This window comes from Macrobrachium rosenbergii, chromosome 3 (assembly GCF_040412425.1).
Source record: "Macrobrachium rosenbergii isolate ZJJX-2024 chromosome 3, ASM4041242v1, whole genome shotgun sequence".
NCBI lineage: Eukaryota > Metazoa > Arthropoda > Malacostraca > Decapoda > Palaemonidae > Macrobrachium > Macrobrachium rosenbergii.
Genome location: NC_089743.1, coordinates 89,037,789 through 89,147,499, shown reverse-complemented (window position 1 = coordinate 89,147,499; position 109,711 = coordinate 89,037,789). Strand labels below are relative to the sequence as shown.

The following is a 109,711-nucleotide window of genomic DNA, read 5'->3' as shown; positions in this document are numbered from 1 at the left end:
AAGAATGGCTTGGCAATGCTATTGTTTGTTTCGTAATTTTTACCCGATTCCGACCAGTTGTTTTTCAATATGCAACATTAAATTAGCAAAAAAACCGTAGATTATTCGATCCGGTTGCCAAAGAATTATTCCTAAAAAATATTCGACTCTTGAGACTATGCAACTCATCGACGCCAAAATATGAAAATAAAAAACAAGTACAGAACTTGAAAACATCAAACGCCGGCGCGCAGGCCATCGACCACCCGCTAATTAATTATTCTTGTCACCTGCCATTTATCACCTTTCTCGACAATATTTGTTTTCCCCTTCCCTTCAGCGAATCGGCTGATTTACACATTCTAACGGCACCAGCTTCCATGAAAACCTCTGAGTGTGACAATGACAAATTTCGTTTGGTGTCCCACTAACTGATGGCTCTCGGGCCTTGGTAATAACTGTATTGTCACAGCGGTTGCTTTTTATTATTTAAAGGATCAACAAGTCGAAAAACTCTCATGTTAACTTCTGGTACGCTTTGCAAAATATAGGCCTATATCCTGCGGTCACGTTAGGAGTAGTTATTTCTTATATATACATATACATAAATACTTTTGATATATATATTTATATATACCTAACGGCTGACGCCTGGAACTCTTGGTATAAATACCGCCTTTCTGTACTGGTACGCTTTGCAAATTTCTTATAGGCTTATATCCTGCAGTCACGTTAGGAGTAGTTATTTCTTTTATATATATATATATATATATATATATATATATATATATATATATATATATATATATATATATATATATATAGCCTACATATACATAAATACTTTTGATATATATATTTATATATCCTAACGGCTGACCCCTGGAACTCTTGGTATAAATACCGCCTTTCCGTACTGGTACGCTTTGCAAATTTCTTATAGGCCTATATCCTGCGGTCACTTTAGAGTAGTTATTTCTTATATATATATATATATATATAAATATATATATATATATTTATATATATATAACGGCTGACATATACATAAATACTTTTTCTGATATATTATTTCATTCATTACACAACTGTTGAGGACAGCTGGAACTCTTGGAAAAATATAGCATTAACTGTCTACCTTATTTTTTCAGTACCTGCCTTTTTGAAGGAATTTGTTTTAACAGAAATATATAGCATTAATTCATTTCTATATATTACGTTTATATAGGGCTATATTTTATTAGATGGAATTCTGTTTTAACAGAAAATATATTATATATTCCCTTATGCGTACATTTCCTTTTAAGATAAAGGAGGCTTTGGTAAGATCTCAACAAGTATTTTTGGATGAGGTTGCTAACGCTTGACTGACTCATTGGTTTCCTGTGACTGGCCTGAGACTAAAGAAAAGATAACTTTTTTTCTCAAGAATGCCAAAATGTCTACTAATGATGGCCAAATCCCTGTAAGATTCGGCCTTAATCCGCTAATATAAGCTCCCATATGAATACAAATGTCACCATGCCTTTCTCTGCAACATTTTTTCTCTACATAGAAACGTATTATTTATCGTTATAAATCTCTTGATAAGGGTCAGTGTGTTGCACTTCTCCCTTCTCAGGAAGAGCTACGAAGGTTGGTTACGCCTAGGGACTGTTCTCTTGACAATATAATTTCTACTGAGGAATTAACGTTCTGAAATTGCAGAAAGAAAAAAAAAAAACAACGTTGCTTATACTCGCAAAATCTATCGTTATTTATGCGTTATCTTAACCATAAAAACTCATCAGAATTCTCAACAAATGCGAAACATCCTTAAGAATGCCCTTGCATTCTCTCCTTACTTAGCATTTATCTAAGAAATTTAAGTTATTTAAGAAATTCCTTTCGAAAACTTCCCCAATTAAAGTTGTGAATTTCCATTACTTTTATGGACTATTATACATGTCTACAGTTGCATGCTGCCTCCCCTTTGTAATTAGCTGCCTGAGTTTCTCGGCCGATGTTCATCTGGCTCAGGACCAAGTTAGCACCGGCCTGGCACTTCGAGCACGAGCCATGAGCGATGACAGTATTGGAACTCGAGCAGAAAACATCAATCTCTCTCTCTTTCATACACACACATACACACACATACACACACACACACACACACACATTCATCCTCATATAAATGCGATTTCAAGCAAACAACAATTTTATCAGCCTAGCTCTCAGCGGACTAAATGGAGGTACTTGAAACTCTTGATAAAAAAAGGTTACAATTTTTTTTTAAATATTCAATCTGTATGAATAATTTGTTTCCATGACAGTCAACCCTCACAATCAATGTTCCTCTATCAGTGAATTGAACAATCACCATACATCCCACTAAGTAGAATGCAACCGACATAGTACAATGCCAAACTATCGCCGAAGCTTGTTTGTAGGGAGACTCCCTTCACACAAACAATTTTGGAACCACGTGCAAACCACGTGCAGCCTACCCACACAGATAAGGTACCCTATGGGAGTCTTTGCAATTTGCAAAGACACATAAACGCTAACAGTATACAGTACTTGTAATACCTACCAAAGAGTCGTTATCTTATTTATTAAAAGTGCAGGCTGGCTATTCGTGTGAGGGAGGTAAAATTAGGTAAGTATCAAGAAGAAAGATCATTTCCCCTTGATCGGTAAGAGCCAAATTCTAAATCTGTTCAAGAGTTGGATAGGTCTCAGATTTACGATGTTTAGCATCGTATGTTGACAGATCTGAATAGGAAATGATTTCAGGGGTTGCTCCTGTGTTATAACTTTATTGCGAAATTGTTTTTTTGCTGTAGCTTCAGTTTAAACCCTTCTGGATCTACAATGAGCGCTGAATTATTTGCAATTCATCAAGGACTGTGGTTGAAAGAAGGAAATCATATTTTCAAAGGTGTTATCTAATATTTACTGACGCGCTATTTTCTCTCTCACCAACAGAATACAATGACGCACAAAGATTCGTGGTACTAGCACAATATACATGGACGCATATTGACATGAAGAAAAGATATAGCTATATAAACCCGCAGTTGATTTCAAGCCAAAGGGAATTTTAGAGAACGGATTGGCAGATGCAACGACAAGGACAAATGATGTAAAAAAAAAAAAAAAATACCGCAAAGAGCAACTCTAAATAAAGTAAGAGTTTCAGAATCCCTATAAACCTAATGTATGGGAATGGGAGGGAGTTGCTGCAGAAACAGGAAAGTAGAAACGCATGTAATATAGTGGAAGACAGCATATACGAGTTTATCATATGTTATTAAACTGAATTGCATCTCGAACAATCTGCTGAGAAAAAATGAAGACTAATAGCTAATACAGATCTATAAACACGTTACAGTCAGACGTAGAATTCAAGAACCGACGTAGAAACAATGATTAAACTTAGACTAAACCCACTTTATGATCTTTTGTAAAGACTACGCTTAACACCATAGCTTCGACATGTAACTGAAATAAGCTCAAGGTGTTGCTCTATAATACTGATCAGTGCTGGGTCTATAATAACTCCGTAAAATATGTTTTGATAGTGATAAAAAAATCAGTGAAATGGGAGAGTATACGTAGGCCTGTTGCTTGAATTTTAGCGTTGGGCCTCATGTAACTGGACGAATTAATCACCTTTCTCACTTGATGAAGGAACTAATGTATTAATCAACTAATATGTCATGCTTATTAGCTACATATAATATGTGCATTCTTTTTAAGGGAATACAGTGGCCCCACGAATTAGAGCCAGAGGTCGTACATGAAACGGAGAGTCGTTACAAAGACGCATTGCTAGCATAGCTACTGCCACTATTTCTATAAATAGAGACTACAGAGAAAATGCGTACATAGCGCGGCCTGGGAAAATGGTGCGTATTTTCGGGTTCTTTGCCAAAAATACTGGGTTCGAGGAACCGCATTGAATGCTTTGTTTACACCTTTTTACATCCGGAGAGAAGAGCAAAGGCGTCTTCAAACTCGTGCCTCCAACGGCGTGTAGCTCAACGTGTTGGCTCAACGGAATTCCAAAACGCACGCTTGTTGTGGGAACTGTTAGGATAACGAAAACTAATCTGCTAATATTGGATTTAATGCAGAAATTTTTGGGATTTCTGGGAGAAATCAACAATTCCTGTCATAAATTTGGTCTTCATCAGGCCACTTAACCCTTTATGTTATATATACTTTAATATAGATAAGCCTACTCCTTTTCGTGAGACACTTTATAATTTTAGTCTCGCCTTTAAACCACAAGTTACTTCCAAATATGTCAGATTACTTACGTGCTGAAGTACTTATTGATTCATCAACTCCAAATAGCCTTATACTCCCATGTTTGTAAAAAGAAGAAAAAAGGGGCTTCAGCCGAAAGTAGCAAGATAAAAGTCTCGACAATACTACGCGCGGTTTACATCCACTAATTCGGAAGATAGATCATTATTTTAGCTTTCTTTTAAGCAAAATTAAATTCCAAGTGAATTAGAATTACTTTAAGTCTATTTATAGCCTTTGCTGAATTATCCTGTCCTAATTAAGTTCCTATGGTACCCACCCGCGAAAAAATGACTTTGCCAACCATTCATGTCGTCTATTTGTTTACACGTTCTGAACGCTTCGTACCCCTGAGTCTAGACCCAAACCCTTGGCCAAGATAAAAATCATTGGGCAAGTTATCTCCCCAGGCCTGTAGTGTCTCTTGAGTTGTGACACAGTGTAGATGTACCTCACTCCTGGTCGCGGTACTGTATTCAAGCCCATGAGCCATACATTTATATCGCGTTCCTGCTTGCCCAAGATTTTTAGTAACTAAAGGAAGATATGTTGCTTTAAGTAGCAATTTTTATATGGTAACGTATTTTCGGTTACGTTGCTGTATTTTAGCTATCAGTATTAGAAGACGGCTGAACTAAGCATGTAGCTTTAGAGATCTTATCTTTCCTTTGATACTTATCTTTCCTTTGATACTTACTTTGCGGTCTTTGATTTTTTGGGGTCTGAAACAGCTGTTTTGATTCAACTTAGTTACGTTTTGCGGTCTTTGATTTTTAGGGGGTGTGAAACAGCTGTTTTGATTCAACTTAGTTACGTTTTGCGGTCTTTGATTTTTGGGGGGTGTGAAACAGCCGTTTTGTTCAGTCTGCTTGAGAGTCTTAAAATGGTTTTGTCATAATTATCAATGAGTAAATGTTATCACGCAGGAAAACAAAAAGATAAGCGCGGTTTCCTAAGGTGTCATAGAACATGGAAAAAAACATCGATAATGCTGGGTGTTCTCAATAGTTCAAGGATGAATTTTAGACAAACTCGGTGTGAATGATAGCAAGGCAAAATCTGGGGTCAGTTGCGAGGAGACATTATCGCCTGCTTACCAGAAATTACTCTAGGCTGATATTGAGTCACAGTCTGCTAGCTGACACGTGAGCTCTTGAGATTTGTGTTCATAAACATTAGAGGCTATGGGAAGTAATGTTGTTGTTTAGTGTGTACTGCAAGGCAATTAGGATGAGAACACAGTTAAAAACAATTTATGATTGTAACAATTACCCCGACAAAACTGAAACGTTACATTGCGTGAGTTTAGTCTCTTGTTCCCGCGGACTCATCTACCTTGAGTGAGCTCTGACTAGGTCAAAATGATAAATACTGATAAAAATAAAGTAGAAGTTTTAACTACTACAGCTTACACTACAACGGCTAGAGATGGATCCTGGTGGCAGAAAAAGGATACTAGGGAAATCGTTAACTCGAAAAAACCAACTTTCTTAGTCCCTTTTAGACTGCTCTTCAGAGTGGGAACTGACTGATTACGTTTCACATAGTGTAATACCTACAGTACTATTCCGGTCGTTACGGTGTTATACAAAATAAAAATGAATTGAAATAACAAAATTATGTACTCTAAATAAGGTCAGTTCCTTCCACTGCAAGGTCACGGGTATTCTTGACGTATTCCGTGCCACTACGGATTTCGTTGTTGTTTTAAGACTGTTTTCGAACTAGACTGAATATTGTTCTTTGAACCCCGATCACATTAAAATGAAAGAATAAATATTTAAGTAAAACCGATCACGTTAGGACAACAACAAACAAATAGATAGATAACGGGCTTGCTTTGACTGCCCGTGTTATGGCCCAGGTACCCCACGAACCACGACGCTGTTGCAAAAGAAAAGTACAACGATAGGCCTATAGACTATAGTGCTGACATGTGCCACCTGGCTGCACAATAAAGAATACAACTGAGATGTTTCTTATATATGCCTATATAAACTTTGGACCCCTCGCGTGGTCCAGCGCTGACTTTCCCCGTGCCACGCTGTGAAGTAAGGTGAATTTACATTTCATAAGGATAACTGCATATCATTTTGACAAACTGTAGCCATGTTGTTCTTGAGGTGATCATTTTAAGGGTTTTTCTCCAATATATTCCAAAGTGAAGCTTCTGATTGTGTGCCTAACCTGTCTCCAGGGACCAAACATGCATACATTACACAAGGGAGATTTCACATAATTTTATCATTTCTGACGAAGTATTTCCAGAAAAGAGGATTAACATTTAATTGATTAGGTGCGTCGCCCTTCCATCTGAGCAAGCTTGAATCTCCTTTATCAAAGATACATCGTGCCAAGTACCTCCGGTACCTCTTGAAAAAAAAATTTGGAAAATGCGAAAGATTTACGTTATAGCAATACTGTTCCCACAAACATACCTGCATACTTACACGCAGGTGAGCTAACAAACGCAAACATTTAGACTTTCGAAGGTAAATTAAAACAAGCACAACCACGACCCGGCAAAGATGCATTAGTCCCTACAAAGGGAAAGGTCAGTAGACAGGCCAACCCATTATTCCAAAATGGTTATCTGTGGAAAGCTTAGGTCGTGCTATCGCGAGGATTTTTGTTTGCCCTGCGGGTGTGGTTGTTGACAAGCATTGCTGATGACAAAGAAAATTTACGTTTTCTTAACTTCAACGTAAGGAAAAGAAGCGTCTGAAATCGATTTTCATGCTTAAACGTATAGTTAACACAACCACTTACTTTGCTGAATATGGGTAATTCTCAAATGTCTAAAAAAGGAACAATAATGTTACTTTTAACCCTTCTCTAAAGCACTTAGAAAAGAAGAAGGATAAAGCCTCACATCTGCAGGAGGGAAGATTTATTTACATAAAGTCAGCTACTCAACAGCATTACAAAGTACGTTCTAAAAGAAATCTGGTAAGTGAATGGATAGATTAGCCATTACTAAAACATTTAAAACAGAATTAAGGAAAAGACAGTTTCAGCACGCTTTTGGTTATATAATATAGACTACAGTATACTATTATATATATATATATATATATATATATATATATATATATATATATATATATATATAAAACCTAACTTTTCACATGCAGCATAATGTGGTTTATACAGCTTTCTTTCTACACCTGTAATCTTCCGATGAGGGTCAACTGTTCCTTCTCCGTTTTAGAACTTGTAAACAAATTCTTCTGAGGTAGATTTGTCTTCGCCCGCAAAAGTTAAGGCTCGGGCTGTAAAACGATAAAAAGCTATTATTTATTGGTGGCCTTTCCCTGCGGTAACTCGTCTGTGGCTTTTTCTTACCTGCGAGTACTTCCATTGCGCCCTGTTTACCACCATCAATCGTCGCCACTAAAATTTTTTGCGTCAGTTCTCTCCATTGTCTTCTATCCTGGGCGCCTGCTGCCCCAGTTCCCACCTGGTTTTGGCCTTCACCTGTGCCCGCCTTCCGCGATGGTCTGTCTTCGTATTCTTCCTTATTACAGAACGAAGAGATAAGAAAAAACTGCCAAGTCAGAAAGCCACAGTAAAGTCATATTTTGAAACAATGTTCATATAAATTTTCATTATTAATACAGCTAAACTACAAAGGAAACGGAAATAGCTTTTCAAGACAAAGAAATAGCAACGTTCGCGAACATTTATGGCGATTTCATAGCAATGAAAACTGCTCCAACAACAACAGCAAGATCAGTCATAAGATAACGGAGTTTGCTCTTTTGTACTGTATACACTTGTGCTGGGCGGACTATATCACTGGCATCCACAAACAGAGAGAGGCGTGGGTGGGTGGAGTTTGGGGGGTGGGCCGAGATAAACATTAAACATATCTACTATCTGTGTGAAGTACATATCGGTGTCCAAAAACGCTTGTTGAGGTGATAACATGATAAAGATATTATATTTGTTACCCTCTGTTAACAAGAGGTTATGTTGTTTGTTTGGTTTGTTTGTCTGCTCGCTAAAAGGTGTTAGACAAAAAAAAAATTATAACTGGATTCCTATGAAAATTTTGCTAAGGATGGGCCTGGGGACTGGTAACAATTGGTCAGATTTTGGGAGAGATAGGAATGTCTCTTTTGTGGGCTCACTCAGGCTTGGCAGATGATATCAGTCTCCGAACGCCCTGGCTAGATCAGCGTTAGGTGTAGCAGCTCATGGTCAATCACATACTGTATGTGTTTCAAGGTGTCTATGAAATTACTTTGACGAAGTGCATTCGACTGTCAATAATATTTTACTGTAAAATAATTGATGTTCATACGTCCATTCATATAACAGTCTGAAAAATATACAAACCTAACTTACGAAAGGGAGAAAAAATTATCGCAAATGAATCACTAAATACCTTATAAGATATAAACACAGGATCCTATTGCTTCGTGGTAACGCTGCATCCTTTCTTTTAAACAAAAGAGCATCGACAACCACTGGGAAGACCTCCATTCTCACACTAAAAACTTGAAAACTCACTGGTGCTGAGCAGTGGAATATTGTTGACTTTGTCAATGACGAGTATCATGAATTAGCTGAAAAAGGTTTAAACGTCACAATCGGCTGGCACTCTGGGTGTCCGTGGCTTGCCTGATCATTGACATGATAAAGTACTCAATGACCAAACTTAGTTCTTTTTTAATCATTATTCCTTTTATGGCTTATCGGTCACTATCAACGCAACTCGAAATTTTTATATTCCGTCCCGACAACTTTAACTGATTTATGCTTCATATACCATAATTGGCCCCTTTTTTCCCAAAATAATTGTTCAGAATATATCACCTGGGTCTTACATGCGAAAGGTGTATCTTTCAGGCTAATGTGTACACAGACAACATAGACTACCTGTACTTGCAACTTAGCAAAATCGAGAATGCTGCAGTATTACCGTAATTTACTCAAATATTCTCATCGTTATTACCACTGCTATCATTATTACAATAAAATCCCTCACAATTGGCATCTCAAGATCAAAGCTGCTGGTTACCTGAGATTTGATTGTTGTATTAGGGATATCCTAAAATGCCATAATATCTGAAAAGTCCTTTCATAACTCGTTATCAATAAATAATACATATAACAGTTTTATTGTGAAAAATTCCTAACATCTAAAACCGAACTATATCTTGTGCGCACCTAACTCCTCAAATCAATACACACACACACACACACACACACACACTGATGACATGCACAAGGAAATTGTACAATGACGCAATTACTGTGCGTTTGCCCGCTCTCTCTCTCTCTCTTTCTGTTTCATAAAGAATTTGGAGTACAAGAAGTGCGTAGTTTACTTAACGCGATGCATATTTGCACGTATGCACATACATACACATGCACATACATACATACATATGGGTGTAGCACTATATTAGTGTATTAACATACAACACTGTACTGCACTAGATAAATGTCAATAAAAACACTGTACCAAAAGAGAGAGAGGTTGAGTTGACTCGATGCATACGTACCAAAAAGAGAGGTCGAGTTGACTCGATGCATACGTATCCGCATACTTGCGCATTTACTTTCCGTAACAAAAGCACAATCATGTCCGTTGCTTTAATGAATTAAACTTGACGATAATCTTGCTCCAGTAAACAAATCTTAATTTTTTTTCATATTTAACTTAAAATCTTGTCTTTTGTTTTCATTTTGCAAACTGAAGCACTCATGAATTTAGTCACCATCGGAGTCTTCCATCGGAAGCGGAGGCGGATGGGAGCGTTATAAAATGTTTTCTTTTTTACTTTTTGTTTTCTCTTGTAAATTACATCAGAACTATTATTAAAAAAGATTTCCTTGCTGTCCTAGTTGAATGTTTTGTCCATGTTTTTTTTCTTCCATATTGTACCTATATATTTCAATAACGGTGAGTGCTTCTGCTACAGGTAAAAACACGATTTTTTAATGGTCCCTTGGGTCGTCTGTGACATCAGATATGGAAGTTAATCCCAGAATAAAGTCAACTGACATCTAAGGAAAATGCAGCGTATTTCAGCGATAACCGGTGCATCACTTTACTTGGCTTCCTCCTCGGGTTGCAAAAACTACGCGAGTTTGGCACTGGTGAACCCAAGGTTACATTTACCGTACCAGCTTTCGATTAGATTTGAGTATTTTTACTCGGGCCGGGTGTTTTTGATATGTAAGTTTCGTGATACAGAATTTAACAGTCAAGTATTCATATTGGCTTACTCGTACCTCCCAGAAAATATTTCTATTTATTCATCCGCATGAGAAAGTTCTTCGTGACAGCTTATCATTAAATACTTCCCACTACCTTAAAACGCAGTTCCTTCCTGCAGGCAATCTATGTTGGTCCTCATAACGAGAGCAGGAGCAAATACAAGCGTAAAAGGCCAACTTTATATCGCAACATTAACGCCATACTATTGTTGGAATGGAGTAAGCATCATTTTATAATATTTAATGTTTTTAAAAAATGCTCCCCCTCGCGAAGATTATACTTTACCGCAAATAATCGAGATTGCATTTGTTGATGGGACGTTTTCCGGGAAACAAAATGCTACAATGTATCGTCACTAGGCAACCGTCACCGATTTTTTGAACGACAGAGCTATAAATTAACGACAACGCTTTGGTGTGGTCGGTGATACGAAACAAGATATCTATACAATATATTCTTTGATATAAGCACACCATTAGCCCCACGGCGTCCTTATGGATGCATTGGTATCCGGGTTAATTTTATAGCAAACAACCTGAAACCGGGGAGCGTTTCGTATGTTTACCTCAATGACAACTGCCGCTGATAGCGGTCAGGGTTCTCATCCGTTAACTACTGTGCTTGTGTGCTAGCGTTTTCTTCGCAAACCTGTCGTATTGTTGCCACGTAATATTTTGAGTTACAAAATCAAGCGAGATAAAATTAAACATGATGTTCATTTTAACAAGTCGATTCTGACTATAACAGATAATTATACTGGACTTCTTTATGACAAACCTGGTATGCGTAGGTTTAGAGAATATTGTTGCCCAAATTTGCTCCATCCGGGATAGCGCAATCGTTTTGTTTACATCGTTCTTCGTGTTCATAAAATAGGGGGAACGTTCGCTTAAATTGACCCATTTATTGCTTGTATTTCTTAATTTCCCACAGAAGTCTTTTAACGAGGTTATAACGCTCAAACCATTTAATTATTTTTCCCATCGCTTTCGCTTCATCCCTGGCTTTGGCTTTATCCCAATAATCTCCATGATATTTGAGGTTCCGTTCCACTTGCCAATATCCATATTCTTTTATCTCCCACAGAATTTAATGGCCAAATTATATGCAGAGCTTTCGTCATTTTCAGACACATTTTTTGAATTATTGACAAACAATGCCAAAAGTCCAGGCGTTGGAAAAGAGTGTTATGATACGAATGTCGTTTTCGTACATGGAAACACCTCGGACCAATCAACGCCTTTGTTATGAAAATATCCAGCCTTGCTTTCGCCCTGATTGGTCAATGGAAGTTTTGGTGCTTGACTGAAACGCTCCCTTGCCGTGACGTCATAGAGCAGCTGACGGAGGAAAACAGAGAGAGAAGATCTTCAGTCGCAGTAAGGTATTTGGGCGATTTAATCCGCATCGGGATCATGGATGTTGGTGGAGGTACGTTTTCTCCGTGAATTTTGTTATTGGAGTCATTGTTTTCGCAGTTATCGTCGACTGCCTGTCAGTTGTTTCGTTGAGAGCGGCGAACGACAACACAATGACATTTTATGGAGACAAAGGATGTTGAAGATCGCTCGTTCTCGCTCGCGAATTTTTGATTTTAGGACCCTTGGGCTGTCCTTGTGATGCTGCCGAGTGGTCCAGACGCCTCGTTTATAACGTTGCTGTGCGCCCGCGGTGGATAAGTTGTAAATTGATTGGTTATCACTCGTAGGTGATTTGGTGTTTCGGTATTTCTCGTTGTTGCCAGGCAGAGACAGAGTCTCCATGGTTCAGTGTACCCTGACAATCAGCTGGACTCGGTGGTCCTGTGTTCGTTTAACGTGTCACGTTCACCTTTGCCCGTGAATCTGCGAACAAACCGTCATTACGGTTATTTTTTATTTTTATTTTATGATATATATGTATAGGCTAGCCTCCTGTCATTTTACGTAAACTATATTTAAGGATATATATATGTATAGGCTAGCCTCCTCTCATTTTACGTAAACTTTATTTCAAGGTCTATATGTTTAGGCTAGCCTCCTATCATTCTACATAAGCTTGCAATTTGGTTGTAGCCTAATGACTGCCATTTTCTAGTCATTTTCGTTTGCTATGTCCCTACGTAGTTATACTGATTAAATTATAAATCTTAAGATTAAGCTAGGCTACCCTAACCCATGTTGCCAAACTTTGTGTCTTATAATCCAACTGCAGTTAATTTATACCCATCAAGATGCCCAGAAGCAAGGGGCCATTCTGGGACAAGGACCACTTAAACTAAAATTTATCATCACACTAATAGGCCACTTTTTTCCTCCATTGTATCATTTACTTATATCAGTAAGTCGGGGCAAGTTTTTGAGCATTATATATACAGTACAATGAATTTAGGCTAGATGCTGAGAAACTAAATCAACCTTATCCCATCCTGTGATCAAGAGTTTATTGTATGAATTCCTTTCTTGATTTATCGTAATTTTATCTACTATAAATCTTTTACTAATCATATTTTGGTTCTTTATCTCATTTTATGTCTTCACAGTTAAATACTTAGAACAATAGTGTAAAGCTGTTTACCCTCTCTGACCTGGTATAGGGAAGATGTAGAAATGTCTTCTACATATGCACAGTGTCCCAGCTTTGGTCAAGATTTTATGAAACAAATCTTAAGTGTCAATGTCTACAATGTACGACATGTTAGTAGTCATTTTGGTTTGACTGTAGGGAGATTTATCTTACAATTAGTTAGGTTAGGGAGATTCACCTCAGCACGCTGCAGAGAACCTGCCGTCTCTCTGCTGGAATTTGATAGTTAAACCAAAATGACCACTAACAGTAGTATATTTTAACGTTATCACTTTTCCCAGATTTGATTCGTGAAACCTTGACCAAAGTTGGGATAACGTATAGATGTGGCAGACATGTTACCACATCTTCCCTATACAGGCAGTCCCCAGATATTGGCGGGGTTCTGTTCCCAACAGCATGCCGATAAGCAAAAATCACCAATAACCGAAAATCGGCGATAATAGTGCCGATCCCTGGTTATTGGCGCTGCCGATAAGTGGGGATCGGTGCTGATAACTGGAGATCGTTGTCGAAAATCTGGTTATCGTTGTCGCTAGACAAGTTCTGTAAAACCGGATTGCCGACAACCAAGGCCACCGATAACCGGGGACTGCCTGTACCAGGTCAGGAAGGGTAAACAGCTGACACTATTGTTCTGTGTATCTAACCATGGAGAAGTAAGATGACCAAAAGAACTGAAATTAATGACAAGTAAAGGATGATTTATAGTGAAAAAAAAATTACAGTAAATGAAGAATTGAAGTTATACATTAAACTGCTTTGATCACAGGTTATGATAAGGATGATTTCGTTTCTGATCATCTAAATGAATTATATAAATGCTCAAAATCTTGTCCATACCAAATGATGCAATGAGAAAAATGTTAGTGACTCCTAGAGTGATTGGTAGATTGTAGATTAAGTTGGCCTTGTCCTGGAAGTGTCTCTTGCTTCTGGGCAGCCTGTGGGAGGGATAAGTGGGATTTTATGATTGGATTTAAGAAACCTGAATTGAGGCAAGCAGATTAATTGTGGTTGGATTATGAGTCAGGAAAGGGTTTGGCAAAGTAGCTATTGACAGTCGTGTTCATTGTCATTTTGGTTTGACTAGAGAAATAATTTAGACTGAAGTTGGTGAATAAGCCAGGTAATGAGTTATTCAGAATGGTGGCTGGATCATATAGGCTTAGTTATTAGTTATTGCCTGTTCACTATCCTAAAAGTGGGTGAATAAGCCAGGTAATGAGTTACTCAGAATGGTGGTTGGATCATATAGGCTTTGTTATTAGTTATGCCTGTTCACTATCCTACGTAACTTAATCACTGTGGCTTTTATTTATTAATTAATTTGTACTAGTTTGCTGTATATATTTTACTCGACAAAGTTATCTGCATGTAATACATAAATACTTGACTCCACAATAGATTAGCATAGGTTATCAGCATATCATTTACTGAATAACAGGTATAGAATAGCCCCATCCCCTTCTACTCGTGGTAAATCAGAGCATATTACCCAAGTAACTGTTTCCAAGTATGGTTGCAGCTACTTGACTGTCACTTTGTAAGATCTTTGCAAGATTTCTCAAACAGCCTAGCTGAATTGTCTTCAAAGATGGTAGATTACAGGAGTAAATTGAACCTCACCTTCCTTTTCCTCTTTGGTCTCAGCAACACACATACATAGACCAAAACTGCCTATCATTTTCAGCATCTTAAGCTATACTTGTGAGTTCTATTGAATACTTTCTTGGCCATTTCCTTTAAGATTTTTTCTGATAATCTCACTTCATATACTAAGGCCAGCAGAATCTGTGACAAATAGTAATGCTTTGTTAGGATCAAGAGTTTGTGGGCCAATAGTAAGCCAGCTGAATCTAATATTAGCTAGGCATTATAAACCATACTGTGATTTTGCACCATAGATGTAAAGGAGTCCAGATGCCTGGGAATTATATAAGATGCACATTGGTGACTATATGTATAGGAAAGTATGGTTTCACTTACATATCCCTTAAATGTTGAGTGCATACATAGAATGGTGCTTTGTTCTGACATGATACACAAACCATCGGTCCTTTACAATAGGAATTACTTACGACGAAGCTGGACAGGGCCATTAAATTCTTGAATAAGGTGGTTAGGTAGTAACTACTGTCAGTTATGCAGGAATACCTACCTGCCTGGGTGTAAACATTCAAGTTTGCTTTCGGCCATCATGCGTTGCGTACTACTTCCTTTCAACTTGTGCTGAATGTTGTTTTTGCCGCCTACACTATGGAGAGTTTGGGGCAGGGGGGAGGTTGCGAGCATCATCGGTAAGTTTCGCTTCCTCAGCGCCTTAGGTGGCCTCCCCTCCTTCCTTCTCTCTCCTTGTAGGTTCTTCTCTTATCTCTCCTTCGGGAGGGATATTCCCTCCTTCACCCTCTTCGCTCACTTGTCAGGCAAAGACTGCAAGGGGGGGGCTGCGGGCCGTCGGGAGACGTCTTCTCAAGGTCCTCTTCCCACTGCGTAGGGCAGTTCCCCTCCGAGCGAGAGGAGTCTCCTCTACTAACCATCTTTGCTTTTTCTTTCAGGTTGACAGTGAGCATGTAGGCACAGTAGTAGTTGGCTGGATAGCTCAGTTGGGATATCTTTGCCTGAAGGAGTCCTGACGTTCTTATAGTGTTTGCTTCAAGAGCGACCACAGTACATGGTTGGAATGGCATAGATCCATGTTGGGATCGTTCTGACTCTGCTCCTGCCGATGTGGATCGATTGTTGCCATTGCTGGCCTTCATGTATGCTGTGGCACTGCCTCTGGTGTATCTGTGGTCCATCTGCTCCTGCTCTTAGCTTCCTGCCATTATTGCTCTGTGACACCAAACGGCAAGTCTCTAATGACTCCTCTGGTCTCCTGCTGGCGGAATTCCTGTCGTTCTCATGGGTGCTGGCGACGTTCGTGTGACGTTCTGGCAGCTGCGCTGCAAAAACAATGCCCTCTGAACCACTTTAAGCAGCTGCTGCATCAGCTGTCCTGATCATGCCTGCAGCTTCTCACCAATTAGTCGTGTCTTGGGCCGCTTCCGTTGTGATCCTACCTGGCTGGCCTGGAGATTACGATGTTTCATGTCACCATCCTGTAGAAGATGTCGGAGTGAAGGTGAAGAAAGTCGCCTTGTGGAGGTAGCTGCCATCTTCTTCAGCTTATCTTCGATTTTGTCTTCTGCTGCCTCTTTCCTTCCTCTCCCAAGATTCAAGGGTTTCCCAGGAAACCAGATAGACCTCCGTGGGCCGAAGGAGAGGAAGGCTGCTTCTGTCCCCTTGGTGTCCTTTGGCGGAAGGAGGCAGTGGGTCTCTCGTTTGCTCTTCCGAACACAGAGGTCGATTTGCATACCCCTGGGCCTTGTATTTCGGGAGCTGCGGGCACACAGACCTCGGTTTGGCTCCCTTTCCTAGTCCTAGAGGTTCCGCGTCTAAGACGGGTGCTGCTTCCGGTGCTCGTTCACGAGCCACTCTGAGTGCTTCAGATTTTGTGGAATATCAAGTATCCCAATCTGCTTTGGAGAGTACTCTCCCCAGCCCAGTTCAGAAGTAGCACGAGAGAAAGGGCCTAGGCACCCAGGTGTCTCAGATCTTCATGCCAGCACTACTAGCCCTCGTTGCCAGTCTTAGAAGTCTGCGTCTAAGACTGGTTCTGTGCCTGGCTCTCGTCAATTTCTTAGAAACCAAAAGCAGCCGGCTCGATTTTTATGCGTAGTCTCGAGGTCGTCAATTTATAAATGCAGCGCTCTCCTGGCGAGAGGCACAGCACGAGAGAAAGTTCCGAAACCCGGGTGTCTCAGTGCTGAGATGCCCAGGTGTCTCGATACTGCCTGCCAGCTGCTTCGGTTGCTTGGCTGGGTTTCATCCTCGTGTCTTGAACGTTTGGGTTCGAACATGCAGGATAGCAGACACAGAATTCCCCCTTTAAACCTTCTTCTCAAGGGGCCTCAGCCTCAAAGTAGTTCAGAGTTTGGGAAATTAACGCTAGTTCACGGAGACCGTTCGCTTCTGTCCAGTTCCCGCTAAACACTCAGCTTCCACCCAGCCCCTGGTTGCGTTCACAAGACTGGCTCGGCTCAGCTCATCTCGCCGTGCTTGCCTCCCAGTCTGGATCGCATTCGCGTGATCGGCTTTGGTTTGGCACGGCTCAGCTTGGCCCCGCTTGGTTTTTCCGAATCAGGTTCTCAGCACTGTTTGAGTGAACTTTCTGCTCTTCCCAGGAAAGCACTTTGCCACGGCACAAGCGTTCTTTCCCCTTGTGACAATCATCTCCTTCAGTTGATTATTGCTGGTCTTCCTGGCAGGACAGGCAATGGTACTCTTTCTCATCACCTGTTCTCTCTTTTCCTAGTTGTTCTGAGGAGAGAGCGTACCAGAGAGAGCTCCGAGCGGAATTTGTCTTTCTTTGGAGGTGGGCTGCTTGGCATGCTTTTGTCTCGGTGACCAGATGTCTCACACATAAGTAAAACAACAAATGCTTGAGAGGGCTTCTTGGGGATCTGTCAGATCTCCTTCCAGGGGAGAAATTACAGGAGTTTCATGCTTCAAAAAAGCAGTGAGGGTCTTCCTCTTCAAGTTCTGGGACGCCCTCGCTTTCTCAGAGAACTTCACAACATTTGTTAGCACAAGGATCCCAGGACAGGACCGTGGCTCCCCCAATGAATAATCTTTTTCCCTTCCCTTGCAGGAAGGGGCCGCAGATTCGGGGGCACGCCACTGTCCTTGCCTGATGAGAGCGTTCCTCGACCAAGGTAGAATACTTTCTTCGGACTAGAGTTCATTCCAGGTCAAACACAAAGCTTCTCCCCTGCCCTCGAATACCAAGTCTAATTCTTCTTGCCTCGGGAGGTTCTTGCCAGGTGCAGGTTGTTCTGACTCTACTTCACCCCGGACTGGTTCCTATCTCTGCTTTCTGCCGTGAAGGATATTCTCTTCTGCAACACGCAGGGCAGCGTCTTGGAGACACCTGCTGGTTTCCTCCAGGCAGTCTCCTGATGGATCACAATCCCAACTTTAGCCTCCTACGCCTGGACCTACAACTCATTCCTGGAAAGAACCCTATGCCTTCTGAAGACTGGTCCTGTCAAAGGTGGGTCTTCCTATACTAGACAGCAATCTGTAGGCAAGATTCTGGTGCTAAGAGAAGGACTTTGTCCTAATTTGGATCTCGGTTTTTGTAAGTCCCGAGTTTGCTCGACCCTTAGAGCGAACTGCTTGGTTCTGCACCTCTTTGAGAGATTTGCCAGATACCACAGTCAATCAGGTTCGCCAGGCATTCCCTTGTCCTTTGGACAATTGCCAAGACCTGTGGGTCTTAGTCATCTCGGCTCGACCTTAGGTTCAAGCCAGCCCCCCTCAACTCCTAAGAAGTCCCAGGTTTCGGAAGAAGATAATAGAAAGGAACACATATCCCTCTTCTTCCCTTCTGGGAGGAGGGGAAGGGAGAAAGAAGTATTGATTGGGCAGAAGTTCTCCTGCTGCAGATGCCTGGATAAAATGATACTTCTCGAGTCTCTGGACCTGGCAGTGACATTGCCAAGACCTGGGAATGGATTCCTTCAGGAGAAAAATTCATTTCCCTTGGGTCTCGGCAGTTCCTTTCATCAAACTTCCATCATCCCACTTCCTCTCCCGTGCTCCTGATTCGGGAAATGCCAGCCCAACTAGAGCTAATCGTCTTGGTATCCTGTTAACATGCAGAAGCTGCCCCATGGTGGAGAATGAAGGAAGTCTGCTTCCATTTCTCCAGCCTTCCTTCCTCTTCGAAGTATGAGGAAAGGGTTAGGCTAATGCTTGATTGAAGGAACCTTCAAATATGCTTGCATATTCTCACATCGTGTGTCTACGTCCCGATTCACCGATCGAGGAATAGGAACACACCTGTAAAACTTTGTCTTGAAGGTCTGTGACAAGATGATTAATGCCGTCTCATCCAGCACTCTGAACTCAGCAGCCTTTGGCCTTCCAAGAATTCAGGATGAGCTTTGCAACAAATTCTGAACAATAAAACCACAACAGTGGTATTTTCTTGCTCCTTCATCTGTACATTTGCAGGTACCCAGATGGCCAATTAGCTACGGTGGGGTATTGGTATTAGCTGTCTTTTGGAATCGAGCGAACGCGTTATCTACATTTTCTTCCGAAGATTCCGAAGAGACTTTGTCTGGTGTTTCATTCTGATTCTCCAGCAATAACAAATTGCTTACCCAGGTACCAGACCCGGGCCACGACAGATGCTGGAAAAATCGACGCTTTTTCCTCCATATTTGTTCGCCTTTTGCCCGACCTACAGACAGATGCTGGAAGCTCTGCTTCAGGCACGAGAAGAGTTCCGCTTGACCCAACCTCTTGCCAGCAGCTACACAAGAAGTGGTTCTTGAGGCATTACATCCCCTGTGTTCGGGACTGGAGACCTTCCAGCTTTCCTTGCAAGCATGGGAAACCGTGAGTGGCAACAGATATAGCTGGATAGCTCTGGAAGTCCTCTGCAACACTGTCCTAGGGACTGATCCTTCTTCACTGGTTGTGTCATTGACGGAACTTCTTGAATTCAGAGTTGCTCTTGTCTGGACTTCCTCGCCCTCTCCGCCAAGGTTGCTTCTCTCCTTTCATTACCAGAAGAATGGCAGGCCCTTCACCTAAGTCTTCTGTCCAAAGTGACCTTTTTCTCCTGGGGTCGAGATTTAGCTATGGATGAGAAGCCCGCCCCGGTCTTGCTGTCCAGAACTGTTCCCTGGATGGCATGTGACTCCTGGCTGGGGTTCTGTCCTGTGCTCTTCACCTGCCCTCATAAGAGTGGGTCGGACAGAGATGTGCCCTCTTGGGACCATCTCATCTCTGCTCGGCCTTGGCATAGAAGATGGAAGAACAGGTGAAGGGATCATACCTCGACCTTCCAGATGACATAAGTGGACTCTGAATCCATGGTATCTATTGTCGGGTTTGAGTCATTCTTGTTCCCCTCCTCCTTTGACTTTGTATCGATGATTCAGATAAATCGTTAACTTTCTGTATTAGGGAGCTAAGGTACTTTCCAAAGGCTCAACATTCCTAGCCTGGATGTTGTCGACGTTTTTGCTAGTACTATCTCTCACAAGGAAGAAGTGTCTAAGGACACGTCTTTCTCCTGGCTTCATGAAGCGATCGAAGGAGGTACTTGGCAGCTGGCGACGATGATACCGGTACTTTCCACCTGAGAGCTCACGAAGTCAGTTGCTTGGTCCATCCTTCACATTCCTGAAGTTTCTGTCAGTCTGGAAGCAAGACGTGATCTCATAGACCACACTCTTGTCTTCTTCCTGTGGTCTTGCCACAGGCCCTTAGAACCTTTTTTCCTTGTCCCTGTGGTGACTGCTCACCAAGTTGTGTTTTCTTACCCGGCTCCTTCAAGAGGACTAGTAGCATCTCGCCTAAGGTGTTGGTTCGGAAGTGAGAATGATTCCAAGAGTGACTGGCCTCTCCTCCTCCTCCTTCCTCGTCGTCCTACTTCTCCTCCTTTGGGATGAGAATAGGACTCGAACCGACATTGCCGGATCTGGTGTCTGGATGCGGTAAGACTACATCGAAAGCACCCATTCTATTTTTTTCTAGAATCATAGTTAAATTTCACCCCTTCCTCTAGCAAGGAGGAAGGGAGAGACTGGCAGGCAACTCACTTGGCTCTTCTTACTGCCTCCCGACTTCAAGATTCTTCCTCAGCCTCCATTCAAGTATGAGTTACGCTTCTTCACTCATGCAAAAAGGTCCAGCATCTGACATTTGATCTGCAGTTCCACCATCAGTATGTCAGCATGGTACCTCCTCGTTTCTTTCACCAGGAGTGCAGAATTAGTCAGTTCATGAGACTAACTCAGATTCTCTCCAACCAGTAAGTCTTCAATGTAATGACTGGGACAGCCTGGTATATCGTGTCGGAACAAATCAAAAATTTTTCACAGCAAATTGTATTTTCCAACTCATACAAACCTGAGGTCCTTTTTGTACTTACATTTTATGCCCACTTTCATGCCACCCCAAAATCTGAACCTGGACCGAAAGGCAAACTGGAATGTTTAACATGCAGGCAGGCGAGTATTTCCCGCCTACCTGACAATAGTTACTGCCTAACCACCTTGTTCAAGAGTCTAACAGCCATGTCCAGTTTTGCCGTAAGTAACTCCTAATGTAAAGGACCTCAGGTTTGCATAGTTAGGAAAAATACAATTTACTTTCAAAAATTGTGATTTTATCATAATGTCATTTTTAAAATTTAACATCAGGTACAGTTATAAAATATTTTTCTGATAGTCTTTTTAAGTGATTTGGACAAATTTGACCTTCCCTTACACTGGAAAGGGGTTATTGATACATTACAGTGGGAAACAGGTTTTTGGGTAAGGGTTTATGAAAACTTGTGAAATTCAGCGATTCATCCAAATGTAACCTTTGTAAACCTAATCTGCCCTAACAACCTTTGAAAGCCTAGGATAAGGCCAACCTGATTGTTTATTAGGCTGCACATCACAAATAGGAATGCAGTATTACAGTAAATTTTGAAATCCTTGCAATACAATAATATTGAAAGCAACATTAATAAGTTTTTATTGAAATCATGTGCATCCAAACCTTACCATCTTTCACCTAACCTAACCTAGGGTGCTTTGTACTTTCAGACCAGGGGAATAGTATTGTTCCTACTGTGGGCCCCAGTCAGAGTAATAAAGGGACAGCCATAATATCAGAAAAACTGACTTGTTTCATAATATGTAGCATGATTTTCCTCAAGTCTGTGTTGTCAGAGGCTGTACATTTTCAAATATGAAGTCTAATGTAAAAATGCACTTATTTTTTTACCATCATGATGTTTCACAGTTCCCACTAAGTTGTTATATGATGTAAAGGTGTGTGCAAATTATTCAGAAACACACACACACACCACAGTAAGCACATACAATTATTCTCTCATATCAAGACGATGTTAAAGACTCACATCAGTACAATGTTGAAGAAGAAGAGGTTAACAGGCATACAAACACCAAAACCTTTACATGTAAAAATGAGAGCTATGTCATTGTTCACTGGAGGTGAATACTGGGCTCTGGGGGCAAAGCCACCCTGCTAGGGTTGAAGCACCCTAGGACAGATTAAAGGTTGGGTTAGAGCTCTACCCCAAAGATGTCCTAAAAAGTGTCTAGAGCTCTTGTCAAGTCACTGGGTTGTGCAATCTGATGATAAGCAATTTCTACTTACAGTATTAGTAGTGACTGTAACGTGGGTGATTTCAACAAAGATGGTAATCACAGTTTGGCTAAAATCTCGAGTGTCAGCCAGCTAACATGTAATTACTACACTTGCTGACTAGAGGTCATTGATATACTATGTACATGTCCATTGACAGAAACAACAGTGTAAAGAGTTCATCTCATAGATTGTTAGGGTACCTTTTTTTTAAATAATATGGTGACTTTGGTAGGAACTTTTTGTTTGATGATGTATAAGTTCATTATGATTTTTTTTGTTGGTGATTCTGTATGTATTTTATACTTAGGCCCACAGATATTTTTACTATAAACCTGATTTGTCAATAATGGCCTCATAAATCTATACAAGTTTTTATTGAATTGATTTGCTATACAAGACAACAAAGAGATGTATGTTACATAATATTGTTGAGATAGTATTTGAAGATTGGAATACATTCTCATTGTTAACATTTTTAAACGAATTTTACCTTTCTGTTATGATGCTTGTATTCCCTGTGCCACCAGAGGACATCAGTGCTAAAATCAAAACTTCATTGGATCGTTTAGTTTAAAAACTGTTGACCCATCCCATTTCTGAGTGAACAAGCATTGGTTGGCAAGGACATGGTAGATGAGTGCGGTTTACTTATTCTCATTGCTGATTTGGATTGCTTTTGGGGTTTTGGTATGATATTAATTAACCTTTGTTATATTGGGTGTTTCTCTTGAAGATGACAACAGAAGGTGTAAAGTTAGTGTGTGTAGCACTCGTCTTTACTCTGTAGCCTCTGATAGTCACAATATATGAAAAAAAATTACAAGCAAGGATTGTTCCTTCAATTACTGTTGCATGTCAGTGTTCTGGTTGGACAGGTGATATAAATAATTATTTGCATAAAAGAGTAAGAGAAGGGATACAACAGAAAAGAGACTAAAGGTAGAATATGAAGTAATTACAGTATAGACATAAGTGCTTCTCTAGTATAGACTAAAGGTAGAATGTGAACTAACTACAGTATGGACGTAATTGCTTTTCTAGTTTAGACTAAAGGTAGAATGTGAAGTAATTACAGTATAGACGTAAGTGCTTTTCTAGTTTAAAAAATTTACCTGTGTACCTAGTAACCATTCTCCCTCTAGACATTTTACTTCACCCCTTAAAGCTCCTCAGATTATTCAGGATAATGTTAGGCCCAAGTTTGAAAAGTTTATTGAGTTTACCACCACTGCACTTCATTACCAACCCAAATGAATTGTTCATTTTTTTTAGGTTTTCCCCCTTATGTCAGAGGAAAAACCAGTGCCCTCCCTCTCCTGTTAGCTATACCTTGGCCCTGTCCTGTGACACTTCCCTCCACTGTTGGAGGTGCAGGGAAGCATGGTATATTGCAGAAATGAAGTGGTGGAGCCAGTTGTCTCCTTTCTCTGACCAAACTTATGAGTATCATGTACTGTACAGGCTGGCACTTAGTTGCTGAAGAATGCTTGTGACAAGATCAAATGAAGTTTGTCTAGGTGAGGTGTAGGTGATTTGTTTGAGCCCAATGTGTGCTCTTTCTGGATTTAATCCTGTGTCTCCTAGGCCTTTCAGGAGGCTGCAGACCCTAATGATCCATACCCTGGACCCTCCTGTTACTTCTGACCCTCATTTGGCAATGTCTCCCTCAAAGGATGCTTCATTAGCTTCCCAAGGGCACTCTTCTGGCACCAGATTTTCATGGTCTTTCACACACTCTGGTTTTGCCAGTCCATTTTCACATCATTTGTCCAACATGCGGGATGTGGGGAAGTCTCCTTCGATCATTATGAGGTTCCTTTCGAGTGTGACAGTAACCAAAAATCGCCAATTGGAAATCAACAAATATCGTGCTTATCGGCGTCATAAACGGATCAGCGCTCTGTTAGGTGGGCATTAACCAGTCTTTGCCATCGCACTGATATGGGATATTGGCATATCGTCGAAAATCAAGTTATTGTCATCACTAGACAAGCGCCATAAAACTCGAGCACCGATAACCAGGGGCTGCCTGTATTCGCACAGCAAGGATCAAGTGTATAATTGTAGTTGGCCTCCTCATTCTCCTCATTCTTCCTTCTCTTGTGGATGTTTTCAGTGCACCTTGTCATCACATAAGTTAGTGCAATCTTCTTGCCAGAGTCTGAACCTCCGCCATCAATCGGGACTGCGAACACATTTTTGCTCTTCAGGGAGTTTTTGGAGGCTTACTTTTACAAGTTCATACTTTAGGGGTTGTCATCTCTCAGGTGTCTCACTGCCTTTCTCATTTCCCCCATACAGTATTTGCACCTCAGACTCCTAACAGGCATTCTAGTAGTGTTCAGGAACTGCTTTCGCTATCTCAGTCTCCTCAGACACCAGTGGTTCCTTCCTGGTCTTCTTGTGTTTATGCTAGGCTTTTTCAGGCTATGTGAAGTGCTGTAGGTCTACTCTACAGCAATGATGCTCAGTGCCTTCCCCAATCAGGCAGGTTGATGCTGCTGTTTTGGCAGCACAGAGTACTGGTGTGGCTCCTCCTCTTGTCATGTTTTTCGTTCTCAGCACCTTAAATGATTTCAGCATAGTCGCCAACCGCCAAATCATTAGCCCTGAAGTGGAGGAGTTCTCTGCTTCCAGCCATTGCTAAGGTACAAGTTGGGACTATTTCTTCCTCTTCCACTGAGTGTTTTTTCTAAATTCATCTCCTTTATGAAGTGCTGTAGATACTATTTGCCGGAGGGAGTTGGGACTCTGCTGCTGCCACCTCCTCAGGTTCCTAAGTTCAACTCTGATGGGGAAGAGGAACTGGTTATATCATTGGCTTTTCTAGGGCCATTAGGGTCTGCATGAGCAAATTTCTTGACTACTATGAAGAGCCAGTAGTCCAGGCTTAATGCCCTCAAGGACTTCATAGTTTGGATGCTGCTGCAGAATTACCGCAAAAGAAAGTTTCTTCTGAAAGCGCTCCTTTTATTCGGCCTTTATGGGGAAGTAAGAGCTATTTCAGCAAGACCAAGCAATTACCAGAGTTTGTCCCTTCTTCCGTTTGGGATTTGATTTCTTTTTTTGCTGGGCCAAGGTCCCCTCTGTCTCCTTACTCTTACCTTCCATGTAAGCATAATACTCTGGGGCACACTTACCGTAAGCATAATACTCTGGGGCACATGCAACTGTCTTAAAGAAGGGTAAGTGTGCTATGTTGTTTTCCCAAGTCTTAATGGAAAGAGTACAAACCTTGGTGTTACTAACAGGAACCTGTCCACCTACATATTAGTGTAAAGAAATCTGTTTCTGGATCACATTCATTTAGACCTAGCAGTAAATAGCAAATCAGGCTTATGAAAGCTGATGGGTTTTGCATTAGAACAAATAACATTTTATTTTTTTTTTTTTTGTGAAAACCACAGAATTATTTTTATTAATGCAAACTGTGAGTTTGGAGAGAGCTCTCCACCCAGCCCCTTTAGTCTTGTGGCAAGTGCAGACAGCGCTGGAATGACTTACCAGTGTGAGGTCAGTAGGGTTATAAGATGTATCCTTGTTGCTGCGGACAAGTTGATAATATTGAGAAACACTCTGAGGAGCAGTGTTACTAGATGAATGGCAAAATGATGGAATAACTTGCTGCTCCATCAGAGCAAATAAATTCTCTGCCATATTGCCCAAGGCTAGTCAGCACTGTACCCAGGGGCAAACAAGTTACACTTGAGGCAGTGGTAGCAGGGAGTGATTTCTACATGAGTAACTGACACATCAACGTGATAACTTAGCTCCCATGGAAAATTTGTACCACGAGAAAACATTTTTTGCCGTGCCAAAACTAGGACTGCAGATCTGACAGGTAAAGCATGGCATGCATCTCCACCAAAGTCGTGGCAACCCCAAACCCATTTTCTTGACTCTGACATGGAAAGTTCCATGTGAAACTTTGGAAAACACTTGAATGGGATTTCTGAGCCTTTGGTGCTGACAAAACCCCCTTCCCATATGAATGCTTCTACCATTTACTACACCTTGTGCTATAAGATAGTTACTACTACTTCTTTTTCATTTTTTCTTGTTCTGTGTCTCTTTGATGTGTTAACCGCACGGAAAGGCTCATGTAAACCGATGGACTTGTATTAAATATAAATTTAGTTGTTTTCACATAAATGGTGTAATATTTGACTGAAGGATTATAACAAATGTGCTGTTGAATGTATAGAATACTGTTTGAATCCTTATAAAATTAAAGCTGTCAGCTCTACCAGCATGTTAATCTTTGGTCCTTTCTTTCAGGATGGGTTGTAAAGCTGATGAAGAAAAGCCTTTAAAATCAAAGTCAACTTTGGGAGGAAGAAAGAGCACTTGATTGCTCCATGAGCATTTGGTAGAATTGACTTTATTGCCAAATTATTTGCTCAAAATTAGATAGTAGCTCAACTAGTTCAGTACACTAGTGTGCCAAGAATAATATTGTAAATTGGTCAAATGATTGTATAGGGAGACTTCTGAAGTGATACATTCAAAAGTTGTTTTGCATTTGTAAAATTTTAAATTACTTAACTAAAGATGGGGGGAGCAGTTAGTGCTGGAGTTGACAACGATGATTTGGTGGACAACCTGAAGGCTGCAAACTATATAAAAACTCCTCTAGTAGAACGCATTTTTCGTGCTGTTGACAGAGGGGATTATTTTACTGCAGAACATAGAGAACAGGCATATCGAGACAATGCATGGAAGAAAGGAAACCTGCATTTATCTGCACCTTGTATATATGCCAAGGTAAGTATGCATTTATTCACCATTTTCCAAATTGTTTTCACTGGAAAACATTTTCAGAAAATTATATTTTCATAATAAAATTAAATTTCATATATACTTACCAAGTAATTACATGGCTATAGTTTCCAACTTGCGCAGCAGCATTTTATTTTAAAAATTGCGGTAGCACTTTGATTGTTTAGTGTAGATGACAAGCCTCGCCCACTAATGGGAGTACTGGAAACGATTTAGCAGAACACCTCATTCTGTTTGTGTCCTATGTCCATCTGCGGGGAGGAGGGCAGGCTCTGATTATGTAATTACTTGGTAAGTGTATATGAAACATAACTTCAATATGAAAATATCATTTTCATATAAGTAACTTATTAACTAATTACATAGCTGAATCCCTCATTAACAGGAGGTGGGATGCATGGAGGTATTCTACTCCAAAACATTAAAAGGTAATGACTTTGAAATAGTAAAAGTTGCTAGCATTGAAACAATGATTGTCGTTTCCTTACCTGATAAGAGAGCTAATGCAGGTAAATACTGCCCCTGGTTGGTGCTCATCTTAACCTGTAGTGGCATGGCGGTTGAGCCGTGGGTCGCCTCTACTCAAGTGAGAGCCTTGCAGCGGAGGATAGGCCTGATTGCTGACAGTACATACACAATTGCCCTTGCCCTGGGCGCAGTACCGGTAAAAAAACAACCAAACAACGCTGTCACCCACACTGAGAAAAAACCACAACCCATCCACTCAGACTGGTGGGTACTCCATGTGAATTTAGGTAATAATGGCACGGGTATAATTGGCATGGTAAAATGGCACAAGTGAAAAAGTAGGAAAAAAATATATAGATTCATCTACAAGGTTTCGCTGTGGTTAGTACTAGCCCCTTGGGGATCAAATGCCCCTAGTTGCATCTGATCCCCGAGGGGCTAGTACTAAATATGGCGAAACAGTGATTCATCTACAATGTTTCACCGTGTTTAGTACTAGCCCCCTTGGCGACCAAATTTCCTTAAGTGCATCTGATCCCCGAGGGACTAGTACTAAACATTGCGAAACAGTGATTCATCTATAATTTTTCGCCATGTTTAGTACTAGTCCTTTGGGGATCAGATGCACTTAAGGACATTTGATCCCTGAGGTACTAGTACTAAACATGGCGAAACATTGTAGGTACAGGAAATCAATATATTTTTTCCCCTTGTGCCATTTTTTCCTTTTTTTCACTTGTGCCTTTTTTACCCGTGTTATTTTTACCTGTGCCCTTGTTACCGTGTCATTTTTGCCTGTGCCATTATTACTGTTCACCACTCCAGGTACCTTGTACCCCCAGGGGATCCAAGGTCCACTCAGTGGGAAGGATCTGCTTTCAACAGCTCGGCTCATCTGCCAAAACATTGAGGCTTCCCCTGAATAAATTGAGTGACCAGCATCTCTCGATTTTGATCTGCCCGTAGGAGATCCTAGCTAATAAGCTGATCAGAGCTTGAAGGCTACTCAAAAAAAGCGATAACACTTCACTGAAATCCAGTTGTTCAACTGAAAAACCATGAACAAAATAAAAAGCTGCTGCAAACCCCCCAATGGTTACTCGAGAGCCTGCAGAAACAGAATGAGGTGTTCTGCTAAGTCGTTTCCAGTGCTTCCATTAGTGGGCGGGGCTTGACACCTACACTAAACAATCGAAGTGCTACCGTGATTTTTTTAAGTAAAAGGTTGCTGCGTGAGTTAGACACTACAGCTATGTAATTACTCGGTAAGTTACTTACATGAAAATTGATTTTGTGTATGAGGGTTGCATTTATGCAATGATCTTTTTATTTTGTCTTCAGATCGGTTCTTTGGTCCATACCTTTAGTTTTAATCCATTGTTTTCTCTTCCCACATAGTTTTTCAACTCTTACTATGGTGTAAAATCAATTTTTTGGTAAAACTGCCTTTTGGTAGGATTACAAGGGAAAGAGTGATTGGCTGGGTGGTATACTGTATTACTTAAATAGATGACAAGAATAGTTACAGTAGTTCTTTCAGGCAAGCAGTGAACTGCTCCAGCAGAGGGTGGAACCCCTGTCTCACTGCAGGTTAGCCTCTCTTTAGCTGATTGGTTCACATGATATGTTTATCCGACAGTGCTTAATAGCTAAATTTTTCTTCAAGAGAGCAGATAAGTGACTTTTAGTGTTTTAGCACATGATGTTTATGAAGCTATTTATGATTTATTTAGTTACCTAACAGCAATGTCACCATTTTCAAGTGTTCTACTAGTTTCACATGTAATGTATACAGTATGTACTGACAACAGGGCAGTTTTTTAAATTTAATTTTACGTTGCTGGATTCCAAAGTTTGATGATGGTTGTCAGTATTATTAGCACATGATAAATGGAGTGCTGTATAGCCTTTAAGTGTTGAGGTTGGACCATGTGCATTGTCGTGATCACAATAAAACGAACAATTGTTTTGTAGATTCATCGATCATTTGGTATTGGATTGGGGAGTTCCATACATGAATACAAGCCAGTAGATGCTATAGGCAGTATACAAACTAAGAGTTTTGAGGTTTCCATGGTCATTCACTGGGTATTAAAATATCAAGCAGAATGTTCATACTTTATGATACATTACTTAAATTTTGTATGGCGTATGTGAGGTTTAAAATGAATATTACATTAGCGGAGTAAATGAGTAGTTTGAGTGCATCAAGTGTATTTCTTCACATCAGACAGTTTCTTACATAAACTCTAGAAATGCAGTAGGGAGCACTCATTCATATAAAAATAAGCAATGATTGTTTATATCTCATCTTTCCATAATAGTAAATGTGGGTAAGATTCAAGCACAGTCCCAGACAAAACTCCCTTTCCCTCTGGTCTGGGTTACTCTTGAATATGGCAATGTCACATTCTTTCGAGTCTGCCGAGAAATGGGAAACTACCTTGGCAATAGTTAAAGTATTCATTTTGAATGAAGAAAGGTGTATGTCTCTGACTCTGTTTGAATTGGAACAACAAACGTGATGAATCACAAGTCAGTCATCGGATTTTATTGTTTTCACCAATACAGTTTAACTTTCTTTGGTTGTTTATATATTAAAACACAGGAGTTAAATTGTCATACTGTCACATACAATAACGGATCTTTTAAAGCAACACCCAACTTGATTCTAAACAGTAACTTTTCAAGGGAATTTTTATAATTCCACTATTTATGACCCAAGGTGTGCAAAGTAATAATGAATTAGTGGAAATGGCAATAAAGTTCTAATTGCCGAGGTAATCGATATCACGTAAGAAAAGTCACAGCAGCAACTGAGATGCTATCTTCCCTCTCCTCCTACTAGGCCTATGTGATAAAAATTGTTAATTGCCATCCCCAAATGATGACAATGGGCAAGGAATCTCCCTCTGTTTTCTGTCGGGAGCATTATCAAATATACTTCACTTCTCAAGAATTCAGTCTGTCATAAATACATATCCTTGTATGTACTGTAGTCTTTATTTGACTAGGTTATTAAAATGTTTTAATGTTAAAGAGTAGCTAAGCTACATGCAAAAATTTGAAACATATCTTTTTTATCCAGTGGTTTTCCTCTTAGCCTTCCTTCGTTCTGAAAGTGTCCATCAAGTTAATTGATTTACAGTAGTAAAGCGAATCCTGACTGGGACAGATGTATGGGAAAATTGCCTTTTCCTTTGTGATTGGTTATTCTCCAACTTCATGTTCTTTTTCAGATTTTTATTATACATATTCTATTTAAGTAATGGAGCTTAATAGACTCATGTGGGACGTCAATTTTTTGGGGGGAGACCCTCAGTTTCTTAGTCGATTATACCTTTATATTATGACTTATCATTAAAAGGTTATTAAGAGCAACATTAAAACTGTAACAAATAACGAAATTAGTTATAACTTTAGGACCAAAGAATTATTCTAAACAAAACTTGCAATGTGTTGAATTTCAGCAATTAGTCATTACTGTAAGCCCCAACATTTTGTTTCATCACCATAGACAACTACTGTAGTTTTATTTTAGGAATTTCAAGACAAATTTCTAGATAACAATCTTGCTCCATCTACAGGCAGTCCCCGGTTATAAGCGGGGGTTCTGTTCCCAACGGGGTGGTGATAACCAAAACTCGCTGATAACCAGGCAGCCCCAGTTAACGGCGGGGATGCCTTCCCTGGCCAAACGCCGCTAACTGAAAATCGGTGATATACAGTCGATCCGGTGCATTGGTGGGGGATGCCTACAACTACCTCCTACAAATAGCTAAAATTGGCGAATACTTAAAACCCCTCTAAAAACACTTAGAACTGCATATTTTGTTAGTTCAAAAAACCCTCTAAAAATGCTTATACCTGAATATTTTAATAGTTTTATAGAAGTGCATTTAGTCACGAAATTGATATGAAAGTACAGTAATTTGTGAATATTTCTCTATGAAAAATACCTCAAATAGGCAAATTTTCCACGAATAATGTGTATATACGTTCCATAGAGAAATCCATGAATAGGTGAATCCACAAATCCAGAATCGCGAATAGGCAGGGGTCGATTGTAGTGCCGAAAACCATAAAGTTGCACGGCACTGGTTATCGGGAGATTGCGCTGAAATCTTGACTGAACGCAAAGCCGCGAAATCAGGGATCGGTGCCTGCTAATCAGTATCGCACTGAAAATCTGGTTAACAATGTCACTAGCCATTCGCTGTAACATCAAAACGCTGTTAACCAATGCCTCCAGTAAGCGTGGACTGCCTGTACTAGTATAAGGTAGCATTCTTGAATTTAGTAATGGTATAATAACGGAATGTAATACAGACAGTCCCCAGTTTACGACATTTCTCACCTGCCATGTCAGATACCAAAATCGCCATAACCCGGGTTATTGTTTAAAATCGTAAGAAAACCTTATGATTTTCAACGATACTTACTTTTAATCATTTGGGTTTCTTGTGAACTGCGTAAACTGCATTTTTATTGTTTTTCATCAAAAAACCTCCAAATATTGACCATTCTAACCTATTTGGAGCTATATTTCTTCCATCGGATCGCCGTCATAAACCGGAACATGGGTAGTAACCCAGGAAATAATTATTTATGAATATATTTGAAGAGTGTCATAAGCTGCTTCTGTTGTAACCAAAGGACCACCTGTACATTTATATAACTTATTTTACAATGAATAAACCAATCTATATATAAACAGGGAAATTATGTTGAATAATGATTAATGTTTCGTCCAGCCATCTTCTCTGTCAATGACTTATTGTAAACGTCTCAGCATCGACGACACCATATTGTAAACAACATTCTACCATCACCTTACTGCTTCCCATTCAGCCACTATTGCAGTTTTGAGTAGTGGTTGTTCCCCGCTAAGGTTCCCAAATGCAGACTGTGTTCATCAGACATTTCTAAAGTTGGTTGAGGCCACAACCATGACTAGGCCACACAGCTCACTTGACTATTATGATTATTGAAACCATCGTAGTTACCACACATGAAGTGTGGATGCTACAGCGATCCTGAATGAAATAGGAAAAAAAAAAGATACGTACATCCAAATGAAACTGGAACACCTTAGATACTTTTGCATAACACTGCACAGTACTGTAGTAGTAATGCTAGGTTGTAGGCAGCTAAATAAAATAAATGGATTGAAGTTCACGGGGTATGCAATGTATAAAATGTAATTGAATTAGTCCCTTATTGTAATTAAGGTTCTGAAATTATCAAAACCTAAGAAGTACTGAACTGTGAAGGGTCATACTCAAATACTACTTTTCATTACCTACCGGTAATGGATTCCATTATAATGAAGTATTCGTCTGGATGTCCTGACCAGAAATTCCAAATGTAGTCTCTGGGTAGTCTTCACAGCTGCCATGAAAGGTGTTTGGACGCCAGTCAGCACCTTGGCATCATCTGCTGCACAGTGAGTCTCAGACATCCCAACCCTCGAAGATCTGTTAAATGCCACTCATCAATTGCAACCACAGGTGAATGTTTTACCAGTATGCCTGTTTGTTTAGAAATCTGCGTGACAAATCCTGCACTATCCAGGATTCAACAAATCACTGCTTGCGCAGGCAATATCATGTTGGTATCTGTTTGCCATAGCCACACAGATGTTATTGAGAGAAGCTTTAATCTGAATTTCATCATCACTTTTCAAGCCAGTAAAATGTTACCTAGTCATTTCTTATCATTACTAATAGTACTGTTTTATAGGAAATGATTATTGAATCATGAAATATTTAAAAGTAGATATCTGTAATTTGCTAAGCAAAATTTTCATAATCTGTAAACAATCTTAGTGCAGTACTGTTTGGTAACTAGGCTACCTCATTCACTTGTTATTCACGGAATAATATATTTTGAGTCATAATATATTTCTTTCGCAGTGAGATTGAATTTTGGAATATTTCTCAAAAAGTGTCATTCTCCATGAAATCAGGAAATGTGTTTTTTATCTATTGCTATATTTTTTCTATTATCTAGAAGATCAAAATTTTGAGGAGCAGACATGGTTCCATTTGGTAACTATCGTACACTTAAAATAAATCAGCATTAGATAGTTTTACTATTTACTCTCCCTTTTTATCTCTGAAGATATGTTTTCAAGTTTGTCTATGATTTCATTCTCGATTGTTTCATTTTCAAAATATTCTATATGAAAATTTGAATTACATTAACAAACAGGCATCGTCTTAATTAGGTTGGGGAGCCCTTCTGGGGAGCATGAAAGTTTCTGGGACATGGTCCCTGGAACAGAAGAACCTTCACGTCAATGTAAAGGAATTGAAGGCCATTCATTTAGGCCTTCAATCTTTTCTCAGAAACATGGCTGTTTGCTACAAACAGTAGTGGTTCATTTGACAACATCACCGTTTCTTTCCTACATCTGGAAGCAAGGCATGACCCCACTCCTCCCCACAAGGCGTGCAAAGGACCCCCTGCTTTGGGTGATCAGAATTGAATGCAACTGTCACTGATTCCAGAAGGAAAGTGAATGTGTTGATGGACAAACTCCAAGCCATTGTAACAGTGTCCTTCCATAAGAGTGACCTTCTGGACCCTGGTCTGCATCGACTTTTTGAACTGTGGAGCAGACCTGTTGCTATTTTATGAATCATTGCTGGCCCTTCCTCCCTCCGCCCTGACCCTCTGGCATGGGCGACAGATGCCATGCTTCAGAATTTGTCAAACTTAGACCTCTACGCATTCTCGCTGTTCAGCATGGTCAGGGAAGTACTGAACAAATTCCAGGGACACATCAGAGTGTGATGATGACTCTGGTTGCTCCACTCTGGTCTCTGAAAGAGTGGTTCCCAGACCTTCTAAGACTGATAGTAGACTCTCTTGGAAGGCCCTTCCGGTGAAAAACCATGTCTACTCAGGCAGCCCCACTTCAGGAGGTTTCACCAAGGATTATCCGCTCTTGCTCTGACAGGCTTCAGACTGCCTGGAAACTTGTCAGAGCGAAGGGATTTTCAAGACTAGCTGCAGAGGCTGTCAAGATGTAGACGTCAGCCTTCTTGCTTCCACCATTAGAGGATATGGAGCCATACTGAGTTACGTTTTTAAACACAGAGGTCTAGATCTGTCGTCTAACCAGGATCTTAGCGACCTCTTCAGGTCTTTCAACACTTCCAAACAGACAAAGGTTGACTCTGTCTCTTGGAATCTTAATATGGTTCTGAACTGGTTAACAGTCCCCTCTTTCGAGCCACTCTGTTCCATGTCTCACAGGAACCTGACTTGAAAGACTTATCCTTGTTGCTTTGGCTACTGCCAAGCGTGTCAGCAAACTTCAGGCCATCGATAGGAGGATAGGATTCATTCAGGGAGACACATTCTGCTCTTTTACTCACGGTTTCCTGGCCAAGAATGAGTTACCATCAAAGCCCTGGCCTCGTTCTTTCACTATTAAGAATCTAATGGAAATCCTTGGACCGGAGGAGGAGGAAAGAATCCTTTGCCCTGTTAGGACCTTAAGATATTACCTGGACAGGACTGAGAGGATCAGAGGACCATCCAGCAATCTTTGGTGTTCTGTCAAGAAACCTTCCCGACCCGTTTCTAAGAACACTTTGTCGTTCTTCTTAAGGGACCTTATTACTGAGGCGCATTCTCAGATCCAAGAGGACATCTTGCCTTCCTTTAAAGTGAAAGCCCACAACATCAGAGCAGTAGCTACCTCTTTCGATTTCAGGCATGTGTCCATCTCTTCTGTTTTACAGTCAGCCTACTGGAGGTGCAAGTTGACCTTTGCATCGCATTATTTAAAAGAAGTAGAAACAGAGTTCGAAAGCTGCAGTACCTTGGGGCGTTTATCAGTGGCTGGCATGGTATTGGGGGAAGAAGCATAGGAAGCATTATTTTTATCCTCTAACTCTTCACCTTGATATAGGGTGTCGAGTCATTGGGGAGCCTGGGGCTACTATGTACCTGGAGTTCCCATCAGTTTTAGTGGATGGTTGCAGTTTTTATTTCAGTGTAGGTGACAGCACTATCTGGTTATTGTATCGGGTACTGAACCCAGGGCAAGGGCATCTGTTTTTAAGCTTTGTTAGCCATTGACATATCCTTTGCTGCAAAGACACCACCCAAAGTAGAGGCATCCCATGGCTCAACTGCCACGCCACTACAGGTTGAGATGAGCACCAACCAGAGGCAGTATTTACCTGCAGTAGCTCTCTTACCAAGTAAAGAAACAAGGACTGTATCAATGCTAGCAATTTTTCTATTTCAAATTCATTACCATTACTTAATGTTTTGGATTAGAATACGTCCATGTATCCCACCTCCGGTCAGTGTGGGATTCTGCTATGTAATTACTTGGTAAGGTACTTATATGAAAATGTTATTTTCATGATAGAATTAAGTCTCATGTATACTTACTAAGTAATTACAGAATTGGAGCCCTCCCTCCCTCCTCTCTCAAGGGACTTAAGGCACAAAACTAATTGAGTTTCTGCTTTTGTTGTTCTATTGTTTCAACAGGGCTGGTGCTAGTCACCTACACAAAAACAGTAGAAGAGCTACCTTGACTTTAAATTTGTGCTGCCAAGCGAGTTGAAACTATTGCTGTGTAATTACTTGGTAAGTATATATGAAACAATTTTATCATGAAGATAACATTTTTCAATGACATAGTTTCTTTAATTACTCACAACTCATATAAAATTCTAAGCGTAAGTCTTGATTCCAAATTCACATATCTGGTCTAAATCTTGAATCACAAAGAAAAAAATTCATGTTGTGAAAGACCATAAATTTGTTGAGACCTTTCTTGAAGTGGTTTTTTCTTGTATTCTGTCATTTGGTTATTGCTCTCCTGGTTGGTCTTCAGCAGCTGATTTTCATCTTAAATTGTTTTAAAAAACTAGAGTTCCTTAGTTTTTATAATTTTGATCATCTTTTGCTTTCCTAATTCTAACAGCTCTTTTTCTTATGTAAGGTTTAATACCACACAATCTGCTAGAAGTGTCTTTCTGTCTGTGACCAGATTTTAGAATGATCTACCTGATCGGATGGTTGGATCATTGGAACTAGAGAATTTCAGACTTATTGAGTGTTTTTCTGTTCAGCAAGTTGCCATTAATCTTGTTTCATCCTTTGTTAATTATTTTCTCTCTTATTTACCATATTTGTTTTCCTTATTTCCTTATTGGGGTCCTTGGGCTTGTAGCATTTTGCCTTTGTCGTTAATTGCAATTTTGCTATTAGGTACACACATAATAATAGTAATATTAATATTAATAACAATCATAATCATTGCCCTATTGAGTGATGTAAACTACCAGTAGTTATTACAGAGGAATGCTGAAGTTACCTTTGCTCATTGAATTTCAGGTGATGGAAAGCTTGCAGCTTGCTCCTGGGCATTCTTTCCTTAATTTGGGATCAGGCACAGGATATCTTTCAACCATGGCTGGATTAATCATAGGTAAGTTTTAGCTACTGGTTTCTTTTTAGATTTTTTACCAGACCGTTTCTCAGTAACACAGGATAAGTTCTTAGAGCCTGTTTACAAGTTCAGCCACTCTTAATACAACTTTAAAAAATGTACCTTAATTTTCTATCTTGGACATAGGCCTATACAGTAAAACATTATTGCAACAGTAATTCAGGCAACTTTATTAATACAGTAAAGCATTATTGCAACATTAATTCAGGCAACTTTATTAAGCGTAAAGATACTAGCATCTAATGCTTCAACTGTCCATACTATATGTCTGAGGTCTGTAATGTATTTGTAGGTGCATTGTTATAATCTCTTACTTTTGCAGCAGTACAGTGTATTCAGACTTAAGCCTTACAGGCCAGGCTGAAATATATATTAAGCACACCCCTAGACCAGACAAACTTTAAAGGTTGGCCAATTTAAGAAAAAAACACATCAATGTAAAGAGATGGTGTGCGGAAAAAATGTCTAAAAAATTTTCTGTACCTTCCACTGGAAGTTGAAAGTTAATATTTCCAACCCAGTGCAGGGCCTGCTTTCCAAGACATTTGTAAAATATGCTAATTTTACCAAGTTAGTATGTGTTTTTCTAATAATTTTATTTATAGCAGATTTAATAAGTAATTATACAGCTACAAGCATCCCTACCACGCCAGTCTAAAATTCAAATTCTCACAGTGGCGCTACCATCACTTTAGTGACAAGGCCCTCACCCACGCTTGGGACTGATGGGTACAACCAGCAAAGAGCTTCAATTTGTTTTTCTGGGTTGGCCCTGACAACATTATGATTTTGTGCAGCCATTTTCATAATTTTTTTAGATATTTGTTCCAGCCTTTTGCAGAAGTATCTAGGTTTTGGTGTATTGCTATTATTGTCACATTGTTAGTTTGGTTAACTTTGTTGCTAATTAGTCAGGATGTCAGACTCTAGTTCTTCAGGCATTCGGTATTGCACTGAGGGTTGTAAAACTAGATTAGTCAAACTTTCTTATGATTCTCACACTAAGTATGTTAAATGTAGGGGGCTGGAGTGTAATAAAGATCTTAATTGTTCCAAATGCCAGGGTTGGGATGATCAAAAGTGAAGTGTGGAAGTCTCACTCAGACAAATCTAGATAGGGATAGAAAGAGTGAAGGCAGCCCTTCTACTTCTTTACCCCATACTCCTTTACCAGGTTCCCTTGCTTCCAATCTTGACACCATCGCGAGACAAATCTAGGTTTGACTAAAAATTTGAGTTTTTGGCCAACACAATTATGGAGTTGGGTGTTTCTTTTAGAGCTTTTGTGAGAAAGCTTAGTGTCTGAAAAAGTGTGGTAGCAAAGTGACAGTGCTTTTTATGTTGAAGAAGGGTCTTGTCCCGCCTCCCTGCACTGAGGAGAAGACATACTGAGGTCCATGGGAAGCTGGTGGGTTTACAACAGGCAGTCGCCTCTGTTGGAGCCTGTTGTTGCGACAGAGTACCACTGGGGCATGCCTCTGGTTATTGCAGACAGTTTGTCGCCAGACTCAGGATGACCCACACAGGAAGCGCCAGCAGCTCCTGGGAGCCAGCCGCCTCGGCCCTCTGGAAGAGGGCACTCCACTGTGGCAGACAGCTCCCCTCCTCCTGTCAAGAGGTATAAGGAGGTCAGTGTTAGCCCTCAGCCTTCCTACAGCTTCGCTGTTCCGCCTCCCGTCTCTTCAGCACGTCCCCGCCAGATTTTTTGGGACAACCCAGAGTCTTTCAGGGCCCTCGAATGCCTTGTATTGGTTCCAGAGCACTCAGACCTTCCACATAAGTGATCTCTCGCTCCCGAGTGCCTGGCTCCTAGGCACTTGACACCTGCTTCGGTGCCCAGAGTCTTCCACACCAGTTCGTTCGGCGCCATCTTCTGTACGCTCTGCACCAGCTGTGGAGCACTCAGCACCATTGTCTCCCCTTCCACACGCTTCAACTAAGGAAGACCCCTCTTTTAGTTGGCTACAAAGAGGGAGCAAGGTAAAGCTACCTTTGCCTTCCCTCCTCCTAAGCTTTTGAAGAGGAAGTACCGCTGGAGAGGCTCCTCCCTTGGGAGTTTCTGCCTCTTCCCTTGGGGGTTTCTGCCTCCTCCCAAGGACACTTCTCAGGTTTGGTTGACACAACGCGTCATTCTGTGTTCTCAGCCAAGGTTATGTTTTCCTCTCCTGATGTTGACCACTACATCAGGAATCTCTTTAAGGTCTTGGAGAATTTTAGCTTCCTTGATTAGACCGTGGGGGCTTGGACGAGGAAGATCGAAGACTGTCCAGAACTTGCAGACTTCATTTCCTACGGGCTGGGAGTGTTATCTTGCGGTGACAAAGCTGTCAGGGACAGTTCTGCTGAGCTCGCCTCCCGTTTTTGGATGGGGATTTTAAAAAAATGGGAGCGGTGATCCTCTTTTGCCATGAAAGGAGTCACCACAATGCAGAAGTCGGCCCTGTTGTTTTCTCCGTTAGACAAATTCCATCTCTTCCCCAGGACACTGTCAAGGAAGTCTGCCCTGCAGAAGAAGTCTACGAATGATGATCTGGCTCAGCCTGCTAAGCTCCTGAAGGAAGCTCCGTCAGTATTAGTTAAGTCTTTCTTGCCTCTGCAGTCTCAGCCCTTTCGAGGAGGAAGATCAAGACCTCAGCCTAGACCTCGATCTAATGTGTGTCCTCCCTTGAGGTCCATCAAGAAATCGTTCTTCAAGCCAGCCCCTTCACACCCCAGTTGGAGCCAGACTGCATCTCTTCTGGGAGGAATAGAGCCGCAGAGGGGTGGAACCTTGGTTAGTCCAAGTGCTGAGAAGAGGCTACTCCATTCCTTTCAAAGAGAAGCCTCCATTATCCAAGTCACCAGTCACCTTAACAACTTACTCGGGAGGGTCTGAGAAGTTTTTATTCTTTCTCAGGAGTGTCGCAGTTCTCTTTATTCACACAAAGGCAGTAGAATAGGTATTGGACCAAACCTCGGGGTTTTTCCTAACTGGTTTGTAGTTCCCGAGTCATCGTGGGAGACTGAGACCTTTCTGGATGTCACGCTTCTCAATTTGTTCAGAAAACGGAGTTCACATGTAGACGCAACTGGCCACTCATGTACTGAGACCTTTTGACAATGCTTCAGCACTCAATTTGTTCACAAGGTCTGTTTCACGTGCAGACAAACTGCCTGCAGTCATGTCCTCTCCAATAGGGGTGACTGATGTCACCTGGGCATGCAGGGCACTATTTTCCACGTCCCCATCCATCCGGACTCCAGGGAGTTTCTGTGGTTCATCTTTTGGGGCAAGGTTTCGGCCCCACAGGTCTTCAGGTTAAGATGAGCACTGACCAGAGGCAGTACCCACCTGCAGTAGCTCTCTTGCAAGGTAAGGAACAACCAGCATTGTACCGATGCTAGCAACTTTTCTGTTTCAAAGTCATTACTTTCTTAATGTTTTGGAGTAGAATATGTCCATGCTTCCCACCTTTCAATGTTTAATCAGCTATGTAATTACTCGGTAAGTCACATATAAAAATGACATTTTTATGATAAAGTTTTAATTATACTTACCAAGTAATTACATAATTGGGTCCCTCCCCCTCCCGTCATATGGACATCAGGGCTCAAACGAATTGAAGCTCTCTGCTGAGTTGTACCCATCAGTCCTGAATGTGGGCGGGGCCTTGTCACCTACACAAGCGATGGTAGTGCCACCACGAAATTTGAATTTTTAGACTGCTGCGGTAGGAAGCTTGTAGCTATGTAATTACTTGGTAAGTATATATAAAACTTTATTTTATCATAAAAATGTAATTTTTGTTTTTTGTAAAATTATAATTACAGCTCACACAGTATCATAACAGATAAGAATTAAAATCAGTAACAGAATGTGAGTACAGTATATTTATGATAAAATATTTATGAGGTATACTGAGATTGGGAGATGCAGTACTTTTGTGAGGTATACATGTTTTTTCTAATATTTATTTGCACTTTACTTTGCAAAATTACATTTATAGCGGACATATCATAAAAGATAAGAACTAAAACTATCAGCAATCCCTGGGTGTATTTATGAGCAAGCAGATAAACAAGACGTCCTGGGATAGGGTGGTACATTACATTTCCCAATGAAATCTCTATCCTGTACTGAGCTACTAGAGTTGCCATAAGTCATATATGGCCCATTGAAGTGATATGAATATTTTTCCTGCAAAATTCGTTCAAACCATGTGGTGCCAAATACTGATTCTCACCTGAGGCAGTCCGCTCCCCACTCGAGAGCTATTATTATGCCTCACTTGATCATGTCCGTCCTGTAAGGGTTAAAAGCAATGACCCAAAAGACCAGTAGCCATGACTACTTTAGAGTACTTTTCACCATACCTCTCTTTGTTTTCTGTCACTGATAACACAGAAGATCCTTGACTCTGTTTTATGCAGGCCATGAGGCTTGATAGTTGAGGTACGTAATCCTAAGAACTAGTAAGACTATGAAATGATACATCAGAGCACATAATAGTACAGGCTCCTGAAATAAGAGCCCTTTTCACACTAGTAAGCACATTCTTGATTTCTCTTCTATGTCATTTGCAGGTGCATGGCAATACCTTTCACTTACGAGACATTACTCACACATGGTTAGATTAGTTTTTGTTAGGATTGGTAATTGCAGCAGTTCATGTTTTATTTTTCGGAAGAGGGAGTTTAGGGTTCATTATCCACCACCACTTCATCTTTCACCTTCACTTCTCACCATCAAGACACAGAGGCTTCTGGGGTTATTAGCTGCTACATCTCATGAAGTCATTAAGTGTCCTACCCTTCTGACCTAATACCAGCACTTGACTTACTTAGAAAGGTTTGACCTTACATGTGTAAACCATTGTGTTACCATGAGCCTTGGTCACTGACTCTTAGTTCCCAAGCAAGTTTTCTGGACCATGCAGGTAAATAAAACACCGGTACATTTAGTAGTACCTCCGCAACCACTTAAATAGCAGTCAATACATATATATGATTAATGGGGTTGTAGTGATATAAAAATGTTTTAGCAAAAAATTTTGTTTTAAAACCCATTATATTGGCACTAAAGGATTGCAAGGAAAGTTAGCTGGATTGATGCATAACTATGGGTGCAGATGGTACCTGTGCATTAAACTACCTCCTGTTTGATAGAAAAGGAGAAGGCTTGTGAACATAGGAATGTATGAGACACAGTATCATGCCTAAGTAGGTTTAATGGGTTTGTATGATAAAGTTTGTATTGTTTTATAAAGGCAAAATGTTTTGTGGTAATATATTTTTTTTTAATCTACAGGTCCATATGGAATCAATCACGGTGTAGAACTTCATGCTGACGTCCTTGCTTATGGACTTGATCGATTGGAGGATTTCAAAAAGACATCAGCATTAGATGCATTTTCTTTTTGTACCCCACAGTTTGTGCAAGGTGGGTGGATTTTAATGTTTTAAATAGTTGGTAGAATTTTGTTTTAGGTATATATAGTGAAAAAGATCTATGCCACTGAAAGATACATTTGTGTACAAAACAAAATGTTATAACAGTTGGAATACTTCAGTCACATGAATTCTATAGATCCAACATTTGATAGGTCTTATCTTCTTACCTATCTCGGTAGAGGAGAAGGCAACTAGAAAAGAAAGAGATCAGTGTCTTGATCAGTTCCACTGTCCTTATCTGTAAGATCTCATTTATACCGGAAGTGAAAGTGGTTTAGCATAGCTAAGAACCATCGTTCAAAATTCCATGAACATAAAAGTTCTTGTATACAAGTTATTGGTATTAAAGCCAATCTGGTAGTAGAAACTGATAAGGGAAAGTAGTCATGCTCAATCACTTCACGTTGCCAAAGAAGTGGAACTCCAGTACCCATGCATGGGCATAGACTCCAGTGACAGAAATTGTCTGATGTACATCCCTCATCCTGGAATGTGTCTGATTGATGTCTCTGTTGAGCATACTACTGCAACCCCATTCATCAGCACTGTATACAAAGATGGTAGGCCCCAGGGGACGTCCTGCAATAAGATGTTCTATGTACATATGTGCTAAGTACTCTATTGTCAGCTTGTGCACTGTCAATGGACTTCGCACCGTTGACAGAGGAGATGTCCTAGTATTGTCAAAGGAACGTGCATCGTCAACAGAGGAGACACCCTGTGAGGAGATCCCCTGTGATGACATAAGCACAGTAAGCTACTCAGAAGAGGAGTTGCCCTCTGATGATAGGACACCCCCTCCCCCCTTTATCTTGACCAAGGAACCACCATGGTGCCGTTCCTGATCAACGTTACGTAAAGCTTAAAGACTGTAGGCACAAGAAGAACTAGGATATATAAGGGTAGGCTAAGATGGGAAGTGTATCCAACCTAATCTAACCCAATTGCAAACTCTTGAAGAACGGGAAAATCACCTACTTATAGAAGTCACGAACCCAAAGAACATGCTCCTGGATATTGAAGAGCAGATTTGATAAAGATAGGTTCAAACCAGGTAGGCTAGGCTAAGAACTCAACTACTTAGGCTAGGCTAAGTAAGCCACCGAACCTGATCCCACCAAGTTCTTGAGGAACAGGATATTTCGTCATCTGTCCTTAGCCAAGAAAATCCAGAGGTGTTCTCGAATCCTTTCTTGATCTTAGAAGAGCTTCAACAGCCGTAGGAGCGATCACAGGTGGGGATTTAATCATCAGTATTATCATATGAATATTATTGAACTGACAAATGAAATCAATAAGCATTTCATAAGAAGAAAGAAAATCTTAATCTTCGAATCCTCCATTTCATATGGTGGTGGTTAAACCCATTAAGAGAGAGAGAGAGAGATCTGACCGGAAACAGAAGACCTCTTGTCACATGAAGGGCTCCCATCATTCCCTGCTCTTGATGAGTCACGTCCTCAGAATTGTGAAGTTTTGTCTGTGGACTTGTTAAGAGACATCCTCAGACGGACTTGATATAGTCACGACCATGGACAAGGGCAAATGGATGTGCATCAGCCCTCGAGTTGAAGAGGCATGTCTGCAGATGTAGGAAGTCAACTATCATAGAAGAGCAAGAAAATGAACCTCGCAAAGAGTGAAGTTCTTTCTGAGTACCTGATAGAGACACAAGCAAGAGAACAACGGGCTGCTCGGAACTTCCACAGTAGCAAGAACATGGAAAAGTCAGACCAAGTACTTGTACAGGCTAGTCAAGACCGTGTACATTACATCAGGGTCACGGTCACATAGGTAAACATGATTTCCACGGAAACACGTACATGTGTAGAAAAGTCTCGACCACGTACGTGTGTAGAAAAGTCTCAACCATATATGTGTCCAGGGTATTCCAGACCTCAAACTCAACCAGTAGGGTCGTGGTCAGGTATGTAATCTGAAGAAGAAAACGTTTCCACACCCTTCTGTAAGAAGAACTCGTACAGACGTACTTTCCTTCTTCCCTGATATCACATCCGAGTGATGAGGACTCTCTAGAAAAACATCGACAGGAATCTTGCAGGAGATTAAAGGGAGAAGCTCTGAAAGGATGGCGACTAACGTCACGGACATCCGAACATCGAGTCGACGACAGGCCCAGGGTGGAAACACATCCATGGACATGCAGAGTCCCTCACGTACATCAAAGGAAAGCGCATCATTTCTTTGGCTGGAAGTTCTTGAACATGGGAAGATGAACTTCGAAGGAAAGTGCATGAACTCTCTGGCTGGAACATCTACTAGAATCCCCACGGCTGCTTCTATCTTGAACCATCTGGTGAGAATTGTTGGCTCAGAGTTCTGAAGAAAACTGAGTTCCTGCTTGAGACTAATCCCCGGCCAAAGCTGAACGTTCAAGACAAGCATGCTCTGAGTCTCGGATTTCTGAAGAAACCAAAGAACTCGGAAGGAGCTACCGAGTCGTACAGTACGAATGTCGGTTGCTCCTTCTAACTGAGTGTCCATAGAAACACGGGCGGAGGAGATGCTAGTTCGGGGAATATTCCCAGAACTAGTATAGGTGACACAGGCTACCTCTTCAACTTGCCATATCCAAGGAAAACCATGCACCTGGTGCTCTGAGTTGCAGGATCTCAGAGAGATACCTATGTACATAGACGAGGGAGAGCACCAAAAGAAGGCAACAAAGACGACGATGGCGAAAGGATTCTCTTTTTCGGCTTCCACTGCAGCCAGAGGGTCTTACCACAGTACACTTATATGTGACAAAAGAGCAAAGAGTTCCCCAAAAAACCCCAATGTCTGAGTTGGTGGAAGACGGGTCGTACTTCTTTTGAAAGACCGAGCCGAGCCGATCGATCTAAACTATGTCGAAGGAATCGGCTGATGACGTGATAAGAACTAGCCATGACGTCACAATCTCATCGGTAACGTCACCTGAGCAGATGACTCTTACAAAAGCAGAAATTACAAATGTAAAATATACAACAAAAGGAAAAAAGGCCGAACGGCAGGACAGAGAAGAAAAGCAAGTCTTGTCGAGAGTCCAGCCAAAAGTAAACTGAAGAGATTGAATGCATACCGGTTGGGTGGGCGGTATTTCCGCCCCTACCATAGGTAACTATTACTATAACTTCCTTGCAAAAGTTTAACAGCCAGACTTTCCAGCTTTGCTGAAAGTTATCCATATGTAAAGACTTCAGGTTTGTATGTTAGGAAAAATACAAATTAATTAAAAATTTGTCTTTTTTTAATTTTCCTGCTGTGCATTTTGTGCCAAAATTTCAGGTAGTTTAAAATGGAATATAAGATCAAGTGTGTGGATAAGGATATTAAAATCATTTATAAATGTGGCTATTCAAGTTTGTTATTTTTTGTATCCGTAATATGGATTTTGGAATATGCAGTTCATGCATTTGTATTTTGTATTATTATCCACACTCGGGGCACAAAGCGAAAAAAATTGATGGATCATTGCTAAGACTGAAGATTGTAACTTAATCGGGTTTATTAGGAATACATTTTATTTGTCTTTGAGCAGTGTTGTTTGCCTTACAAGCTATATTACTTCAGGTTTTATTATGAGCATATACCTTTTCAGTTTAAATCTCAAGAATTAGACATACTTTATTCATAAGCATATATGTTTTGTAATTATAATTTTGACTTCAACAGGTAACTGTCTCTGTTTACCACCTGACATTCGTATGTACGACCGTGTTTACTGTGGAGCTTCCTGTCCAGAGACACATGAAAATTACATGAAAGGCCTCATTAAAGTAAGTATGCATTACTGTCAGTGATGGTATTTTGTCTTGCTTATTTCTGTGCAATGAACGGTGACTTGTCAGATAGTACAGTATAGTATTGTATGAAGTATGCTTATATAAAGAGTAGATAATTTCATGCTCTCTAAGCTTTTTCCTGGTTTTGCTGAATGGTTATGTATTTTATAAAACTCCTAATATTAGATGATTTGTAGTGTTAAACTTTTATGAACTGCACTGAGCATATGGGTATTTTTTAAAGCAGCTGCTTTTGGGATAATGTTACCTGCTAATAGACTGCATTGACATTAAGAAGCAATTATTTTTGCCAAAATAAGTAGAGTACAGTGTTATTGATATTTCTAATAGGCAATTATTTTTGCCAAAATTAGATGAAAATAAAACCTGTATGTAATGTTGGTGCTAGTCTTAGCATAGATCTGAAAAATATAAACTAGTAAAACAAAGACTATTGATTAGCTGCCAAATAAGGCACCAACTTAAAACTGGTATAGCAGCTGACCTTTGAAAAACTTCTGAATCGTTGATATCAGGTTTTAGTCCTCTGTGTTGTATGAACCAAGGTGCTTAAGTGTCTCAAGTCCATACCAGTATATGTTGGCCTCATAAGACTTCTCCCAGGTAATTATCAGGCTGAGTTCTTGACAAAGCTGAAGGAAGTTGTGGTGCAGGCAGTTCATAAGCTGTTGAAGTCAGCATTAATTGGTTCATATAGGTATCTACATAACCTGGTGCCAAGGTAAAGTGTTTGCTGGAGCTAGTACCCTGATGAAGACGTACTGAACTATAGCTAGATCTTTCACAGATCAAAGGAATCTCCTGGAACTGAGAAGCATTGGTATCTCAATATGGGCATCTTTTAGACCTTGAAAGGTAAAGTAATCCTCCTTTCAGATGGGGTGGCATACTGAGGCCTTATATCCATTTCTCCATCCTGAAAGGGGGCTGCTGAAAGTACAGATTTAGCAGGTTGGGGTTGATGAAGGGGCTCCAGCCTCCCATCACCTTGGGAACAGCAAACACAGCTGTAGAACCCTTCTGAAGTAGTCTGTTACTTCCTCTGTTTGCTGGTTGATTCCACATTTGTATCTTAAGGTTCAGACTCTGTCTTGACCTTGAGAGTAGGACTGTAATGGCATTGGGTGATTGAAAACTGAGGACCCTTCTCATGGCTCTGCTTGAGTTTACTATCATGACCTCCAGAAATTCAGAAGAGACCTTATTGATGATGATCTGAGTTTTCAGTGTGTGTTTGTGTGGATATCTTTTCATTTCTCTGGCTGATGACTTAAAGCTGACCTCTCTTCCTTATCATGATCAAAATGGGACTATACCCATAAAAGCTGAGGTCCTGGTAAGAGTAAAGGGAAGGAATGCCTTATTGGAGTCCTCAGAGTCTATTGGTCCAGGTACATCTTGGGATAAGTCAACTGGGCTACATGCTGGAAGCCCTGTCTATATCATTGCAGAGTCCAGTATGGCCAGGAAGAGGTGAGGGTCCTTGAAGTCAGAAGGTGAGATCAGTTTAGAGATTAATTCAGCATAGCAACCTTCTTAAAACCATGTTAGCTACAAGGTAAGACATCATTCAGATGGACAATAGTACCATTGCGCTATAAGCTTACAAAATCTATGACATATTGGAGTCACCTGACAGGAATTTACTGGTTCATCCCAAAATCTGCAGTTATCAGTTGGCCATAAAAACATGCACAGGACCTTCTCCATGGTGTCTGTCTTTTTCTGTTATAAGTATCATAGAAGGTCATATGAGTAGTGTTGGGCTTGACAAAAGCTTCATACTGCGGTGGAAGGCAGGGGGTGGTTAGATTTTAATAACCTATGTAGAGCAACTTGTCATCTTGTAGAATTTGTGTAGTTTAGAGGTTGACAGGAAAACATGTGTTACTTTGTACCATCATGTCATTACTAATCCCCCTAGTGGCCAAGGGCTTTGATACAGGGGACCCAGGGGGAGCTTGTGTGGTGCATTGAAGAACTTTGCGATGATGTTTTCCACCTTAGCAGTTGTTAGTACCTGCTCAGAGCACTTAGAAAAAGACTCCTCTTTTAATCTTCTGTCAATCTGTTCGTCCTGCCCTGTTTTTTCATAATATACTGTTAAATATCTTGGTTGCCAGACTCTTGTATGCAGATCTGTGATCTGTTGTTATTTGGCTGTTGGTGATCTGGTTCCAAGTCTCCTGTATTTTATGGGAGATGTCAGGCATTAGTACTGACAGTTGGGGGAGGGTTATTTTACCCCCACTGACCAGTGTGTGGTTTTCAGTTTTGTTTGGAGAGACAGACCAAATATATGTGCTTTTGTGGACTTGGCATCAAAGGTACCTCAGTAGTCATTATTTACTATTTATTCTTACCTTCTTACACCCAACTCCCTATTACATAGGTACTTATTGGTGCCCCTCACTCTACTGTGCCACTATGTCTGAGGGAGTGGTAAAGGGAGCAGGGCATTAGAGTTCATGATGAGTGGGTTTGTTTGAAAATTTGCTTTATTGTAAAAACATGGTTTTATCACAAACTCCTCATCCTGAAATGGCCTGAATTGCTATTTAAGAGGAAGGGCAAAGCAATTAAATCCAAGAAGGAAAACATAGCTGCCGGAAGTTCATAGGGAGAAAAGACTTGGAGTTGGGATGGGCAGGTCTTACAGGAGCACTTCTGTGCTTAGAGATTTGCAGTGGAAGGACCTGCTGACTAGGGCACTCCCATAAGCAATGTTTGTTTATTACTGAATTAGCTGACTGTATTCATATCATTGAGGATATGTGTTTCAGATTATTCTCTTTGCTTGGGCCCAAGATACAGGAATGTATAGCTAGCTACTGTTCTCTGTATTCATATCATTGAGGATATGTGTTTCAGATTATTCTCTTTGCTTGGGCCCAAGATACAGGAATGTATAGCTAGCTACTGTTCTCTTGTCAAGATAACAGTAGATTTATTTCTCTGCATGAAAAATCAACGTACGAAAACATAAAAAAAATGTTGGCAAAAGTAATGAAAAATAGAAATGGGGTGGAAGTCTGTAAAAACTGTGATTTTCAGTATTCATTATAAGAAAATTGAGATGAAATGGAGCAGTAAGAAACATTAAAAGAAAAATGCAACAAACTAAAAAATAAAATAAAACTGTAAAATAATGTTTTCTGAATGATTGATGTTCAGTTTAACTTGTCACCTATTCATGTATATTTTGGCTCTTAAAAAATCAGCTGTATTTGAAAATTTATTTGTGCCTTTCAGGTTTTTGATTGTAATTGTAATCATGAAAATATTAAGTAGTTCAAGAAGACTCTTGAGTCTTATTTTCAGACTCATCACCCTAGTTAAAAATGGTTTTTCATGTAGGGGATGGGCATGAAGTAATACAATTGAATAAGACTTAGGCAAGAAAGGTGACACGGCAAAAATCAGAGGAAATGGAAAGAAGTGACTGACTGTTATCTAACACTCCTCATTTACCTTTTTCCAATAACTGTCGTATTACTGTATTGTACAATAGACTGTTAATTATTTTGACATTTCACTGATACTCATATTTTTCCATTACAGGAGGGTGGTGTTTTAGTAATGCCACTTAACGATCAGCTAGTAAAGATAACACGCACTGGACCAACTACTTGGGAGACAGTCTCCTTGTTGCCAGTATCTTTCTCATCACTTGTAATGCCTGATGCATCTCATCCTCCTGCTAGCGTTCCTCTTCGTAAGTTACATTTTCCTCTTATTTGCATTTGAATGACGTTGTATGCTAGTTTGTGTTTTCATCTTGAATGGGAAATTTTGGCATTAAGCCTTAACATTTGAAACTTAATACTGTGGTCATGACCATTCTAACTGGCTGGATACCTTGCAGAGTTATGGATTACCATCTACATCAGGTTGTGAAATGTTTTGAGTGAATGACCAACTTAACAAAAGTCATTTGGGTGGTATCTAGAAAATTAGTGCCTTTTCTTTTGAATGAATTGTCATTATCAAAGTTTCGTCAGATTTTTCCGTTATGAGGTTAGATGAGAAAGATCTTTATACTCATTGTATATCCAAACCATCTCAGTAGTTGGGGTCTCAGTCAGTTTTCTAGTCTGTGGGTACCACATCCCTGAAAGTTTATTATTAGTATAATCCTCCAACACAGTTCACTAGAAATCTTGAGTTTTGTAGTTTTAGCTGTTCCAAATTTCTAATTTTCTTAAGAACATTTACAGTGGAACCTGGATGTTCTCACATAGTTTAAGGCTATTTTTTACAGTGGAACCTGGATGTGTCTCACACAGTTTAAGGATATTTGATAGATAATGGGATTTAATAAAAGCTTGCTTAAAAGCATGGTATACTGTATGTAAGTTATTATTGGGTTATGATTAGCAAAATATAAATCATCAAAAACATGCCCCTAAATAGCATACAAAGTCAACATGAGGCACAATGCTATGGTTGTTAGATTGTGGTCATCTTTAAGCAAAACAAGTTTTATTAAATGTAGTCCTAATAATAAATATATCAGCAGTATGGAGGTGTGAATATCACATGGGTTGTGTAGTTGATATCACTTAATAATAGCAGTGACTGTAGTTGTTTACGCATATCAGTCACTGTTATTAAAATTTGGTTACCTTTAGTGTGTTGTACCAATGGTTAAATGGCTATTCATAAAAACTGTCCAGCCTTTGAGAGTCAAGTATTTTAACCTTGTCGGTGGTTAAAATACCTGTTGATAATGAAAGAGTAATTCCCAGGGACATGCAGTATTTTTGCAGATTAAATGCATTACAGGCAGTCCCTGGTTATCGGCTGGCTTGGTTATCTGCGATCTGGTTTTTTGGGGCTTGTCTAGCAATGAAAATCTGCACTTTTTGGCACCGATATGCCCTGGTTTCTGCTTATCGGCACTTATAATCACGTATTGCCACCAACACCTAACAGAGGCACTGATAACCAAAAATCAGCAGTTTTTGGCACTTATCAGCAGTCGATAAGCGCCGAAAATCGCCAATTTTCGCATATCGTCACGCTCACAGAACAGAACCCCCGCTGATAACTGGGGACTGCCTGTATTGGATTATGGTTGTATCTTTTATGATTTTATATAGACATGAGATGCTGTTCAAAGTTCATTATTAATTTTTGTGTATTGGCTGGCTATCATATTGCCCAGTGGTTTGGAGATCTAACACAAGTATTATTTTAAGACCCTACTCATAGTTTGCCAACAAGTATTCGACTCATGAAGGTTATGTTTCTTTAAATGCAAATATTAAAAATTTCTATAAGAATGATCTAACCATGGTAATTTATTGTTTTGTTATTCATGTTTTTTCTTAAAAAATTTTTAATCTGCATTGGTGTCTTTATCGTTGTACAGTCAACCTCCGCCTATTTGCGGATTTACCTATCCACAGATTTTTCTGTGGAACATAACTCCAAATTATTTGTGGAAAATTCTGTTCACAGATTTTTTAAAAGAGCATATCTAAAATATTAATGAATTATTTTCATTGTATTTTCATGGCTGAATACATTTTTAGGATATAAAAATGATTCACTAATTTTCAAATATTAATATTAATGAAAACACAGCAAAATATCAATAAAATGTATTTATTTAAACGTTCGCCAAACGATACGTAAATGCCAAACACAAAGTTCGCAGAAAAGAAAATGCAACTCGGGAAGCTGAAATACTAATGTTACCCCTATCTACTGTATACATTAAAAGAAAATGGTAAGGCTTGAATACTGTATGAAAGGAAATGTGCGTGCCTGAATATAGGGTTAACTTGATTAGTTTTTGCCTGGGTAAGAGTAACAGTTGTAGGAGTGTTCATGCGTACCTGCAAGCTATATATTTTTTTAAGGATAATGTTGTAAGGTGACTTTGAAGTGGTATTAAGTGTTTTAGGATGATAGTTTAAGGTATACAGTCATACCTTGTGCATAAACGTTTCAGGTTTCGCGAATTCATATTCACAAAATTTTCATTGAAACCTAACTAGTTTGCATCTGCAGAAGTGTTTGTTTAATATTTGAAGTAATTTATAAGTTTTCATGCTTTTAAGTGTTAAATCGGCAAGAAAAATTTGTTTTTTATTTTTGCACATAAATATGATAAAAAGGTAAAGTAGCATATTTTATGTTAAAGTACAACCTCAGTTCAACCCCTCTCTCTCTCCATGACTTATGAGTGAATCAACTCAACTTACGAATTTTCCAAGATACAAGCCCTTGCGCGATTGATTTTTTGCTTTATGATGTGAGCCAAGATCTGAGTTATGAGCGAGCGAGCTTAAGCCACCCACCACTAGATAGCCCAGCTAGCATTCAGTTGTTCTTCTCTGGGAAAGAGAGATAGATAACGTCACCAAGACTACACCACCGAAGCCAAATGAAATCAACAAATATTAATAAAGATAACATAATTTAAGGTAATTAAGTCCATTATAAGAATGATACTGAGTTATATAAGCTATAAATGTGGTAGATTACACCCCATGCATCGTATTGTATAAATATTGATTAGGCTAAATTTGGAAAGAGCAATTTGAACTAAGCTTGTCAAATGATTTCCTTGTAACTTACCAGTCAGCAGTCTTGCAATAAATGAGCTATCTTGTAAACTTAATAAGCCATAACTAAAGATAATAAACCATACCTCTCTTTCACTTTTCTTTATCAATTTTCATTCGTTATCCGACATTGTCTTAATTTATCTTCATCATGACGCATTTTGTCAACACCTTTTGCATTAAATTAAATTTTGCTTAAACTAGAAAAATTGGCACCATTTTTCTTGCCCTGGGTAGGATACGAGGTTTGATGTAGCATTATTTCTTCTCGAAGATGGACAGTGACATCACAGTAGAGCCATTGAAGGACAGTAAAATTGTTCGATAATCAAAGTAAAACTAATCATAATGAAGTTAGATGTTGTATTCTGCCCAATAAGCCGTACCTTATCATATGACTATACAGTATGCACACACTAACATGGTCCTGAAAAACCAGAATGGCACGGTCCCCACAGAGTCGGGCCACCACGAATACATTTGATAATTGAAATAAATGAATAATAATAGCAAAGATAAGTGTAATAAATTCATTTCCAAAGGGAAAAAAAGAGAGCACGAGAGTGAAGGAGAAAAAGAATATAACATACTAACTTATAAATGAAATTAAAGTGCTTTGGGAGCATAATTTGGGTCATATTGGGGTTTAAACTCTAAGTAAGCATTTATTATAGCTTATAGTGACTCCTACCTAACATTCACAATGCCATCTGATCCAACCATCTGATCCAGGGTATTACTGTACTGGTTCTTTTAAAATAACAGTTGTAGCATTTTTAGAGGGGGTCTGAAGTATTCTGACTTCAGCTATTTGCGCAAAATCCTTAACCCCTGCGAATACTGAAGGTATTACTGTATGTTATACAAGCCTATTTGCTATTCTAAGCTTTCTTAAACTTTTAAAATTACATGAACTTAGGGACCTTACATGTTCAGGGTAGAATTCTCCTAGTTTTCAACGTTTTTAGTCTTTAATAGGGGTTTATTTCTCTGTCTATTTCACCGACACGGGACCCGATCCAGAAAAAGGATTTTGACAAAGGAAAAATCTATTTCTGACTTCAGCTGTTTTTCATTCTCTCCCTCCCTTGATAAACTTCATTCTAGTGAGGTGGGTGCTAACATGGAATGCGGCTAGTGTTGCCTTGTATACAGTCCGCGAGTACCTCTCGTTGGGACTTTTGACATTGAAGGTCAACTGTAGGATAAGGTTCCGTTTTTGTAGTTCACCCTTTTCCAATCCATCTGTTATGTTCATCCAGCATTTATTATTTTTGTATTATTTAATGGACTTTTCACCGGGACAATATTTAAAATCAGTTATTTTTACTTTGGGACAATATTTAACAGTTATTTTGGGGTTTCCTATTTAAGATTCTTCATATTTTTGTTTCAAATGTACTGTAAGTAAGCAGTTAGATTTGTGGGTTATCCTTTATATTTGTGATGTTCTGTCGTCGGTGAAATTGATTGATAGCATTGTTTTGTGTAATGATTGATGATGGGAACTACACTTTCAGTTGGACGTCTTTATTAGCTTTAATACTTTTGAAATTAATTTTATATTCATTCTTTTTTGTCATGCATACTTCATTTTGTTCATTCCTTCATATGCCCTGAATTGAGTTAAATACGGCGAAATAAACTTACTTCGTAATCACCCTCGGCTGATTTCCAAACCAAAATATTGATCACTATGTTTGTATTTTATAATACAATAGTAATATGCAAATACATACAGTATATGAGAATACATACAATATTATTGGATACAATGAAGTAAGCATAACTTTTTAAAAGATCCATGGAAAAGATGCATATTCATTATGTTGGTATTTTATATACGACACTATCATGTAAGTATTACATGCGCTCATTTTACATCTTGTGTGTGATGCGACCCCCTTAAAATTAGCTTCAAAATTAAGTCTTCGGAAGTCACATGATACGCGAGTGCATATGGTAAATATTTAAATATGCATTGAAAAAATACCAAATTGTAAATGTAGTCAACAGTGATTAAATATTCTCTGGTTTATGTATATGTTACAATGATTTACAAATTTTCAAATATTAATATTAATGTACAAACAGCAAAATATTGATAAAATGTTATTTCTCTTATAGAATCCACATGTACTGTACAGTATTATATTGAGCTCTTATCATCATATGTATATTAAAAATCGATTGTCCTGACATTTGTAATGTTTACATTCTGAGAATCAGATGATTAGGCCTGCTACCGAAGGAATTTGGAAAATAATTTTTTAGTTGCTAAAAGAAAAGAATGTGTTAACGGAATTATTTTTAATTTTGTACATAGAAGTTTATGATACAGCTCTGTGAAAAAATTCGCAAATTAGTGAATTTTCCGCAATATAATTGGAGATAAGTTCCACAGAGAACCCTGCAATTAACTGAAGCTGTGGTTGCTGATGTGGGAACCCACTATATAATATTTAGCCTATCACTTCTGAATTCGCTACTGCCATACCTACTTTTATATGTCCACGGTATTTTGATTTTGGAATTTTAAAGCTTTCTTAAATGAGGAATCTTGTAAAAATAAATTTCCATTTTTAGTGGTAGAATAGAAAGTATACCTATCTCTTGAAGGTTAAGTTGTGAGCTTTTTCGATCATCACTTTTTTTATCATCACTTTTTTTTTACAGTGTTATGATAATTCTTGTTCCCTTTATGTATGTACCAGTAATGATAATTTTTTAAGTTGGTCTTGCAAACTGTTGAATAAGTAATGAATTGAGTATTACATTCAGGCATAATGAATAATACTGAAAAGTACCATATCCACTGCGTATGAGCATATGCATACACTTGTCTGCTGATTTTATAACCACAAAATGAGTACCTAATATTTTGTAGTCAAATTTTAATATATCTACATTAAAAATCTAATCAATATTTTATCCAAAACATGTGGTAAATATACAGTGCTGTATATTTTCAGGTATGCACAGTTATATTAACCCTCACAGGCCAAGCTAAAATATATATTAAGAGTACCCTTAGACCGGGTAAACTTTAATGTTGCCTATTTAAAAAAAAACTCAGTGGAAAGAGGAAGATATGCAAATGTGCATGGTATAAGAAAAAAATTCTAAAAAATTTTCTATACCTTCCATGGGAAGTTGAAAGTGAATATTTCCAACCCTTATAAAGTTATGCTAATTTTACTAAGTTACACATGTTTTTCTAATAATTTTTAAGTTTTATTTTGTAAAATTGCAATTACAGCTCACACAATATCATAAAGATAAGAACTAAAATCAGTAACAAATTCAGAGTATATTTATGGTAAAATATTTACAAGATGTACTAAGATGGGGGAGATGCAGAACCTTATACATGTTTTTCTAATATTTCTTTATGCTTTAGTTTGCAAAATTACATTATAGCTGGGTATATTTATGAGCAAATATATAAAAGACTTCCTGGGATGGGGAGTTGCTGCTATACATTCCCCTATGAAATCTCAAGTCACACTGATTGCCCTCTATCTTGTACTGAGGTACTAGTGTTGCCATAAGTCATTTATAGCCCATTCAAGTGATTTGAACATTATTCCCTCAAAATTTGTTCAAACTGGACAGACCGAAATATTGTTTCTCACCTGAGGCAAACTGGATCGAACATCTCTCACACATTTTTAAATGTGTATTAGATTTTTAATATGGATTTACCAAATTAAAGTATAAAACAAAATTTGCTTTTACCAAAATAAAGTATACAAAATATTTATTTGGTCAGTTTGGAGTCAGCAGAGAAACATACATGCACACTTCAGCTAGGTGGTAGTTGGTTTGACAGAGTTTTCAGTTTTTCTAATCAGGATATGTCCCTAGAAAGGCCATCCAATTCAGGACAAATGACCAACCATGGTTTATGATACATGTTGGACGAGCTTACCATAACAAACGGACCAAATTCAACATATGCAAGACAAAATTGTTCACATGAAATTTACATAATTTTTTTGTTGTGCCTTGCCTTGCTGCGAATAGAACTTACCATTCAGCTGAGAGAAATTACAATAATTCCTTGAAGAGGAATCCTAAAGGAATTACCAGGCTCTTCTTCCATTCCACCACCAGTAACAGATGATGGTAGATTGGTTACTGGCCCTAGGGAAAATGCTGAACTGCTTCATCGAGCTTTTGCAGCTAAGCAGCTGAAGATGTCCCTCTCACTGATACTTGCAATCCTGAACCTGTTCTTAGAAAATTTGCATTTTTCTCAAGGTTGGTTAGTTATAAATGATTCGTTTAACCAGACCTCTGAACTCTTTTAGGGTTCTTCTCGGGCTGGAAATTTTTCTCAAGGGATGTTAAGAAAATTCATGATAGGCCTATCAAAGGCCTAATCTCGATAGCTGGGGTGTAGTAGATCCTGATGGTTTCTTCCTTTTGTTTTTAAGAAAGTACGTCGTGTGTTGTCTCCCAAGATAAGTAGATTCTATAGATTTTTATGTCAACGTAGTATCTTTCTGGATGAGCGCAAGTTTAGTAGTACAGTGCCTGTTCCAGTGAGTGACAAATCTGCAGTTACTACAGGCCAATTTCTATTCTCCCTGTCCTCTCCAAAGTTGCTGAAAAACTTGTTTTTAAAGCACTGTATGTGGAATCTAGAGGATTGTTAACCAATAGTCAATATACGAAGCTGTTAGGTATCTGCAGCGCACTTTTAGACTTGACATACCATCCTTGTTAGGGGTTTTGAGTGCTGAGTAATTCAGATAGATTTTAGTGCTGCCTTTTATTTAGTATATTACAAGGCACTTATTTATAAACTTCAGAAGCTTGGAGTGGGTGGATATGTTTTAGGATTACATACTTCAAGGTTTCCGTACAGGTAGACAGCAGTGTGTTGCTGTTGATGGGATCTTTAGTGAACCAAGACCTCTTGTCTGGAGTTCCCAGGTAGTGTTCTTGGTCCACTGTTATTTTTATTGTATACTAGTGATGTGGTTGTTGGCCTGGAAAACAAGATATGTTCAGTATGTCAATGCTGCAACACTTGTTGGTGTAGTAAAGTCTCCACTTACGAGAAATGAAGCTGCCCTCAGCCTCAACCAGGACATGGACTGGATCAGTGAATGATGTAGTCGGTAGGGTTTGAGGCTGAACACTTGCAAACAAAAACACTATAGATTAGCAGATCCTGTACCAGTTTTCCACCTGGTCCACCCCTTCAGGTGGATGAGACTTTACTGAAGGAGTCCAAAGCTTTAACTATTCTAGGTACAACTTGAAACATCTAATGAAATTTTCAGTAAATGCTGCACAACAGTAAGGTATTGTTCATAAGGCCTCATAGAGTTTAAAATCAGTGCAACCTGTTTTAGGTCAATTGCCCTTCCTTCACTAGAATATTGTTCTTCAGTGTGGATGCCTGCTGCCAGAGATTTATCTCATTTAGACAGAGTTGTTCATGGTGGTAGGTTTCTTTTTCATAATATTAGCAGTTATGACTTAGACCATTGATGGATGGTCCCTTGTGTCACTTTTTCATATGTTGTGTTTTAACAGATCTTTCATATTCACAATTGGTTCCTGATCCCCTTTTCCTGCTGAGAGCAGCCAGATTCACTGAACAGAAGTTCAAGCGAAGATCCAATGCATTACTACCGTAATGCAATTCAACTTGTATTTTAATATTTTACTTAATTTTTATTTATTTATTAATTTGTTAGTCTGTTTTTCTAATGACTTATCTCCTCTTTCTCTATTTCCTATTAACCTTCTTTTACTTCTTCCAAATGAACACATTCTTTGGAAAGCTTGAATTTCAAGTCAATGGCCACAGTAGGCTTGTCCCAAATGAATAGGGTTCATTTTTTGAATAATAATAATATCATGCTATTTATGGTTCATAGTGTTATTATGAAACAGACTTTGTTGCTAAATCAAAGAAATTGTTTTTTTATATAAACCCATCAGTTACTTAGGGAGTGCCCTCACTAGTTACTTTCTCTTTCTTTGCTTGAAAAAGTGCTGAAGTGGAGGTAGTACCAGTAAGCAGTGCAGTGACATGCAGTCACAGATATGTCGATCTGGAGTATTTTGAGTGTAGTGAGACTTGGATTTCCACATCCATGGAAATGAGGCAATATACATATAAGTGAGTTTGTATGAAAAAACTTATTTAATAGCATTTCAACTTTAGTTAACCATTACTGTTGTGTAAAATAGGACTTTTATGTATACTAATAAGAGCAGAATGTTTTCTTACTGTATTTTATTTTCTTTAGCTGAAGTAGAACTTCTAGATCTTCAGGACATGTGCCGTCAAGAAGTACGCTCTATCTTAAGAGCCAACATTAATGTCGAACACCCAGAGTTAGCCACTGCGGCAAACCGACCAGTCCAGAAGCCTCGCTCTCGCTGTAGGCAACAGTTTCCTGGTGTATTTGTTCCTTATATGCCAGTTCCATTTTATGAATCTGAAGATGAAACTGGTTTGACATCAGATGATAACATGGAGGACACCAGAGAAAATTTGATAACATTTGGTTCTCCACGACATAATCAGTTAACAACAGTGATTGAATTTGCTCAAAGTCTTGCTGGACAGAGGTTACTTGAAAGAGAGTTACAGAATATAAGACACCGGAATCAGCAAGAAGATGACACTGCAAAGAAAGATGATGAGGAGGAGGAGGAAGAGGAGGATGAGGACTCACCAGATAGTGCTAGCTCCGATAGTGATGATGAAAAACAGGAAAGTGAAGTAGAAGGTGAAGGTAAGAGCAGCAAAGGACCAGATTTAAGTGTTCCTCTGCCCAGAATTTTCCTCAAGAAAGGAAAGGTAAGTAAGGAGCCACAAGAAATAAAGGAAGATCCTGCACCAAGTAATGGGGAAGCTACAACCTCAGCATCTACAGTGCCTCAGTCTGATCCTATACCAATGACTTCCACTCCAGTGATGCCAGTCAAGTCTAACAAGAAACGTGAAAAGTTCGACAGTGGTGTTGGTGATGAAATTGAGAATGGGAAAGGGCCAAGTTCTGAAGAATCTGATCAGGGTGAAGAAGGTGATGTTGAAATGGATTTAGATTCTACTGACTCAGATTTCTCGGATGGCTCACCCTCAAGACCCAGGTTGAGGAATAGAACACGAAACAAAGTTTCTCGACTTCTTGACCCAGATGATCCCGATTGTCTTTGTGGGGGACATTGCAGTGATTCGTGGAAGGAGAGGAAAGATGAAGAAACAAAAGAGGATGGAGAAAGCCAAAGTAGTGCTTCACCACCATCTGAGACTTATTCAACATACATGAGAGAAAAGATTGGGCAGTTGCCACTTCCTCAGGCACTCAAGTTGTACCTGAATTATTATCGAGAATTGTAAGGGGATTTGGAAAGGAATGACCTTACCTTCCCTTTAATTGTTTATATACTATCATTAGGGCTTATTTTCTTACAGTATACAAATTTAGTCCTTGTTCGTAAATAGAAAATACATATACAGTAAATATATACAAATCTATATACATATAACATTTTCACATCCATTAAGATGGTTGTGTGAATCATTAAGCCTAACTATTTATGCTTTAATTTAGGATAATAGGTTTTTGTATTTAGACTTGAACCATTAATATCTGTGATTGTTAATTGGTTATCAGTAATGATTGCTGTTGAACTTACAGTGGACCTCATCAGGAGGTAAAATTTTGAAAAGAAATTAGTCCTTTCAGAATTTTTAATTCCATGTGTTTAATAGAGTACAAAATTTTTGGGGTATTGAATTTTTATTCATTAAATCATAATTACTTTGTAATTTTTTCTTTAACTGTATCAAGTAGGTCTTGTAAGTTTTTTTTACCAGGTTACATACTGAAACCAACATAGAGAAATGTGTAGATATAAACTTAAGTGATAGATGTGTTCTATTTGGCAAATAGAACCATGCAAGAGCTTTTATTTTGTGATAGTTTGCTTATCAAGGGGCATAAATACTCCATTAGTATGTATGGTGGGGATCAAAAAAATTTTTGTAATTTTGTTGTTTTAGAATATTGCCAGTGTGTGTTCTATAGTTCTTGCAGCCTTGAAGCTAGTGTGACCAACTTAACAGTTTTCATTTTATATCTTCATTTTGTGATGGGAATGGAGTTCCATTTTCAAGTTTACTGTAGACATTACAGTAATAGATTTATAAAACTGAGGACTGAAAGTGAGAGAATTTTTTTTATTTTGTTTTGAACCATAAAATATAAAATAAAAAATATATATTTAAATTTTTCTGTTGAAATTTCCTAAAATAAGCTTTCAAATTTTGAATTATTTTTTGTTAAACAATAGCTAAAATGTGGATTTATACAAAAAATTTCAGTTGGCACATTTAAAGAAAAGTGTTTATTGCATATCTTATTTATCTTTGTACAACATCACAGTGCAGAGTTCAGTCTCAATCCTATCCATATGCTTTTACAGCAAATGCCAGACCAAAAAATAAGAAAATTTAGCATTTGTTCTAGGAGGTCTGACACCAGGACCCTTAAAAATACCTACTATGCTACAAGCAAAATTTTAAACAATTTTGTTTGCTACTGATGCATTGACAACCAATTATTTATTTTTATTTATTGGACATACAATATACAAACCACTTCTGTAATGAGCCAAGGGAATATGCCTGTGGCAATATACAACCTCTTATTTTACTTGTCCTGTACAGTTTAGTCTAAAAATAGATTTCAGTTGAAAAAATAATCCTTTCTATGCAGAAATGATTATCTTCCAACATACTGTCTTTTACATTACTCCATTTCGGGGTAATATAGGTTAAACATTGCATAGTCTGATCAAGATATGTTGATGTCATTTTGAGATTTCCAGATTATGTAGCAGATGGCAGGGTAGTTTATCAGGCATCATAGCTCCTGTCATTCTTAAAAATGACTCTATCCATTTTGTTTTACTTTTCATGGTCTTTTTACAGGATTTAGTGATTGATCTACTTAAATCAAAATAGGACTTTAGAAATGGATAAAAGTAATAAAATAATTAGAATTTGATCATAAATTTGATGCTCTGAATAACCCTCTGAATACCCCTAAATTAATGCATCATCAAGAAATATCTATTTTTCATTGGAAAACATTTACCATAAAATTACACAGAAATCGTAAACATTTAGGTAACACTGCACTTAATTATACAAAAACTGTAAAGAACTTAAAATACTATCAGAGATGCAGAGAATATGCCTACTTCACGTTAAAACAGATACAGTAATTGACAATTTTTTATTTATGATAATCTGTATTTTTAAAATTGGCACTAAATTTAGACCTGTACCAAAATTAAAAATACAATCATTATTAGTAAAGTACTAATAGCATATATGAATATACATTATATATACAGCATTAATATAAACTTTGATTTAAATTTATAGAACAGAAAATGAAATCGAATAAAAGGACTATTATGAAGAAAATTGTTAATACTCTGAAAATATTGAAATATTTTTTTTGAGAAAAGTAATCAATAGCAGAAGTCAAACGACACAACTATACATCATAATTATGATGTTTTAAATAAGAGCTGTTTTGCTTTATGTATACAATTACAGTATATTGCCAGTATTATCACACGTATTATTGTTATACTGTATTACAGAATACTGTACGTACATTGTGATCGTATGCCATTTGCATTTGATATTGTTTACATTCTCAAAATCTCAGCTAATAGAGTACTACTGACATCTTCAGTGACATTAATTGCTAGAAGAAACATAATTCAGACATACACTTTCTTGCAAAGTAACAAAGATAGGCTTAAAACCTGCAGATTACTTGATTTTAAAAGCCATGAAAGTGTGATTTCCCTGGTTCCAAACATTGCTCTCGCCTATTCCAAAATGTTTTGCAGCCTGCCCGATATTCGTTTTATTCAGCAGCTGGTATAACCTGTTGCTTTAATGTAGTGTTATTCTTTAAGACCTTCTCCATTGCGTGAAGGATGAATAAAAATGTAATTTACTTTTACTCATAGAAGCCACCATTGAGAATCTGTTTTAACAACTTGACAGCTGTAACGCGACTCCTAACAAACGCTCAATAGTTACGGAAATGACGTAAGCAATCAGCCGTTTCTTGATTCAGTCGTTTATGTCAGTACAGTTTACAATCCCTTCATCTGGCGTTCAATAAGCCGGAATTTTATAGTGGAGAGAGAGAGAGAGAGAGACTATTGGCCCTGGATAGGTTGTTGTTACACTGACAGATATCCATTTGCAAAAGCTGAATAATAGTTGTATTGAGAATAATAATTTTAATTAAAAAAGTTGTTTTACTATATCCAATTATTGCTTGTATTATTGTCAACGTATTATAACACAAAATATGATTGAAGTGACCATGCACCATTTGCATTCTGGTTCTGTTTACATTCTTAAAATTATCAGCTGACTGCATTTTACCGAAGTCATGGCTGTCATTAGCTGCTGAAGAAAGCCTAATTCAGAGATATGTTTCTACTTTATTAATAAATGCAATAAATTAAATGAAGTACATGTGATTTTGCCAGTTTTGGATGTTGCTTTTGCCTCCAAAACATTTTGCAACCTGCTCATTATTCAGTTCTTCAGTCACAGCTATAACTTGCTGCTTAATAAATAGTGGCGTACTTTCTTATCACCTCCACTGCATGAAGGATGAATAAAAATTGATTTTACTTTTATTCATGGAACTACACTGGAAATAAGTGTTTTTAACAAGTCGACCACTGTAACACAACTCTTAATGAAAGAGTGTTAGTTACGGTAACATCGGCAAACAGTTGTTTCTTGATTCAGTTGTGTGTCAGTACTTACTGTTGTTTACTCCAGTGTTTTGCATGCAGTAGCAAGTGGTGGTTACTGTACAAATAGTAGTAATGAATTGTTCCGCAAGCCACAAGTTTAGTAAGCAGGGTTGAATGTTTATGATTCGCACTTAACCCACTGAACTTTGGCTCCTAAGCCTATTAGTTGAAAGTCAGGAATGCAAGTCAATGGAAGTGACATGGCTGCTCTCCCCGCACCATAGTGTATGGTGTGGGGAGAGCAGCCATGATAACTCGGGATGACATCACAGAAACTGTAGCTCTGGAAACAGTCATGGCGGTAGAAATGGGTGCGGACAGGCAAGAAGTGGGATAGTAGGCCCCCAAAGGTTGGTACCCCTGGTAGACCTAGAAATGCCCAACACTTGGAAAGCTTCTGCACATCCATGCCTAAAAGACAGCACAAGTGAGAGCTGCCTCCTCCCTGACAGGGGAGAGAAGCTTCTCCCCCCTCCCCCCCCACAAGAAAGAAAAGGGCCAGCAACATCAATTACAAGATCTCCTGAACCCCTCCTTGAATCATCTAAAGGGTAAAGCAATAGAAGAATGAGGAGTAAAATCTTCCTGAGAAGAAGATGCAATGAGAGGAGATTTTGGCAAGGAAGAAGTAGAATAAGAAGGAACGGATGCGTCCACCACCAATGAAGGCAGGAATCCTTCACAAGCCCCAGCAACCAATTTCCTGTTTTATCTCCTCTTCCTACCAAAATTCTTCCATTGCTTAGGAGACCAATTACAACACTTGGAACAAGGATTACTAACGTTACAGTCATTAGATCTGCATCTGCTACAAGTGGTATGTGGGTCTGTATCCAAGGCAGCCAAATAATGAGAGCAGGGTTAGTGCCAACACCTGGGCATCTTCTCTGAGGCCTGGATTGCTTAGATGATTCATGGGTTTGCATTTCTAAGAATGCAAAACACACAGACAGCACAATATCACACAGAATCACAGAAAAAAACACAATGAAAAACCAGAACGCCAAGGCATAAATTGGGCAGGAAATGCTAAGACAACTGGCTTCTTGGCAAGAAAGACAGTGCCATCTTGCTTGGGAGGTGGTTAAGAAAAAACTGACACATCACAGCATATGTTGGGGGGAAGACCAGGTCAGCTCCGCCCACCTCCTTCCCCATTGGCTATCTCCCGTTGCCACCAAAACCTTGTGTTATTAATAACCGGACTCCAGCTAGGCGCTAGAGAATTCTCCTTACACTAAGACCAAGGGTTTGCCCTGTATATGAATTGAATACAGAATTTAGGCCAAAGGCCAAGCACTGGGACCAATGAGGTCATTCAGTGCTGAAAAAGAAATTGACAGGAAAAGTTTAAAAGGTGTAACAGGAAGAACACCTCGTAGAACAAAGCAAGCTTGCATATGCCTTATTGGTAAAATCTACTGAAACTTGGGACAGAAATAGGAACCCTAGCCTTGTATATCTACCAAAAGAGAAATCTGCAAATTAAGCATATCCTCATGTAAAGGCACCAAAAATACATCTCTCACTATACACTACTGTATCAGGTGTCAAGAAGGATAACGTCAAAATGCCACACGACCTAAAATCGTTTTATTGCATAAAAATGTCGTTCAACACCTATATTATAAATAGTAATTTTCATAAAGAGAAGCAATCAATAATAAAGAAAACTGGAAGAAATTTACATAATGCCAAAAAACGTTCAATTTTTTTTCCAACTGTAGACTCTATATTTTTCTATTTAGAGAAATCATTTTTTTTTAAAGAACTGAAGCTGTAAGTACCCTCTTTATGACTGTCATAATGAATAAAGTAATACTTCATAATTTTTGATAACTATTAGTGAATAATGAACATTAAAATTTTTTGGTAATTTCAATTTCTATAATTGTTTAATTATTATAATTATTTGGACTCATTCTATATCATTATTAACATTTAGAATTTACTTATTATTATTAATATAAAACGTTAAAGTGTCAATTCATTAAAAATCTCACCCAGTATTCATCTAATTGCAATTTAAAAATTGTTATTCAAAAGTTAATTTTTATTACACTTTCTAATGGTTATTAGATGCATACCTGGAGAAATATTTTAATATACAGACACTTTAATTTTTTGTTTTCATAATACAGTAATAAGTAATTTGTAAGTGGTAATAATTATATAGACTGAGTTTTACAGAAAACATTTAATAAAAATAAAAAACTGGTAAACAGCAAAAACTACTTAATTGTAAATATTCACTAGTTGTTAATAAACTTATGCAGTTTATTAATTATTTTTATGACAGTCATAAAGAGGGTACAGTACTTCAAGCTTCAATTTCATATAAAGTTGTCTCTAAGTTAAAAATCACTCTAAGTTAAAAATTAAAAGTTCAATGGTTAAAAAAAGTTTAAATGCATTTTCTGGCACTTTTTTATGTGGCATTTTGACGTTCTCCTCCTTGACACCTGGTATGTGATGAAATCGCGTTTTGGGACAAAATTTTAAGGAGTAGAAGATACACGAGTATACTGTATATGCAAATTACGGTTCTTATTGATGATGTATATTTTTTAGTTTTATGGAATGTGATTGTGGGAAATGAAATGTGCTTCTGTATTTACAACAACCTTATTTAGTTCCGAATTCCAAAAAAATCCAAAAACCAAAACGCAGATTTCCCCCATGGGTTTCGGATAGGGGATTGGGAACCTGTATATGTAAAAAAATTTTAGTTTTAATGTCACAAACAGAAGCTTGCAATTAACTTTAGAGTGGTGGAATGGAACATACAATTTAGGCCAAAGGCCAGGTGCTGGGACCTATGAGTTATTCAACACTGAAATGGAAATTGGGAGTAGAAAGGTTTGAAAGGTGTAACAGGAGGAAAACCTTGCAGTTGCACTATGAAATAAATGTTACAAGAGGTTCGATAGCAAGATGAAGAAACAGAATATGAATGGAGGTTGTGAGGTTCAAGAAATGTCAGAAGTGAAAGACTGTCTCGGCAGGTGTTTATAATGCGGAAAGCGGACGGAAAGGTAGCGGGCGACCTGAGGCCCCCCGCTGCGTCCATACAGAGGTTGTGTTTGTTAACAGGCATAAAAAGACATATATAATGCATTACAGAACATGTAAAAGGCAGATATATATATCAGCGGACAGGCCGTACAATGATGCATACAATGAGATACATAAAGAATCTGAAATAATAACAAGTCATATATGACATGATTAATGTACGTATGAAGAGCAAAACACAAGAATGGAGAGGCGATGTGATGCCCCTACAAATACTCCCCCCTGCCCCTGGACAATAATTAGAGGAGCAATTATTGGATGAAACAAAATTCATCACGCAAATGCTGAAGCAGTTAGAGTGAGCCCCTACTCCTCGGGAACTGTGGGCATGGGGTGGAACCGACATCTGGGGTTGGCTCAGTGTGTCCCCTGGGCCGTCCTGGACCCCACTTTGGTGGGGGAGTGGGTGTGTCTGCGGGGAAGGTACTGAGGGGGACCTCTAGGGCACCTGCCTACTTCCTCGCGTACTTTGCTGTCCAACAGGAATGCCGGCTTTAGTCTGTCGATGGTGACCCAGTCTTCCTGCCCATGGATGTCAAGGAGGTAAGCCTTGACGGCCCGCCTGACGACTCAGTGGGGCCCCCTGTAGGGTCTGGGTAAGGGCAGCCAATGGGTGTCCACCCTGACAAAGACGTAGGTGCCTGAGTCTAAGGCGGGTGGGCTGTAGGTGGTGGTTCTGTCGTGAAGGTCCTATGGCAGGGTGCAAACTTTGGTGCAAGTTCCCTCAACCTCGGGAGGGGGTGCCGGCGCCATTGGCCGACGGCGGGAGGAATTCTCCAGGAACAGCCAGTCACTCCCCATAGACTTTCTCAGCAAGGAAGGCATCGTCATTTGCCTTTGGTGCGGTGCGGAGACCCAGCAGGACCCAGGGTAGCTGTTCTTTCCCCCTCTTGTCAGTGCAACGTGCCATGAGAGCTGCCTTAAGAGAGCGGTGCGCCCTCTCGACCATGCCATTCGCTGCGGGGTTGTAGGCCATTGTGCTGTGTAGTGTTGTACCCATCAGGTGTCAAGGAGACCCAGAGCTCTGACAGGAAGGCTGGACCCCTGTCCATAGTGATGCTGTCTGGCACTCCAAAACAGCTGATCCAACTGGAGAGAAGGGTCTCTGCGCATGATGCTGTTGATGCCTCCTCCATGGGGGTTGCCTTGGGTCAGCGGGTGGAGCAGTTTATGATTGTCAGGAGGTATCTGGCTCCTCCTGACTGTGGAAGAGGCCTGATGATGTCAATGTGGATGAAACACCGACGAGGCTGGGGGAAGTCGCCGACCCCGGACTCTGTGTGCCGGGACGTTTTGCTCGCCTGGCATGGGATGCAGCTCCTTGCCCACTGCTGGACATCCTTGTTGATGCCATGCCAGACGAACTTGTCAGTCATGAGGTGCGCCGTTGTGTGCCCTGATGGATGGGAGAGACCGTGGACTATGTTGAACACCTGCTTCCTCCTCGAGGCAGGTACTAGGGGGCAGGGGCTGCCTGTGCTGGTGTCACAGAAGAGAGTTGCGTTTGAATGTGCTAAGGGCACGTCTTCCCATTTAAGAGCTGTTGCTGCCATCCTGTAGTCTGCCGTCTCTGGGTCTGCTGCTTATTCTTTTGCCAGGTCTTCGTAGTCGATGCCGAGGTGAAGGTAATTGATTTCTACCTCGGCAGGGCGTTGGCTACTGGGTTCTTCCTGCCAGAGATGTAGTTGATGATGCACCCGAACTCGGAGATGGCGGTCAGGTGTCGCTGTTGCCTTGCAGACCACACATCTCCCAGCTTTGCAAATGCGTGCACCAAGGGTTTGTGATCTTTTACGATGTGAATTTGGTCCCTTCCAGCAGGTACCTGAAGTGTCTCATGGCCTGGTAGATAGCCAGCAGCTCCCTGTCGAAGGCACTGTAGCAGGTCTCTGCTGGCAAAAACTTGCAACTGAAGAAGGACAAGGGTTAGGGGGTGCCGTTCACTAGTTGCTCGAGTACTGCGCCGCAGGCGATGTTGCTGGCATCCGTTGTCAGTCTGAGGCCAGCTGCAGGGTTGTGGTGAGTCAAGGTAGTGGCACTGGAGAGGGCTCTCTTTGTTTCAATGAATGCCTGCTGCTGCGGAGCCTCCCAGGTCAGTGTTTTTGGCTTGCCCTTCAGGATTGACGTCAGGGGGTACATAGTGCAGTCGACGTCTGTGACGAAACTCCAGTAGCAGTTTATCATCCTGAGAAATTCCTGAAGGGCCTTAATGGTTTGTGGTTTTGGGAAATTCTCTATAGCTTTTAATTTAGAGGCCGTGGGGCCCACTCCTGCTGGGTAAATCTTGTGGCTGAGGAAGTCTACTTTTTCTTTCCTGAAAATGCATTTGTCGAACCTGATGACTAGTCTGCTGTCCTGCAGACATTTCAGGATGGCGAGGACATGGCGAAGGTGTCCCTCCAGGGACCTGGAGAAGGTGAGAATGTTATCGACGTAGCAGATGCAGAAAGGCAGATCCCCGAGATGGTGTCCATCAGGCGCTGGAATGGGCACCTGTGTTCCTGAGACTGAAGGTAGAATAAGAAAATGTATAAGTCCCGAAGGGCATGATGATGGCAATCTTTGGGATGTCGTCAGGATGCACAAGGACTTGAAGTATGACTTCAGCAGGTCCATCTTGGAGAAAATCTTTGCTCCGTGGAGGGCAACCGTCAGGTCTTCCATGTTAGGGAGGGGATAGTGGTCTGGTGTTGTCAGTAAATTCAAATGCTGATAGTCCCCGCAAGGCCTCCATGAACCATCAGATTTCTTTACCATGTGGAGGGGAGAAGCCCATGGGCTTGATACTTTTTTACAGACGCCCATCCATTCCAACTCTGCAAAGGCCCGTTTGGCGTCTTGTAACTTTTAGGGGGGACAGTCGTCAGAACTTGGCATGGGTCGGTGGGCCCGTCGTGGTGATATGATGGAAGATGCCGTGCTTTGCTGAAGCCCCAGGTGACTGGCGTAGCTTTGGTTTGAATACGTCCGGGAACTCCTGTAGGAGGGACATATAGCCATTGGGGGCTGTGGAGCAGATGACGGGCATTCCAGGTCCGGTGGAGAGCTGACGGGAGTGACAGGTTCCTGTGTCGAGGAGGCGTTGTCTTGCGACGTCAACCAGAAGTCTGTGGTGCCCTAGGAAATCTACGCCCATCAGGGAGAACTTTATCTCTGTGATGACGAAGGGCCAGTGGTATCCACATCCCAGCATTGAGATAGTCCGGATTGTTGTGCCATATGTGCAGATGGGAGTTCCGTTTGCTGCTTTGAGGCAGGTGTTGAGTCAGGTATCTTTTCTAAACCATACAAATTCCACAGGAAAACACAAGGGTTTGCTGTTTGTCTTTCTTACATTTTCAAATGAATAGTGCTCAGAGATGGAAGATGTTAAATTGTAGTGATATAAACTTGAAGACTTCAAATATGCACATTATGCAGTTTTAATAAGAAAAACACCACGATTCACAAAGCATGCTAACATGCTAACAGAATGGATCATATATCTACAGATGGGACTCAATAAATCAAACAGAAGTAGTAACGAGGGCACTGTATGTATAAAGAAATTGGAAAAAAAAAAAATTTTGGAACATGACATCTGGTACAAGTTCTTTTGTGTTGGAATTCAGTAAAAGACTAAAGATACATCAAACAATGAGCTAAAAAAAAAGGAGACAAATCACAATGGGCAGGATAAATTAGATCTGGAAATCAAACTCAGACTAAAACTACAAACAAAAATAACATTACAAACAAGTCTACTACAATGTGTACTGAACTGGTAGACAAACTTGAATCATGGTAAAACTATGGACTATAAATATGAGAAGAAAATTAGGGGTCAGATGGCAAGGTAGAGTTATAAATGATAAAATATGAGATATTATCTTAGTTTTACATGTAGAGGAGATAATAAGGAGATTGAGATGGCTTGGACAAGTCCTTCACACAACCCCTGGTTGAATTATACAGTATATAGTAGTGCCTGTGACCCAGAGATTTTTTCTAAGGGGCTCTGCATCCCAAGGTATTGGAGGCAATGATGATGACAGAAAAAGTGTTATGACATATTACATTTCACTTTACTTGTTCTGACTAATAGCTAAGATGCTTTGTTGTATTTCTTAAAATCTTGTATAATGTGCAGTCTTCCTGCAATACAGGCTAACATAAAATATATAATGTGAATCATGGCTGGAGCGACATAGCCTAGGCTTGTTTGCATACCAATGTCAACTTGCTGAAATGTTGCTAAATTCATTATCAGTTTTAATAAGTTAAATTCAACTGTCAATACACTTTATCTTCAAGATGCAGTGACAAAAATATTAAGGAAATTGGCAATTAATGGTGGTGCACACAAGACAAACTTTAAGAGTAAAATTTTAATTTGTAAATAATGAGCGTTCAAATCAAAATGACTCTAAAAGTACAGCACAGTATACACAAGGGCAGTAAAATAAAGTTTATAGCAGTTATGTACACTATACACCATAGATATACATTGTACCATACTATGAATACATTCAAGCCTGGCCATGATTTTACAAATGCAAAATGTACACTTGTGCCTGTAGCAGACTAATGTTCTTCAACTACTGTACTCTATTATAACCTTAGGGAACCTCAGACATACACAGTTTGAGATAATCACATGCAAAAGTCTTACCAGTTAGTAACAATGAATTTCCTGAACAAGTCCTACAAACACAACCCTCACAAAATTTTGTTTTCTGATACATCCATCAGGCATATGGGAATTCCAAGTCCATGTCAAAGTCACAGTGCCAATCTGGACTAAAGTAGTAAGCATCATGCTAATTATGAAAAGTTTTTAATGTTTTTTTTTAATTTTCCAAATATATTACATCATGTTTTCCTATGAATGTTGAAAATCTAATAAAACTGACATGTTGACCAGGGTATTATAATCACAAAACTTTCTTAAATTTTGTGGTTGGGTAAGTTCGGCAGTTACCACTGGCATTGGTGGTTATTAAACAAAACTGAAGTGGTTACACATACAATTCCAGAAACAGGCTACTCATAAATACACAATTAACCACTGTTACCCTCAGGCTAATAACCAGATGTGCTACTGAATTATCTATTGGTAATACAAGCTGACCTGACTCCTGACTACTTTGGCTTGATAATGTCTGTTTACAAAAGTAAGACCATGTACAATGCATATTTCTCATTACTTTTCAAAAAAAAGATTCTCTTACCTACCAACATAACCAATGAAATACCTCACAAGATAGTTCCTAACCAGCTATGTTATGGGATTGTCTAGTGATACCATAGGCTAGCCTGCCATCTGACTTGGCTACTAAGAAATGGTCAGTTTATAAAATCACAACCATGTACATAGTTTTTGATACTTTTCAAAAAATAATATCTGAAAAATAGGAGTACTTACTGAATTATATAACACTAAAAATTCAATACGGAACTCTAGGTTAAAAATTGGCATATGGTTGCAGTTATGCTGGTTGAGAATCTGGTCAGGTATAGAATTATCCACTGGTACATATAGCATTACGTTAATATGGAATAAATCATGTCAGAATGATTACAGCAGAGCTTTAATATTGTACTTATCACATAATGATTTAACATAAAACAAAAATTTAAATGGGATCTATGAAATTCCAATAAAATTTTCAAGGCAGGGAACACTTCTCTGTACATGTAAGAGACTGACGTCACCGTGGAAAATGCTACATGGAAGCCACCAAAACTACAGCTAAAGTCTCCACGCAACTTCTGTACATAAATTAAATAACCATATCAAGTGACATCCTGAAATTTTTTATTTTGGAATGTTGCAGGTGTGATCGAGTTGTGGGATTAAATACTTCAGCATTTTACATCAATACAGAAACTTTACATTATTAGAACTGGTAGCATTTCATTTCAACAAACAAACTTTGCATTATTAGAACTGACTAGCTAAGCAAGTTTGCTATTGACAGAAATGGATATCAGTGCCAATAATGGTACATCAGTAAAACAGCTGCAAGACCGAAAGGAAATGGTGAACATTCAGTATAATGGTTGATGTTATTCAACTAAGTTAAATGCAGTCATGTACACAGGCTGCAAAAAGGATGCTCAGCATTACCTACTTGGCAAGGAGATAGAAGGTTATTACAGTATTAAGAAAGATTGAGTCGTATCCTTGTAAGCAATGTAAAGGTGAAAAGAAAGGCCCATAAAAGTATGATACATTAAATGTCAACTTCCTACTATGAAATGTTAACACTAATTTTATACGATGCACTAGGAAGATTCCACTTTCAGTATGCTACTCTGGTTACCATCCCCGAGGAAGGAAACAAAAAGATTTAAGATTAATAGCAGAATGCCTTGCCCCAATTTTACTCTAAAAAAGCACCATTGAAGAGGTCATTTACCAGAAGCACTGAAAATATTCAAAGGCATACATAACAGACGAAAAGAATCTACCCATACTAATTCCAATGGATGGAACTTGGAACTAAAAAGGTTCTACACCAGTTGTGGGATTTTCATCATATTAAAATAGCCTTATTTTCGAAAACCTACCAGCTGAAGTTGTGAAAAGTAACACTGTAAATCAGGCCAAAAACAAGATCACATAACCTGATAACTATTCATTCATCTCTTGAGACACCTACACCCATGTAACTCTCTAGGGTAATGGTAGAGTATTCTTTACATACCTGATAAATATGTATGTTGACACTTTTAATCAAAGCATAGAACTACAGTAGTTTTTATGTGCAAAATAGTTTTGAAAATTTCTTAATTTTCCAGATTTTTTCAGATAAAATATCTTTTTCTCTTTTTAATTGAACTCTTTCTTTTCCATGAGTAGAACTTGCATAAATGACAGCATATGCAAGGAAAGAATTTAGGTTAGCAATGCATTTTTTCTCTTTAACTAATTTCATCTTAGATTAAGTGATTTTTCATGTAAACTGGTCAATAATGATAACTACTGTCATCTTAGATTAAGTGATTTTTTATGTAAACTGGTCAATAATGAATGTTATTTTTTTCATCCCTTCCTGGTATTTTCTGTCTACTACATTATAAGGACAGTGTACAGGTTGAAGGCTAAAGCACTATCAGCTGACTTATAAAAACTTCACTGCAAGTTATGGTTAGAAAGAAATTATGTGCAAATAAAACATGTTCCAACATTAAAATTATTTTTAGCAAAACTCCAATATCAGCTATTCACCAGTAATAATTAATGGGAATTAAATTCAGACTACAGTATATACATTGAGACCAAAAGTAGCATAGTTTCAAATAGCCAAATTATTTAAAGCTTGCCATTCTCCGGATGGATAATGCAGAAACTGCCCAGTTATATTGTTTTTAAGATGCAAACTTAGATAAGAGTTATAATCACGTTTAAGAGACTCATCAATTTTCAAGAGACCTGACATGCCAGCCCACATTGATGACTCCCAGGATAATCTCCTCTGAAAAGCCTTCACTGAAATGTTCTTGTTTGTAAGCCATGTTCCAATGTAGGAGGCAACAATGGCAGAGTCAAATACTGGGCCCAGTATGGTAGAAATGTATTCTGTCTCTGAAGCACTGTAAACTCCACTTTTAATTATTTGCCGGCTGACACTCTGGTGCCATTTTTCATTCTTTACTGTATTCCCAACAAACAAAGCATAACTCAAATCAAAGTTTTTGTGGCTGAGAAAGTTATAATCAACAAAATATGGATCATTTAAGATTCTTTCCACAGTTGTAAACCATGGAACACCAAAGATCCAGGAGTCTCTAGGAATTCTGGATAAAAGCCTAAACATATAGTTTCTGGTTACGAGTAATCCAACTTTGCTTCTGTTAACTACAGAAGTTTCAATGTAATCAAGTATTTTAGTTGCAGGTGTAATTTCTTCCACAATAATCTTTATTACCTGTAAAAGAAAAAGAACACTGAAAACATTCATTAAAACAGCTTTAGAAATTACTGTAAAACAGTAACCTTTAACAATGTTTCTTTACACAAAACCCATTATTATACATATTTCTTACGGTAATTCCATTTAACAGATTTCAATTATATCAACTTACACCACTCAATATCAAGAATGCAAGTGAAGCTCCAACTCCCAAATGATACCCATGTTGAATTTGATGTTGATTACATATTAGTAAAAACAAAATTCACATACTAAATACAAATGAGCACAGAAATGTTATTATTAAGGGAAACTGATACACATTAGTGGAAATACACAAACTGTTTACGTATGGGAGAGGAACACAGACCTTACATTTGGCTGTGCAATAGCACAAACCATTAAGAATTAGAGAGAGATGTCATATACATCCCTGGACATGTGAGAGGTCTTGAATAAAAGAAGTTGTGACCGGGATCCACTGTACAGAAGTACTGTAATACACAATTAATATCTCTACATTACTTAGGCTTGGTACTCATGATATAGCAGCTAAAATTAGGTTATCTTAAAATTACAGAAACATGCATTTTAACTTACCTTGACTAAACTTGAGCAATGTACTTCTTCTTAAGCTTTAGTGTTTCAAGAGCCTAACATATTTCAATTCTGAGTCTCTCTTTTTTCACCTTTAATTTTCACATTCTACCAATTGTTTACATATGTAAATCTAAGGACTTCAAAATATCCATAATTATTCACAGAATCAGACCAAGGTCTACAGTAAAGTAATACATAAATGAAAACATGACCATTTTGATACTATTTATGCTATATAAAGATTTTTCCCTGATGCATTCACTCGAAATAATTCTCCAATACTTTCCATAATCTTTTGGACAACAGTACATGTAAGTGTCATCTGGCAATGTTCTCGAAAGTCCATGTTGCCAATTCATGCAATGAATATCATGATTGGTGTATTTGAGGATTTTTCTGCCGGTTCTTTTTTCAACTGTATTTTTGTTTCACTATGATATTGTAAACTATCTCTTAAATTAAATGTTCCTACTGTATTATACTGCACAGTTACCAGCATTTGTCATCATTACCATTTGGAATGCAAAATGACAATATTAAATATTGGAAATGGAAAAAGAAAGTATACTATTAGCCTTTAGAACAATTAAAATTGCAATTTACTGAGAGTTCTGTATGCAAAATATTACACACAACTTTCCATGGAAGGTATTATTGTGACTTATTTATTCTTTGCTCATTTTAAAAATCATTTAAACTTCTTTATTTTGGATACTGAGGTTAAACACACTACAGTAGATACCAAATTAATACATTTTTTCAGTAGTGCCAAATAAAGAAAATTACCTACACTAGGTCTACAGTAGATAACTTGTCTGACATATCAAAATCTCTCCAAGTATTTTGTTTGTGTAAGAATTGTGCATCAACTGGCTTTATTCTCTCTGTTGATTGTAACAGCAGTTGTTAAGGGGTTTAAGCCAGCTACATCAGTGACCTGCTTATCTTGGACAACAGTAGGCCTATTGCAAGTCTTCTGCTTCTATTCAAGTTAACATTTCCTCTTTCTCTAATCTGTCATATCCATATATGTACAGTATATGGTTGTTCTGCTGCTGATAAGCTGCCAAGCTATGTCACTATTGAAAAATTAACCTGTTGCAAGTTAATGATTGATTACATTAGAGGTGATATGTGCATTTGCCTCTTTTCCATTTATCTGCAGGAGACAGTTGACTTTTCTGATCCATGCATGATGTCCTAAGAGGAGACAAGGTTATGGAGAGATTTTTCCTCCCTATGTTAGTGCTTTCAACAACCTTTCTAAAATATTTCTTCCTTTGTCAAAAAATTTTGACAGTTAATAAATTCATGTTACAGTAGTAATCATGCTTAACTTACGGATTCAAACTTTAGTTTCATCCTTCATACTGATCTGAAGAGAATTTTTCAAAAGGTTTCATAATATTCTCTCAAAATTATTTTTTTGCTTCTCATTCTCTTATAATGCCAATAACAATATTCTAAAGAGAAAAATGCATTTCCTTGTGTTTATAAATAAGGATGTCATTGTTTGGTGAACACATATTGCAGAATTATTTTGAGTCAGTGTACCAGATAATGATGAAAATAAAATGTAAATGGAAGACACTGCCTTTCATGCTTACAATGACAGTCAAAATAGGCACTTCAACCATTACTCAGTGTAAGTATACCATACCTAACAGTCCTCTCAGCATGTTAGGAGCCACTAGACAATAGAGCCACCCCTTGTATGTTTGTTTACTCAAAATAATTAAAACAAACTTTATAAGCTAAAATTTATTTTTGTGAAAATTTATGTAATTCTGGACTTGATATTTATGAAAATATAAATTTCCATAATAAAATTTATTATTTGGATACTTACCTACTGTTAAAGTTAGCTTACATTTCTGCGTCGATAAGCGAGTCAACATTCAAATAAAAGAAGATCGCTTGGCTGAACCGGAAGACTACCTAGTTTACCTGTTCTCCACCAAGTGTGTTTGAATGTTTTAGCTCTTGTCAGAATTCTCACTGATAGCCCACTAACTGTGGGGAGGCTGGGTGGGGTCTACTTTAACAATAGTAAGTATCCAAATAATAAATCCTAGTTATGAAAATTAATATTATTTTTTTGGGATGAATCTTACCTGCTGTTAAAGTTAGCTGATTCCCACACTGAAAAAGGATGGTGGGTAGTGCAGTTAAACAATTCCGCTCAGCCATGTGAGCTAAGAGCTTGTACGAAACCCAAAACATTCTCACCTGATCTGGAACCCTTCCTGGATAATACTGCCGCCACAAGGTGGATTCCATTCAGGGTGCAAGACTCTCATGTGTTTGCAGCCAAGAGCAGCCTTGCAGAGAAAACCACTTCATCTTCAGCCAGAATGAATAGAAGCCGCGTGGTGGGACCCGTGCCTGGGTCCGAAAGCCCAAAAAATGACAGTCAACTACAAATAAATACCTAATGATACAAAGGTACACTCCTGTACAACAAATGTACCTTCGTGCTCCCCAGAAAACCAATACCAGGGATTAAAATAAAGTCTAAAAGATTGCTCTTTCTTTTGGTTCAGGAAAAGACTTTACCTGCTACTACTAGCAGGCTAAGAGCTTTACAATTTTCAAATGCGATTTCTTCATCTTTCAGATAATGAGAGGCAAAAATTGAATTGCACTTCCACTGTGCCACATTAATCACGTCCTCAAGTGACAAATTCTTCAAAAAACCAAATGACTTAGCAACTGCTCTAACACTATGAATATTACCTACAACAAAGGTAAGAGATCTGGATCTAGTTTTTCACTTGCTAGTCTATTAAAAGCTTAATAAAAAAAAAAGACATCGCATTCTTAAGACAATGGAGTATTAGGTTTCCTAACCCCACAAAATAAACGGTTAATTCTGCCCCTTATAGGCTTTAACCTATCTAAATAAATTTTAATTTGCCCTAACAGGACAGAGTAAAGCCTCTTCTTCATTCACCACCAAAAAGGTTTAATTTGGAATCCTTTCTGTTCTTGGTAGTAGCTTGGCCTTAACATAATTCTTAGCCCAGAACAAAGGTACAAATGATAAAATGGCATCTACTTTAAAAAAGCCTACCTTATTGGAGAATGTTTGCAACTCGCTCACTCTTTTTGCTGTCGCTAAAGCTACCAAAAAGTGTGCCTTCATGGTCAGAAACTTCAAGGAAGCAGATTCCAAAGGCTCAAATAGATCTGCAGATAAAAGTTTTTCAGAAACTTCAAGGAAGCAGATTCCAAAGGCTCAAATAGATCTGCAGATAAAAGTTTTAAAACTACTGTACGTCTAAGTTTCATGACAGATTGATACCAAACTCTGAGGACTTCAATCCTAAATGATCTCAACACCTCCTTAGATAAGGTCTGGATCATTCGATAGATCTAACTGCATATGATGCGCAACTGAGGAAAGCATGGATCTATACCCTCGAATAGCAGCTACAGAAAGATTCTTACTATGTCTAAGAAATCAAAAAAACTTATGATGTTGTCTATAGAGGTATGTGTGCTGGATATCCCTCTAGAATGACACCAGGAGCAATGCACAAACCACTGCCTCTGATAGAAAGCCAAGGTTGTCACTCATCATCTTGATTAAAGGATAGATTTCTGAGATACTTTAGAAAACCCCTTTGCTCGAGGGAGACAGTCGAGAGTCTCCAAGCAGTTAAGTGTAGCACGAGTAGGCTTTGGTGGAACTGCAGGGAACTCAACTGTAAGTAAATCCTTCCTTAATAAAAGAATATGAGGAGATCCAGTGGAAGAGCTAGAAGATCCGGAATCCATTCTCTCTGAGGCCACCAAGGTCCTACTAGCATCATTCTGCAATGCTTTGATCCCCAAAACTTGTTCAGCACTTTCCTTATTCCTGCAAAATGAGGAGAAAAGCGTAAACATCTAGGTTGGACCAATCTTGAAGAGATGCATCTACTGCCCAAGCCTGAGGGTCCTGGAATGGTGAACAATACACTGGTACTTCATCAATGTCACGAATAACCCCATATTTGGCATTCCCCACAGACTCCATAGTGACTGGCAGACTTGTGGATGTAACAACCATTCTGTGGGTAGGACTTGTCCTCTCCTGCTCAACTGATCCACCAAAACATTGTCTTTCCCTGCAATGAACTGTGGAACCAAAACTATGTTCCTGGCTTCGGCCCAAAGAAGTAACTTCTCCACTATCAGAAACATTTACTTCAATCTTGTGCCACCCTGGTTTCTGATGTAAGCCAAGGACATAAAGTAGTATTGTCTGAAAATACTGCTATGACCTTGCCTTTGGCTAGCTGTTCACACTGAAGGAGAGACTTCCATACAGCCAACAGTTCAAGATTATGTGCAACTCCTTCTCTTGTGGTGACCATATCACAGACATCTGTAGGCCATCCAGGCATACTCCCCAGCCTGTCACTGAAGAGTCTGAAAACAGGGCGAAGTCTGGGTTCGCTACCCCTAGGGATGACCTTGTCCCCAGTCTTTGATGATCCTTCCACCATGCTAATGCCTCCCGAAGACTTAATGGGACAGAGACTAAATGGGAGTCTGGCAGAGACTTCCTGTCCCAAGTTTCTCTCAAAGTTGGATTAGCAACACTCTGAGCCTTGCTACCCAGGCAAATTTTTCCAGAGATGCCCTGTGTCCCAACAGAGACAACCACTGTCTTGTAGGAAGCTTCCTTAAGGGCTAAAATTCTCCTAAAATAATAAGAAATTATCTGTTCATTTCTCTGATGGAAAAGCCTGAAAATTGAGTCTATCTTCATCCCTAGATAGGGAATGGATTGAGTTGGAATCAGGGAAGGCTTCTGAAAATTGATCAATATGTCCAGTGATTGAGCCAGGTAACATAATAGACCCTTGGCCCTTAGAATTCTGTTGAAAGAATTGGCCAACGTTGCCCATCGTCTAAATAGAGCACAATTCTTGCTCCGAAAAGGTGATGCCATCCCCCTACTGGCGCTAAAATCCTCATGAATATCCGAGGTGCTGTACACTGGCTGAGGCAAAGTGCCCTGAGTTGAAGTACTTTCCCTGCAAACACAAATCGCAGGAACTTGCATGACTGAGGATTTATTGGAATGTGAAAATAAGCATCTTGCATGTCCACTGATATCATCCAGTCATTACTCATATTTTGGGTCATCGACCACAGTCTCTCTTTCGTGAAGCACCAACAGAGGACTGAGCACAAGGCTACTGCCGCTGCCTTCGAGAAAAAAAATTAGGTCTGGTATGAGCAGCAATAAGACCTGAGAAGCAGAATGATTGAGTCAAGCATAACAATAATGGGAAAGCAAAAATTCTAGCTACAACTAAAAAAAACTGAGCTTCCTGTATAATTTTTCATTAAGGATGAATATACAAAAATCAATATAAATGAAGGTGGTAAATCAATAATAAACTTACCTCTGCACCTGTAATATTCTTCATAGATTGTATCTGGTTTAACTGTTCATGATCAGCAGAATTTACCAACATAAGCACCATACCCAGGTTTTGTTGTCTTATCTGTGACAAAATTTCAGATTATAAAGCAAATTTTATTTAAATCACCAAATTTTGTTTTTCATCATCTAATATTTTCACTTCAACTTAAAACAATATTGTGTGCCACTGCTTAATTTCTTTTACCTATATTCTTTACAAGACTCTACAATTTGAACAGAATTACTGAAACCGAGATACAAAAAATTTACTGGTCATCAAACTCCATCATCACTCTATATGAAACATGAGATTGCACTCCTGCAGTCACTCTAGTTCCCAGTATCTACTCTTTGCAATCTATTACTTGAAAATTCAATACAGTAATAATACTGAGCTATGACCCACTAACTCACACCCAAGTTTTAAAATACGGGTCTCATGATTAACAAAGTCAAGAGTAGCACTGAAGTTGGAACAATTATAAGAACTTGACAACCAGAATCTCGAGATTTCGGTATAGCAATGGTAATTGTATGAACAGCACCACAAGAATCCTTGCCTTGCAAAAGCCAAGCCGCAAACTAGGGAACAATAGCTTTGGTCACAGTTCAGTTTATCAGAGCAGCAATGGGTCCTATCTTGTTAATGAAACTAGGTGATGAAATTAAGGAAATTTCAGCTTCAATCATACCAAAAATAGTTCATCTGGACAATGCAAACTCCTACCTCTCATACTGCCTTGGCAGGATCAATAGTGAATGAAATGTGCCTAATGAGAGAGAGTCCTTGGACACAGCTTGCTTACCCAATTATTCTGTTAAGCACAAAATACTTTTACTTTTCCATGCTTGGACATAAGTGATATTACAAAATCCAGTGGGTTGAAATGATATTGTTTATTATAATAACCATGGAAAATCAAATACAAATTAGCAGAATACAGCAAGACCCCATGTACTTACAAAGTAAAAGGTACCCAGAACAATATTATTAACACATTAATTAAAGCATTAACGTTACCAAACCTGACTCATTAACTCTAAGTCATAAAAAGGCAAATATAATAATGGGTAAAATAAGAACATACAGCGAACCCCTCATATTCGCGGGGGATGCGTACCACACACCCCCGCAAATAGCTAAAATCCGCGAATACTTAAAACCCCTCTAAAAACACTTAGAACTGCCCATTCTGACAGTTTACACACAAGAAAAACCCCGGAAAAACGCTTATACCTGAGTATTTTAATAGTTTTATCACAAAAAGGGCATTTATTCATGAAAATTATATGAAAATACAGTAATTAGTGAATATTTCTCAGTGAAAAATACTGTGAATGGGCGAATTTTCCAGGAATAATGGCTAGATATGTTCCACAGGGAAACCGGCGAATGTGAGAGTCCTAGAATCATGAGAACGCGAATACGGGGGGTTTTCTGTACTCAACTCCAGCTTATGCCTTACTATGAAACCTAGTCTTAAAACGTCAAAAGTAAAACTTAATGACAGCAGCAAAATGAACAAAAGCTATGCTAACGAGGACACTAGCTTACTGCTTGCTAATTACCTAGCATCTACTGTGGATTACCGAATATATTACTGTACGCATTTGCAGTCTGTATTTCATGAACACTGTTTCTTGCTAACGCATGTGCATGAATCTGCACTCCGCACATGCGCATGACTTATCTCCTCCTGCTCCTCTCGGTGCGAATTGTATGCCTTGCAGGGCCTCTCTGTATATACAGTACCTGTTTGATGTATGGAATAAAGCAACCTACAAACCAGGATATTATTTTTCCATCCCTGCAATCTTCTGTCTTCTCCTACAAGACATCATCACATATCACCATGGCACAGCGACTATACCATCTAGTATTTCAAGGGAATGCCGAATCCAGCATTCAAATCAAGATTATCATGAATTTTCTTAACATCCCTCAAGAAAAATGCAAGCATCAGGGAGAGGGACATCCTCAGCTGATTGCTTATCTACAAAAGCTCGATGAAGCAGTTCAGCCTTTTCCCTAGGGCCAGTAACCAATCTACTATCATTTAGTAGTGGTGGAATGGAAGACAAGCCTGACCTAAGGTAAAAGATGCCAATTTGGTCCAACACAGATGAGGGTCAGTAATTTCTTCAAATTCCTCTTCTGCGTAACTCAAGAAAAAATGTAATTTTCATTTGAACAATTTCGTCTCCTGCACTGAATTTGGTATGTTTGTCACGGTAGGCTCGTCTACATGTACCATCAAACCATGGCTGGTTGTGTCCAAAATTTTATGGCCTTTCTAGAGACTTACCTTATAAAAATAGGCTTCGGTATTTCATTTAACTTTTTTGGGATCAGGATCTTATATAACACCTGAGATATTAAGTGGCTGACAAGCTTCAACAATGCGATCCCAATTGGCTCTGGATTTTAGGAATATACAGACTGACAGATATGTCCATCTCAATGGCTCAATGATCAGAAGTGCCAATATATTCACAGACCTTGGACATGACAATAGCTAGAACATCTGTGAATATGAGGTCTAAGCTACTACCAGAAATGTGGGTGGGTTCCTCAGTTAGCTGGACAAAATCAGATGGGAGACAGAACTCAAGAGCAGACCGGCCACTTTGCTCTGTGGAATTTGAATTTAGCCAATCATTGTGCTTTGCAATACAGTCTCCACAAATAATGAATGAAGCTTTTGAATCCTGTGACCGAGCCAAACTAATCCTCTCCAAGAGACAGTCATATATAGCACTGTCAATATTTGGATTCTGGTAAACAGCAAATATGTATACACTATAGAACTTACTGAAAATCTTAAAACAAAGAACCTTATGGCAACTACATTCCAAATTTTTCTGAAGGTAAACAGGTTGTCCGGACTTAGTGTCTACAGCCATACCTTGTGCATGTGGGATGTTACAACGATACAGAAAATCAGGGCCATCACACCCAGGATTAAAAACTCAACCTTTGACTTGTTACAACTTACAAGAGTCTCAGATAAAAACATCAGATAGTTAAGGGCACAACTCTGGCTCAGATAAAAAATTTTACCTTAAGCCCCAAATATCTGAGCAAAGTACTCTGCAATTTTTAGTTTTCTGTAAAAGGAAATTATTGCGCCGGATTTTTCTGTCTGTCCGTCTGCTCTTTATTCTGTCCACATTTTTCCATCCGCCCTCAGATCTTAAAAACTACTGAGGCTAGAGGGCTGCAAACTGGTATAATTGATCATCCACCCTCCAATCATCAAACACACCAAATTGCAGCCCTCTAGCCTCAGTAGTTTTGATTTTATTTAAGGTTAAAGTTAGTCATAATCATGCTTCTGGCAATGATACAGGATAGGTCACCACCAGGTAGTGGTTAAAAATTCGTAGGCTGTGGCTCATACAGTATTATAACGAGACCACCGAAAGATAGATCTATTTTCGGTGGCCTTGATTATACGCTTTAGCAGCTATACAGAAAACTCTTCTACGCCGAAAAAACTTCGGCGCATTTTTTACTTGTTCTTACTGTAATGTGTAACAGGCCTTCAGTTCAGCTCAATGTCTCCTGACAGAATTAGAATTAACAACATAAAATCAATATCAAAACTAACAAATAAGACTCGTAACAACAGTAACATTGTAAAAATCAACAGAATAATAAAAACAATGCCAGTAACAACAACTGTGCTTACATTATTTACAAAAATTCTACTGAAAGTATAAATAAACAAGTCCATATGTCATTGAAAAAAGCGTCAGAAGCAACTGGTCAACAAATTCATTCAGCTTACCCACTTCTATACTCCAAAAACCAAGGAAAGAATTGCAAACCACTTCCCTGCATGAACAAAATGTACAACATACAAGGAAAAACAAATGAATGAAGGTAATCTTAAAAAATGGAAACATTTAACATCTTGGAAATTCATGACATTAATGAACATTACCAAAAATGCACAAATAACGAGACTAATAGCTGCCTGAGACCATGGGGTCAACTCGTGCATGCCCAGTGCTACCCAGCTGACTATGAGCCTTTCTTTTCTTTAGAGAGGAGCTGAAGTGTCGGGGGACTTGGTGTGCACAAAAAGGTTTAATTATATGTGGCTTGTCTGTCATGAAACAAATGGTAAACCCCTGCACAATATTATCACCAAGAATAAAACAATCATACCAATCTTTGTGCTTAATAAAATTATCAATACAGTGTTCTAGATAGATCCCTTTTCCTCAACTGCAAATGGCATCAACTCTTACTTACAAGGTAAGCAGTAGCAACCAAGTTGGCAGATGATGGCAAACTCATTTGAATTACAATAGTTTTGTTGTCACCTCTCAAATTTAGCTGTGGAGCTGTTAGATAAGAATTAAAATTAGAGGAATTAGCCATAGCAAGCATTACATAAACTAAATCAAGCAGAATGCACAATAACTACTTCAGTCATAACATTTATAATACCTGCAATTCCAAAACACAGCTTATGCTTAAGGTAATTTCATATCGTGTTGATGGTTTTAACAAAATATTTATCAAAATATTTATCAAAAGCAATGATGTATTTCACCATATTTTGTGGATCCATACTCCTTTTGCCCAACTTTTTGTTATGATTTCTTATCCTTTTTACTTCAAAAGACTAACCTGCTTCTTTTTATGCAAGTTTTCAGCCCTTGGTTTATCCTTTTATTCATCCCTTTACTCCTTCAAAATGTCTTTTGAGCTACCCATTATTTTTCTTTGATGGATGCATCTTGTTAGAAATTATCCTTGGCAGCACTCCCAAGTAAGAATCCTACTCACCGCTGATAAACAATGAAGGTTACTGTACATGATGATCTTAGGGAAGTACATATTGCTATGATTCTTTTTCCTCTGATTATGGTTCAGAGTAGTTCATGCTTACTAGAAAAGATCCAACCCTGGTTGGAAAAACAGAATGTTACAAGGCCACTGGCTCTAACAGGAAAATCACCAAGTACAGACAGTCCTCGGTTATCGGCGGGGGTTCCGTTCTGGGGGTCTGATGATAACCGAAAATCGCCACTAACCGAAAATCGGCAATTTCCGGCGATTTTGGGGGCTTATCAGCATTGAAAAGCACCGATTTTCAGTTATCGGTGCCTCTGTTAGGTATGTATCGTGCCAATACCCAATTATCGGCGCCGATAAGCAGAAATTGGCGATTTTTGGAACCGAAACTTGCTGATTTTCGTCGCTAGACAAGCGCCGTAAAACCGGATCGCCATTAACTGAGCCCGCCGTTAACCAGGGACTGCCTCTACAGAAAAAGAAATGTGGTCATAAAATAACTTATATAAGAAATAAAGAAGACGTATTACTGAATGAAACTAATGCAAGCCTGCCCAACCAAAAGCATTTACCCTGACCTTTGAACTTCTGAAGTTCCAATGATTCAGTTGCAAAATCTGGAAGACTCATTTTGTAATTTGATACTAAACCACACAAAAGAAAACCCAGATTTAAAATTAACTGCAGATCTATTATCTAGTCAATGTTAAAGCCTGGGAAGGTATGAATGCAAAGGGTGACCAGAATTACTAAAAATTTTATAAACCATGAGCAATGAGCTAACTGAGCAATTGTGCCCCACATTAAGATTTGGAATAAGAAAATTTTTATTCAAAAATTTAAGATAAGTCAGATGCTCAAGTCCAAACACGGGAACAATATTCTAAGCATGGCAGAATTAGGAAATAATAGTTCCTCATGATGCAGAGGCCGCCAAAAAATGATATTTTTATGATAAAATAAAGTTTTGTACATACTTACCCGGCAGATATATACTTAGCTATAGTCTCCGCGTTCCCGACAGAAATTCAAATTTCATGCACACGCGACAGGTAGGTCAGGTGATCTACCATACCGCCGCTGGGTGGCGGGAATAGGAACCATTCCCGTTTTCATGTCAGATTTTCTCTTCCACCTGTCTCCTGAGGGGAGGCTGGGCGACCGATTAATCGATATATCTGCCGGGTAAGTATGTACAAAACTTTATTTTATCATAAAAATATCATTTTTGTACATGAAACTTACCCGTCAGATATATACTTAGCTGATTGGCACCCTTGGAGGAGGCAAGAGACAGCTAAGAACTAAAAAACGGGAAAACAACATATGTTGTAGGAATAAACAAAAACCATGGTTCTTACCTGATTGGGCAGAAGACTTCATGGATACTGTCTATGAGTCTGCATGCCTCAAGAGCTTCAGCGAGGAAGTGACCTAAGACTGACAGCCCTTCTGGATCATATCAATGGGGATAAAACCCCCTTACATGACAGAGCCTGTTATGGATCATGTCAAAGGGGATTAACCCACTTACAAGACAGAGCCCTCTACCTGAATCATATCAATGGGGGCTATCCCTCTTACATGACAGAGCTAGGTAATAAAAATACAAGGAGCTAACAACCAAAACCGACCACCTGACCAAGCCTAACCTTGTTAGTAATATGAGATGAAAAAGAGAGAGAGACCTGCAACACTCTTTTTCAACCAACCATAAAAAACACAACAAACAATTAAAAATAACACTAAATTAAATAGGATTAGCTTCCAGCTCCTTGACCCAGCACCGAATCATGGATACGTAAGCTCCTAGAGAGAAGCACTTCTCATATGTCACACGAACATCTCTCAAATAATGAGAAGCAAACACTGAGTTACATCTCCAGTATGTAGAGTCCACAATAGACTGGAGGGACCAAGACTTGTGGAAAGCTAGAGAAGTAGCTATTGCTCTCACCTCATGAGCATTAACTCTAGGAGCTGAAAATGTTCTTCTTTACATGAAAGATGAGCCTCTTTAATAATATCCTTAATGAAGAAAGCCTGGGCATTCTTGGAAATTGCTCTTGAAGGATCCTTGACAGAACACCAAAGACTTTCGGTGTTGCCTCTGAGCTGTTTCTTTCTCTCCAAATAATGTTTAAGGCTTCTTACTGGACAGAGTGTGTGTTCCAGCTCCTGTCCTGAAAGATCGGAGAGTCCTTTGACCTCAAAACTCCTAGGCCAAGGTTTTGAAGGGTTCTCATTCTTTGCTAAGAAGAGAGGCTGAAAGGAGCAGATTGCAGAGTCCTTCTTAAAGCCTACAGAACCTTCTAAGGCTTGTAATTCGCTCACTCTTTTGGCAGAAGCAAGAGCGAAAAGAAACAGCGATTTTCTGGTCAAATCCCTGAACGAGGCAGATCGAGGAGGCTCAAACTTGCTAGACATCAAAAACTTTAGGACCACGTCCAAATTCCAGCTGGGAGGTCTAGGGGACTTATTTTTTGAAGTTTCAAAAGACCTTATAAGGTCGTGAAGGTCTTTATTATCCGAGATGTTCAGACCTCTGTGTCGAAAGACTGAAGACAGCATACTCCTATACCCCTTTATGGTGGAAACGGCCAGGTTACATTGCTCCCTTAGGTAGAGAAGGAAATCCGCAATCTCCATTACAGAGGTACTGGAAGAGGAAATTTTCTTAGATCGGCACCATCTCCGAAAGACTTCCCACTTCGACTGGTAGAGGCGCAAGGTAGAAGATCTTCTAGCTCTGGCGATAGCCTTAGCAGCCTTGTGCAAAAATCCCTTCGCTCTAACCAGTCCTTCGACAGTCTGAAGGCAGTTAGGTTTAGAGCGGAAAGATTCTTGTGAAATCTGTCAAGTGGGGCTGTTTGAGAAGATCGCTCCTGAGAGGAGCGACCTGGGAAAAAATCTATCATCCATTCCAGTACCTCTGTGAACCAGTCTCTGGATGGCCAAAAGGGAGCGATCAGGGTGAGCTTGGTGCCCTCTGAAGAACTGAACTTCCTGATTACCTCCCCTATTATCTTGAACGGGGAAAAGCGTAGCCGTCTGACCGTTCCAATCTAGGAGAAGGCCGTCTATAGCTACTGCTCTGGGGTCCGAGATTGGGGAGCAGTAGTTCTCCAACCTCTTGTTCCAATGGGTTGCTAAGAGGTCTATATGAGGTCTCCCCACAGGAACCATAGCCTTTCGCAAACCTCCTGATGAAGGGACCACTCCAGTGGGAAGAACTTGATCTTTTCTGCTGAGCAGATCCGCCCTCACATTCCTTTCTCCTGAACAAATCTGGTGAGGAGAACGATGTTTCTCTCCCCCGCCCACAACAGAAGGTTCCTTGCTGCAATGTACAGGGAGAAGGAATGTGTCCCTCCTGCTTCCTGATATAAGCCAGGGCTGTGGTGTTGTCGGAGTTGACTAGAACTACTGATCCCTTGACCAGAAGTTCGAATCTGGAAAGAGCTAGGTGAATGGCTACCAGCTCTTTCATATTGATGTGCCAGGCCTTCTGATCCGTGTCCCAGGTACCTGACACTTCTTCCGAGCCTAGTGTCGCTCCCCAGCCCGACTCCGACCGTCTGAGAACAACACTAGGCGAGGGCTCGGCGGTTGTAGAGGAATTCCCTAGACCCAGCTTCTTTGGGTCTAACCACCAACGGAGTTGTTCCTTTACCAGAGATGATATTTGGAAGGAATCCGACAAGTCTTGGGACTTCGATCCCAAGATTCTTTCAGGAAGAACTGAAGAGGTCTGAGGTGAAGCCTTCCCAGAGAAACGAACTGTTCCAGCGAGGAAATGGTCCCCAGCAGACTCATCCATTCCCTCGCCGAACAACTGTCTTTCTCCAGAAAGTCTGTCACCTTTTGAAGGCAGCGTTCCCTTCTTTCCAGGGAGGGAAACGCTCGAAAACCCCGAGAATCCATCCGAATCCCCAGGTAGACAATTTCCTGCTGAGGAATCATCTGAGACTTCTCGAGGTTCACAAGAAGTCCTAGAGATTGGACCAGGTTTAAAGTCCGAGAAAGGTCCTCCAGACAACGGTTCTTTGAACTGGACCGAATTAGCCAATCGTCGAGATACAAGGAAATCCTCACTCCCTCCAAGTGCAACCAGTGAGCCACATTCCTGAGAATGGTCGTGAACACTTGGGGAGCTGTGGAGAGTCCGAAGCAAAGAGCCCTGAACTGAAAGGTTCTGCCCGTCTACTATGAGCCTTAGGAACTTCCTGGAGGAGGGATGGATGGGGACGTGGAAGTAAGCATCCTGAAGGTCCAGGGACACCATCCAATCTCCTTGACGAAGAGACGACAGAACTGAAGACGTCGTCTCCATAGAGAACTTCTTCTTTACGACGAAAAGCGTTCAGGAGCTCACGTCCAAGACCGGTCTCCACCCGCCCGAGGATTTTGGAACAAGAAAGACGGTTGTAAAATCCCGGGGTGAAGATCTTGCACCGTTCTATTGCAGACTTTTCTAGCATTTGATCGACGGCTAGAAGAAGGGCTTGCCTCCAAGCACAGGATCCTTGTATCTCGCCGATAACTCCCTCGGAGTTGTAGTCAAGGAGGTTTCAAAAGAAGGGAATGAGGTACCCCTTCCTCAAAACAGAGAGGGGACCATTCGTCCGCTCCCTTTGTGCCCAGGCTTCGGCGAACTTGAGAAGTCTGGCACCTACTGGAGTCTGGAGGACTTGATCTTCACTTGGACTTCCTGGAAGGGAGTCCTGAAGGCCTGGATCTTCTCTCAGGTCTACGCCTCCTAATAGACCTGGATGAACGAAAGGGCTCCTGAAAAGGGGGCTTCTCCTTCTTAGTAATAGGCGCAGCAGGTCTCAACCTCTTCGACGATTGAGCTAGAAGGTCTTGAGAAGCCTTCTCCGACAAGGAACGAGAGACTTCCTTTACAGTTTCTTGTGGGAAAAGATGGCTAGAAAGAGGAGCGTACAAGAGGGAAGACCTCTGGGAAGGAGAGACCGATTTAGAGAGGAAAGCGCTGAAGACTGACCTCTTCTTAAGAAGGCCAGTGCCGAACAGGGAAGCGATCTCCATCGAGCCGTCCTTAACAGCTTTGTCCAGGCAAGACAACACACTGCTGAGGTCCTCCATACTAACTGAATCCTCTTGAAGACTTCTCTTGGCTAAGGCCCCAAGAGACCAGTCCATGAAGTTGAACACTTCCAGCACGCGGAAAAGGCCCTTGAGGAAATGGTCCAGTTCACACAGTCCCCAAGAAGCCTTGGCCGAATTAAGGGAGAGTCTTCTGGACGAATCCACCAGCGAAGAAAAATCTGAGCCAGCAGAAGAGGGGAGAGCTAACCCCATAGGCTCCCTAGTCTCGTACCACATTCCTGCTCTTCCCGAAAGTCTAGAGGGAGGCAAAGAGAAGACAGTCTTGCCTGCATCCTTCTTTGAGGAGAGCCACTCTCCGAAACCTTTAAGAGCTTTCCTCATGGAGATCGTAGGACGCATTTTCACAAGAGAGGAAGATTTCGAAGCCTTGGTGCTCGAGAGCATAGAACCAGGGGAAGGAGGAGAAGCAGGCTTGAGGGAATCTCCATACTCCTGGACTAGTAGAGCTGTCAACCTCTTGTAATCAGAGATTGTGATGTCCTTAGGAGAATCGTCCTCCGATAACGCCTCCAGGCCAGAAGGAGGAGGAGAACGTCTAGAAGTAGCAGGGCATTTAACAGAAGAAGAGCGCCTAGAAGGAGAAGAGCCTATGTCCACTGGAGAACGATGATCCGGAGAGAAGCGCCTCGAAGCAGACTGGCGCCTGACCAAGAGGAGCCCTTGCTGGGAGAGGGGCGCTAACAGACGAAAGGGGAGGCTGGAGAGGAACTTCTACGAGGCGAACGAGCAGGGCGTCTGACTGAGGAGAAAGTATCTCCAACAGGAGAAGACCGGCGACCGCGATGGCGCGAGCGCCTGGGTGGAGAGGCGCTATTCGAGACGAAGAGCGCCGAGGAGAGAGGCGCCTACCAGGAGAGAGGCGCCTACCAGGAGAGAGCGCCTACCAGGAGAAGAGAGCCTATCGGGAGAGGAGCCTACCAGGAGAAGAGCGCCTATCAGGAGAAGAGCGCCTACAAGGAGAGGAGCGCCTGGGCGGGAGAGGAGCGCCTGCAAGGAGAGGAGCGCCTACCAGGAGAGGAGAGCCTGGAAGGAGAGGAGCGCCTGCTGCTGGAGGGGCGCAACAGGAGAAGTACGCTTCCTGAGGACGACTTGCTGGGAGAAGAGAGTCTCTTGGAGGACTTAATCGGAAGAGAGGCATCCTTCCGACGAGAGGAGCTCTTTGATAAAGAGCCAGCAAGAGCAGCGAGTTGAGCCTGGAGGCCTACCAGGATCTGCTTGGTGGACTCCTGAACACCAGAAGAAGAGGAGGAAGATCTACGAGTTCTCTTCTTCCGAAACAGGAGAGCCTTCAGGAAGCGCTCAGGGCTAGAGTCCAAGGCGTCTCCTCTAGGAGCCTTCCAAGTCCTCTTCAAAGGACGCGATTCCTCAGCCGAACTCCAACCACGTTTAGGAGACGAAGAAGCAGAAGAAGAGAAACACTTCTTTAAGATCCCTTTTCTGCGCGATCTAAGGCAGCCTGGGACGCGTCAACAGGCGCTGCCGAAAGGACGCCTGACCGTTGGGGCGCTCTTCATCCCCCTTGCGGCTGTCGACATTCCTCCTCCACTGGGTCTGGGAGTTTGGAAGAGGTCTAGGCCTAGGAGCGATGCGGAGCCGGTCAGACGCCCCTCCACTACACTGGGGACACTGCACAAATCACTATCACTTCTCACTTTCTTTTCCTCCATAGCTCGCATCTGCAACTGCATCTTGCGGATCGTAGCCTTCATAGCAGCCATCTCCGACGACGAATCCACAGGTTCGACGAAGGGTGAAGGAGCTGAAACAACTGGAGTGACAGGAGAATCTGGAAGAGTGTTAGGTTCTAAATCTACCTCCTTGGAAAGAGACCTACTAGCGCTTCTAGAAGAAGCCTTCCTAACTCTGTCCTTCTCCAACTTGCGTACATAAGAGTTTAACGCCTTCCATTCCAGTTCAGTGAGATTCTCACATTCAACACACGTATTCTCAAAAGAGCATTCATTCTCCCTACACCTAGAACATACAGAATGAGGATCTACCGAAGCTTTCGGTAGTCTCACCTTACAATCAGACCTCACACACACGAAACACCGGTGCAACACTCTGATCAGACATTCTATAAGAAAATACCAAAGCCGAAATCAAAAACAGTCCACAAAAGCGTATGCCAAGCCAAAGATCCAATACGTCACCAAAGGTCAGTCCAAAATAAACCTCAGCAAGCGAAAAATGAAAATCCAAGCAGAAGGAACCAACAACAGATGTTGCCGGAACCAGCGACAGAGAAAATCTGACATGAAAACGGGGAATGGTTCCTATTCCCGCCACCCAGCGGCGGGTATGGTAGATCACCTGACCTACCTGTCGCGTGTGCCCGAAATTTGAATTTCTGTCGGGAACGCGGGAGACTATAGCTAAGTATATATCTGACGGGTAAGTTTCATGTACAAAATCTAGAACTTCCTATACAAAATTTGTGTAACTGAAAAGACTGTTTAGGTTTCACAAAAGTGAATTTGTAAATTATGACTGACTCTAGGATTTTAAACAAGTTGCCAGTACTTGAAGACACATGGTGGGAAGTGATCCAATGTCCTTGACCCGCTCACAACCATACTTTAGCTTGGTTAAAGGTCAACTTCATTCAACCTAGTTTGCACCATGAGCTAATTTTCACTTAATTTCTGTCAAGGGAATCAGCATCTGCAGGTCTACCATCAGAAGTGGGGTTTGTGCAATTAAGAGCAACATCAAGTGCCTGGGTAACAAACCTTTTTTCTAGGCCAATCAAGCACTGTTCCTACATCATGAACTCTACACCGAACCATATCTGGGATTACATTAATGGTATCATGCTCATCAACAAACTGCTACTTCCAATCTACAAGCTAAATATTCAATAATAATACTGTACTATGAAATGCTCCCACAAATCCCAACTGTCTGAGTTTAACAACTAGGGTCTCATGATTAAAAGCCCCGCTAAATTCAAGATGAAACATACAAGCTTCATTACCAAAATCTTAGCAATTTCTGTACAACCCAGGAAATAGAATGAACATCCAAAACAACGAAGGCCTTATGAAAATTGCAGATGACAATTTTCACCACAGACTTTACCACCCAATAGAAATTGGTGGTAAATGGCTGGGCATGAACTTACATGTATCCACATCGATTATAACTAAATGGGTAGCATTCCTAATTCTCTAACATTTACGGAATGAAATTCCTTCTAGCTAACTTAGGGATAAAAAAATCAGCAGTCTTCACACACACACACACAAAATTACCATCTCAGTCTAAGCCTGCATAAGCTTCAAGGTCAAGTAAAATATGAATTTCACAGGATAAAAAAGCTAAACTAGTCAGCTTAAAATCAGAAATACAGAGTCAGGCCTTATGAGTTTCTCATTTCTCTGCTGACTGTCAAACACATCAGCCAAGAGGGTTCCCTTCTCTTTTGGATGTTAAGTACTGTAACAGCCTTTCAGCTCTAGTAAAGGCAAAACTGTTATGTCTATGCCAAAAACTGCAGATCTGAGAGCTCCTCACCATTTATGTTACTGAACTTTACCTCACTAGATTTCTTCTATAGTGGTCTTGTCTTTTCAACTAAAGCATAAACTCTGTGCCATAACTCTTATTTAGAAATAATTACGTCAAATCAGATCTACTCTTTTTCCAATGATAAGCTTCTTGTTTCTCCTAACAAGCATGTATTAATCAATGTTGATGAATGATCAGTCTTTAATAGGCCAATCCAGCAACAGCAAGTATTTCCCTATCAATTATGTTGATAAATCAATCAAAATAAACAAAAGGCTCAACTGAAAAAACTTACACTTAAAAACAGCATGGTCAACTTCCTTATTTAACTTGAATGCGCAAGATCCCCAACAAAGCTATTCCCGTATACTGTACTTAGTCCTTTTATCACTAGCTTAGGGCTTTCATCCCAACCTATGTCTGTTTTTTGTTTTATTATGCATCCTTAAATACTTGGTAAAAAAAATTGCAGTATATTCCAAAGTTTTTCGATTTTAGGTATCTTGCCAACTGTACTGCCACAGCGGTATCTAATGTCTCTTCATGGCACAGCCCTATTTAAGGTTCCAGTGGTGTTTACTTACTGCACTCTGTGTTTTACCTGAGCTAATCTTCCTGTACCACCTAGTTCAAGTTTTTGAATGCAAAAGCCTCTCCAACATTTTATTAGTAAGCATCATTGCCTGGCTTTAGCAGCAAGCTTTATGTAAACTAATGTCTCTGGCAGATTTTGACTAACTTTACACAAAACTAAGCTATTTTCAATGTCAGACTGCCATACTATTTGGAAAACTTGACCCAAGCTTCAGCAGGCTAGGTATGAGTACAGGAACAAGAAAACTCATGCTAATGGGGCTGGTCAGATAATAAAAGGCTCCTCTTCTTCCTCCTTTCTCTGACTTCTGTTGTGTAAGTATAACTTAATACCTCCAGTGTTTTCTTTCTGAAATTGTTTATAGGAATACACCTTATGGATGGCTCTCTCCACCAGCCAGCCTGGGCCCTCCAATCTTACTTCCTTTAGCATCAGCAGTTTCTCCAGAATACCCATTTCCCTGACAACTTAACTTTTGAATTTGGATGTTATTAGCTTTTCTCACACCAGATACTCTTGTACAACTATCTATACATCTTATAACCCCTCATGTGATATTACAAACCAAAACACAGTACTGTAGATTTATATTCACTGCCTCACGCCTTTTATGAAGCAATCCATAGCGATTTTTTCTAGAGATACTCCATAAATTTATTTAAATCTCTAATCGGATGGAGTCTGATTAAGTTTGTTTTTGATAAGAAAATTGAGACATGGGGCTCTACCAGTGGGACAGTGCATCAGAAATACATATGGCAAACATATCACCACTTTTGATAAATATTTTAATGGTGCAATCACCAAGAATCAAGTTTCTTCATAACTAGGAGCAGGAGTGAATGCTAACAAAATTCCGGTCTATACACACAATGGCAAAAAATCAGCAAAAATAACTTTCACAAGCAAAGAATTCAATTTTCTTATAAATAATTCTCCTGATTAAAAAAATATGCACTAAAAATGTGAGATATTGTACTGTATTCACTACAGAAATAAAAAATTAGGCAATTGTGACTGCCACTTATGGATTAAATTCCAACAATAGTTTGTCAATTTCTGCCAAGTAATGTACATACCTGTTACTTTCCTATCTGTTCTCACTAAACATATATACAATATACCTTAAAACAAATAACCTTAAACTAATTATGTTTAACACAAACCACACACAAGTTTTACCCGTTATAACTGCTGGAGTAATAAATACAATAAGGTGTCTTGGGTATGATCTTCTTCTAGCCCAGGCCAACAAATGTGTCAAATCAGTTTCCATTTCTGGACCAATAAACACCTGGACATGTAACAGCTCACTAAGTTCGTGAATTTGATCCATTAGTGTTCCCTGTAATTTATAAATTCATTTTAAAATAATTTATGACAGTACACAGTAATATTAAGCAACAATAATCAGTACTGTATATTTCCGCATATAAGACAACCTTTAAATCATAAAATTCACCCCTAAAAACTGGGGGTCGTCTTATACTAGCATTCTAAAAATCAAACCTTGAATTCTAAGTGATGTTTATCGGTAGGCTAGCCTTGGCCTCGGTGCGATAACCACCGACATACTGTACAGGAAAAGATCCACATTATGAAATAAAGTGATAATCAAGGTAATAAAACCATTTTTACCTTATATATTATTGGTATATCTTCATAATAAATAGCCTATTCAAGGAATAATTCCATATCAATGAAATCAACTTTTATCTATGCAAGGTCAACCAGCTGACAAAATGTAAATATCGAGTTATGGTTGCGTTCACAGCAACCTTTATCTTTTGGTGACGTAGTGTAATTACGGTAGTAATAACATAATATTCATTTTTCATTAAAAATTCAGGCTGTTCATAACCGTTTAGAACAATTCAGTTATATGAATGATCATTATGTACGATAATTATCCTACTTTATCATGTTGTTGTTAGGGATTGCTTATGATTGGTGATCAAACATAAACATAACAATGGTTTCCCTTTTAGGCAACTTCTGTAGGAAAAAATTATATAGAATCGACTTTGTCATTTCATTTACTGTATATACTTGTTAACGCGCGATCTCACACATCGTGCGACCCCTAAATTTTCACCCATAAAAAATTATTTTATCATGTATCTCGTGTATCATGCGAGTTCCTTTTATGAGAGACCAGATTACTATGCACTAACCTCTTTCACTCCATCTCTTTATAAATAAGTCAAAAACGTAAAATCCAACGATAAAAGTAACGTCAGTTGTGTTATACTCGTTGAGTACACATGTACAGCCATAAACAACCGAATGAGAAACAACTGTTTTGCTATGAACATGGTCTAGGCTGTGGCTATGAACAACTGAATCAGATAACAACAGCTGTTTTGCTTGCATTTCAACCATCGCACAATAGTAAACAATTAGTGTAGTTAAGTAGAATAGGACATTATAGAGGATTGTCTCTTAAATACACCAAAACAAATGATGACTAATACTACTAACAAATACTGCATTAGTACAATATCTTCATTTTAAATAAAAACTAATAACCATCAATGCTATAAAGCTATAAAAAAAAAAATACATACATTTGGCTGTTGAGATGTGACAACATTGAAATGGTAGTTTGAGAGGTTGTCCCGCATCATGTCTTGAACCGCTTCCTTGACAATGTGAGAACCATGGGTACTAAGGCCAACAATCCCTATGTCAATTTTTCTCTTCTGTTGATGAGCCTCTTTCAAATTCTTCAACTGTTCAATCTGTTGCGTTAGTATCTTTTCTACAACTGTCAAATAACGTACAAAAGTCACCATTACAAATATAATTCACTGTCCAAAAAATTTCTTACACATAAAATTAGGAAGTGATGTGTTAACCACCACCAACCAACTACTGCACTACTTATACTACAGTAAAACTTAAAATGTGTCTTTGCAAGTTATGCCCTTGTTTCAGATATAAATGCACTGCCAACAGGTGTGTTTGGGAAGCACTATCATATAAATGATACCTCAGTGTTTTGGAATAAGTAACTGAAGGGTGCTTGCTGATTGGTAGAGTTATTACCGTGGCACTGGGCAGTCAGCATTTACAAATATATTTCATCAGCATCTAAGAAATTTCCTAACCACAAAATTAGGACAAGATGTGTTAACCTACAAGATATGCCTTTCCAAGTTATGCCCTTGTGTTGGAAGGACTCATGGTAGACTATCCTGGCTAGTGACTGACCATAAGTATGCATTTGACTAAAATGGTATTTTATTTATACCGCCTACAAGATATACCCTTGTGTTGTACGGGTTCACGGCAGACTATCCTGGGTAGCGACTGACCATAAATATGCAGCTGACTGCAAAGTTATTGCATTTACAGTAAGCATCTTTGGTGATCACCCTTGTGTTCTGTGCATTAAATTTATAGTACTATGTATAGTACTGTTTAATACCTTATAGTGGCTGTGAGTACTTTATTGATTAGTTAGAAGGTGATACTAGACCATAATGAATCAACCATATGGATATCATCATGAAGATCTCAACAGACAATCTCCTCCAAAGTGGAGTGTTTACAGGTACATTATATTTCAAGTAAATATAAATAATTTAAGATTTATTTTTAAAATATTTACCTCTCCATTGCATGGCTTTTACTTCTGCGCCAATAGTAGTTTGACAGATTGAAGCAAAAAAACGAGAACACTCGGTTTCTTATATCCTTCTACTTCCCCCCATCCCCTACCAGGGGACCGATAGGTAACAAACACTCATAGCCGGTCAGTCTACCTCTGTCCACTTTGAATAAATCTTAAATTAAGTATTTATTTTTGAAATGAACCTTACCTCTCCATTATACTGTATAGCCGATTTCCACATTTGAAAAAAGGAGATTGGCAAAGTGGAAATCAGCCAATCTTTTAAAGGCTACTTATTAACAAAATATTTTGTACAAAACAAGTGTTTGTTTTAACAAGTGAATTCAATCCGTAGGCTATTAATGCCACCTTAAGAGGACTGTCACTCAGGTACAGGATCCTCATCATGAAGATAGCTGAGGTCTCTGGAGGGTGCACCCTTTAGCAGAAGGAGGAGTAAGGTTACTGTGTCAAAAACCCTGCAAAGCCAATGATGGACAACTAACAAGTACATATGTACACTTCTAATGCTGAATACCAAGTACCCCCAAGCTTCCCAAAACCCACAACCAAGTTGAAAAAGCAGTAGACCAAAAATGGCTACCTATCGATTCAAGACATAACATCCCCTGCACAAACCAGAGGAGTTAATGCTCTGCAATACAGTAATCATAATTAATCTCTGCACCATGAAGATAAACCAAAGCAAGTATAAGATTATCAAGCAACTGAATGACTTCAATATCTTATCCCAGGGTAAGTTTTCAAATTTAAAAGTTGTAGCCCTTGCTCACATGTCCAATGGCTTATTTTCCATTAAGGATGGAAGTTAGCAAGAAAATCCTTAACCAAACACCTAATGAAAATGATATTGCATTCCCACTCTCTGGAAACTCTGGTTTTTTTATCACAAAAGACAAAACCTTTACATAAGTTTAATCCTTTTAGTAAAATTCCAACAATCCTTACAGACAGTACTGTACCGACAAAAGGTCAAGTTCCTCAAGCCCTAGTCACTCCAGGCTAAGTAAAGATACAGTACTGTTGTAGGTAAGGGCCTAGCCCAAAGCTGTACTTAGCCCAAAATAAGGAAAAGATAATTGCCTTGTCCTTAGTTAAGCCTATCTTATCTGACTATGATTGTGGCTCTCTAACTCTTTAGTTGTGTCTAAGGCTACTGTGAAGTTTCCATAGAAACTTTTCTACAAGAAGCTTGTTCTAAACGGTTCAAAGGCCGACAAAAAATGAACTGAACATCAGCATACAGATTTGAAGGTAAAGTACATAGCAGAGACATAAGAAACTCCTCTTTAACACCTTGAAAAACATCTAGATGTCTCTGTCCTTAAACAAGCCTATAGCCAAAGCCAACATGGCTCTTTAGCCTTAAAGGTTACTACCAAGAAGTTTAATCATGCTTGAGGAACAACAGAAACCTAGCCATGTTGTTAATAGAGGTATCAGCTGGAAAAAACCCCTTAGCGTGGGACCATGACTTGCACCCTAACCACTGGTGTTGGCAGATCTGATTAGCAGATTCTCTCCCAGCACCAAGAATGGCATTACTGTAAGATTCCACCTTGAGCTCACAGAGCCATGGACCACACCAGGCAGTCATCTGTAGCTTGTGTGACTGCGATGAAACCTTTCATCTTTTTGTTGCTTGCATCCACTACTGAAAGAAACTGGAAACTCAGCCTTCTCTGGTCACCTGGGGTAATCAACTCCAAGAGACAACTTACAAAGTTGCCCTAATATGCTGACTTCCTGAAACCTAGCAAGAGTACGAAAGGCATACCAGTCTAGACCTAACCAGGGAACAGCTTGGTGTCCCTGCCCAAGCTAGAGAACCTTGCATTGGTGAACAAGAAATTAGCAAAAAGACTCTCCTGAGTCTCAAACAGGTCCATAACAGGGAATGCCCACAGCCCGCTGTCTACAGGCAACCTCTGGATGTTGAGCCTCTTCCATTACTATTAGTTATCTTGGAGGCTGAGTACATCCACTAAAATTTCATAACGAATAATTACCTCAGCAAGGTAATAACTCAGGATGAGGTTATATATGTTAATTTGACCAACTAACAGAAAAGGGGGCAGAGCATTTAGACAAAATAGGGTTCACTCCTCCTTAAACATAACTGCGACCTCTGCCTGCTGCCTCGAAAGGGCTGAGGCTGAAGAGGAGATGATGACTTGGTAGGGGCGACAGTCCACTCTCTTGGGCGTCTCATAGATTGAGTAAGCAGGTCCTGTGTTGATTTCTTGTGAAAGTGAGGAGCAAATTCCTCTACTGTTGCTTGCGGGAAAAGATGTGTATTATCCAAAGGCGAGAAGTGATGACTAGTGGCAAGAAGTCACACCCTGATACAATGGAGACCCAGAGCTCCCTCTTCTTCAGGATCCCCATGGCATAAAGGGGAGATATCTCAATTGACCCATCCCTGACAGCCTTATCCACGCAGGAGAGAATACTACACCAATCAGCCACAATATCTTGAGGAAGATCCGAATCTCTTCTTCGCGAAGGCCCCATGGACCAATCCAAAAAACTAAAGACCTCAAATACTTTGAACAGGTTCCTCAGTAAATGGTCCATCTCCAATGCAGAGAACATAGTCTTTGCCAAAGCAAAGGCCAACCTACGGGTCAAATTGATGAGTCCAGAAAAGTCCCCCCGGGAGGGGGCAGCCACTTCCCAAGGAGGCAGCTTCTCCAGTGGCATACAACCAATACCTTCTAGCTGAGAGATGAGACGGAGGAATACTAAAACACGCTTTGCCTTGACGTCTTTTCTCTGAAAGCCAGTTATCCACTTCGCCCATAGCCTTCTTAGATGAGGATGAAAAGACCCTCTTCGAAAGTCTAGACGATTCACTAGGCAGGTCACTTTTCATAAATGAGGAAGCCGGAGAAGCAGGAGCTGCTGGCGTGAAGAAATCTGGAAAATTGGCTAACAAATAATTCAGCAAAGCAGCATACGCCAAAAGGGTGGAGCCCTGTCCTAAATCATCCTCTTCCAAATTAGATCGGGGACAGTGAAGGATCTTCGGGGCGCTAATGCAGAAGAAGGTAGACTTTTTAAGAATACTGTACCCAAAATATTATCCAACTGCTTCTAAAGTGGTACCAAGGAAGGATCCAAACCAGGTGTTTTCAAATCCATATTCCCTGATGGAAACACAGAAGTCAAGTATGACAGTGGAGACACCAAGCGCTTTGATGAAGAAGACAACAGAACAGGAGCTTGAGCCAAACAACCCGGGCACTCAACTGTGGAAGAACGTATTGGTGCCAAGGGGCTCTCGGGTGCCAAGCGGTGTGTGGGCACCACTCGGTGCTTCTTCTCTACTGGGCACTCAGCCGTCAATGAGCGCTCAGCTGCCAATGGGCCCTCGACCGCCAATGGGTGCTCCTCATTCCCTGCTGGGCGCCTGGATGAGGAACGTGGATGATCGCGAGAAGACCCTTACTTGGGCAAAGAACTAGAGTGCTTGTGGGACACTGATGACTATCTGGGAGCTACGGACTGCGAAAAATGTTCAAGAGTCTCCCATTTGCTACACAATGGTTGCGGACCACCAGACGGTTCCATGAACTTCTTGTTGTACAACGGAGGGAACTGGTCCCTGAGCAATGCATGTCTTTTCAATGGACGAGATTAATCTGAGAATCTCCACTGGCACCCGTGTTTAGGGCTAGAATCTCCCAAACTGGATGAGAGATGATGAACACCAAACACGCCTTTCCAACGGCTGTCTTTTGTCGACACCTGGGACGCCACAGGTGCAACTGAGGGGGCGACTACCGTGGGCAGACCCAACCGACCTCACTTGGGCCTCCAATATGCCTTCTCTCGGGGCTAGGGGAGTATGACAGTGACCTCTGCCTAGGAGAGTCGGTGGGACGGGCAGCCACCTCCTCCACTAACACTTCATTTGAACACTTTTCACTGAACTAGCAAGAATATCAAACTTTTTATCAAATTTTGATTCAAAGCTGGCACAGTGATCCGGGTCAGGAGCGTGGGAACCATGAGCAGAAATCGGTGGTATAGGTGGAGGGCTGGAAATAGGAGAGATCACTTTAGCAGGGGAAGAGATAGTAAGAATATTAGCATCACTAGATTCCTGAGTCATGTTTTGAGTTGCTAACTTAATTTCAGCTTTAGAAGCTGCTTTCCTCTTACGATCCCTTTCTAACTTAGATAGGTGAGAATCCAAAGTCTTCCATTTTCAGCATTCCTCATATGTCAAGTCAACTGAACAAATTTGTCCTCTACATGTCATACACAAAGTGTGTGAGTCATAACATGCTTAAGTTCAGCGGGTTTTGCAACCTCTGCTGCAATACCTAATGCTCAATACGCTAGAGTCTGACAACTACTGGCTAAACAAGTCAATATAAATAAATCCCCTAGGAGAACAATTGTCAAAATCAGGAAAAAACACTGTCAGTCAACTAATTCAAATGCAAAGGCCGAAGGCTACCTCAGCCGAAAATAAATCATCAAAAGGTAAGCATTTCAAGTTGAAAACCGAAATTGAGCTGCTTCCTTAACACCGTGTTGCTTTTACGCCGGCAGAAACAAAAGTGAAGCTCTTGACTGAGTTGTTCCTTTCTCTTACCCCAAAAGTGGGTGGGGTTAGTCACCTACATAAAGACTATCGCTAGCGCGATTTTCAAAATTGAAGCTGCTGTAGAGTTCGAAACTCTTAGCTAAGTAATTACTGGGTAAGTTACTTATATAAAAATTTTATATTTGTTCCTATGGGAATGACAACCATCACCATACATGCAGGAGACTTATTCCTTTGGTGAGGAGATAATCGCACAACTGACGAGCATGTTGAATCTCATACTTGTTAATGTTATCTTCCCAGTCACAAGAATCAGCAAGGAACCAATGACTCCTGTAACCTCCTATGAACCTAGCACAGGGATGTAAGGTTGATAATACAGTACCTTGAGCCATATCAAGATATGTCTGTGGAAAAACATAGAGGAAACCATGTAGTACAACTGAAATGGGGGGGAGGTACCACAAACCAAAAGGCAATTAACATCTAGGTCAATTATAAAAGGTTCATATGATTTTCAACTCCACACCCTAGTTAAAAGGAGAGGAAGGACTTGCACCTTATAACCATAAGCCTCAAGATAGGATGCTTGGTTGTTAAGTTCACCTGCATTGTGGCATGTTCCAGCTCAAACTTAACCTGGCTACTGCAATGTAGATGGGGGAAAGAAAGGGAGAAGGGGGTGAGAGAGAAGCCAGTAACTCACCCAATCAACCTCCAGCCTTATATTCTGCAAATAAATTGGACAGGAATGTTTTTATCTAAGAGGAGGAGCTTGGATGACAACACAATTCATTTAAGCAGCAGCCATCATAGGTACTATGCAGTGTGAGTCCAAGGACACACTCCTTCCGTAAAGGTAGTCAGAAGACATCAGAAACCTGACTTCAGTGCCTTAGTAACCAAAATTCCTACATAAAGGCTAAGGACTGAGCAACTTCCCTGACTTTGTCAGCCCTTGCCAGAGAAAGGGTGTTCTTGGATGTCTACTTCTTGTGCCTCTGTTAGTAACATAAGGGCTGAAGGTCAGGTGCTTTTCAGGCATAACCACAAGTATTGCACTGAACACAAAAGCATCTCATCCAGATCCCCACCAATAAAATCCCAGAGGGAGGAAAATGAGAAACGCTTGAATCGTTTATAGAAACTGATTACTTCTAGACAGCTTGGTGATACCTAGTATCTCAAAATTTGTGGCTGACAGCAAAGGTTTACCATGACACTGTGGTTATCAAATATAAAAATATTTCAATATGAGCCAGTTATTAATAACACAAAAAACATGAAAATGCATTTTGCAGAAGGTTAAACTGCATTTCTTTATCTTTTCTCTTATAGGCTTTAAAAAACTTAACTGTACCCATATAAAAATGTCAAATTATCAGATTACAAGTATTTTAGAGCACTCACATTTATTACACCATGCCTTTCCTGCCTCCACAGTTTTCTTTTCTCGAAGGGCCGCATGGAATGTGGCTTCTTCATAGGCCATGTGCCAAGTTCCCATGCCAACAAAAGCACTTACTAGTAGGAGCAGCGCCACTAAAAATACTAGCATTAACCAAGTCTTCATTTTTATAATCCTGTAAAATAAGAGTAAACTGCATTAGTCATAACACATGCCAATCACACCCCAAACTTTAAAAACTTCATAAAATCCACTCTTTTCACCCAATTATTACTTAAAAAAGTTAAGGGGATCAATCAGAGACATGGTTAACCTGAACTTCAGGCATGCATAACGAAAGTTTAAACCAGGATTGCAACATTACAATTAGATCTTAAGAGGTGCTCAACTGATTTAATTGCAGTGACAAGCATTGTTTTACAGTGATAAACATTGCATGTTAAGAAATTACTTTTCACAGATACACAGATTTTTAGGTTAATTATTTTTTTCATACGTACAATATAAAGACCTGAAGTATTTTATGTAGAGTACCTTTGGTGTAGGCTGGTCTGAACACTGAAGCTTTGTATAAAACTAGTTAACTAGGAGCATTGGATACCCACCATACACTGGGCCAAAAAAATCTGATTGCGAACAATACTTGAATGAATGTTCAAATATAAACACAACACCTGGAAAATGTCTATTCAAGTAACAACGTTCATTGGTAAATATCCAAGTAATGTATCCGGTAAATTTGCCAAAGATTTTAGTATCTGTATGATTTTTGTATAAAGTGTATTAAGGAGACTTGAGAACAAAGTAAAAATAATCCAATACAGGTATTAAGAATTGGATTCAGAGGTAAAATAATACCCCAAGCACATATTTTTCCAACTGCTAATCTATATCTGGCATTTTAGACCATAACTGCTAGGCCTAGTGCAACTCCATTGGTTTTGGCCCTCAAATAAGAAACCATATGAGGGTAAGGAAACACTAATGGAAAAAAAAAAGTGATTTACACCACAAATAATGGTCAGACATAAATAAAACACAAGATAAACAGTTAGAAATATATATCCTTTCAACTGTTATCTGGGGTAAACAGCCTCTTGTGGTCAACTGCTTAATAAGCACTAGTTAAATATAACACCCAGACTGTTAGCAAAAATTATTAATAAGCAACCGTGTTTAGACTGCTGAAATCATATGCACTTCTGGAGTGGTATTTTACATGTACTGTACTTTCATGCACTTTGAAAGCTAATACACATTCCTTTCAACCTGGGACTTAGCTAACACATCCAAATACTTTACAGTTTTTCATATACTTTTACTTCTCCCTAATATATTCTATTCATTTCAATCCTGTTAATTCCTATTCTTATACAATCACTTTTGTGTAGTTACTATTTCCTTTTTTATGTACATACTTAGCAGCACAAGTAAAATATGCGCACTGTGAATATCTATGTATGAAACAGTTAAAAAGTAAAAGTTCCTGTATTTGACATGGAAATAAAGTACTTTAGTACTGTAATACAGAAAACAATACAGTACAGTAGCCTGTAAGGAGCCTGGGTGTAACCACTTGTTACTGAGGCACATCCTAAAATAGTTTCACCTAACCTAACCCCCTAAGATGCCACCTGGCATGCAGAGCTTCAATTCCCTCTTGATGCCCTTAAACTTCAGCACAATAAATTTGCAATACATTTTAGAATGAATTTCCTACTAAGCATGTAAGGGTAGACTTGACAGCACAACAAAAACTTGAATACTGAGTGTGTTAATAAAGTAAAAATAGCCTAGTACCCTATAAAAATAATGATTTTTAAGAACTTGAACCATATTTTAAAGGTCCTAGGGTGGGACTACCCTGTGTATCTGTTACAAAGCTAATTATCTACCCACATTGCTATTATGAGCTGATCTAGGCTAAGAGCAGAAGCCTGTACTGGCCATGGCTAGATAAGTTTAACCAAGCCTGACAACAATAAAACACAAATTTGGTATGGATGATGTCTTTGTATTAGGCTAATTAAAAATACCAGAAAAATGTTAAAATGTTCAGAGGTAAGCTAACCATACAAATAAAATAGGGGTAATTCTATACATTAGCTCCGCACCTGTTTTTACCCTTTCAACTGGTTTTTTCTACACATTTAGGGGTTCTGATACTGGCGGTGCATCTGTTTGTTGTCGGCCAAATGGAATGTCCCTTCGCCGTGTTTAGTACTGGCCCGGGGAGGGGTTGGGTACCCATACGTTTACAAGTTATTGCACTTGCCGGACGGGATATGAACTGTTCGAAACAGAAGTACCCATGCTCTGTCTTCTGAAGATCGCGTATGGAAACCCCTTGTTGGATGAACTTCAGGGGTTAATTACAGGTTAATTAGACTCTAGCGCCAAAAATGAAAGGTAAATTCATAATTAGCAACCAAAAAACTGTAGAAAAAGTCAAGTTATAGTGCCGTCGGCGACACAGAGCTACCCTATAGTTCAACCTAAAATAGGTTAAGGTGTTGCCTATACTTTTTTTTTAGTTCTAAATTTTTTTCCTTTCTCCTATCTATTGGAGACTACACATAGCCTTCATTATGATCCATTCATGTCCTCAAGATACTTTATTCTCTTGTCTCGTCTCCCTTATCCATATGGCCTACAGTTTAAAACTGTGACAGACCCTCGGACACAAATTTGGGTTATTTTTTGGAAGACTCCAGCCACCTCCTACATTATAATTTATATTTTTCTTGGGTAAAACACATCAAAACAAAATATTTCATCTAAAAACATGACCTTCACAAATGCTTAATAACAGAGAAAAATAATCAAATTACGACTTATATGGTAAGACAATAACGGGCCCGGCCCCACTCCATAGCTAATACAGCAAACTGTAACCAGTAAGCACCCTTAGGTCAAGTTAGGTTGGTATCCTTAAACAGTTTTTCTTGAAAAAATGGCTAGCTGGAGTCTTTCGAAAAAGTACCCAAATTTTTTAAGCTACTTCAAGGGGTCCCACAAGGGGAGAAAACAAAAAATCGTGTGGAATGCATTAAAAACAGACCAGAGGCCAAAATTGCATCAAACAACCTAGCCTGGGAAGCTGGTAGCCTAATATACTTGGTTTAGCCTAATATAAATGGTTCACATCTAATTTAGAGCGAGAAATAGCTTTACCACACCATCTGTCTAACCACCGGCTGATGAAGAAGCAAATCAACAATGGCGAAGCGACAGTCTGAGAAGAAATGTCAAACTAACAACTCAGTAATTTAAGTGTTACCTTTTGGAGCATGAATGGAATGGGGCGATAGAAACAGTAAACTTCAACAGTTGCTATGAATGGGCATGAAAATCCTCCAGCCACAAATGGACACTAAAAACAGGATCAGCGACCGAATGGAAGGCACGGGGATAAGAGGAGTAAAACAGCACTTAGAAATTGACATTTCTGAGACTGCCTTGGTAGTAACTACCGAGAACGGTTCTCTTTTTTGTGTTGCTGTTGCTTCACAAAATTTTATATAACTTTATACAGCAAACAAGACTTGGTATGTATTCTCTAGATTTTATATGATATACCCCATACAGAAATGGGAAAAAGCACGTTAAAAGAAGAAGACATATATACAGTATATATATATATATATATATATATATATATATATATATATATATATATATATATATATATATATATATATATATATATATATATATATATATAATATATATATATATATATATATATATATATATATATATATATATATATATATATATATATATATATATATATATATGTATAACTGAATCATAACTGAATCATGAAAATATGGAACGTGATGAATATATAAATAAGGATAAAATCCACGAAGGAAACGGAAACACTGGAGTGCTTAGTGATTTTGTAACAAAATTAACGTAACTTTTGCGTCTTGATTGCCGTCCCTCACAGAAAACAGCATTTCCCGGATCGCTTGAACACAGACTCAAGGACTAGAGCATCCATAACTTTGAATGGATTTTCCATTTCCTATACTTGCTACTCATTTAAGATATCTCCCTTTATTTTAACTCTAAGCCTGCTTATAGCTGACATGACTTGGAAAGCTTATTTTCATTTTCTAGTTCATTTTTTTTTAAAGGAGGAAACTGCTTAGTGGATGTAATTAGTACTTATACTTATATTTGGGTAGGGATAAGTTATCAAATGAAAACACATTCTTCAGGCATCCTTCAATGTAGAAGAAGCCTTACAATTTTTAGCCCAACTAGGTTCCTATTCAGAAGTTATTTACACACTGCAGTCCTGTAAACATTTTCGCTTAGAGAGGAACCTAGTGTGACTATGATTTTAGTTTGCATCTTTTCTTCTCTTTCCACTTATAGAGTGTATATCACCCACAGATAAGTACCCACTTGCTTTTTCAATGATCCTAGAAATAATTGAAATAAAACGTATCTTACCAATAGTTCAGCTTTCACACCTCGAACTTCATTTGTGCGCGCGCGCGCGTTTGTGTGTTTATGAGAGAATTGCATGTTCTTCATGATCTAGCCGGAAAAAATAGTTTAATACTTTTTTTGTGATCAAAGCAGATACTGAATTTTGTCAAAAATGCATAGATGACATTTTATGAATGGAATCTGAATAATAGGAAGATCGTGTTTTTTTGTAAAGTGATACAGAAAACATTGTTATTCACGACAAAACTGGAAATATAACATTGATGATTTTAAGATTTAGTTCCAAAACACCTCTCTTTCTTTCTGTTTCATTACATTAGGCAAGGTATGATGGAACGATTAAATAAATAAGGATGACATTATACTGCATACTTTCAAATAAAATACTAATGGTATGGCCATCTCGGGCTAGTATATTGAAAGCCTAAAGCATTAATTTAGGACTATGTAGATAAGATCAAACGCAAGCCGAATAATACAGTACCCCTTTCGTTTCTTAAACCTTATATATTATTGCGGATGGCGAACAGCTGGAAACTGCTGGTGTTCCCTCTGAGTAGTCTCGATAACTTTAAACTATGAAGGGGTTAGACCAATAACCCATGACGTCATATAAGGCGCTGATGCACAAGCAAACTTCCTACACACCATCATCATCGTGTCTATGGGAAAGGACACCTCCTCTTGGGAAGAGCCTGAATAGGAGCATGACTCTAAGACTGATTGATTGTCTTCTGTAAATTAGCGTGCCAACAATTTTTACCTCCAGGGGAGAAAGGACATACAAACATTCATACAGAGAATAAAGGACGGCACATCACTGGCCCAAGGTCATTAGCAAAATCCACGGGATGAATGCCACATGCCAAAATACTCGAAGTGTTTTGGGTAACCATAATAGGACTATTTGACGAAAAAGCGGATAG

General features: G+C 39.4%; 2 protein-coding genes across 10 annotated transcripts; one reads left to right on the top strand and one right to left on the bottom strand.

The window, feature by feature from the left end:
• Window positions 1-4,688: 4,688 nt before the first annotated feature.
• LOC136827210 (protein-L-isoaspartate O-methyltransferase domain-containing protein 1-like) lies at window positions 4,689-61,100 on the top strand. Of its 6 annotated transcripts, none has more exons than XM_067084986.1 (7): window positions 4,689-4,847; window positions 26,573-27,058; window positions 36,911-37,004; window positions 42,313-42,444; window positions 46,131-46,234; window positions 49,823-49,976; window positions 59,109-61,100. In XM_067084986.1, exons 2-7 carry the CDS (start codon window positions 26,846-26,848, stop codon window positions 60,206-60,208), a joined length of 1,797 nt encoding a protein of 598 aa, XP_066941087.1. In that variant the 5' UTR covers window positions 4,689-4,847; window positions 26,573-26,845; the 3' UTR covers window positions 60,209-61,100. The 6 variants fall into 6 exon arrangements, with proteins under 6 accessions (XP_066941087.1, XP_066941093.1, XP_066941083.1 ...); XM_067084992.1 differs by lacking the exon at window positions 4,689-4,847 and adding an exon at window positions 11,785-11,888; XM_067084982.1 differs by lacking the exon at window positions 4,689-4,847 and adding an exon at window positions 11,801-11,935.
• Window positions 61,101-71,102: 10,002 nt separating this feature from the next.
• LOC136827193 (uncharacterized) lies at window positions 71,103-107,812 on the bottom strand. Of its 4 annotated transcripts, none has more exons than XM_067084973.1 (7): window positions 107,599-107,812; window positions 104,321-104,493; window positions 97,283-97,482; window positions 95,898-96,060; window positions 84,932-85,023; window positions 80,651-80,752; window positions 71,103-74,663 (listed from the first exon to the last, which is right to left on the bottom strand). In XM_067084973.1, the coding sequence occupies exons 2-7, from the start codon at window positions 104,481-104,483 to the stop codon at window positions 74,031-74,033; spliced, it is 1,353 nt and encodes a 450-aa protein (XP_066941074.1). In that variant the 5' UTR covers window positions 104,484-104,493; window positions 107,599-107,812; the 3' UTR covers window positions 71,103-74,030. The 4 variants fall into 4 exon arrangements, with proteins under 4 accessions (XP_066941074.1, XP_066941070.1, XP_066941065.1 ...); XM_067084969.1 differs by having other exon boundaries at window positions 72,135-74,663; window positions 107,498-107,609; XM_067084964.1 differs by lacking the exon at window positions 107,599-107,812 and adding an exon at window positions 107,493-107,569 and having other exon boundaries at window positions 72,135-74,663.
• Window positions 107,813-109,711: the final 1,899 nt, after the last annotated feature.

What these genes read in the sequence shown, in the direction of transcription:
- LOC136827210 (XM_067084986.1), top strand. Translation starts at nt 26,846, where the DNA reads ATGGGGGGAGCAGTTAGTGCTGGAGTTGACAACGATGATTTGGTGGAC. An exon ending in CACCTTGTATATATGCCAAG is followed by an intron (nt 27,059 to 36,910) that starts GTAAGTATGCAT and finishes ATTGAATTTCAG; the next exon opens with GTGATGGAAAGCTTGCAGCT. An exon ending in TACCCCACAGTTTGTGCAAG is followed by an intron (nt 42,445 to 46,130) that starts GTGGGTGGATTT and finishes TGACTTCAACAG; the next exon opens with GTAACTGTCTCTGTTTACCA.
- LOC136827193 (XM_067084964.1), bottom strand. An exon ending in AAAGGCATGGTGTAATAAAT is followed by an intron (nt 97,483 to 104,320) that starts GTGAGTGCTCTA and finishes GTTATTTGACAG; the next exon opens with TTGTAGAAAAGATACTAACG. An exon ending in AGAATATTACAGGTGCAGAG is followed by an intron (nt 74,664 to 80,650) that starts GTAAGTTTATTA and finishes TTTCTTTTACAG; the next exon opens with GTAATAAAGATTATTGTGGA.